Source organism: Ranitomeya variabilis, chromosome 6 (genome assembly GCF_051348905.1).
Source record: "Ranitomeya variabilis isolate aRanVar5 chromosome 6, aRanVar5.hap1, whole genome shotgun sequence".
Classification (NCBI taxonomy): Eukaryota; Metazoa; Chordata; class Amphibia; order Anura; family Dendrobatidae; genus Ranitomeya; species Ranitomeya variabilis.
Genome location: NC_135237.1, coordinates 251,526,509 through 251,670,687, shown reverse-complemented (window position 1 = coordinate 251,670,687; position 144,179 = coordinate 251,526,509). Strand labels below are relative to the sequence as shown.

The window sequence follows — 144,179 nt, the reverse complement described above, 5'->3', positions numbered from 1 at the left end:
AATTCAGTCTAGGATTGTCTATAACAGAAATCCAGAACTTATAGCTCAGACGTCACTTGTGGCTCGTGGGACCATGATGTGTTTCGCGGTTGTTTGCCAGCTTAGTGATTTAGCACCAGGTCTAGCAAACAGTTAGGAAGGGCCGATCTTCAGATGTTGACTTGTATAAGTAGCTTCACTCAGAAGAGCAGATCTGGATGTGCTTATACTGGCCTTGTGGGCAGTTGAAAAGATAAAATAAGTACAAATCTGAACATAGAATGATACTGCTGGATAGAGGTGGTGCCTGAAGCTGGATGCGTTAGCATGACGGGAGTGCTTGATGTAAGATGAGGATAAGGTGGAAATCCCTGGATGTAAGTATTTTGCTGTGCGTGATTTCTGTGGGGAAGCTTTGGCTGTCATTAAATCAATAATCGGAACCATGGGTGCAGGGTCGGCATTAGAGGCAGGCAGACTAGGCAGCTGCCTAGGGCCCCCACTGCCCTAGGGGCCCCCAGCCAGGGGCAGACATACCGCCAGTGCCACTGCTCCAGGGCCCAGAGGTAGAGGGTGGCCCCTGCAGGCAGTCCCAGTATCATGTAGCATCGGGCCCCTCTCACTCCCTCCTGTAATCATGCCAACAAACAGAGCTGGGGAGAGAGCGGCACGCGTGTGCAGGAGTTCAAAAGGAGGGCATGTCATGAAGGGATTGATGCTGGCCAATGAACGCTTTCCTCACCAGACTGAGAGTGCTCACTGGCTGCTGCTGTCTCTGTTCTCCTGCATGGCGAGTCCCAATGGTGACTGAGTACTCACCTGCAGTCAGGGGCCCAGGCTGCACAGCACACAGGGACAGCTGTGGAGGAAGAGCAGAACTTACTGCGTGTATTCTGCTCCCTCCACTGTTCTGTTCCCAGCAGGCTGCGGCATCTCCTCACAGAGAAGAGATGGGGGAGGTTAATCACTGAATGGGACAGCAGGGCAGCACCAGGGGGCTGATATCAGTCCTGTCTGCTCTGTGTCCCCATCCCCCACAGTGAGTTCTGCAGCCCTCTGCAGCTGAACTATGTGGCTGACCTCCTCCAGGGCTAATCTGATTACCTGATATACAAGATTAGTATGTGTGTATGTATGTGCTTGTATATTGATTTTCTGATCAGAGAATGTCTCTTGATTTTTTTTTATTACAGAACTATATACCCTATATACCACCTCCGTAATAGAAGTGGAGAAATAAAGCTTTGCCAAAGGAAATCTGCTGATTTGTGGAGAAGTAAATTGAATGGCATCATTATACAATTTTTTTATATGCTGTAATCTCGCTATGTTATAGCAGAATTATTTAAAATGATGATCATTTATATAAATAAGTAGAAAACACAGTATACAGTTTGTAGCTCCGGCATCTCTGCCTCCTGCTCTCCTCCTCCGGCAGAAACTTACCGCCGGGGCTCCCAACCTGCTTTGTCTCCTTCTTCTGAGTCTGCAACTGCCCTGGGTGTGTGCACTGCGCGCAGGACCCCATGCATTGTGCTTAGGATGTGCATGTGGAGTGCCCGCCAGGGCCTAGGGGTACTAGGTATCGGGTCCAGTCATCAGTAAAGGGGAGGTCTCGGTAGCAGCGACCCTGTCCGTGGTTCTGGGCGTCCAAATAAAAGGGACGGTCTTTAAAGGGGTTATTGGAAATAAGAATATTCGTGACGCCACCTGTGGTATTCGGTCAGGGGTGACTGACGCTGCTTAGAGGGATCCTCTGAGGAGTGATGGCACTGCAGATAGGATGGTATGGCTTCCCACAGGTGAAGCTGGGTCACCAGGGCTCTCAGTATATTTGGCAAAGATAGTGTGGTGCCAGAAATAAGCAGAGGACACAAGTTGCAGTCTCTTTACCTCTTTACTGTTGCAAGGCAGCCACAGTCCAGGGTCCAGATCACGGGTGCTGGTGTGGTCCGGCCAGCCTGGAATCGACTAAGGGATCCCCTTAACCAGGTGGGGTTGGAAGCCTTCAACTATGCGCTGTGTTGTAGTCCCTTGCTGCCTTAGGCCTCACACAAGGTCTTCACATTCTCTCTATCCCCCTTGTTCCCTCTACCCGCATGACAGGTAACTCAAGCATTTTACAGGGTCTCTCAGATGACTCCCGGCTCTATCCTCTACTGTGTCTTCAGGTGTTAATGGTGGACAGGTGACTTGAAATCCAGCTGTCAACAGGTTTCTGCTGTGGAGCATGAAGTTACCCCCACAACCTCGGTCTTCCAGCTACCGGTATTCTGCGCTTCAGCTTAGAAGGAGCCCAGTCACAGCTCCCTTCCAGCTCCTCAGTTCTCCTCCCCTTCCAGTATCTAGACTGTTCTGCTGCTCTTTCCTTCCAGGAGCTGCAGCACCACACGTGGCTACAGTGCCCCAGCTTTCCTTTTTCTCCTCTCTCCCTGACTGTCTGCTCCTCTCTCTGTCTCTCCCTCTGACAGACTGACTAACTCCTCCCCCAGGCCAGAGAATATATTCATATCTAGGGAAGCTCCCCTGAAACCGGGTTCAGAGCTCCTCCTTCTGGCCTGGAGTCAGAACAGTGTTGCATGTGCTGATTACCTGATAAAGGGATCCTTCCTCGCTTCCATGACATTACTCTCCCCGTAAGGAAAGCAATGCCACTGTAACTACCGGCTGTCACGCCGCCTCCTCTGCCGCCTTCTGCACCTACTTATACTTACCTGTTCCCGGCGTCCCGGCGCGGCTCTCCTGCATCGTCCCCTCTCCAGCGCTCGCTCCCGACCTCTGCTGGTCATCGGGTGCGCGTGCATGTCAGGTTCTCTTCTGCACGCGTGCACCTCTAACCTCTCCTGGCTCCTTTTGTCCGGTCCTCTCTATCGTCCTGGAGGACCCTCTTCCCCCGGAAGTAAGGCACAGCGTTTCTATTTCTTCCAGTTTGCATCTCACCCCTGTGCCTGATGATCACTTGTCTCTCAAGTGCTCCTGGCCGCACGTGTGTTCAGTGCACCTGTTTTTCTCTGATTCCGTGCTCTGCTTTCTCTCCACAGAACCTCACAGTACTCGACAGTCCTGGCAGTTCCTGTGTTCCCGCAGTCCCTGTCGCTCTGAAGTTCCTTGTGTCCCTGCAGTCCCCGTCGCTCTTCAGTTTCTGTGTTCCTGCAATCCCTGTCTCTGCAGCCTCTGTGCTTTTGCAGTCCCTGCCTCCCTGCGGTCCCTGTGTCTCCTCCGTGCTCCAGTAGTCCCTGTCTCCCAGCGGTCCCTGTGTCTCTACAGTCCTGAGTCCCTGTGGAACTCCATCTGTCCTTTGTCTCTTCCGTTCCCGCCAGTCTTAGTTTCTCTTCTACTCCTCTTGGTCCTGTCTCACCGTTCTCTTCTCCCCTTTTTCTCGCCTTGGTCCCTCCGGCTTCCGTGGCGATAGTCCCTCACGGTCCTGCTCCTAACTCTCCCTGTATAGGGGGATGTCTATCTCGTCAGCTCGCCCATGAGGGGATCGTCGTCACGGTCTAGTGGGTCCACTCTTTCTACCTTGGTATCCTCACACCGGCTACCTGGGGTGTTACACATGCTCACACTTCCCCTCTCCTAAAGGTGCCGCGTACTTCCTCCTAAAGTGTCCCCAGCCATTTGCTGGAGGTCACTTACTATTTAAGGCACCACCTCCAGAATGGAAGTGTCTGTGCAACGTTGTAAGTTAGTTTCCTAGAACACTCTTGTTAGTTCTCAGGTGCCAGTTCTTATGTCCCCGTACACATGCCTGACTACTATCCATGCTAGCTCATCTGTTCAACAGCCAGTCCAGCTCGCACCTGCAAGTGCTCTTCTGTTCAACAGCCAGTCCAGTCCACAAATGCAATTGCTCTCCTGTTCTTCAGCCTGTCCAGTCCACAGCTGCCAATGCTCATCTTTAAGTCAGCTGGTCCAGTCAAAATACATGGTTCCTGTGTTCTTTAAGTGCCTGCCTGCATTTACCATACCTTTTTTCGGGCCATCCCAACTACCCATCTCTAGGTGGTCAGCTGCCATCTTCCCTAGGTCAGTCCTGGAGTAGTACCTGGTCCATCTCCTTAGTTCCTCCTTTGATAATGTATCATCAGCCGCCATGTGTCCTAGGTCGAATTTGATCACTTAGTTATGGCCCTCCAGACTTTTCTTGGTCCATGGTACAGTGGTTCCACAGTATACAGGCTATGAGTAAAGTTTTTTTTGTTCGGTTCTTATAAGTAAGTGAGGCTCAGTTTATCCTATGTGATTTATATCTAGCAGTTTCAGTCTATTCTATGTGATGTATACACAGCAGTTATACTTCACGTAGGATAATCATCAGTCTCAGTGTATCCTATATGATGTATGCAGCACAGATTAAGTGTATCATATTGTCAAAACACAGCTGTCGGGTGACCTGGGACCAGAGGCTCTTTCCATATCCCTAATACTAGGGAGCACCCTAGCTCGCCCTGATCCCCGGTATACTTCAGATGGCAAAGAAGCTGGGGCCTCCGCTCTTGCCTTATCTCCTAAATTATCCCTCCGTCTGTTCACCTCCCACACCCAGGGAAGAGGGGGTGCTACTGTGCATTGTAGTACACCAACCCGACAAACAAGAAAACACAGACAAGGGTTAATAGAAAACTCCAGGCATACAAAATATTCACTCACATGTAACAAAAGAATGCACTGGGGTGTGAAGATAGGGGAATAAACAAAAGCAAAGAAGGATAAGGAATTACCATGCATGCAAACCAAGCAACAGTCACTAATAACTCCTTCAACTCTCCTTCTCATATGTGCTCCTCTCCCACTGTAAAGGTACCGTCACATTAAGCGACGCTGCAGCGATAGCGACAGCGATGCCGATCGCTGCAGCGTCGCTGTTTGGTCGCTGGAGAGCTGTCACACAGACCGCTCTCCAGCGACCAACGATGCCGAGGTCCCCGGGTAACCAGGGTAAACATCGGGTTGCTAAGCGCAGGGCCGCGCTTAGTAACCCGATGTTTACCCTGGTTACCAGCGTAAAAGTTAAAAAAACAAACAGTACATACTCACCAGCGCGTCCCCCAGCCTCTGCTTCCTGACACTGACTGAGCTCCGGCCCTAACAGCACAGCGGTGACGTCACCGCTGTGCTTTCACTTTCAGTTTAGGGCCGGCGCTCAGTCAGTGTCAGGAAGCAGAGGCTGGGGGACGCGCTGGTGAGTATGTGCTGTTTGTTTTTTTAACTTTTACGCTGGTAACCAGGGTAAACATCGGGTTACTAAGCGCGGCCCTGCGCTTAGTAACCCGATGTTTACCCTGGTTACCAGTGTAAAATATCGCTGGTATGGTTGCTTTTGCTGTCAAACACGGCGATACACGGCGACCTAGCGACCAAATAATGTGCAGACCTTCTAGCAGCGACCAGCAATTTCACAGCGGGATTCTGATCGCTGCTGCGTGTCAAATACAGCGATATCGCTCCCTAGGACGCTGCAACGTCACAGATCGCTGGCGACGTTGCTTAGTGTGACGGTACCTTTAGTCATGCAGCAAATGCTAGCTCCGACAAGGATTAGTAAAGGAGCCCCAATTATAAACGGAAAAGGAGTGGATAATCGAGCACAGCTGTGAGCACAGGGATTTACGACATGGCCAATTAACCCTTGTTCTACCAGAAGAAATAAACACATTTAAAATTAAGGTGATGTGCTTCTTCTCAGCGCCAGAGTAGAAGCAATCAAATGTTGTGGTCTTCTGGCTCCACACTGTCTCGGTAACCCCCGTGACACATATGTGATGTATACTGCAGAGTCTTTATGTATCCTCTGTGATGTATAAATCATAATAAAATTTATAGTGTTGACCTGTGTATATAGAACATAGTCTGGTGCTGATTATCTATAGTAAATAGTGTATAGTGCTGTGGATATAGTACACCTACTATATACATTCTGGATCGTACCACTTCCCCTGTCCTGTTAACCGAGAGGCAGCATTGGACTTGGGAGGTTCAGTATTGGAGTGCTTATTATTTTCTATCTTTTCAAGCTTATAGGTCAATATAACTTAACCATAGACAACCTGTTTAAATGAGTTATCTCAAGTTTACAAGTTATCCCCTATGCATAGGCTACCAGATAATTCCTAGATCACTTGGGGTCCATTCTCTGGGATCCTCGACACTCAAAAGAACTGGGGATCCGAAGAGCCCTGTGTCAAAGTGGTCAATCATTCGCCTTTCCACTTCTTTCACACATGGTTCTTCGGAGCCTATTTTTTAGGGATCAGTGGGGGCGATCGTGTAGTTATGACATGGATATGGATTAACTACCAAGCTAAAGCAAAATTTGTTGAACCTGCCATTTTGGCTTGATGGGGGTGGTTTGTTATAGAATGTGGGCTTGTAGGGACATTGAACCAGGGCTGTTTTTTTGTCGCAGTTCGACCCTGGTGTAAAACCAAAATATTATATTGATTATATACATTCCTTTTTAGACTGTTGTTTTCTGAAGCATCATTTAACATCCACAGCAAATCGCAATGTATCCTTTATGCTAACATATAGAAATGAGTGGTGACTGCTTACAATAAATGCTATCATCTTGTAATAATATTTTATATCATTACCCATTTATTGTTTTTTTATTTACTTAATACTTTTACTTATGCCTCTCTTTCCAACAGCCCCGCTAAAGATGGCAGGAGCTGGCAGGCACGACTGGCAGCAGCGCCGGTGCTCAGGGGACGGAGCACTCTGCTCACTCTGCTGCACACTCCTAGTTTGCGCCAAACTGCGTGCCGCCACGCACGCTTTTGCTTTTATCTCGCCCCTCCTACCCGGGCCATGAAGTTGGTTTGATCCCTCATCTCTTCCCCCCGGCAACATGGGAGGCAGCGTCAACAGTTCTCGACCCGGCTCAGTACAGGTACCCGCAGCCCAGCCCACATCCTTTCATAAGTATTGAGCATCTTCCCAGTAAAATCATCTAAATAATGGAAATTTACTTCTTTTAAATGTTTGGTGTCTTTTAAAAGCCTGAAACATTCTACAAAAATCAAAAGCCTAAACAAACGAGCAGCAAGTTGTATTTGCATAGAAATACATATGTTAATTCTTTTGAGCCTTTTTAGTTCTTTTTTAGACTTTTTTCACTTAAAAAATGGTGGAAATAGACACCCTAAGCAACGCCATAGATGACAGAGAAAATTATTTTGTCTGAATTATCATTTTAACTTACCTGGTTCAATTTGCTCTGGGAGCATTGTTGTGTCGAGGCTCTAGTGCCATGATGGTTTCATGATAGAGAGGTCATTCAGTGCAGTCATTCGTGGAAAACCTTACTTTGGTCAAAAAGAGTTAGGCATAGATCAGTGCAGACTTTAATGCACCAAAGATTGATTCCAATTATTAAATCGGTCATACCGTCTGTCAGTCTGCCTGTCTTTTGACAGCCAGCTACACTATTCTGTTTCTGTGATGCTCCTGCCACAACTACTGCACAGCCACCGCAGCCACACATCTCCTGGCTGTTCATTGTGCTTCATAGTGCTTGACTGTACACCTGCTACCAGAGCAACACCTTGCCTATCACATCTTGTCTCCATCATGCTGCTCTTGCTCCCACGTCTGCACAGTTAGGCCAACCACACACCTCTGGCGTTTGCAGTTAGAGCCGAATCTACAGCAGCAACATGCACAGGAACAGTATGAGCTCTGCTGAATGGAGCCATGCTCTCCCACACGGCAAGCCATGCCCACCCATCAGTTTCCAAGCCCAAAACTGAAGGACATTTTGACATGACATTGCATAAAGCCAGGAGATTCTCAGCAACAGCTCATGTGAGAAGAACAGCAGTGCAAATTTCAAAATGATTTGGACCAGCATGGTATGTACTAAAATGCTTTAGGAAAGTGCTTAGCTATACCAGATAATTAGCAACCCAACTAAAAGTGGGCAACATCTTTAGGCATAAAACTGAGAAAAAATTGCAATGAAAAAGTTAGAAAGAAATCTTGATCCTTAGGTCCAAACAGACCTGATGGTAAAAAACTGATAAACTGACCAAACATCATGAAATTTGGATCGAAAACACTCTTGACACTTGTATTATTCTTGTGTACATGGAAAAACATGCACATCAAAATGAGGCTTTACAAATATACTAACCAACAACTGGGAAAGCTCACAGCACATAAGTGAAATTGTTTCTATGACCAACATTCACAGATCACAGACTAATCCTGCCATTATATGTCAAGGATAACTGTTTTTGCTGTACGGAATTAAGCAGAAAATTAAAAAGAAAACTTACAAAAACTTTGACTCCAAACAGACCTTATTGTTCATGGCTCAAAAGGTACTGTATGTATCATCCAAAAATTACTAATTATTAAAATTGAGCTTTTATGTTAATTTTGGACATTATTTTTTTCTCTACCGGCACTAAAAAATAAAGCTGAAAATTTGGAGTTTTCACAGTGCTTGTCTAGAAATCTCTTCCAAAGAAATCAATGCGTCAGCTCCAATCTGCAGTTCTTGTGGTTCATTTCATGCAGCTTCTGTAAAGCAAATCTTTAAATATTGTTAACAGCAGATAAAGCAATATCACCAACCACATGATAATGTAGAGATAAAAGGAAAACTCTACAATCAAGAAACCAAAAAAGAATAGAAAATGATGTTTCATTATCTGACTTTAATTAAAGCAAATTATAAAGGTGATACAATCTCTTTAAGGATGTTGTACGGGATAATTACATACTGGTTCTCTCAGTTTGTAACTAATGAGAAATGCATAAACATTGCTTGTTTGCCAAAACTTGATAACCAATATTATGCATTTTCAAATATGCTATTTGAAAAGGTGTAAATTATCCTGCGTGCACCAATCAGATCAGCACTTTAGACAGCTGACAAAGGAAAAACTAAAACCTCATTTCATTGTTCTTTTTCTCCAAGCAAAAACTAAGAATATGGCTTCATGCAGAAGATGGTACAGTTATGTTATCTGTGGTTCCATTTCGGAATAAACACAAGGTTCAAATCTGAGCAATACCATAAAATTATTATGGCATTTGTAAAATCTTTCATTGTACAGCACAGCTATTAGGGATGGGTGTCCGTTACTGCTTCAGGTGTCTGGCACTGCTGCGGGAGTCTCCGATGCTGCTGCGGGGGACCTGCCAACATTTTGTGAAAGGCCAGAGCCCCCCACAGGTCCATAATTTCCTATGCAGTGGACTCCGGGAAAATGGCCACCGGGGGGCGGCGCATGAGCAGATGGAGGTCTTGGTGCCGAGATCGATCTTTACACTTGTTAAAGTTCTGTATAAGTAGTAGAAATAAAGATTTTAAGAATACTACTCACAGTATGATTTCAATTTCAGAAATCAACAGCTGGGCCTTACTGAAAATAGTTCAACAAACCCTCTTGCCAGGTAGAACTTCAAGGTCTTGGAAAACAGAAAAACTATACAAAAGACACAAATGAATACACCAATAAAAACCAGTGCTGCACATATTATAAGTGCATACTGTACATCATCCCAAGGCTTAGAGACTCTAAAGTCCACTCTTAAACAGCCCCCCATTTTAGACAATCCATACTTGTGTTAGAAGGGTCCAGTGACACTCAGTAAAATAAAGTGTCCGCTTTTGTTAATGGGGAAAAGTCCTTTTACATGGGCAGATTTAGCCACTGAATCACATCAGTAGATAAATCTGCCTTACCATTACTTGCCTCAGAGCCACGGATTTATCAACTGCATAAATTTTTGGTAGGAGCGTTGAATCCTTTGTAGGGGCGAGCTAGAGATCCTCACTGTTGTGAAGGATTCCACAGCTGTTCAAAACAGCTGACATGTCCCGGGAAAGATGTGTGCTCACCACGGGAGCCAACATCAAAGGGAGAGACACGACATGCGCCGTACATGTACGGCACATGTGATGGAGAGGTTAATTACTAAAGATGCTTGTCACAAAAGAAAAATGTACATGGTCGACATTAATGACCTAGTCGACGTGTTTCGACTGCACTAAGCAGTCTTACTCATGACTCGAGTAAGACTGCTTAGTGCAGTTGAAACAAGTCAACTGGGTCATGTCGACCATGTACATTTTCCTTTTGTATGCACTATAATTTCTTTTGAAAAATAAAAAGAAAAGGAAAATCCAGTCCTGTTGAGCCGGACTCCAATTTTTTCTATTATCCAGTATATTTGTATACATATAAGGGCTGATAAGGGCTGCATGCACATTATATGCATATAAATATATGTGAGTGTGATTATATATATATATATATATATATATATATATATATATATATATATATATATACACACTAGAGGGTGGCCAGATTGTAACGCATCGGGTATTCTAGAATATGTATGCATAGTGTATAGCGCAGCCCACGTAGTATATTGTGCAGCCCATGCAGTACATTGCGCAGCCCACGCACTACATTGCGCAGCCCACGCAGTACATTGAGCAGCCAACGCAGTACATTGAGCAGCCAACGCAGTACATTGCGCAGCCAATGCAGTACATTGCGCAGCCCACACAGGACATTGCGCAGCCAATGCAGTACATTGCTCAGCCCACGCAGTACATTGCGCAGCCCACGTAGTATACTGCGCAGCCCACGTAGCACATTGCGCAGTCCACGAAGTATATTGCGCAGCCCATGTTGTACATTGTGCAGCCCACGTTGTATATTGCGCAGCCCACGTTGTATATTGCGCAGCCCACGTAGTATATTGCGCAGCCCACGTAGTATATTGCGCAGTCCACGAAGTATATTGCGCAGCCCACGCAGTACATTGCGCAGCCAACGCAGTACATTGCGCAGCCAACGCAGTACATTGAGCAGTCCACGAAGTATATTGCGCAGCCCACGTTGTACATTGCGCAGCCCACGTTGTATATTGCGCAGCCCACGTTGTATATTGCGCAGCCCACGTAGTATATTGCGCAGCCCACATAGTATATTGCGCAGTCCACGAAGTATATTGCGCAGCCCACGTTGTATAGCTACGTAGTATATTGCCCAGCCACGTAGTATATAGCACAGCCCATGTAGTATATTGCCCAGCCACGTAGTATATAGCACAGCCCATGTAGTATATTGTCCAACCACGTAGTATATAGCACAGCCCATGTAGTATACTGCCCAGCCACGTAGTATATTGCCCAGCCCATGTAGTATATTGCCCAGCTCACGAAGTATATAGCAATGTGGGCATCATATCCCTGTTAAAAAAAAAAATTAAATAAAAAATAGTTATATACTCACCTTCCGGAGCCCCTGGATCCACGGTAACCGACGCTGCTCGTGCGCTCCGGTCTCAAGATTGCATTGCGGTCTCGCAAGATGATGACGTAGCGGTCTCGCGAGACCGCTACGTCATCATCTCGTGAGATCGCAGCATGGACCGGTTACCGGAGCGTCGCGGTTATGGCCCCATAGATGGCCCATATAATGCTCCATGCAGTTATGGCCCCATAGATGCCCCAGGTAATGCTCCATGCAGTTCTTTATGGCCCCATAGATGCTCCATACAGCTTTGTGCCACATGTAATGCTGCTGCTGAGGCAATAAAAACAAAATATCACATACTCACCTCTCGTCGCTGCTCCTCAGCGTCCCATCTCTCCGCACTGACTGTTCAGGCAGAGGGCGGCGCAGAGATATACTGCGTGGGCTGTGCTATATACTATGTGCCCTGTGTTATATACTGCGTGGCCTGTGTTATATACTGCGTGGCTGCTATATACTGCGTGGGCTGTGTTATATAGTAAGTGGGCTGTGTTATATAGTAAGTGGGCTGTGTTATATATAGTGCGTGGCCTATATAAACGCATCTGGTATTCTAGAATATGTATGTATGTATGTAGCAGCCACATAGCATATAGCACAGGCCACGTACTATTTGTCTGCTATATACTACATGCCTCCTATATACTAAGTATATAACACTGCACATGTAGTATATAGCACAGCCCCTGTAGTATATCACACAGCCCACGTAGTATATAACACTGCCCATGTAGTATATAGCACAGCCCCCGCAGTATGTCACACAGCCCACGCAGTATATAACACTGGCCACGTAGTATATAGCAGCCCCTGCAGTATATCACACAGCCCACGCAGTATTTAGGAGTGTGGGCACTAGGGTTGAGCGACTTTCATTTTTTTAAGATCAAGTCGGGTTTTGCGAAACCCGACTTTGTCAAGAGTCGAGTGAAGTCGGCCGATTATCGCTAAAAGTCGTGGATCGACCGAAACACGAAACCCAATGCAAGTCAATGGGGAAGCATAGTCGGCAGTGAGTGGAGGCCAGGAAAACACCTACAATGCCCATTTTAATGCCAAAAACATCCATTCTTGTTTCTGAAGCTTGTCAATCTTAATTAACTTTATAATAATAGTTGGGCATTGGAAATTGGGGGTCATTTGGCAAAAGTTGTGGGGGGTAGGGCTGGTTCAAGGTTTTAGTGGGCCCAGGAAACATGGACTACGTCACGGCGGTGGAGCAGTGAGAGGTAAGTATTTCAACTTTGCAAGTGCTGTGATCCTGAGCAAGCAGGGAGGCCCACTCGTTCGCATTGGCACTGGCACTGGCACAGGGCCCCTCAAAGTACAGCGGTGTGTTTGCACGGCGGGGGCGCCTCCCACCAGCAGCGACACTTTTGCATACTCTGAGGGGCCCTGTGCCAGTGACGTCACCAACGAGTATGCCCCCCCACCTGATGAAGGAACCTGCACTTTCATCTGCACCTTCCTCTTTGTCCCTGTGTAAGGTGGTATAACATGCGGGAAGGGGAACCTTACTTTAAGCAGGGTCAGATTCTGGCTGTGTAGAGTGCAAGGGGAATGTAGTGGTCTAGGTCAATGTACCAGCAGACTCATCTAGCAGTGGCTGGGCAATGGGCAGGATGAGGAGGAAACACAGATATAGGGCCAAAGAATAAAGTAGGCTAAATGCAGTTCAAAATTGGTAACAGGACTAAACAGGCGGCATTGCTTTGTTCAGAGGAGTAGCAAACCCAGGAGAAGCAGACACTGTTTTAAGGGCCCAACCACACTAGTAGGCCGAATGCAGTTTAATATCTGCTACTATAGGCCAAAAGCCTAAAGACTGAAGCTCAGCTTTATACAGTGGAGGACAACACCAGGGAGCGGCAGACACCGTTAGTAGGCCGTAACCACCAATTTTTTAAAAAACAGCACTTAATGAGAGCCAGAAGGTTGAAGCTCAGATTTAGACAGTGGAGGACAACAGCAGGGAGCGGCAGACACCGTTAGTAGGCCGTAACCACCAATTTTTTAAAGAACAGCACTTAATGAGAGGCAGAAGGTTGAAGCTCAGATTTAGACAGTGGAGGACAACACCAGGGAGTGGCACACACTGTTAGTAGGCCGTAAACAAAGTTGAAGGCCAAATGCAGTTTAATATCTGATACTATAGGCCGAAAGCCTAAAGACTGAAGCTCAGCTTTATCCAGTGGAGGACAACACCAGGGAGCGGCACACACCGTTAGTAGGCCGTAACCACCAATTTTTTAAAAAACAGCACTTAATGAGAGCCAGAAGGTTGAAGCTCAGATTTAGACAGTGGAGGACAACACCAGGGAGCGGCAGACACCGTTAGTAGGCCGTAACCACCAATTTTTTAAAAAACAGCACTTAATGAGAGCCAGAAGGTTGAAGCTCAGATTTATACAGTAGAGGACAACACCAGGGAGCGGCAGACACCGTTAGTATGCCCCAACCACCAAATCTTTTTTAAAAAGCACTTAATGAGAGCCAGAAGGTTGAAGCTCAGATTTATACAGTAGAGGACAACACCAGGGAGCGGCAGACACCGTTAGTATGCCCCAACCACCAAATCTTTTTTAAAAAGCACTTAATGAGAGCCAGAAGGTTGAAGCTCAGATTTATACAGTAGAGGACAACACCAGGGAGCGGCAGACACAGTTAGTATGCCCCAACCACCAAATTTTTTTTTAAAAGCACTTAATGAGAGCCAGAAGGTTGAAGCTCAGATTTATACAGTAGAGGACAACACCAGGGAGCGGCAGACACCGTTAGTATGCCCCAACCACCAAATCTTTTTTAAAAAGCACTTAATGAGAGCCAGAAGGTTGAAGCTCAGATTTATACAGTAGAGGACAACACCAGGGAGCGGCAGACACCGTTAGTAGGCCGTAACCACCAATTTTTTAAAAAACAGCACTTAATGAGAGCCAGAAGGTTGAAGCTCAGATTTAGACAGTGGAGGACAGCACCAGGGAGCGGCAGACACCGTTAGTAGGCCCTAACCACCAATTTTTTAAAAAAGCACTTAATGAGAGCCAGAAGGTTGAAGCTCAGATTTAGACAGTGGAGGACAACACCAGGGAGCGGCAGACACCGTTAGTAGGCCGTAACCACCAATTTTTTAAAAAACAGCACTTAATGAGAGCCAGAAGGTTGAAGCTCAGCTTTATACAGTGGAGGACAGCACCAGGGAGCGGCAGACACCGTTAGTAGGCCCTAACCACCATTTATTTTTAAAAAGCACTTAATGAGAGCCAGAAGGTTGAAGCTAAGATTTATACAGTAGAGGACAACACCAGGGAGCGGCAAACACCGTTAGTAGGCCCTAACCACCAAATTTTTTTTAAAAAGCACTTAATGAGAGCCAGAAGGTTGAAGCTCAGATTTATACAGTAGAGGACAACACCAGGGAGCGGCAGACACCGTTAGTATGCCCCAACCACCATATTTTTTTTAAAAAGCACTTAATGAGAGCCAGAAGGTTGAAGCTCAGATTTATACAGTAGAGGACAACACCAGGGAGCGGCAGACACCGTTAGTATGCCGTAACCACCAATTTTTTTAAAAACAGCACTTAATGAGAGCCAGAAAGTTGAAGCTCAGATTTAGACAGTGGAGGACAACACCAGGGAGCGGCACACACCGTTAGTAGGCCGTAACCACCAATTTTTTTAAAAACAGCACTTAATGAGAGCAAGAAGGTTGAAGCTCAGCTTTATACAGTGGAGGACAGCACCAGGGAGCGGCAGACACCGTTAGTAGGCCCTAACCACCATTTATTTTTAAAAAGCACTTAATGAGAGCCAGAAGGTTGAAGCTCAGATTTATACAGTAGAGGACAACACCAGGGAGCGGCAGACACCGTTAGTATGCCCCAACCACCAAATTTTTTTTAAAAAGCACTTAATGAGAGCCAGAAGGTTGAAGCTCAGATTTAGACAGTGGAGGACAACACCAGGGAGCGGCAGACACCGTTAGTAGGCCGTAACCACCAATTTTTTAAAAAACAGCACTTAATGAGAGCCAGAAGGTTGAAGCTCAGATTTAGACAGTGGAGGACAACACCAGGGAGCGGCAGGCACCGTTAGTAGGCCGTAACCACCAATTTTTTTAAAAACAGCACTTAATGAGAGCCAGAAGGTTGAAGCTCAGATTTAGACAGTGGAGGACAGCACCAGGGAGCGGCAGACACCGTTAGTAGGCCGTAACCACCAATTTTTTTAAAAACAGCACTTAATGAGAGCCAGAAGGTTGAAGCTCAGATTTAGACAGTGGAGGACAACACCAGGGAGCGGCACACACCGTTAGTAGGCCGTAACCACCAATTTTTTAAAAAACAGCACTTAATGAGAGCCAGAAGGTTGAAGCTCAGATTTAGACAGTGGAGGACAACACCAGGGAGCGGCAGACACCGTTAGTAGGCCGTAACCACCAATTTTTTAAAAAACAGCACTTAATGAGAGCCAGAAGGTTGAAGCTCAGCTTTATACAGTGGAGGACAGCACCAGGGAGCGGCAGACACCGTTAGTAGGCCGTAACCACCAATTTTTTTAAAAACAGCACTTAATGAGAGCCAGAAGGTTGAAGCTCAAATTTAGACAGTGGAGGACAACACCAGGGAGCGGCACACACCGTTAGTAGGCCGTAACCACCAATTTTTTAAAAAACAGCACTTAATGAGAGCCAGAAGGTTGAAGCTCAGATTTAGACAGTGGAGGACAACACCAGGGAGCGGCAGACACCGTTAGTAGGCCGTAACCACCAATTTTTTAAAAAACAGCACTTAATGAGAGCCAGAAGGTTGAAGCTCAGATTTATACAGTAGAGGACAACACGGAGCGGCAGACACCGTTAGTATGACCAAACCACCAATTTTTTTTAAAAAAGCACTTAATGAGAGCCAGAAGGTTGAAGCTCAGATTTATACAGTAGAGGACAACACCAGGGAGCGGCAGACACAGTTAGTATGCCCCAACCACCAAATTTTTTTTAAAAAGCACTTAATGAGAGCCAGAAGGTTGAAGCTCAGATTTAGACAGTGGAGGACAACACCAGGGAGCGGCAGACACCGTTAGTAGGCCGTAACCACCAATTTTTAAAAAAACAGCACTTAATGAGAGCCAGAAGGTTGAAGCTCAGATTTAGACAGTGGAGAACAGCACCAGGGAGCGGCAGACACCGTTAGTAGGCCCTAACCACCAATTTTTTTTAAAAAGCACTTAATGAGAGCCAGAAGGTTGAAGCTCAGATTTAGACAGTGGAGGACAACACCAGGGAGCGGCAGACACCGTTAGTAGGCCGTAACCACCAATTTTTTTTAAAAACAGCACTTAATGAGAGCCAGAAGGTTGAAGCTCAGATTTAGACAATGGAGGACAATTTGAATTAGGGACTGCAGACAGACTTAGTAGGCTGTCCCCTGTGGACCATGCATTCACCACATTAACCCATTGCACCGTAATGGACACGTAACCTTCCGTGGCCATGCCTACAGGTCCATGCGTCTGTTGTCAGGTGCATCTTTGTACTCACAGATTGCCAGAGTGCATGGACAATGCGGTCTTTTACATGCTGGTGGAGTTTTGGGATGGCTTTTCTCGCAAAAGAAGTGTCGACTGGTTAGCTTGTAGCGTGGTACAGCATAGTCCATCATGGCTTTATTAATATTAAATAAAATATATAAATAGGCTCTATGAACTTTCAAATAGGTTCCAGGGGTACACGGGCAGCATTGGTGTGGTCAGTGGAGGAGGATTGCAAGGAGGGACCTCAGACAGGCTTACTAGGCCTAAAATAACTGTTGTGAATTTGGTTTTTGGGCTCCCCCGGTGGTCGCTGGTGGTACTGGACTTGTGTGCTTCACTTTCTCTGTTCACCTGTTTCCATCAGGATGTGGGAGTATCCTATTTAGCCTTGCTGCTCAGTTATTCTAGTGCCGGCCATCAATGTAACCAGAGCCTTTCTGTTGCATGTTCCTGCTTCTAGACTACTATCAGCTAAGTTGGACTCTTAGTCCTAAGTTTGTTTGCATTTTTGTTCCAGTTCACAGTTATGTTATGTTTCTGTAGCTGGAAGCTCTTGTGGGCCGAAATTACCACTCCGGTGTCATGAGTTGACACATGAGTCTTAAAGTAATTTCTGGATGGTATTTTAATAGGGTTTTCAGCTGACCGTGAAGTTCCCTATTGTATCTTCTTACTATCTAGTAAGCGGACCTCGCTTTGCTGAACCTACCTTCATACTGCGTATGTCTTTTCCTCTGAACTCACCGTCAATATATGTGGGGGGCTTCTGTCTCCTTTTTGGGGGAATTTCCCTAGAGGTAAGCCAGGTCTGTTTTTTCCTCTATTAGGGTTAGTTAGTTCTCCGGCTGGCGCTGGGCGTCTAGGGATAAAACGTAGGTACGTCACCCGGCCACTGTTAGTTGTGTGGTAGGTTTAGCTCACGGTCAGCTCGAGATTCCATCACCCAAGAGCTAGTCTGTTATTTAAGTTCTCTGACGTTCCCTTGCCATTGGGAACCATGACAAATAACTAAAAATAGGCTCTATGCAGTTTTAAATAGGTTACATGGATACACAGGCAGCATTGTGGTCAGTGGAGGAGGATTGCACGGAGGGACCGCAGACAGGCTTACTAGGCCTAAAATAACTAAAAATAGGCTCTATGCAGTTTTAAATAGGTTACATGGATACACAGGCAGCATTGTGGTCAGTGGAGGAGGATTGCAAAGAGGGACCGCAGACAGGCTTACTAGGCCTAAAATAACTAAAAGTAGGCTCTATGCAGTTTTAAATAGGTTACATGGATACACAGGCAGCATTGTGGTCAGTGGAGGAGGATTGCACGGAGGGACCGCAGACAGGCTTACTCGGCCTAAAATAACTAAAAATAGGCTTTATGCAGTTTTAAATAGGTTACATGGATACACAGGCAGCATTGTGGTCAGTGGAGGAGGATTGCAAGGAGTGTCTGACACAGTTAGTACTCACAAAAAATAAATGCTAATGTCTCGCAAAACAACAACAACAAAAAAAAGTGTGGCATACTTAGGTACAGGGGTGGGCTCATCTGCTGAGTTTCTGACATAGTAATTTGGCAGTAAGTATTTACTGGTGTCAATATAGGACACTGACCCAGACTACTTTAACTAGCATCATAGATGTCAACAAATTGGTATTGTCAGTGCCAGGCATTGAATGATGTCAGCGCATAGACTAAACATTGGTGGAGCTGTGAGAGATAATTTTGCATGTGGTAGAGCACAGTTTGAGCTGGGGGGGGGGGTGAACTCTCTTGTGGCCGGCGGTACCGTCCCAGGGCCCCTCATGTTACAACGGTGTGTCTGACGTTGGGTGCGCGCCACCACCGCCAGAGACACTTTATTGTACTATGAGGGACCCAGTGGCAGTGCCATCGACCAAAAGCGGGCACACCCACCTCTTCAGACAAACGGTACTCTAACGGGTGCTTGCGACAAGTGGCGAGACCACGGCCCCGTGGGGGGAGTTTTCCCATTGAGGGAGGTGTAAACATGTCGTATGCTGGACAAACAGCTGCTGCAAATTAAGAGATTGGAACACTCAGTAAGACCAGTCCACAAGCAAGACCTTTTTACAGGAAAGCTAGGTGTCAGCCGGGAAAGGTGGGGCAAAATAATTTGAAATCCAGGAGTGGTTCATTTTAATGAAGGTTAGATCATCCACATTTTGGGTAGCCAGACGAGTCCTTTTTTCGGTTAATATTGAACCAGCAGCACTGAATACTCTTTCTGATAGCACACTAGCTGCTGGGCAAGCAAGCTCCTGCAATGCATATTCAGCCAATTCAGGCCAGGTGTCTAATTTTGATGCCCAGTAATCAAATGGGAATGACGGTTGAGGGAGAACATCGATAAGGGATGAAAAATAGTTAGTAACCATACTGGACAAATGTTGTCTCCTGTCACTTTGAATAGATGCTGCAGTACCTGTCCTGTCTGCGGTCATTGCGAAATCACTCCACAACCTGGTCAGAAAACCCCTCTGTCCAAAGCCACTTCTGATTTGTGCACCTCTAACACCTCTGCCCTGTAGCCCCCTGCAGCTCGTGTGAGAACCATCACCGGCACTGTGTGCTGGGAATGCCTTAATCAAACGGTCTACAAGAGTAGCTTGTTTGGTTGCTAATATTTGTTCGAGGTTCTCATGTGGCATAATATTTTGCAATTTGCCTTTATAGCGAGGGTCAAGGATGCAGGCCAACCAGTAATCGTCATCGCTCATCATTTTAATAATGCGTGGGTCCCTTTTGAGGATACGTAAGGCATAATCCGCCATGTGGGCCAAAGTTCCAGTTGTCAAATCTGCGGTTGTGCTGGTTGGAGGGGCAGTTACAGGCAAATCTACGTCACTTGTCTCCCTTAAAAAAACAGAACCCGGCCTTGCAACGCCACTAATTTCTGTTGGCCCAGGAGAAGCTTCCTCATTAAAAAAGTACTCATCCCCATCATCCTCCTCGTCCTCCTCTTCGCCCGCTACCGCGTCCTCTACACGGCCTCGACCAGACAATGGCTGACTGTCATCAAGGCTTTCCTCTTCTTCGGCTGAAGACTCCTGCTCCTTTATGTGCGTCAAACTTTGCATCAGCAGACGCATTAGGGGGATGCTCATGCTTATTATGGCGTTGTCTGCACTAACCAGCCGTGTGCATTCCTCAAAACACTGAAGGACTTGACACAGGTCTTGTAGCTTCGACCACTGCACACCTGACAACTCCATGTCTGCCATCCAACTGCCTGCCCGTGTATCCTCCCACAAATACATAACAGCACGCCTCTGTTCGCACAGTCTCTGAAGCATGTGCAGTGTGGAGTTCCACCTTGTTGCAACGTCGATGATTAGGCGATGCTGGGGAAGGTTCAAAGACCGCTGATAGTTCTGCATACGGCTGGAGTGTACGGGCGAACGGCGGATATGCGAGCAAAGTCTGCGCACTTTGAGGAGCAGGTCGGGTAACCCCGGATAACTTTTCAGGAAGCACTGCACCACCAGGTTTAAGGTGTGAGCCAGGCAAGGAATGTGTTTCAGTTGGGAAAGGGCTATGGCAGCCATGAAATTCCTTCCGTTATCACTCACTACCTTGCATGCCTCAAGATGTACAGTGCCCAGCCATGACTGAGTTTCTTTCTGCAAGAACTCGGACAGAACTTCCGCGGTGTGTCTGTTGTCGCCCAAACACTTCATTGCCAATACAGCCTGCTGACGCTTGCCACTAGCTGTCCCATAATGGCACACCTGGTGTGCAACAGTGGCAGCTGCGGATGGAGTGGATGTGCGACTGCGGTCTGTGGACGAGCTCTCGCTTCTGCAGGAGGACGAGGAAGAGGAGGAGGGGGGGCGAACGCCTACAGCCAACTCTTTCCTTGACCGTGGGCTAGGCAGAACTGTCCCAATATTGCTGTCCCCTGTGGACCCTGCATCCACCACATTAACCCAGTGTGCCGTGATGGACACGTAACGTCCCTGGCCATGCCTACTGGTCCATGCATCTGTTGTCAGGTGCACCTTTGTAGTCACAGACTGCCTGAGTGCATGGACGATGCGGTCGTTAACATGCTGTTGGAGGGCTGGGATGGCTTTTCTAGAAAAGAAGTGTCGACTGGGTAGCTTGTAGCATGGTACGGCGTAGTCCATTAGCGCTTTGAAAGCTTCGCTTTCAACTAACCGGTAGGGCATCATCTCCAATGAGATTAGTCTAGCAATGTGGGCGTTCAAACCCTGTGTACGCGGATGCGAGGATGAGTACTTACTTTTCCTAACAAGAGTCTCATGTAGGGTGAGCTGGAGATCGTGGAACTAGCGGTGGTGCCGGTGGACATGGCAGACTGAGAGAGGGTTGGAGATGGTATTCTTGCCGGTGCCCTACATGCAGTGTTTCCTACTACGAACCTGGTGATTCCCTGACTGCTTTGGTCTGGCGACGAAAGCTGCACAGATACTGCAGGTGGTGCGGGAAATGGTGGGCTTACAGTGAGGGAAGGGATGTAGTGTTGCTGACTAGCTTCATTGGCCGAGGGTGCTGCAACCTTTAGGCACGTTTGGTAGTTAGTCCAGGCTTGCAAATGCATGGTGGATAAATGTCTATGCATGCAACTTGTATTTATACTTTTAAGATTCTGACCTCTGCTTAAGGTAGTTGAACATTTTTGACAGATGACTTTGCACTGATCATTTGGATGGTGTTTAAAAAAATGCCAGACTGCACTCTTTCTACTATCGGATACCTTTTCAGGCATTGCAGACTGAGCTTCTTTAACCGGATGGCCACGCTGTCCTCCAACTGGTTTTGGTTTTGCCACGCGTTTTTGGCCAGATACGGGCCCGGCAGATGGAACCTGTTGTGATGTTGATGCCTGCTGCGGCTCCTCCTCCACTTCAGAACTACTGCCGCCTGCACCCTGTTCCCCCAATGGCTGCCAATCGGGGTCAACAACTGGGTCATCTATGACCTCCTCTTCTATCTCGTGTGCAACTTCGTCTGTGTCACCGTGTAAGCCGGTGGTAGAGCGTTCGTGACGGGGCACCATAGTCTCCGCTGGGTTTGATTCTGGCTCAGTACACTGCGAGGGCAATGTTCTGGTCTGAGTCAAAGGAACAGCATAGTAATCTGGCTGTGGCTGTGCATCAGTGCACTCCATGTCCGATTCAACTTCTAATGGGCATGGCCTGTTAACTGTTTCATTGTCTAACCCAGGAACGGTATGTGTAAAGAGCTCCATGGAGTAACCCGTTGTGTCTCCTGATGCATCCTTCTCTCTTGTTCTGGGTGAAGAAGACAAGGAAGCGACTTGTCCCTGACCGTCAACATCCACTAACGACGCGCTGCTTTTACATTTTGCACTTTCAGAAGAGGAGGCAAAAGAGCTAGAGGCTGAGTCAGCAAGGAAAGCCAAAAATTGTTCTTGCTGCTCCGGCTTTAAAAGCGGTTTTCCTACTCCCAGAAAAGGGAGCGTTCGAGGCCTTGTGTAGCCAGACGACGAACCTGGCTCAACAACTCGAGACATAGGTGCTGTACTGCTTTTACCACGACCACCTGATGCTCCACCACCACTACCATCATTACCAGCTGACAATGACTGCTCATGCCCACGACCTCTTCCACCAGACTTCCTCATTGTTTGCAAAACGTAACCAAAGTAACGGTATTTGTTAAGTTGTAAAACAACTTATAAGGTGAACTCTAACTTCTGTAGGATTTATATACACCTTTATAGGTGGCTGACACTGAAAGGAAAACCAGGCCCAATGTTACACACTAGGTTTTCTGTGCCCCAATAATTTGAGACAGATGGCACACACACGACCGGCACTCAAGCAGAAATGCCAATCTTAATCTTCCACTATTTATTTTTTTCAGGGAGAATTTAAAAAAAAAAAAAAAAAAAAGGCCCAGTATTACACAATGGTTTTCGGTGGCACACAATGAGAGACAGATGCCACACACAGCAATGGCACAGAGGCAGACTTGCCAATCTTTATCTCCCACTATTTAATTTTTTTTTTTCAGAGACAATAAAAAAAAAAAAAAATTATGGCCCAGTATTACACACTGGTTTTCGGTGGCACACAATGAGAGACAGATGCCACACACAGCAATGGCACAGAGGCAGACTTGCCAATCTTTATCTCCCACTATTTATTTATTTTTTTACAGGGAGAATTTACAAAAAAAAAAAAATGATGGCCCAGTATTACACACTGGTTTTCGGTGGCACACAATGAGAGACAGATGCCACACACAGCAATGGCACAGAGGCAGACTTGCCAATCTTTATCTCCCACTATTTAATTTTTTTTTTTTTTCAGGGACAATAAAAAAAAAAAATAAAATAAATAAAGGACCAGTATTACACACTGGTTTTCGGTGGCACACAATGAGAAACAGATGCCACAAACAGCAATGGCACAGAGGCAGACTTGCCAATCTTTATCTCCCTGCAGTAATCTCAGAAAAGTATGGCAGGCAGCTATAAAAAGGACTGCTGCACACAAAACAGGACAAACAAACAAGATAGCTGTGCAGAAAGGAAGGAACAACAGGATTTGTGCTTTGAAAAAAGCTGTTGGTTTGCACAGCGGCATACACACACAGCAACGCAGCTATCAGGGAGCCTTCTAGGGCAGCCCAATGAGCTACAGCGCTGAGGAAAAAAAAAAATGTAGCTTCCACTGTCCCTGCAAACAAAAGGTGGTGTTGGACAGTGGAAATCGCTACAGCACAAGCGGTTTGGGGGTGAATGTACCCTGCAAAACACTATCCCTGCTTCTGACGAAGCGGCACCTCTCCCTACGCTCAGATCAGCAGCAGTAAGATGGCGGTCAGCGGGAACGCCCCTTTATAGCCCCTGTGACGCGGCAGAAAGCAAGCCAATCACTGCAATGCCCTTCTCTAAGATGGTGGGGACTGAGATCTATGTCATCACGCTGCCCACACTCTGCGTCCACCTTCATTGGCTGAGAAATGGCGCTTTTAGCGTCATTGAAACGTGACTTTGGCGCGAAAGTCGCGTACCGCATGGCCGACCCCACACAGGGATCCAGTCGGGTTTCTTGAGACGCCGACTTTGCCAAAAGTCGGCGACTTATGAAAATGAACGATCCGTTTCGCTCAACCCTAGTGGGCACCATATCCCTGTCGCTGATTGTTCACGGCCGGCCACGTAGTATATAGCGTAGTATTCTAGAATATGTATGTAGTTTATTTATGAAGATTGGAGAATAATGCAATAATGGGTAAAATATATTTATTATCATTAAATTTTATTAGTCATAGAACTTAATACAATTGAATGAAATTATGAAACAGATCATCAAAATATATAAACCACATTACATGAACTGTATTTAAATAAATCATCGGACAAAAGAAGGACATTGACACTATAATATATTTATTAACAATATCAAGCCAAAATATTTTTGTACACCACATTTCTTGTGAATACCTTTTGACTACCTATAAGCAACTTTCCTTGTAAAGGGGTAGGAAGAACTTGCACCTTGACGTTGGATCTCATTTTAACTCTTGAAAATGCAACGTAGAGTTGTCCATGACCAAAAACGGGCTGCGGTAGATATATGCCAACACGGTGTAGAGTTTGACCTTGTGACTTGTTTATTGTCATGGCAAAAGCTGGTTTTATTGGAAACTGTCGACGCCGAAGCCTAAATGGAAGACCCGTGTCTGAAGGACAAATCAATGCGTGGAATGAACCCTTCATCTCCTTTGAGTGACGTGAGAATGGAGTCCAGTAACAATAAGGCGAGTTCCATTACATAGACCATTTTTCATATTTAGATTCTGCAGCAACATTATGATTGTTCCAACTTTCAGTTGAAGTCTGTGGGATGACATTCCTGATGGCGTAAGACTATTTAAAAATTCAACTGGATAATGCTCTCGTTCATCTTCATTGTCTACATCCACTGAATCATCACTTTTATACAACTTATACTCACCAGGCATTCTATCCATCACCTGGGAATTTAGCAGAGCCAAGTCATCATTCTTGGGACAGAGAATTGCATGAGAAGAGGCCCTCTCAACACTGCTTTGGTCGTTCACATCAATTTCAATGCATTGTCCAAAAACATCACTTACGATGCAGTAAGTGCACAACATGTCTTCTGGTATTTCAATAATATCTTCTCCAAGGTTGTATTCCTTGCTAAGTTCACCGTTGCCAAGTTTAAGAAGCCAGTTGCTATACTCTGGGTCCTGAGTACGCTGATACCCCACATGTGAGGGGGAGCCACTTTTTGGGCGCACGGCATGGCTCAGAAGGAAAGGAGCGTTGTTTGACATTTTCAAGCTAAAATTGGCTGCAATTGAGATCGGATGCCATGTTGTGTTTGGTGAGCCCCTGATGTGCCTAAACAGTGGAAACCCCCCACAAGTGACCCCATTTTGGAAACTAGACCCCCTAAGGAACTTATCTAGATGTGTCGTGAGCACTTTTATCCCCCAAGTGATTCACGAAAGTTTATAACGCCCGGGTGTGAAAATAAAATATCGGATTACGTACCGGTAATGCTCTTTTATAGAGCCCACGACAGCACCCACTGAGAGAGGGGATCCGCCCCTGGGAACAGGAAACCTACAGAGAGATAAAAGGGGCGGCCCCCCCTCGCTCCTCAGTTGTTTTACAGAGAATAAGGAGGAACCGCCGCCAGGTTTTTTAGTTTAACAGGTTTAGTTATATATACATATTTACAACATCATATCATCTTACTCTATTATATACATCTCCCTATAAGACACCACGTGTAACTAAATAAAGAAAAGGGAGGGAATCGAATGGGTGCTGTCGTGGGCTCTATAAAAGAGCATTACCGGTACGTAATCCGATATTTTCTATTCGCCACGACAGCACCCACTGAGAGATTTACAGAGATTATAGATTGGGTGGGTTAACTGAGCCGAGAACCGATACCCCAAAGGTTAGATCAGAAGCAGCAGATAGGTCTAGTCTATAGTGCTTATAGAAGGTATTAGGCGAAGACCAAGTTGCAGCCTTACATATAAGGTGTATTGGCACGTTCGCTCTTTCTGCCCAGGAAGTCGACACGGCCCTAGTGGAGTGTGCTCCGATATGCAGAGGAGGATCTCTTCCCTTAGATTTGTACGCCAAGATTATAGCATCCCGGATCCAGCGCGACAGTGTGCACTTTGTGACTCTGGATCCTTTGTTTTTCCCCTGGAAAGACACAAAGAGAGCCCTACTCTCCCTCCAGTCCCTAGTTCTTTCTATATAGGTTAGAATAGCTCTTTTAACGTCTAGGGTATGAAGCTTAGCTTCTTCTGGAGTCGAGTGGTTCTCATAAAAGGTAGGTAACAAGATCTCCTGAGACCTATGAAAACTAGTGGCTACTTTAGGGAGATAACATGGATCTGTCTTTAAAACTATTCTGTCAGAAGTCACTGACAGGAATGGAGGATCTACTGATAAGGCATGGAGATCACTCACCCTTCTGGCAGATACTAATGCCACTAGTAATATCGTCTTTAATGAGACATGCTTCAAAGAGGCTGTCTGAAGAGGCTCAAAAGGGCTTTGTGTCAATGCATCCAGGACTAACGTCAGATCCCACTGTGGAATCTGTGGTACCTTAATAGGTCTTGATCTCTCGCAAGCAGAAATAAACCTAGATATCCATCTATTGCCTGCAACATCAGAATTAAACAGAGCTCCTAGAGCCGAAATTTGGACCTTTAATGTGCTAACCGAGAGTCCCAAGTCCAGACCCTTCTGTAGAAATTCTAATATTGAGAATATAGGAACTTCCGAAGAGAGTTGTGCAGTATGGAATTCAAGAAATTTCTTCCAAATCCTAACATAAATACTGGTAGTGGAAGGCTTCCTACTCCTCATGAGGGTATTTATTAACCCCCTTGAGAACCCTCTAAGCTCTAGTAATTGCCTCTCAAATTCCAGACAGTCAAGTTCATTCCTTTTACTTGAGGATGTAGGAACGGCCCCTGAGATAGAAGGTCTTTGGTCTGAGGCAGAATCCAGGGGTCTGAAATTGACATCGCTCTGAGCCACGAAAACCATGGCCTCTTGGGCCAGAATGGGGCTATCAGAAGGACTCTTGCTCCTTCTTCCCTTATCTTTCTTATGACCACTGGCAGTAGATTCCATGGAGGGAATGCATAGGCTAGGTCGAATGCCCATGTTATATGGAGGGCATCGAATATGTCTGGATTGTCCTCTCTGCATAGAGAGGCGAACATCCTCACCTGACGGTTTGCTCGTGTGGAGAACAAGTCTATCTGGGGTACACCCCATTTGGCTGTTATCAACTTGAACACTTTCCTGTTGAGCATCCATTCCCCCTGATGCAGAGTGTGGCGGCTGAGGAAGTCTGCACGAAGATTGTCTATGCCTCTGATATGAACTGCCGACAAGGATAGTAGGTGACCTTCGGCTAGCTCCATGATGTCTGAAGCAACTCCCATAAGATTTTCTGACCGAGTACCTCCTTGACGGTTCAGATAGGCCACTGCGGTTGTGTTGTCGGAGAAGACCCTTGTATGAGAGCCTCTCAGCTGAGGGAGAAAGTGGAGCAGGGAATAAAATATAGCCTTCAACTCTTTTACATTAGAGGAATTATCAAGCTCTGCATAAGACCAGAGACCCTGGGCTACCTGATCCTGAAAGTGTGCTCCCCAGCCATCGGGACTAGCGTCCGTGGTAACGTTAGTGGATGAAGTGATAACCCATAAAACTCCCTTAGATAGATTGCCCCAATCTAACCACCATGCAAGGGAGTGTATTACATCTGACGTTAGAACGACTGTGTCATCCAGCTTCCCTTCCCTCCTAATGTCCTCTTGTAATACAAATTTCTGTAGCTGTCTAGTGTGGAATTGCGCCCATTGGACTGCGGGAAGACAAGAAGTCAGGGAACCTAATAAAGACATGGCATTCCTCAATGACATACTACGCTTACTGATGGCTATACTCACTTTATGTATTATGGTGGTCTTTTTCTCATCAGGAAGCCTACATATCTTATCAACTGAGTCCAATAGGAGCCCCAGAAATTTCTGACATGTCACAGGCTGGAGCCTGGATTTTTCCCAGTTTATAATCCAGCCTAGTTTTTGCAAAGAAAATACTACTTCCCCCAACCTCCTCTCACACTGTAGGGAATCTCTACCTACAATCAACAGGTCATCTAGATACGGAATTACTAGTGTGTCCCTTACTCGTAGGAAGGACATTACCTCTGATAGTAATTTGGTAAAAACCCTTGGAGCCATGGATAACCCAAATGGCATAGCCCGGTATTGTAGGTGACAGACCTGTCCCTCTATAACCACTGCTACCCGGAGAAATTTTTGGTGTAACTGGTGTATGGGGAGATGGTAGTAAGCATCCTTAAGATCCAATACTACCATGTAACAATTTGGAAACAAATTTTTAATAGCTGAACGAATAGATTCCATTTTAAATGTTCTGGGTTTTATAAAGGAATTTAATTTTCTCAAATTGATTATGGTTCTGAAAGAGCCGTCCGGCTTAGAAATTAGAAATAAGGGGGAGTAGAAGCCCTTCCCTATCTGGGATGGTGGTACTTTTATTAATACGTGTTTGGATATGAGGGATTTAATTTCCGTTTCAAGGGCCTCCTGCTGAGGCCTAGATTTTAAGGATGTAAGAAGGAAGGAATCCGGAGGTGTTTGGATGAAATCTAAAGCGAGGCCTGAAGAAACTAAATTGATGGCCCACGGATTGACCGTTATTTCCTTCCATTGCTCTGCAAAGTGTAGAAGTCTAGCTCCCACTGGCAGAACCGGGTCAACGGAATTTATCCGCTGGCTTAAAGGGACGTTTATTGAATAGATTTCCTTTTTGTTTGAATTCCTTATTATTATTCCATCGGTCTTTAAAGCCTCCCTTCTTGCCGAATGGTGGCTTCCTGAACGCCCTTCCTGACAGGGTATGGCACACAATTTGGACCTGGACTGGGCATCTCCTTTCCAGTTTTTTAGCCATAAGGCTCTACGAGCCGTGTTAGTAAGACTGGCCGTTCTGGCCGCTAGACGGAGTGAGTCAATAGAGGCATCAGAAATAAATGCCGCAGCCCCCTTAATTAAAGGAATAGCGGAGCGCAATTTTTCCCTGGATACTCCGGCCTTAATGTTTTGGTCCAGCTGGTCGAGCCAAACTAGCATAGACCTGCTAGTAGATGTGGCTGCAATTGCAGGTTTAAAGGCAGTTACACAGGCCTCCCATGACTTTTTAAGTATTGTGTCAGATTTCCTGTCCATAGGATCTGATAATGAACCTGCATCTTCGACTGGCAGGGAGGAACGGCGGGAGGTGGATGCCACAGCCGCATCCACTTTAGGTACTTTGGACCAAGTGGTCAAGTCCTCATCATCGAAGGGGTATCTCCTTTTACATGAGACTGGCACAAACCCTTTTTGTCCTTTATTCCATTCCCGTTTAACCAGGTCCTTGATGGCCTGATTCACTGGAAATACATGGCCTTTCTTTTGTGAAAGACCAGCAAACATAGCGTCCTGAGGTGTCTGAGGTTCTTTAGACTCTGATACTCCCATAGTACCCCTCACTGACTTAATCAGACTATTTACACTGTCTGTAGGGAAACAGACGTAATCCTCGTCATCCGAGGAGCCCGATCTTTGAGAAACGTCTGAGCTGACCTCCCCACTTTCTGCTGACGTGTCTGCTGCAGGAGAAGGCGCCTTCCTGGTTCTTTTTCCCACATTCACCGCCGGACTACTACCCAAGGACTGAAGTTCTTCCCTTATCATGAGACGAATCTCCTTCATCCTGACCGAACTCTCCTGCTGCAAGGTGTAATCTATGCAACTCTGACATAATCTTTTAATATAGGAGTCCGGCAGGGGCTCATTACACATCGCACACTGCTTGTGCCTAGATTTCTCCGTCCGCTTACCCTATAAGATAGAAGCAGGAGAAACTACCATTAGCCCCCATAAAGCCAGCTACACATTTACCCAGGAGTAAGGTTAAATACCGTCTGCCGGGTTGTACGATCAGCTTTTGGTGCAGAGCGGCCTGGCTTTTTCACCGATTTCTCAGTGGAGTCACTCCTCTTTGAGTGTCCACTGCCTTTCTCTTTGGCATCACCACTAGGCAGGATTAAATCCTCCAGTGGGCGCTCGATATCCTCCTGGGACGACATGTTGCGCAACCAGGAGAGCTCTAAACTGCCTTATATAGCACAGCCTGTGCCTCACAGCTGAGAAAGCACTCCCCTTTTTTTTTTTTTTTTTTTTTTTTTTTTTATACCTGATCAACAGAGGAGATCAGCGATTATCCCAGGTGTGTGGCCCGCAGTCTCCTTCTCCAGCCGCAGATGCTTGCAGTAATTACCGGCAACCGCTGCGCCCATAGACGAGCCCAGGCTGCCCCCGCGACCCCGGAAGTTGAACCAAGCATTTCCGGGACGCCGCTGCTACTGCGCATGCGCCGGCGTCTCTGCTACACGCTGGAAGACGCTCTAGCGCTGTACCTGCAGCCCTGTTAGCTTCACTCTGGAGGGACCAGGAGGGGAACAAAAAAAACCCCCGGGGAGACGCCAGCCTACCGCAGCTCCACCAGGAGCATATCTTCCTACCTGCCCCGGACCCCGGACTGGACGAGGTAGGTGCCGCTCCGCAACATCGGTGGCCTCATACAACAGTGTCCCAGCAGGGAGACTGTTGATGGCTTCAGCAGATGAGGGGTCCACAGGATCATCCCCCCGTCTCTGTTTACCCGCTCTGGAGCCCCTGCCGCTCAGCAGAGTCGTACAGGCGGCAGTCCAGGCGGGTCTTCCTCTTGATAGCAACTCCATAGAGTCTTCTCTGTGGGTTCCCGTCTAGGAACAGGAAACCAACTGAGGAGCGAGGGGGGGCCGCCCCTTTTATCTCTCTGTAGGTTTCCTGTTCCCAGGGGCGGATCCCCTCTCTCAGTGGGTGCTGTCGTGGCGAATAGAAAAAATCCTATTTTTTCTACAAACATGATCGTTTAGTCCCCAATTTTTTATTTTCTCAAGGGTAGCAGGAGAAATTGGACCCCAAAAGTTGTTGTCCAATTTGTCCTGAGTACGCTGATACCCCATATGTGGGGGGAACCACTGTTTGGATGCATGGCAGGGCTCAGAAGGAAAGGAGCGCCCTTTGACATTTTCAAGCTAAAATTGGCTGGAATTGAGATCGGATGCCATGTTGTGTTTGGTGAGCCCCTGATGTGCCTAAACAGTGGAAACCCCCCACAAGTGACCCCATTTTGGAAACTAGACCCCCTAAGGAACTTATCTAGATGTGTCGTAAGCACTTTTATCCCCCAAGTGCTTCACGAAAGTTTATAACGCCCGGGCGTGAAAATAAAAAATCCTATTTTTTCCCCACAAAAATGATCTTTCAGTCCCCAATTTTTTATTTTCCCAAGGATAACAGGAGAAATTGGACCCCAAAAGTTGTTGTCCAATTTGTCCTGAGTACGCTGGTACCCCATATGTGGGAGAAAACTACTGTTTGGGCACACTTCGGGGCTCAGAAGGGAAGTAGTGACGTTTTGGAATGCAGATTTTGATGGAATTGTCTGCGGGCATCATGTTCCATTTGGTGAGCCCCTGATGTGCCTAAATAGTAGAAACTCCCCACAAGTGACCCCATTTTGGAAACTTGACCCCCTAAGGAACTTATCTAGGTATGTGGTGAGAACCTCCAAGTGATTCACTAAAGTTTATGACGCTCGGCGTGAAAATAAAAAATTCTATTTTTTCACACTCTGCACCTTTTTTGCGGCTTACCTTTTCTATCAGTTGGCGGGACCACCCCCGGAAAATGCTGACCTGGTACAATACGAGCACCCTCAGTTCCTGAAGTACTGGGGCCCGCTCCTTCCCTCGTGCCAAACATCAGGGCCTTAACCACTACCTCCTGGAACTGAAGGTATGTCGTATCGGTGTGGCGTGCACATCTTGACAGCAGGAAAGCGTTAAGCATTGCCATTTGTACAATGTACACCGACAGCTTTTTGTACCACACCTTGGCCTTCCTCAAAGCACTGTACGGTTGGAGGAGTTGATCGGAGAGATCAACGCCCCCATTTTTTTTTGTACCCCAGTACACAGTCCGGTTTGCAGACCTGTGTAGAGGTACCCCGTACACTGCTGAGGGCACTGCCATCACCGTGTATGGTGGTCAAGAGAAGGACATCCCTCTTGTCCTTGTACTTGACCACCAGCAGGTGTTCGCTACATTGGGCTTTGCTCTCACCTTTTCTGAGCATCTGCCCAAGTAGCGTCTTCGGGAGGCCTCTCTGATTTTTGCAGACAGTACCGCAGGCTGCTGTCCTTCCCTTTGTAAACTCTAAAGCTGTAGGTGTACCCTGAGGTACTCTCACACAGCTTGTAGAGTTCAATCCTGCTGTCCTTCCCTTTGTAAACTCTAAAGCTGTAGGTGTACCCTGAGGTACTCTCACACAGCTTGTGGAGTTTGATTCCGTACCTGGCCCTTTTGCTGGGCAGGTATTGATGGAATCTGAGCCGCCCCTTAAAATGAACCAAGGACTCATCCACGCAGATGTCCCTTTTGGGCACGTACACTTCAGCAAATTTTTTGCTGAAGTGTTCGATGACCGGCCGAACTTTGAACAGACGGTCAAAATTGGGGTCATCTCATGCGGGACACCGTGCATTATCGTTGTAATGCAGGAACTTATGGATGATGTCAAAACGCGTCCGAACCATGACCATTCGGAACACTGGAGTGTTATATAAAATATCTACACTCCAATATTGCCGAATTTCTGGCTTCTTCACGATCCCCATGTGGAGGACCAGGCCCCAAAACTGCATCATTTCAACTGTAATAAACTCATATACACCAGAAAATAACTGGTGAAATATCGAGGCTAAGACAGAAATAGATAAAATAGATATTTTTATTAACAAGGAAATATAAAATCTCACATAAAACAAGACAAGGGAATTTCCAAAGTACGAAATGACTGATGGTCACACACATGCAAGAATCAAATAATCATAGGAGTACATAAATTCAAAAGGGTATACAGGTAAGTCATATATTGCCCATTAAAATAAAGTGCATCATGCAAAAAATATTACTAGCATTTCAAATAGGGCAAGGCAGAGTGGATTTACCGAACTACAAGGAACTCTCTTGAATAGGGATGTTAAATTTATATATGTATAAGCACTAAGTGTGTCCTAACCTGATATATGTAAATAAAGTGCATAGTACTGTGCAAATATGCTTCTTGACTATATGGAGTAGCAGCAATAGTAACCGGCATTATATAAGAAGTGCTCCGTGCTGTACAAAAAAATGCATATTGCAAGGACTTGGATCTAAAGTGCAATAAAAGATGACTGTACCCCAGCATGTGAATGTTATTTACTTACATAAGAGAGACCATAAGTGACCCCGACAGCGCCGTTTCGCCATATTGGCTTCCTCAAATGGGGGCGTGTCTGTGTGCTATGTTGTCCGTGCATTTAAACCCACCTAGCGCGCGCATACACAGCTGATTCAGATGTCAGCGTCCCCGGCGTATATCTGCGCATGCGCCGTTTTACGGGCTTCCTCTAATGAAAAAAGTGACTTCCCTCACCGCACGCCTGGAACGCAAGTGTGGAACGCACTGCATCCAGCAGAGGACGGAACAGGAAGTCACAGAGTCACCCCAAACCGCGCATGCGCTGGCCGTGCGCTGAGATGAACCAAGGAGAGAAAAAAGAAAAAAAGAAGAAAAAAGAAGAAAAAAAGAAGAAAAAATCATGGGGAAACTAAGCGGACTGCAATACTGGCCAGTCCTATGCCAGGAAAAGTGAGTAGTAGCCGTGCAGTGAAAGGCAAAAAAGTAAAATAAATAGACCTAGTCCTTAGAAAAAGGAACATACAAAATATGTGCATATACATAAACTTCATGAATATATATGAAGAAATAAAAAAAATAAATAAATAAATAACGACATACAATTATTAATCATGACAATAATCCTTATATGATAATTAGTGTGATAACTCGGACACATACATATACAGAGATGCTTACATAAATACATATATATGTGCATCCATATAAATAAATACAATTTAACATATTCAGTGCTACCAAGTATTATACATAGCACACAGACACGCCCCCATTTGAGGAAGCCAATATGGCGAAACGGCGCTGTCGGGGTCACTGATGGTCTCTCTTATGTAAGTAAATAACATTCACATGCTGGGGTACAGTCATCTTTTATTGCAATTTAGATCCAAGTCCTTCTTTTTTGCTGCTGGTCTGTTTGCAATATGCATTTTTTTGTACAGCACGGAGCACTTCTTATATAATGCCGGTTACTATTGCTGCTACTCCATATAGTCAAGAAGCATATTTGCACAGTACTATGCACTTTATTTACATATATCAGGTTAGGACACACTTAGTGCTTATACATATATAAATTTAACATCCCTATTCAAGAGAGTTCCTTGTAGTTCGGTAAATCCGCTCTGCCTTGCCCTATTTGAAATGCTAGTAATATTTTTTGCATGATGCACTTTATTTTAATGGGCAATATATGACTTACCTGTATACCCTTTTGAATTTATGTACTCCTATGATTATTTGATTCTTGCATGTGTGTGACCATCAGTCATTTCGTACTTTGGAAATTCCCTTGTCTTGTTTTATGTGAGATTTTATATTTCCTTGTTAATAAAAATATCTATTTTATCTATTTCTGTCTTAGCCTCGGTATTTCACCAGTTATTTTCTGGTGTATATGAGTTTTATATTGATTGGAGGTGGCTGTTCCACTATTGGACCTTTTTTTGGTAATGTATCATTTCAACTGTGTCTACAGGAGACCAGTTAGAAAATGATGAACCGGGGTTTTGCTCCAAAAATTGCCGAGCATACAAATTAGTTTGTTTAGGTTAATAAAATCCTCAGAGAAAAAGACTTTAAGGCTATGTCTCCACGTTCAGGATGGCCGGCGGGATCGCCGCAGCGGCAAAGCCGCTCGGCGCTAAGCCCCGCCCCCTTTCTGGGACGCGATCATGCCGGATGTGTAATAACTCTTCACATCCGGGATGATCGCTCTCTCCCATAGGGCCCTGTGATATGCCTTGCGGGGACGCTGCGTCCCCGCAAGGTGTACGGACATGCTGCGATCTGAAAAGACGCGCAGCATGTCCGGAGTCGCAGGGCCGCCGCGTGCGGGTTTCCACGCATAGTGGAGATGGGATTTCATAAAATCCTCTCCACTATGCTGGAACATCTGGACGCTGCTTTTTTGACGCTGCAGCTCTGCGCAGCGTCAAAAAAGCAGCGTTTCCTGACCGTGGAAACATACCCTTAAAAAGTCTATTTCTGTGAGGCCGGTGGTGTCAAACTTGATTCCTGATTCTGCCACAAAATCAGGAATCAGTGGCTCGTAATTTTCGGGGGGCGAGGTCCATATGGGGTCCGAAGAGGGTCGCGCTGGTTCATCTTCAGGAGTGGGCGCTGCCTGATCTTCTCTCCTGGGGCATCTGCGTGGCGGTTCCGCAGGACCCGAGGAGGAGGAGGAAGAGGATGAAGAATCTGAAGAGTAAAGGAATGTGGGATCCTCTCCCTCGCTATCAGTGTCGGAGGCAAGGAAAGCATATGCCTCCTCCAATGAATAGCGCTGCTGGGACGAACGGGACATTTTTTTTGTGAGTATGGTGCTTGGGTGTAATATTTATTGGTAACTATGTGTACGTGTGGGGGGGGGATAGTGTTTGGTGCAAACTATTCTGAAAGGAAAAAGCTAAAGGAAAAAAAAGCGAATAGGGAAAAAAAATACCTGTGAAAGGAAAAGTCTAAAACAGCAGGCCCTAGCTCTGATAAGTGAACTTCATCACTTATCAAAGTTCGGCGGCTGCTGGGTGTGTGAACGGGGATGTGGAAAAAAAAAACGGCAGGCACGAGAGCTCTGATAAGTGAACCGCGTCACTTATCAAAGTTCGGCAGCGGCTGGGTGCGTGGACTGGGATGTGAAAAAAAAAAGAAACGAAAGGCACGGGTTCAGATGCAGCGGCGGGGTGTGTGGACGGGGATGTGGAAAAAAAAAAGAAACGAAAGGCACGGGTTCAGACGCAGCGGCGGGTGCGCGCAAGGGGATGTGAAAAAAAAAAAAGAAACGAAAGGCACGGGTTCAGATGCAGCGGCGGGGTGCGTGGACGGGGATGTGGAAAAAAAAAAAAGAAACGAAAGGCACGGGTTCAGACGCAGTGGCAGGGTGCGCGGACGGGGATGTGGAGAAGAAAAGTGAGCACGAGTGTTGACCGGTGAACTGCGTCACCAATCAACGCTCGGCGGCACTAAGGGGGGTGAAAAAGAAAAGCGAGCACGAGTGTTGATAGGTGAACTGCGTCACCAATCAACGCTCGGCGGCTGCTAAATTTGGGCACGGATGGACGCGGCGCAAAGTGGAGGTGGAGGGGGGATAGAGGGGGGGGAAGAAAGATCGGGCCAGGATCGGGGATGAACACTTACGTTTGTAGTTTCTCTTCTGTCTTCTTTCTTCTGTCTTCTTTCTTTTTTTTTTTAGCAAGAATTATGGTGTCACAGGCTACTGTGGCACCACAAGTCTCAGCACAGGAGGGGGATCTGTCAGCGTGACCGCTCTGCAGGAACCCTTACCAAGTGTGAGGATTCCTGCAGAGCACTCAGACAGGTCAGGGACAGGTGAGACAGGTCACAGAGCGGTCACACCGCTGCTGTGACCTGTGATTGGTGGGATCGATGATCACATTGATCCCACCAATCAGGGGAGGCCCTGGTGACGTCGGTGTTGCTAGGCACCAGCCTATGATCGGAGCTCACAGCTCCAATCATGGGCAGGTCACCGGCAGGTCACCAGCAAGTGACCGGCAGGTGACCAGCAGCTCACCATCAGGGCACAGCGCGGTCATACTGCTGCTGTGCCCTGTGATTGGCGCGATCGACGATCACATCGATCGCGCCAATCAGAGTGGGAGGATCCGGAGCCATGGCAGGGGATCCGGAGCCATGGCAGGGGACACGGGGCTGCAGAGCGCGCTGGTACAGGCATGGCACAGAGCGGTAACACCACCGCTGTGCCCTGCGATTGGCGCGATCGATGTGATCATCGATCGCGCCAATCCGGGGGGTTTTGGCCGGTGCCTGGCGTTGCCAGGCACCGGCCCCAGGATCGAGTACATCGGTACTCGATCCTAGCCTGGGACCTCACTGTTTCAGCCAATCTGATTGGCTGAAACAATGAGAAAGGCTGTGATTGGCTGTTCTGAATTGAACAGCCAATCACAGCGATCGGGAGGCCGGGGGGGCGGCGCCATACCACAAGATGCCGAGGCCATCTCCTGTAAAGTAAGATGGCGTCGGAATTTTAATGCGATCACCGCGACTTAAGTCGCGGTGTCGCATTAAAGGGCATGACGTACTATCCCGTCGGTGGTCATATGGGCCCACCCCACCTCGACGGGACAGTACGTCAGATGTCAGAAAGGGGTTAACAGTCTTCCTGCAAATGTGTCTTGTTTTATTCTGGAAATAGAGATTTCATTGACTGGAACTGGTATCCCAAAGAGTGAATGGATAGTGCGACCTCCTCGTAACAGGTTTGCTGCAATCCCTGTTGTAGCCGACGGCAATACGACTTTTCCCAACCCTCTAACGTGATGCATTATAACTTCATGGAGGTATGTTTTACCGCTCCCTCCTGGACCATCAATAAAGAAACAGTTTGGCCTTGCATCTGCTTGGTTTTCTATAGCGCTCACAATAGTGTCATATGCAATCCGCTGTTGTTCATTTAAGGAGTTTGTCTTCTCTGTTGCCAACAATAATTCGTAAGCTTCGTCATACTCTGGAACTTGAATGGCAGGCTGGGGCAAATTAAAGTCTGAAAACGTTTTTCCATGTAGTAGTAAGATATTTTGGACATCTTGCATGGCATAAGATTCGCAATTTTGACAACTTCCACTTCTGTTGTGAAGACGTAAGCAGTAGTCCTCGATTAGATGCTCTTTAAAATTTGTCCAAAGTTGAGCTGGATTTGTAGGCGGTCCAAATACACAGGTGTAGGCAAACAATTCACGAGGCATATGTAGGGTAACTGCGTCTTCTAAAGTAAGTTTCCACACAGTATCATCCAATAGAAGTCCTAAAGCCAAAGCTGCAGCTTTAAATGTATCGTGCAATACTCCGTTAACTGTTTTCAAATCGTCATAAGTTTTAGCTCCTTTGATATGTAGTAGTAACACCCGAAGGCAATATCTTTCTTGATCCTTGACACTAACAGTATACATGCATCCAATTATTCTGCTAACTCCTCGTTGTCTTGGATTCCAAGTTTTATTCCAAATGTAATGCTCTGGAATCTCTTGGTACAAATAGTGCCTTGTGTTTTCGTCACATTGGTTCAGCAAAAACCATTCCATTAATGTTGATGTCGTGCTTAAAGTTTTTGAGACAGCAGTGGAGGACAATGATGATTCCAGAATTCGCGGCAGACTGTGCCCGTCGCTGATTGGTCGAGGCCAGCCGGCCTCGACCAATCAGCAAGGCGGGATTTCCGAGACAGACAGACAATTAGACCCTTAGACAACACAATGGTGGCACTTGACAGCAGTGGAGGACAATGCCCGTCGCTGATTGGTCGAGGCCTGGTGGCCTCGACCAATCAGCGACGCGGGATTTCCAGGACAGACAGACAATTACACCCTTAGACAATTAGATATATATATATATATATATAAATATTATATACATATGTGTATGCATGCACATTACACAGGGATAGCTACGCACAAACATACATATAATTAGCTGACGAGGTTGAAGTTGGTTTCTTATTCGTCAGTTTCTTATTCAGCAATTTTTTCCTTTCTGTTTTTTATAGGTTTAGAAACAAAAGATAAGCATCACAATAATAACATACAATGCAGTGAGGTGCCCTGATGTGAGTACACTTAAAAACAGCTACAAAAATGATAAAACTGGCACAAAAATGGGCATCAAAGTGGGTACCGAAGGGCATTTAATCAAAGGGTTACATGACTTTGGGCCACTCATCTCACACTGTAGATATATAGAACAGGGCACCCACCATCAAAACCAGGTCTCTTCTGCCTGGCTTAAGTGGGTTCTGGGCATCAGAAATGGCATCAAAGTGGGCAAACATCTCATTTTCACAAATTTGAATAAGTAACTGATGTTTTTAAGGAGTTAAATGAATTGGGCCACTGATATCACACTAAGAATACATAGATATTGATGCACTGCATCAAACCCAGGTCCCTCTACCCTGGCCGAAATGGGTTCTGGGCATCAGAATTGGCATCAAAATGGACAAACAACCCATTTTCACACATTTGAATAAGTAACTGATGTTTTTAAGGGGTTAAATGACTTTAGGCCACTGATCTCACACTATGAATACACAGATGTGTATTCCTAGTGTGAGATCAGTGGCTCAAAGTCATTTAACCCCTTAAAAATGTCAGTTACTTATTCAAATGACCAAAATCGACTGCCAATTTAATGCCAGTTCTGATGCCCAGAACCCAATTAAGCCAGACTGAAGAGACCTGGTTTTGATGTGGGGCGCCCTGTTCTATATGTCTGCAGTGTGATATCAGTGGACCAAAGTCATTTAACCCTTTTATTAACGCCCTTCGGTGCCCACTTTGGTGCCCATTTTTGTGCCAGTTTTATCATTTTTGTAGCTGTTTTTAAGTGTATTCACATCAGGGCACATCGCTGCATTATATGTTATTACTGCGATGCTTATTATTTGTTGTTAAACCTATAAAAAACAGAAAGGAAAAAACTGCCGAACAAGAAACTGACGAATAAGAAACCAACTTCAGCCTCGTGCATCCGATTTACATCCAAATGCAGTGTGATTGCTATCCAACTGCAATGCGATTTTAGCATAAGATTTTACATAGAGAAATGTTCTAAATCATTTACACATCGTTTTAAAAATAAATATTTTTTCAAAACATATATTCAGTATATATATATATATATATATATATATATATATATATATATATATATATATATATATATAGTATATATACCCTATATTCTAGATAGATAGATTAAAAGCCGGCAAATGACCAGCCGTGTACATTTTAATCACAGAGTGACAGGTTAGATTAAAATAGATAGAATAGAGATATACACATAGAATAAATGTGCATATACGTATATATATATATATATATATTTATAATATAACACTAAGATCGTCACTCTGTCCAAAGCCTTTATAGACTGCGTAGACCTCACAGAGTTAAGCATCCGGGGAGGAGGATTGTGGCCCAGGAGATCGTGTAAGCACTGAACGTATACCGCGATCTCCGACGGAGAAGAAGAGACGTGCCAGGATGGTGAGTATGACAGGGGAGGGTGAGCCATGCGATATTCACCTGTCCCCGTTCCACCTTCTGTCTCTGTCTTCCTCGTCCTCTGGCTGTGACGTTCAAGTCAGAGGGCATGATGACGTGATTAGTGCGCGCCCTCTGCCTGAAGAGTCACTGCAGAGAGCCAGAAGACACAGCGGCACGCGGCGGTGGAACAGGGACAGGTGAATATAGCAAGTGCCGGGGGCCTGAGCCAGCGGCGACTCAGGCACATGACCCCCATAGCGCGCCGGTGTCCCCAAAATGCTCAGGCCCCCGGAACTCGGCGCCCAGTGACGAGAGGTATGTCATTTTTTTTTTATCGCAGCAGCATACGGGGCATATTATGCTATGGAGATCTTATGGGGGCCATCAACCTTTATGGAGCAGCATATGGAGCATATGGATAGGAGCAGCACATGACAGAATGGGGGTGCAGGATGAGAACAGCACATTACAGAATGGAGGTGCAGGATGGGAGCAGCACATGACAGAATGGGGGCGCAGTATGGGAGCAGCACATGACAGAATGGAAGCGCAGGATGGGGGCAGCACATGACAGAATGGGGCGCAGGATGGGAGCAGCACATGACAGAATGGGGGCGCAGCACATGACAAAATGGAGGCGCAGGATGGGAGCAGCACATGTCAGCATGCGGGCGCAGGATGGGGGCAGCACATGACAGAATGGGGGCGCAGGATGAGAGCAGCACATGACAGAATGGGGGCGCAGCACATGACAAAATGGAGGCGCAGGATGGGAGCAGCACATGTCAGCATGGGGGCGCAGGATGGGGGCAGCACATGACAGAATGGGGGCGCAGGATGGGAGCAGCACATGACAGAATGGGGGCGCAGGATGGGAGCAGCACATGACAGCATGGGGGCGCAGAATGGGGGCAGCACATCACAGAATGGGGTGCAGGAAGGGAGCAGCACATGACAGAATGGGGGTGCAGGATGGGAGCAGCACATGACAGCATGGGGGCGCAGGATGGCGGCAGAACATGACAGAATGGGGCTCAGGATGGGAGCAGGACATGACAGCATGGGGGCGCAGAATGGGAGCAGCACAAGACAAGATGAGGGCGCAGGATGGGAGCAACACATGACAGGATGGAGGCGCAGGATGGGAGTAGCACATGACAGCATGGGGGCGCAGGATAGGAGCAGCACATTACAGAATGGGGGCGCAGAATGGGAGCAGCATATGACAGGATGGGGGGCAAGATGGTAGCAGCACATGGCAAGATTAGGGCAAAGGATGGAAGCAGCACATACCAGGGTGGAGACCATATACTAATATAAATGCTCGCCACCCGGGCGTAGAACGGGTTCAATAGCTAGCATATATATATATATATATATATATATATATATATATATATATATATATACATAATGTGGTGATACGCTACCTGAGTGTGTTGGGGGACACTCGCTTAGCATGGGATTTAAGCACTCAGGCACGATTTCTCCACTTTAAACAGTCTATTCTGGTTTATTAAATGTCATAAGCCATAACACAATCAGTTCATTATATATGGCTTTACAAATCCTTCAGTGGTCACACTGGTATCCCTCCAGTCACCGGGTGACTGCACAGTTCAGCAATAGTTCTTTTTCCCCATACCAGGAGTTACCTCTTAGGAACTCCTGCTCCACAGGTAGACTCCACGTCAGACCAAGGTCCACAACAGAACCGTCCAGGTCGATGGTCTCACAGTGCATCCAGGATGACTCCACCAGCCAGGAGCCTCCAACACTGACCATACATCAGGTCCACGGTCTCAGTGCTTCCAGGACTTCAGCCCATACCAGGACAATCCAACACTGACCATCCAGGACCTTGCACAGGAACCTCCCAGGTACATGTGACCCACACCCTGGTCACATTACATACCTGTAACCACTCCCCTGGGTGGGAGTGTGGGTGTGTGTGGCTAGTTTGTCCCGCCCATCTCACACAACTAGCCCTGCCAATCTCCCATTAGCATTACACAACTACACGTGGAACTACAGGTCCCAGCACCCCAACTTAACTGCAGATTGACAGCGCAGAGTGACCTCCTCTGCGACACACATACCGGCCATTTATAATCCTGCCGGACTTTCTCTCATCACCATTATGCCTCCAAGCGCATCTTGAAGCGCACACACAGCGCCCCCTGGCTGTAACGTGGGTCACTGCACCAAAATATATATATATATATATTTTTTTTTATTATTTTTATTGCAGAGAGAGATAGATAGAAGAATAGCCGGTAATTCATTTGTCAGCTTCTGTAAAATCACTGCAGGAGCTGACAGAATAGAAGACATGGTTTACATACAATAAATAGATGCAGAATAGTTAGATATGTATATGTCAGTGATCAATACAATTAGTATAGCGTGTGTGCAAATTAGGGGACATGTATGTAATTAATAAAATATTATTTTTTTGGGAAAAAATGTTGTGGGCTCCACTGTAATTTTCCAATCCAGAGAGGGAAAGCCAGCGACTGGGGGCCGATGTTTATAGCCTAGGAAGGGGTTAATACCCATGGATCTCCCCAGGCTATGAATATGAGCCCGCAGCTGTGTATTTAGCATTTACAGGCTATTAAAATAGGGTGGCCCAACAAAAAAGGACATGGGGTACCCTTATTAATTTCCAGAAAAGGCTATGCAGACAGCTGTGGGCTGATATTCATAGCCTAGGAAGGAGCGATGGATATTGACCCCCCCTGGCTGCAAACACCAGCTCTCAGCCACCCCAGAAATGGCGCATCTTTAAGATTCGCCAATTCCGGAACTTAGCCTCTCTCTTCCCACTGCCCTGTGTCGGTGGCATATGGGGTAATAGTTTGGGGGTTGATGTGACCATTATATTGTAAGGTCACATCAAGTCCAGGTTAGTAATGGAGAGGTGTCAATAAGACACCTATCCATTGCTAATCCTATAGTTGTTACAGGTTCAATAAAGACGCAGCTAGAATAAAGTCTTTTAATGAAATAAAACACTAAACACAGTTTTTCATCTTTATTATCCAGCTAATCCATACGACGCCCTCGTTCTCCTGTAATAAATAAAAAAATATATATATACCATACCTGTCTGTCGTTTTGTCCAACGCAGTAATCCATATTTGGGGAAAATTCAGTTTGCAACCAGGAACGGTGCTAAAATGCGACCGCCACGGCTGCAAACTACTAGTGAATGAATGGGATGATACCAGCGCAGCTTCAGAGTCTACCCTCCCTGCCGGCCTGAACTGCGATGAACTCTGCAGTGTAGGAAAATGAACTGGCATTTTTCCACGCTCCAGAGTTCAGCGTCAGTCAGGTTGGCAGGGAGGGTAGACTCAGTGACTTCACCGCGAGTCAGTGAGGCTGTGCTGGCAGCATCTCCTCATTCCCAGTAGTTTGCAGCTGGGTCGGTAGCATCTTAGCACCGTCCTGGTTGCAAACTGTATTTTCCCCAGATATGGATTACTGCATGGGACATAACGACTGAGAGGTATGGTATATGGTTGGTTTGTTTTCTTTATTCATTACAGAAGATCGAGGGTGTCTCATGGATTAGCTAAATAATAAAGATGGCAAACTGTGTTTATTGTTTATTTCATTAAAAGACTTTATTCTGGCTGTATCTTTATTGAACCTCTAATAACTATAGGATTAGTAATGAATAGCTGTCTAATTGACACCTCTCCATTACTAAGCCAGGCCTGATGTGACCTTACAATTCAAAGGTCACATCAACCACCCAACTATTACCCCATTTGCCACCGCTACAGGGCAGTGGGAAGAGAGGCTAAATGCCATAATTGGCGCATCTTAAAGATGCGCCTGTAACGGACACCGCAACAGACTTACCCCCTGGGTCTGCACGAGTGTCCGGGGACGTGCTGGGAAATCCAGGAACTCCTGCTGTGACGTGAGATGCTTTTGTGAGCACGCCTGCAGGTGAAAAGGACCTACAGCACGTGATCATCGTGGGAGTGGTTGGAGGCAGGGCTAGGTCCTGAACTTCCAGGGATGATGACAGGAGCCGGGTAAGCCGAGAGAAGTGTCAGGTGAGCCGAAGTCAGACCAGAGAATAGCGCGGTAGCCAAGGGGAGAGACTAATAGCGTGGTAAGAGACAAGCCAGGGTCAGAAGCCAGAGAGAGACATGAGGTACCAGAAGTACTAATGAGCAGGAAGTCAGGGGACAAAGCAGAGATCAAAACCGGGAGCATCACGTGAAGTACCAAATCAGGAGCCAAATGCGAAAACGGGGAACAGACAGGGTCATACACAAGCACGCAAACAGGAATAAGCAATAGACACAAGTATTCACGGGGTCAGCTGCTCAGCCGAGATTGGATGTATAAATGACAACGGGCACAGCACAGGGGCAGGTAAATATAGCCTTCACCAACCCAAAGAGAGGCCACATAAATTAACCCTAGAAGTACTGCCAAAGAAATCCCGAACAAACCATGACAGCAACCCCCTCTCAACAGGGGCCACTGGACCCCCCAGGCTTCTCAGGATGCCTGGCATGAAAAGCGCAGATAAGATGGTCAGCATGTACTGAATGGGCGGGGACCCATGACCAATCCTCCAGACCATACCCCCTGTAGTGTACTAAATACTGCAAAGTGCGGCGTACCCACCTGGAATCTACGATGCGTCCCACCTCGTACTCCGTGTGACCCTCCACCAATACTGGGGGAACAGTGGACAAAGAACTCTCCTCAACAGTTCCCAAGGGTTTCAACAGGGACTTGTGGAACACATTGGAAATTTTTAACGAACTGGGGAGACGCAACCTACAGGCCACCAGGTTAATAATCTCCACAACCTCATATGGACCAATGAATTTCGGACCCAACTTGGCAGAGGGAACTTTTATTATGAGTGGACAACCACACCTTCTTTCCAACCTGGAATGTAGGATCAGACACCCTTTTTCAGCAAAAAACTTGTACCTCCCCTGAGGTTTGGAGATGTTACGACAAACGTCAGCCCACAGGACCTTCAAACGATGAACAGTACACTCAGCCCCAGGACAACCAGAATCCAAGTGCGAAAACTCTCCAAAATGTGGATTAAACCCATAGTTAACAAGGAAGGGGGACATACCAGTGGACTAACTCACACGACTGTTGAAAGCAAACTCAGCCAAAGGCAAAACATCACACCAATCATCCTGCCTGGTAGGCACAATTTGCTCCAGGGACTGATTAGTGCGTTCGGTCTGCCCATTAAGGTACCGTCACATTAAGCGACGCTGCAGCGATATAGACAATGCCGATCGCTGCAGCGTCGCTGTTTCGTCGTTGTGTGGTCACTGGAGAGCTGTCACACAGACAGCTCTCCAGCGACCAACGATGCCGAAGTCCCCGGTAACCAGGGTAAATATCGGGTTACTAAGCGCAGGGCCGCGCTTAGTAACCCGATGTTTACCCTGGTTACCAGTGTAAATGTAAAAAAAAAAAAAAAACACTACATACTTACATTCCGGTGTCTGTCGGGTCCCCCGGCGTCCGCTTCCCTGCACTGTGTAAGCGCCGGCCCTAAAGCAGAGCGGTGACGTCACCGCTATGCTCTGCTTTACGGCCGGCCGGCGCTGACACAGTGCAGGGAAGCGGACGCAGGGGGACGCGACAGACACCGGAATGTAAGTATGTAGTGTTTTTTTTTTTTTTTTTACATTTACACTGGTAACCAAGGTAAATATCGGGTTACTAAGCGCGGCCCTGCGCTTAGTAACCCGATGTTTACCCTGGTTACCAGTGAAGACATCGCTGAATCCGCGTCACACACACCGATTCAGCGGTGTCAGCGGGTGATCCAGCGACGAAATAAGGTGCTGGCATTCTAGCTCCGACCAACGATGTCACAGCAGGATCCTGATCGCTGCTGCGTGTCAAACACAACGATATCGCTATCCAGGACGCTGCAACGTCACGGATCGCTATCGTTATCGTTGTTAAGTTGTTCAGTGTGAAGGTACCTTTACTCTCAGGGTGATAGGCAAAAGAAAAGGACAATGCAATGCCCAATTTTTTACAAAATGCCCTCCAGAACTTGGCCACAAACTACACACCTCTGTCAGACACCACATTCATCGGCACACCATGCAGAAAGACTACATGGTGCACAAACAGCATGGACAAGGTTTCTACTGAAGGAAACGCAGATAAGGGTACAAAATGGGCTTGTTTCGAAAATGTGTCCACCACCACCCACACAACGGTGTTACCCCTGGAAGAAGGGAGATTGGTGATAAAATCCATGGACAGATGAGTCCATGGTCTATCAGGAACTGGTAGAGGCACCAATTCCCTGGCCGGCCGGCTATGAGAGCTTTTAGAACGGGCACAAACCCCACATGCCAACACAAATGTTTTTACATCAGTAACCAGCGAGGGCCACCAAAAAACCCTTGTCACAGCCTCCCGGGTGGCCAAATTTCCCGGATGGGCACTTAACATGGACTCATGGAACTTTCGAAGGAGCCTAAGATGAAATTGCTCAAGGACAAACAATCTCCCAACTGGCTTGGAACTGGGAGCAAGAGACTGGTCCTCAAAAATTTCTCTCTCCAACTCAGATGAGATATCGGCCACAACCACCCCAGGTTGAAGAATGGGGGATGGAGGTTCAGGAGGGGTTCAGGAGGGGACACTGGATCAAAGCTACGGGATAATGCATCAGCCTTAACATTTTTTTATCCCGGGCGAAAAGTAATGGAAAATTTAAACCGAGAAAAAAAAGCGACCACCGGGCCTGCCTGCCGGTCAATCTTTTGGCAGACTCAATGTAAGCTAGGTTTTTATGATCAGTAACCACATTAATAGGATGAACCGTCCCCTCAAAAAAATGCCTCCATTCCTCAAAAGCCAACTTGACCGCAAGAAGTTCTCTGTTGCCCATATCATAATTTCACTCTGCTGAAAATATTTTTTTGGAAAATAAGGCACACGGTTTGAGGTTAGTCACAGTGGCGGGTCCCTGAGACAACACTGCCCCACCCCCACCTCGGAGGCGTCAACCTCCACCACAAAAGTTTCAGACGGATTCGGTTGAACCAATACCGGGGGTGGTCATAAAACACTTTTTCAACGGCAAAAAAGATTCTACGGTGGACGATGACCGCACCCTTTAACATGAGATCAGTAAGAGGCTTAACTACCTGCAAAAAACCCTTGATGAACTTTTGATAGTAGTTTGCAAACCCCAAAAAGTGTTGCAAATAGTGATGAGCGAGTATACTCGTTGCTCGGGTTTTTCTGAGCACGCTCGAGTGGTCTCCGAGTATTTGTGATTGCTCGAAGATTTAGTTTTGCTGACGCAGCTGCATGATTTACGACTGCTTGCCAGCCTGAGTTCATGTGGGGGTTGCCTGGTTGCTAGGGAATCCCCACATGTAAACAAGCTGTCTAGTAGCCTCAAATCATGCAGCTGCAGCAAGGAAAACTAAATCTCTGCGCAGTCACAAATACTCGGAGACCAGCTGGGAAAAACCGAGCAACGAGTATACTCGCTCATCACTAGCTGCAAACCATTCAAGTCACAGGGTTGAACCCAATCACTAATAGCCTGCACCTTCTTGGGATCCATGCGAAACCCCTCATTGGAAACAATCAAACCCAAAAATGATAACTCGTGTACAAAAAATTTACATTTTTCAAATATTGCAAATAGTTGGTTTTCCCTGAGTCTCTGAAGGACAGTACGCAAATAGTGTAAATGGGTTTCACTGTCAGGGGAGTAAACCAAGATGTCGTTAAGGTAAATATCCACAAAGCGACCGATCAGATCAGCAAACACAACATTAATAACATTTTGAAAAATGGTCAGGGTGTTTATTAGCCCGAAGGGCATAAACAGATTCTCAAAAAGAACTTCTCACGTGAGAAACGCCATCTTCCACTTGTCTCCCTCTTGAACCTTTATCCAATTATAGGCTCCTCGCAAATCTAACTTAGAAAACCATTAGGCCCCATGCAATTGGTTACACAAGTCAGGAATGAGAGGAAGTGGGTTTCCCAGAGTGATTTTGTTGAGTTTCCGAAAGTCGAGGCAAGGACGCAAGCCACCATCTTTTTTCTTTACAAAGAAAAAGCCAGCTGCCACAGGAGAAACAGAAGGGTGGATATGCCCCTTACGAAGACTCTCGGCAATATACTCCTTCATGGCAAGCCACTGAGGACCAGACAGATTAAACAAACAGGCCTTGGGTAATTTAGCCCCAGGAATTAAATTGATGGCACAATCAAAAGATGGATGTGGCGGTAGAACCTCAGCCACGGTTTCAGAGAACACGTCTTCAAAGTCCTTCAGGTACTCCGGAATACCTTCCAGACCGACAGACAACACAGATACAGATTTCAAGGACTTAGATAAAGGCACAGATTTACAACATTGGTTAACACAGTTAGACCCCCATTGAATAATTTCCCCAGTAAGGCCCCTTTCACACAACCCTTTTTCGCCATCAGGTGCAATCCGGCAAATTTTGAAAAAAACGAATCCAGCGAATGATGCCGCCGGATTTTTTTTTACGATAGACTTGAATTAGCGCCGGATGGCCTTACGTTTCATCAGTTTTTCGCCTGATCCGGCAAAAATTGCGGATCCTGCGTCTGGACAAAACAGACAGAGGAATGTTTTTTGTATCCGGCGAAAAACCGGACAGCGCCTGATCCGGATTCCGTCAGTGACTGATTCCGGTGACGGATTCTGTTTTTTAAACTGCACATGCCCAGGATTTTGGAATTTCCATTCTGTGTTTTTTTTTTCTTCTTCTCTCTCTCTCTCCCAGAAACTTACCTGATCCGATTGGCAAGAACACCTAGTCAGTTCTGGTAGAAAAACTGATCCGTCACATCAGTTTTCTCGCTAATTTTGCAGGATCCGGCAATCCGTCCCACCACAGGATTATGCCTGATGGTGAAAGACGCATGTGTGAAAGTAGCCTTACCAGTTAATAACAGGGTTATGATGCTGTAACCAAGGCATTCTCAAAACCAACCCACTATTTGAAAGTGAAAAAAGAATCCAGCTCAGGAAAATGTATAAAATCAAAAATTCTTTATTCCAAATTATTTTTAAAAAGAGAGGAAACACTTCTGGTCGGATCACCTTTTTTCTTCGTTTTTATCTAAATATTTTTATATTTTCTAATCAGTGCAATACTGTGGTGGTTTGCCTCCCCACACCCATGGAGTCTATTATTGACCCTTCAAGAAAAGAACGAGCAGCGCAGGTCTTTCAGTCCTTACATAAAAATGTTGACACTTCTCCTGACATACTTGATATCATGCATTCGATAGAAAAATTGTCTCTGAATGAGACTCGTATTTGGTGGGATCAAACAACTCTCACAAACTATCTAGAACAAGATATCATTCCGCGTGGTTTGAGAGTCAAAAAGATACCTACCACGGTATATAATGAGGATTTTGTTACCAACTGGAATTTAATTCTCTCAACATGCTCAAAGCAATTAATGCAACTCATAGTCAAATATGAAAATGAGGAGCTATTAACTATAAAAAATAATCTGGATAAAGATTTATTATCATTGAAATCCTCCATTACTAGTGTTGAGCATTCCGATACCGCAAGTATCGGGTATGGGACGATACTTGCGGTATCGGAATTCCGATACCGAGATCCGATACTTTTGTGGTATCGGGAATCGGTATCGGGATTAATATCAATGTGTAAAAGAAAGAATTAAAATTAAAAATAGGGATATACTCAACTCTACGGCGGCCCATGGACTTTACCGCCGTAACCGGGAGCCGTTGTACCTAAGAATGCACGCTTGAAGGGCCTTAGATGACGTCACGGCGCTCTGATTGGTACGTAGCGGTCGCGTGACCGCTACGCGACCAATCACAAAGCCGTGACGTCACCTAAGGTCTTTCAAGCGCTTGAAAGACCTTAGGTGACGTCACGGCTTTGTGATTGGTCGCGTAGCGGTCACGCGACCGCTACGGACCAATCAGAGCGCCGTGACGTCATCTAAGGCACTTCAAGCGCGCATTCTTAGGTACAACGGCTCCCGGTTACGGCGGTAAAGTCCAGGGCGCGTCAGAGGGTGAGTATATCCCTATTTTTTATTTTAATTCTTCTTTTACACATTGATATGGATCCCAGGGCCTGAAGGAGAGTTTCCTCTCCTTCAGACCCTGGGAACCATACAGGATACCGTCCGATACTTGGTGTCCCATTGACTTGTATTGGTATCGGGTATCGATATCGGATTAGATCCGATACTTTGCCGGTATCGGCCGATACTTTCTGATACCGATACTTTCAAGTATCGGACGGTATCGCTCAACACTATCCATTACTAGTCAGGAATATGTGGACTTTCAAAAAGACCTAAAAATCAAATTGCAAGCTCTGGAAGAGTCGATTATTGCAGTCAAAAAGCGTAAATTCAATCGAGATGTTTTTGACTATACTAACAAACAAGTATATGAATGGGGTAGATGGGAGAGGCAAACAAATCCACCCAAATCTATTTTAAAAAGACGCAACCGCACCTTTGCACATCGTAATCAAGTTACGTTTTCATCATCAGATCCAGAATCCTCTGATGTCTCTGTAGACTCTTCAAACTATGATACTCGTGTACAATCAGCAAACATTAATTCTAAATCTCAGACAAGTTACTATCGCAAATCAAAACAAAGTTACACTGGTTATTCAAAAAACGCATCAAAAAACGCACCAGGAGGAGCGGCAGAAAACATCATAGATGTGCCAACTATATTCCAGAATCGTCTGAGGAGTCACAACAAAACACCCCGCTAGATGTCATTAATTTGTCTTCTTGTGTCTTTTCTAGCTCGGATTTAAAACTATTGTCACGAGGTCTAAATTTTGCTCCCACCAACACCAATTTGGATATTTTTTCTACACTTAAAGACATTAACAAATTTGTGAGAGACTTGACAGTCAAAAGACTTTTTTTTCAGAAGAGGAAACTTCAGACTCACCTGTGCCCTATAACATCAATGAGTTTTCTGGCATGGATTTTGCTGAACAAAATGGGCTACTATGTCTTACTCAGAAAGAAACTCAGCAAGATGAAAATTCGGTTCCCTCATTCAGGACAAAAAATCCCACGTTTTACCCTGTTCAGACTAGAACACAAGCTATGGATAGATTCCAGGAAAATGTGGAAAGGGACATACGTAATTTAGTATTAAAATCAGATATATATGCCTCTAAATTTAATCTGAATAAATGTGAGCGAGAATCTCTGGTAAATATCCGTAGCAATCCTGATATCATTATCAAAATGTCAGATAACGGGGGATCGGTGGTAGTGCTTAACAAATGTGATTACATGAAAGCTATGTTTGATATGTTATCAGACCAAGACACTTATATTCAGCTGAAATCTGATCCAACTTCAGAATATCTCAAACTCTGCAAGGAGATTATTGACATTGGTTTAAATCAAAAAATTTTTACCAAAAAACAGGCTGAATATGTATATGTCGATAATCCAAGGATTCCGTTTTTATACGGTCTGCCGAAAACACACAAACATGTCACACCAACGCCCATGCGTCCTATAATTTCAGGTATAGGGTGCTATAGTGAACATTTGGGGGAATGGCTGGATAGTATCCTGCAACCTTTAGTACAGAGGGTTCCAGGTCATCTCAAAGATTCTAGAGATGTACTTAATATGCTTAAAAATGTGAAATGGAATTCTAACTGGTGTTGGCTTACATGTGATGTTATTGCGCTTTATACGTCCATTCCACACCAGATTGCATTACATGCAGTACACCATCATCTCAAAAATAATAGTTCCTGTTCTAATGATTTACAGTCTTTTATTATCTCAGTTCTATCTTTTTTGTTGTCACACAATTATTTTATGTTTGAAAACAAATTTTTTTTGCAAAAAAGTGGAGTTTCCATGGGGGCCAAATTCTCACCTTCTTAGTCATGTCATGGTGGGAGGAACAATATATTTTTTGTGCAGATAATCCTTTTTCTAAACATATTCAATTATTTTCCAGATATATTGATGATTTACTACTGGTATGGAACGGAGATCAGGAATCTATTATACAATTTTCATTTTACATGAATAATAATCCCCTTAATCTTAAGTTCACTTTTTTTCCGATTATAATTCTATATCTTTTTTAGATTTAGTTCTTACGGGGTTACCACATCAAACTGTCCAAAGTCGCACATACCGCAAACCAGGTGCTGGGAATACTATCCTACACGCTCAGAGCTTCCACCCATCCCACACAATTCATGCAATACCAGTGGGAGAGGCTATTAGGCTGTGTTCACACGTTGCAGATTATTCGCGGTTTTTTCGCGTTTTTTCCCTATAAAAACGCTATAAAACCGCAAATAATCTGCTTATATTATGCATCCTATCATTTTTAATGAATTCTGCACTTTTTGTACACATGATGCGTTTTTTTCCGCGGTAAAAACGCATCGCAGTAAAAAACGCAGCATGTTCATTAATTTTGCGGTTTTTTTGCGGATTTCCCACTTAAAATGCATTGGGAAGTGTCTGGAAAAAAACGCGGCAAAAACGCGTCAAAACCGCGGCAAAAACGCGTCAAAATCGCGGCAAAAACGCACGCAGTTTTCTTGCAGAAAATTTCCGGAATTCTCCAGAATTTTCTGCAAGAAATCCTGAACGTGTGCACATAGCCTTAGAGCCAGAAGGAACTGCAGCAATGATTTAGCATTTGAACAGGAAAAACATGTCATTAAAAAACGTTTGAAAAACAGAAACTATCCAAATTGGTCTCTGGACCCGGCTTTTGATATAGGGCACAATAGGTCTAGACTAGATCTTATTCAGTCCCCTTACTCAAATTATACATCACAAAATCCAGATCGCAATGCTTTGGATAAACCAGTATTAGTGCTTACGTACAGCACACATTTTAAGTCTATTTCAAATATTGTGTCAAAAAATCTGAATATTTTACGTGATGATCATATTATGGACACAATTCTCCAAAACGGGGTCTGCATTGTATCGAGACGTGCTCCAACTTTGGGTAATATTCTTTCTCCGAATTTTGTGCATTCTAAAAAATATGCAAATCCTTCAAATTGGTTACTTACAAAAGGTTTTTTTAAATGTGGCACATATCCTTGTAAAACATGTGCATGTGAAAAAAACATCAACATTTTGCGGCTCTAATGACGCAAGGATTTTTTCCATGAGGAATTTTATGAATTGCAACTCTGATCATGTGGTCTATATCATTGAATGCATACACTGCAATTTGTTGTATGTTGGTTCCACTATTAGAAAATTAAAAGAAAGATTTCGGGAGCATCTCAATGACATTGTTCAGCCTACTTTACATCACATTTCTAATGTTTCAAATCATTTTATTAATATACATAACAGACAAACTACACATTTAAGAGTATAGGCCATTGAACAAGTCCATAGGGATATACGAGGAGGAGATAGAGAAAAAAAACTGCGGGACAAAGAAGCATTCTGGATTTATTTACTTGACACACGTACTCCTACAGGTTTAAACCTTAAAAAAATTATGTTGCATTATTAATTTATTTCTTATTTTAGATATGTCATATTTATATTATATTCATACAAAATTCTCTTTTTTTTTAATTTATTTTTTTTGTGTCATTTTGTTTCGTTATCGTGATTGTATGTTACTTAATTATTTTTTTCTTTGCATTTCTTTGTATTACATATATAATTTTCTGTATTGCAGTAGGTGCGGTTCTCCAATTATATCTTGCATTTATTTCACCTGTGACGGATGCTTTTATATACGAAGCGCTCACTTGGATCACTTGCTGTGGACTAAGAACATTCAGTGTTCGAAACGCGTTCAGCTGTATCATGGTTGTCCTTCCATTTTTTGGATATTACTGATTTTTGACATGCAGTGTTTCCTCTCTTTTTAAAAATAATTTGGAATAAAGAATTTTTGATTTTATACATTTTCCTGAGCTGGATTCTTTTTTCACTTTCATCGTTCCCAGAGAGCTTTGGCAGAAGCTCTTTCCGTGATCGGACTGATTATAACTCATGGAGATCATTCAAGAAGGGTGAGCTGAAATTTTGTGTGTGTTCAACCCACTATTTGCCCACTTTGATGCCAATTCTGGTGCCCAGAAACCATTTGGGCCAGGCTGGAGGGACCTGGGTTTGATGCAGGGCATTACTATCTGTCTATTTTAAGTGTCAGTTCAGTGGCCCAAAGTCATTTAACCCCTTAAAGGGAACCTGTCACCCCCCCCCCCCCAGGAGAACGCATGCGCATGCCCAAGGCAGAATATGACCACCAAGGCGGCAGCGCCCTTCTCGCAGAGTTATGGCTGGGAGGCGTTTGGATGAGGGGGGAAAGACCTGCCTCCCTGGCGATTTCACAGGTATGAGGGACCAAATTCAAAAGCGATTATTTCTGCAGTGCAGCGAACCATAACTAAAAGAGCGACCTTGTCAGAATGCAGCATTAGTGCTGCACAAGATGGCTCTTTTAGTTACAAACGCCTGGGGGGAGGTTCCCTTTAAAAACATAAATTACTTATGCAAACATGTGAAAATGAGCTGTTTGCCCACTTTGATGCCAATTCTGGTGCCCAGAACCCATTTGGGCCAGGCTGCAGGGACCTGGGTTTGATGCAGGGCATCACTATCTGTGTATTTTAAGTGTCAGATCAGTGGCCCAAAGTCATTTAACACCTTAAAAACATCAATTACTTATTCAAATCTGTGAAAATGGGTTGTTTGCACACTTTGATGCCAGTTCTGATGCCCAAAACCCATTTGGGCCAGGCTGAAGAGATCTGGTTTTGATATGGGGCTCACTGTTCTATATGTATTCACTGTGGTATTGGTGGCCCAAAGGCATTTAACCCCTGAAAAACACCACTTATTCAAATATGTGAAAATGGGCTGTTTGACCATTTTGATGCCAATTCTGGTGCCCAGAACCCATTTGGGCCAGGCTGGAGGGACCTGGGTTTGATGCAGGGCATTTGTATCTGTGTATTTTAAGTGTCAGACCAGTAGAACAAAGTCATTTAACCCCTTAAAAACATCAGTTACTTATTCAAATCTGTGAAAATGGGCTGTTTGCCCATTTTGATGCCAGTTCTGATGTCCAAAACCCACTTGGGCCAGGCTGAAGAGACCTGTTCTTGATGTGGGGCTCCATGTTTTATATGTGTGCACTGTGGCCCAAAGGCATTTAACCCCTTAAAAACACCAGTTATTTATTAAAATATGTGAAAATGGGCTATTTGCCCACTTTGATGCCAACTCTGGTGCCCAGAACCCATTTGGGCCAGACAACTGGGACCTTGGTTTGATACAGGGCATCTCTATCTGTGTATTTTAAATGTCAGATCAGTGGCCCAAAGTCATTTAACCCCTTAAAAACACCAGTTACTTATTAAAATCTGTGAAAATGGGCTGTTTACCCACTTTGATGCGAGTTCTGATGCCCAAAACCCATTTCGCCCAGGCTGAAGAGACCTGGTTTTGATGTGGGGCTCCCTGTTCTATATGTATCCACTGTGGTATCAGTGGCCCAAAGGCATTTAACCCCTTAAAAACATCAGTTACTTATATTAAAATATGTGGAAATGGGCTGTTTGCCCACTTTGATGCCAATTCTGGTGCCCAGAACCCATTTGGGCCAGGCTAGAGGGACCTGCGTTTGATGCATGGCATTACTATCTGTGTATTTTAAGTGTCAGATCTGTTGCCCAAAATCATTTAAAGAGAACCAAATCGAAGATGAGCTAAGCCCACTGGCATCAAGGGCTTATCTACAGCATTCTGTAATGCTGTAGATAAGCCCCCCCCCCCCCCCGATGTCTCCTGAAAGATGAGAAAGAGGTTAGATTATACTCACCCAGTGCTCTGCCCTCAACAGGACAAAGTACTCCTGCGCCGAAGCCGCAGCGTGAATGCAAGAGGACTTCATCTGATGAAGATAGGAGGCGCCGGACCACGACGCCCATCGGACCGGACAGCAGCAGGACCGCCCTTAGGTGAGTATTACAGAATGCTGTAGATAAGCCCCTGATGCCGGTGGGCTTAGCTCACTTTCGATTTTGGGGGTGACAGGTTCCCTTTAATCCCTTAAAAACACCAGTTACTTATTCAAATGGCCGGCCAAACTTCACTGCCCACTTTGATGTCAGTTCTGATGCCCAAAACCCATTTGGGTCAGGCAGGTGATAACTGGTTTTAATGTGGGGCTCCCTGTTCTAGATGTCTGTGAGAACAGTGGCCCAAAGTCACTTAACCCTTTCTGCAACGCTCTTTGGTGCCCATTTTTGTGCCAGTTTTATTGTTTTTAAGAGTATTCCCATCAGGGCACCTCACTGCATTGTGTTTTATTACTGTGATGCTTATCTTTTGTTGTTAAACCTATAAAAATCAGAAAAAGAAAAACTGCCGAATAAGAAACCAAGTTCAGCCTCGTGTATGCCGTGCAGAGCAGGGCCGTGTTGTCCTGCAGGGTCAGTGTGTCTGTGTGCGAACAGTGCAGAGCCTGGCTGTGTGCGAACAGTGCAGAGCCTGGCTGTGTGCGCACAGTGCAGAGCCTGGCTGTGTGCGCACAGTGCAGAGCCTGGCTGTGTGCGCACAGTGCAGAGCCTGGCTGTGTGCGCACAGTGCAGAGCCTGGCTGTGTGCGAACAGTGCAGAGCCTGGCTGTGTGCGCACAGTGCAGAGCCTGGCTGTGTGCGCACAGTGCAGAGCCTGGCTGTGTGCGCACAGTGCAGCGCCTGGCTGTGTGCGCACAGTGCAGCGCCTGGCTGTGTGCGCACAGTGCAGAGCCTGGCTGTGTGTACAGCAGCAGCAGCACAGACACACTCACACAGCGCTCATTATCATGTGCCACCCACGAGAACAGGTTTATAGACTGAAGAGCTACTTCACGCTTCTCCTCTAGGCCGCAGCCGAACTCTGACTCCTCCCCCGCTGGGCACGTGGTCATGGCATCACGAAGGTCCTTTAGCATCCCCGTTATACCGGTGTGTGCAGCACTGAGCTGCTTCCAGCATGAGCGATAAGACCGCCGCTGCAGATGCCTCCTCACACACCGATGCCGCTGCCAAGCCACTGCCGTTTAAGCAGCCCGGTTTCCTGGTAAGTCTCCTCCTCCTCCTCCTCCTCCTCGGTGTCCTCCGTAGTTGGCTATATGAAGAGCACGTGACGCATCATGGCTCACACTTCCGTGGTGCACGATGTGGCAGACCATGAAGCAGAGCCCTATCTGCAGGGGTCGTGGCCCTTGCGCCCACCTGCCTGTGTGTCTGCCTGCATGGAGGCCGAGCGTGTATGTGTAGTATCAGGACATTGCTGCTGAATGGCAGTTTATAGCTGGAGGAGATGTGGTCGTGGGTTTGTTACAGGGGTTTCCACCATACAATGCATAATTTTTATTTTTAAGCCATTGATTGATTAGACTGATGCATATTCCCCCACAGAGGCGGCGCAGGCCGCCCCGGAGGTCTGCCTCTGTGCCCCCGCAGAGTCGGCGCAGGCCGCCCCGGAGGTCTGCCTCTGTGCCCCCGCAGAGTCGGCGCAGGCCGCCCCGGAGCGGAGGTCTGCCTCTGTGCCCCCGCAGAGTCGGCGCAGGCCGCCCCGGAGGTCTGCCTCTGCGCCATAAGAGCTGCCTGACCTGTCCAGAAGCCCAAGCACCGCTGAAGCCTGTGATTGACTGCAGCAATCAAGTAACTATAAGGCCGGCCTCAAACTCAGCGTTTGTAAATACAGTCCGTTTTTTACGGCCGTAATACGCAGAAAAGTCCCCAAAATAGTGATCCGTATGTCATCCGTAGGCAGGGTGTGTCAGCGTATTTTGCGCATGGCATCCTCCGTATGTAATCCGTATGGCATCCGTACTGCGAGATTTTCTCGCAGGCTTGCAAAACCGACATCTAATGGATTTATGTGCTCAAATGTTCGTTAAAACATATATACAATATATATATATATATATATATATATATATATTTGAGACACCTATATATATATTCTGTATTTATATTTAATTCAGCGCAATATATGTGAAAAGCCAGTAATTCAATTGCCGGCTTTTCATTTCTCCTTCACAAACCCGACATGATGTGAGAATTGGTTTACATACAGCAAACCATCTCATATCCCTTTTTTTTGGCATATTCCACACTACTAATGTTAGTAGTTTGTATGTGCAAAATTTGGGCGCTGTAGCTGCTAAAATAAAGGGTTAAATCACGGAAAAAATTGGCGTGGGCTCCCACGCAATTTTCTCCGCCAGAATGGTAAAGCCAGTGACTGAGAGCAGATATTAATAGCCAGGAGAGGGTCCATGGTTATTGCCCCCCCCCTGGCTACAAACATCTGCCCCAGCCACCCCAGAAAAGGCACATCTGGAAGATGCGCCTATTCTGGCACTTGGCCACTCTCTTCCCACTCCCCTGTAGCGGTGGGATATGGGGTAATGAAGGGTTAATGTCACCTTGCTATTGTAAAGTGACATTAAGCCAGATTAATAATGGAGAGGCGTCAATTATGACACCTATCCATTATTAATCCAATAGTACTAAATGGTTAATAAAACACACACACATGATTACAAAGTATTTTAATGAAATAAAGACACAGGGTGTTGTAATATTTTATTAGACTCTTAATCCACCTGAAGACCATCGTCCTGAAACAAAGTAAAAAAACAAAACAAACAACAATATTCCATACCTTCCGTCGTTATGTCCCACGATGTAAATCCATCTGAAGGGGTTAAATCATTTTACAGCCAGGAGCTGTGCTAATGCACTCGCTTGTGCCTGTAAACCCCGGTACTGAAAGGAAAGCTGGGTGATCTGTAGTTACCTTGAGTTGCGGTGAGGCGCCCTCTGCTGGATGTCCTCATGAACTGGAGCCTTGGAAAAGTTCCCACGCTCGAGTTCATATGAGGACATCCAGCAGAGGGCGCATTTTGGCGGGCCGTCGTCTGGAAAAACGTTCAAGGGAACGTTTTTCTGTGCGTTGCATCCTGTTTTTCCGTCTGCGCATGCCCGGCAGGAAATCTCACTCTCTCTTTCCTGCCCGGGACTGCAGACGGAAATGTGAAAGCACACACTTCCGTAGGTACGTCGCACCGACTCTTTGTGACGGGCGACTACCGACGGAAATGTGAAAGTAGCCTAAGGCCGGGTTCAGACTTGCGTATGTAATGTGAGAATCTCGCACAATACCCGGCAGAAATACATGCAGCCGAACGCTCCGGTCCCAAGTGCCGGCGGCAGTGTCGGGTATTGTGCGAGAGACTCGCGCATTACACGCACAAGTCTGACCCCGGCCTTATATTAAAGTGCGAACGATGACAGCAGGTGGGGGCTTTTGGTACACTTATGCCCATTGTCCGACACCTGCTGCTCCTAATAACAGTGGCAGCAGGAGTGGATGACCGAGGTATTCCTCAGCCGCCTGCGAGCTAATGAAATAAATAAATGAATGGAAAACTCAGCATGGGTTCCCCTCTATTTTCTCAAACCAACAAGGCAAAACTCACAGCTGGGGGCTGCAACCGTCAGCTGTCGGCTTCTGCAAGGTTGGTTATCAAGAATAGAGGGGTCCGCACGCTGTTTTTTTAAATTATTTAAATAAAAAAAACAGCGTGGGGTCCCCCCATTTTTGACAAGCAGCCTTGCTATAGCTCACAGCTGGGAGCTGGTATTCTCAGGCTGGTAAGGGGCCATTGATATATGCCCCCCAACCTAAAAGCAGCAGCCCGCCCGCAGCTGCCAAGAAAAGGCTCATCTATTAGATGTGCCAATACTGGCACTTTACCCTGCTCTTCCCACTTGCCCTGTAGCAGTGGCAAGTGGGGTTCATATTTGTGGGGTTGATGTCACCTTTGTATTGTCAGGTGACATCAAACCCACAGCTATAAGACATCTCTCCATTTCTAATCCTATAGTTATATGTTAAATTAAAATCCTTTAATTTAAAAAAATGACACAGACTCCTTTATTAATCTCAATTAAACCATACTTACTGCAACTCCTAATTCCACCGAAGCCCTCAATCTCCTGTAATAAAATTAAAATAAAAAAAAACAACAATATACCATACCTGTACATTGTTCTGTGCCACACCGTAATCCATGTCTGGGGGCTTAATAGTTTTCAACCTGGACGGTGGCAAGATACGACCGTCTCGGCTGAAAACCACTGGGGTCATTCCATAACAAGTGATCCAAATCTGAATATTTTTTTACCTGACGTCTTTAGATTTTTTTTATTTTTATTTTTTTTATGAAGTACAACTTTAGTTCATAACAAATTAAAAGTTTGAATTTTTTTCTTCATCAGTTAATTTTTTTTACAGACTTCTAAAGTTTTGAAAGTGCGAATTTTGGCCTGGTATGGCTTTACATTTTTTATCATATCTCGAGCTAGAATTGAGCTAAAGAGGTGGGAGAGGCATCATTTTTCTCAAAACGGTACTGGGTTTCATTTGATATGTCACAAGACTATGTTTCTTTATATTTTGTTTTGAAGAAATCAAATTCAAAATTTCAAAAGTGTGTTACTTGTGTTCTTGTTTATATTTGTACAGGGATTCAACTTGGGACCTATCAAATTTTTTTTTATTTATTTATTTTTTTTTAAAGCCCTGAATCATTTGATTTTATGTTTGTGTGAGTTTGTTCCTTATGGCTACTTTCACATTAGCGTCGTGCACTGCACGTCGCAATGCGACGTTGCAGTGCACCGACGCATACTGTGTAAGCGCCGCACAACGGGGGCAGCGGATGCTGTTTTTCAACGCATTCGCTGCCCCATTGTGAAGTGCGGGGAGCGGAGTTCCGGCCGCGCATGCGTGGTCGGAAAAGACGGGAACGACGCACCAAAAAACATTACAAGCAACGTTTTTTGGTGGCGACGGTACGACGCAACCGTCGCACGACGGTTGCGACGTGTGGCAATGCGTCGCACTGCGTCGCTAATGCAAGTCAATGGAGAAAAAAACGCATCCTGCAAGCACTTTTGCAGGATGCGTTTTTTTCTCCAAAACGACGCATTGCGACGTGCAGTGCACGACGCTAGTGTGAAAGTAGCCTATTTCTTTTTAAATTACAACTTATTGAATTCAACATTTATATGCAGCAATAAAGAAACACAAAAAACAAATACCGAAGTGCCAGAATAAATACATCATGACACAATTTGCTCAGCATTTTCAACCTGAATGCATTGAACAAGCCAAAAGAAAAAAGGTGATCATATCCTCAAGTGTGATTTTCTAAATACAGTCTCTTCCTAATTACCGTATATACTCGAGTATAAGCCGAGATTTTCAGCCCAAATTTTTGGGCTGAAAGTGCCCCTCTCGGCTTATACTCGAGTCACGGTCGGCGGGTGAGGGGGAGAGGGCGCTGAGGCATACTTACCAGCTTCCGGGGCTCCTGGCGCTCCCCCTGCCCGTCCCACGGTCTCCGGGTGCCGCAGCTCTTCCCCTGTTCAGCGGTCACGTGGGACCGCTCATTAGAGAAATGAATATGGACTCCACGCCCATAGGGGCGGAGCCGCCTATTCATTTCTCTAATCAGCGGTAACGGTGACCGCTGACAGAGGAAGAGGCTGCGGCACCGAAGACAGCTGTCCGGGGGAAGGAGCGGGACGCCGGGAGCAGGTAAGTATTACATATTCACCTGTCCTCGTTCCACACGCCGGGCGCCGCTCTGTCTTCCCGGCGTCTCTCCGCACTGACTGTGCAGGTCAGAGGGTGCGATGACGCATATAGTGTGCGCGACGCCCTCTGCCTGATCAGTCAGTGCAGAGAGACGCCGGGACCGGACGCTGGGGAGCTGCAAGCAAGAGGTGAGTATGTGTTTTATTATTTTTATTGCAGCAGAAGCAGCACAGCTTTCTATGGCACATCTATGGGGCAATTATGAACGGTGCAGAGCACTATATGGCACAGCTATGGGGCAATAATGAACGGTGCAAAGCACTATATGGCACAGCTATGGGGCAATAATGAACGGTGCAGAGCACTATATGGCACAGCTATGGGGCAATAATGAACGGTGCAGAGCACTATATGGCACAGCTATGGGGCAATAATGAATGGTGCAGAGCACTATATGGCACAGCTATGGGGCAATAATGAACGGTGCAGAGCACTATATGGTACAGCTATGGGACAATAATGAATGGTGCAGAGCACTATATGGCACAGCTATGGGGCAATAATGAACGGTGCAGAGCACTATATGGTACAGCTATGGGACAATAATGAATGGTGCAGAGCACTATATGGCACAGCTATGGGGCCATAATGAACGGTATGGAGCATCTATTTTTATTTTTGAAATTCACCGGTAGCTGCTGCATTTTCCACCCTAGGCTTATACTCGAGTCAATAAGTTTTCCCAGGTTTTTGTGGCAAAATTAAGGGGGTCGGCTTATACTCGGGTCGGCTTATACTCGAGTATATACGGTATATGTTAAAAATCAGGTTAAAAGAACCAATATTTTTACCACCTATTTATACACTTTTTTTTTTTTTTTTTATTATATCACTAAACATGTCATTTATGAAGTGTTTAACCCTTTTACCCCCAAGGGTGGCCCAATTTTTACAATTCTAACCACTGTCCCTTTATGAGGTTATAACTCTGGAATGCTACAACGGATCCTGATGATTCTGACGTTGTTTTCTCATGACACATTGTACTTCATGTTAGTGGTAAAATTTCTTCGATATGACGAGTTTATTTGTGAAAAAAAAACGGAAATTTGGCGAAAATTTTCCAACTTTGAATTTTTATGCCCTTAAAGGGGTTGTCCACTACTTTCAGTTAACCCCCCAATGTATCCCCCCGAGGCCCCTAATGAATTTTATAAATACCTTCTGTTGCCGTTTTCGCCTGTGAGCGGCGCTATGGCGGCGGCTGAGTCCGGGTCACGTGATGCCCAGGCTGCAGCCACCGCTAATTTCCGCCGACGTCACGTCAATTTCAAGACTCTGGAAATTGACGTGACGTCAGCAACAGGCGTGTCCCAGCCGCACAGTCAGCCATGGCGGCGGCCGGTGCCGTTGCGGCGGCCGGTGCGGCGGCGCAGTGGTGGTGGCCTGTGCTACGGCGGGGGTCTGCGCGGTGAAACCGAAGGTGCTGGAGTGTGGCTGTGCGGTGGTGGTGGCGTCGTCGTCTTTGTGCAGGCATCGTCCGATGGGACTACAAGTCCCATCAGGCTCTGCCTGCTACAGTGACACATTAGCCAATGATGGGACAGTAGTAGTCCCATCATCCGGCTAATGTGTTGAATGTAAAAAAAGAAAAAAAAAGCAAAAAACACACATATACAGTACATACATACATAGAACACACATACAGGACATGCGATGACATGCACCATGCGACAACATGCAGCATGCAAAATGTGACATGCAACGTGAGACAACATGAGACGACATGCGACGAAATGCGCCATGTCACATCATGCAGCATGCTACATGTGACAACATGCGACGACATGCAGCATGCGACGACATGCAGCATGCGACGACATGCGCCATGCAGCAAGCAACATGTGACAACATGCGACGGCATGCGACATGCGCCATGCGATGACATGCAGCATGCGACGACATGCGCCATGCAGCATGCGACATGAGACAACATGCGGCGCCATGCGAAGCCATGCGACGACATGCAGCATGTGACATCATGCAACATGCCACATACAGTACATACATACAACATACATACAGACATACAGTACATGTAACATAGAGTACATACTCACCATCACTTGTCACTTTGTTCCCCGAAGCCAGTGTCATCTGTAAAAAATATTAAAATAATAAACAAACAATATACTCCCTGATCCGCAGAAATCCAATTAAAACGAGTGTCCCTCGACTATCTCCCGTGGAGTTCAGGAGCATCAGCTGATGAGGGGAGGAAGGTATCCTTCCACAATGTATTCCCCACAATGTATTCCTACGCCCCTGTGAGAAAATAGTCCCTAGTCTCACTTTATGGCATTGCTGTGTGAGAAAGTTCCCATGCAGCTTTTTGCCATAAAGTGAGACCAGTGAACTATAGTAACCTCAGTGATGCACTGCAGGAGCCATTGTCTCCTGTCAGTGTGTCACTGAGGGTCCTATAGAGCAGTGACATCACCCGATGTCACTGTTCTATAGGGGAGATCGTCGTGGGACACTCGTTATTAATTGGACTACGGCGGACAGGTAGTATACGGTTTATTATTTTACATTTTTTGCAGGCGCTGAAGTATGGTAAGTATGGTTAAATGAAGAATAATAAAATACTTTTTTCCTAATGTGTGTTATTAACCCTTTATTACTATTGGATTACGGTAATAAACGGTAATAACGGATAGGTGTCTTATTGACGCCTCTCCGTTATTAACCCGGCTTAATGTCACCTTACAATAGCAAGGTGACATTAACCCCTTATTACCTCATATCACACCGCTACACGGGAGTGGGAAGAGAGGGGCTAAGTGCCGGAATAGGCGCATCTTACAGATGCGCCATTTCTGGGGCGGCTGCGGACTGGTATTTGTAGCCGGGGGGGGGGGGGACCAATATCCATGGCCCCTCTCTAGGCTATGAATATCAGCCCGCAGCTGTCTGCGTAGCCTTTCTGGCTATAAAATATAGGGGGACCCCACGTCATATTTTTTGGGGGGATCCCCCTATTTTAATAGCCAGTAAAGACTACGCAGACGGCTGTGGGCTGATATTTATAGCAGGCTACAAATATTGGCCGTCGGCTTTCCCCCTCTGGTGCAGAAAATTTCGCGGGAGCCCACGCCATTTTTTTTTTTTTTAACTGAAACATATTGTTCATTAACCCCTTTCTGCCAGCTGACGGAATAGTACATCAGCTGGCAGTATCCCCCGCTTTGAGGTGGGCTTCGCGGTGAGCCCACTTCAAAGCCGCAACATGTCAGCTGTTTTCAATACAAAAAAAAATGTACATGATCGCTAAACGGCATAGCGAGGAAAAAAAAATCAAAAGACAAAATTAAGTTTTTTTTGGTCGCCACGAGACTGCATTAAAATGCAATAATGGGCGATCAAAAGAACGTATCTGCACAAAAGTTGTATCATTAAAAAAGTCAGCTCGGCACGCAAAAAATTAGCCCTCACCTGACCCGATATCTCAGAACATATAGACGCTACGGGTATCGGAAAATGGCGCAATTTATTTCTTTTTAGCAAACTTTGGAATTTTTTTTTCACCACTTAGACACCAAACATGTCTAGGTTATTTTTTATCTATGAACTCGTAATGACCTGGAGAATCATAATGGCAGGTCAGTTTTATGCTGTGTGCACACGTTGCAGATTTGGGTGCAGAATTTTCTGCATAAAATCTGCATCTCCTTGCAGAAAACGCCGCTGCGTTTTGGATGCAGTTTTTTCATGTTTTTTGCGCGGTTTTGATGTGGGTTTTTTGTGTGGTTTTGATGCAGTTCTTGGTGCGGTTTTTGTTGCGGTTTTGAAAGCTAAATAAAGATGTATTATTGAACAAAAAAAAACGATTTGTGATGTCATTATTGTCCAACCCACACTCAATTACACAGAGATAGACATATAGATGATAGATGAAATGGATAGACAGAGCTACATATAGATAGATCTATAGATGCATACATCTACCTATTCCTATATCTATCTATAGATATATCTGGATAGATATATTGATAGATGTATGGATAGTGTAGGATGCGTGTCCACTGTCCGGATTACATCCGAATTAGCTGCAGATTGGTTGCTGCGTACTTGTAGTCCCATCGGATGATGCCTGCACACACACACCAAAAGACCCCCCGCACAGTCCCACACACATCCGAACAGCCCGCAGACCCCGCACACACCTGAACAGTCCCGCACAGCGCCGCACACATCCGAACAGCCCGCAGACCCCGTCCGCACACACATACAAGCACACCGTCACCGCCCACACACTTCCCTCCTCCCGAACTGCAGCGCTTCTCGGACCCACATCCGCATCTAAACTGCAGATCTTTTTTACATCTGCGGTTTTGCTGCAGATGTGCCCGACTCAATGAAAGTCTATGGGTGCATAAACGCTGCAGTTTGGCACAAAAGAAGTGACATTCTCAGAAAAAAAAAAAAAAAGCTGTGTTTCGGTGCGGCTTTTTCCGCAGCATGTGCACAACAAGTCTGCGGCTCCCATAGACTTACATTGGTTGTGCACTACACTGCGGATTTGATGCAATTGTGTGCGGCAAAAAACGCTGCGGATCTGCAATCAAATCCACAACGTGTGCACACAGCCTTAGCATTTAGTGAACCTAGCAAAAAAGCCAAGCAAAAAACAAGTGTGGGATTGCACTTTTTTTGCAATTTCATCGCACTTTGACTTTTTTTCACATTTTCTGTTACACGACATGGTAAAACCAATGGTGTCGTTCAAAAGTAGAACTTGTCCTGCAAAAAATAAGCCCTCACATGGCTATATGGACGGAAAAATGATGGCTCTGGAAAGAAGGGGAGCGATAAACGAAAAAAGCTCCAGGGGTGAAGGGGTTTAGAAACATGGATATGGACATATCTATGGAAATAGACATAGATATATCTGTATGTATCTATCCCATATCTGTCTGTCTGTCTGTCTATCTATCTATCCCATGTCTATCTATTTGTTATCTATCTATCTGTCTATCCCATGTCTGTCTCATGTCAGTCTGTCTCATGTCAGTCTGTCTCATGTCAGTCTGTCTCATGTCAGTCTGTCTCATGTCAGTCTGTCTCATGTCAGTCTGTCTCATGTCAGTCTGTCTGTCTGTCTGTCTCATATCTATCTGTCTGTCTGTCTATCTCATATCTATCTGTCTGTCTGTCTGTGTGTGTAATGGAGTGTGGGTTGGACAAATGTAAAAGAGGAGGTTGGACAGAAATGACATCACATCTTTTTGAAGATAGAGGAGGGAGAGGAGGGAGGGGTTGGGGTGTGTTTTGGAGTGGGTGTGGCAGGTGCAGAGTTACAGGTGAGTGCAATGCATCATGGAGCTTGCAGTATTAAGGCCCCGTCTCACATAGCGAGATCGCTAGCGAGATCGCTGCTGAGTCACAAGTTTTGTGACGCAACAGCGACCTCAGTAGCGATCTCGCTATGTGTGACACGTACCAGCGATCAGGCCCCTGCTGCGAGATCGCTGGTCGTGTCAGAATGGCCTGGACCTTTTTTTGGTCGTTGAGGCCCCGCTGACATCGCTGAATCGGTGTGTGTGACACCGATCCAGCGATGTCTTCACTGGTAACCAGGGTAAACATCGGGTTACTAAGCGCAGGGCCGCGCTTAGTAACCCGATGTTTACCCTGGTTACCAAAAAAAACAAACAGTACATACTCGCCTTTCGGTGTCCAGGTCCCTTGCCGTCTGCTTCCTGCTCTGACTGAGATCCGGCCGTACAGTGAGAAGTGAGAGCAGCAGTGACGTCACCGCTGCGCTCTGCTCTCAGTGTACGGCGGCTCAGTCAGAGCAGGAAGCAGACGGCAAGGGACCTGGACACCGAAAGGCGAGTATGTACTGTTTGTTTTTTTTGGTAACCAGGGTAAACATCGGGTTACTAAGCGCGGCCCTGCGCTTAGTAACCCGATGTTTACCCTGGTTACCCGGGTGCTGCAGGGGGACTTCGGCATCGTTGAAGACAGTTTCAACGATGCCGAAGTCGTTCCCCTGATCGTTGGTCGCTGGGGAGAGTGGTCTGTGTGACAGCTCCCCAGCGACCACACAGCGACTTACCAACGATCACGGCCAGGTCGTATCGCTGGTCGTGATCGTTGGTAAATCGCTTAGTGAGACGGGGCCTTTAGAGCACAGTAAGTCAGGAGAAAGGAAGTTGTCGATTAACCCCATGAGAGCTGGATCCAGCACTGAAGATGTGCTGCTACAGCATGATAAAAGGTAATATTGCTAAAATAAAGACAGTGGATGTTTTCAGTGGCACATAATAGCAAGATTTATGAAAAAAAAAAAGTTTATTGTAGTGGACAACTTCTTCAAATCACAGAGATGTCATACAAAATACTTAATAAGTAACATTTCCCACTTGTCTACTTTACATCAGCACAATTTTGGAACCAAAATTATTTTTTGTTAGGGAGTTATAAGGGTTAAAAGACACAATTTTTAATTTTTTTTTAGGGACCACATCACATTTGAAGTCACTTTGAGGGGTCTATATGATAGAAAATACCCAAGTGTGACACCATTCTAAAAACTGCACCCCTCAAGGTGCTTAAAACCACATTCAAGACGTTTATTAACCCTTCAGGTGTTTCACAGGAATTTTTGGAATGTTAAAAAAAAAAAAGAACATTTACCTTTTTTCACAAAAAATTTACTTCTGATCCAATTTGTTTTATTTTACCAAGGGTAACAGGAGAAATTGGACCCCAAAAGTTGTTGTACAATTTGTCTTGAGTATGCCGATACCCCATATGTAGGGTAAACCACTGTTTGGGCGCATGGCAGAGTCGGAAGGGAAGGAGCGCCATTTGACTTTTCAATGCAAAATTAGCTTGAATTGAGATAGGATGCCATGTCGCGTTTGGAGAGCTCCTGATGTGCCTAAACATTGAAACCCCCCACAAGTGACACCATTTTGGAAAGTAGACCTCTTAAGGAACTTATCTAGATGTGTGGTGAGCACTTTGAACCCCTCAGTGCTTCACAGAAGTTTATAATGTAGAGCCGTAAAAATAAAAAATCTTATTTTTTTCACAAAAATTATTTTTCGCCCCCAATTTTTTATTTTCCCAAGGGTAACAGGAGAAATTGGACCCAAAAGTTGTTGTGCAATTTGTCCTGAGTACGCTGATACCCCATATGTGGGAGAAAACTACTGTTTGGGCACATGGCAGAGCTCGGAATGGAAGAGGTGGCGTTTTGGAATGCAGACTTTGATGGAATGGTCTGCGGGCGTCACGTTGCGTTTGCAGAGCCCCTGATGTACCTAAACAGTAGAAACCCCCCACAAGTGACCCCATTTTGTAAACAAGACCCCCAAAGGAACTTATCTAGCTCTGTGGTGAGCACTTTGAACCCCCAAGTGTTTCACTAAAGTTTATAACGCAGAGTCGTGAAAATAAAAATCTTTTTTTTTTTCCACAAAATAATTTTTTAGCCCCCAGTTTGGTATTTTCCCAAGGGTATCAATTGCCCTTTACCAGCCTGAGAATACCAGCCCCCCGGCTGTGAGCTTGTAAAAAATGGGGGGAACCCCAAACCACTTTTTTAAAATTATTTAAAAAATTAAGGCACTTTATCGAAAGGGGACTCACCCTGTGACCTGATGACTGTATCGCTATGAACACATGATGATGATTAAGCTAAGTTACATTCTCAGACATGTATACTCCTGATGAACCTCATGTTGAGAGGGGAAACGCGTGGTTTTGTATATTCATGTTATATGGGTCAATGCTACCTTGGGTAGTATGGAGGTGATTTGAGATATCTATTTAGTACTCTAACTGTAGAGCATTCATTTGGGTGAGTGATATTGTGACGAGCCTGTGGGGGTGGGCTCCACTCTGGTTTTTACTTTATGAACATCTATATTTATACATTGGCATAATGTTGATGCTATTTATTACGCTCCCCTGATTTCCCTTCATTATTTACATGTTGGCCCATGATTTACATTAATTAATAGGCTACATCAGAGCACTGCAGCACTTTAGGTCCTTCAACATCCTTGCCATCGATCACTACATTAGGGTCCTTGCTTGGGACAGCCGTGGAGGAGAGGGAGCGCCATTGCCGTTCATCTTCTTAAGTAGAGTGCCAACCTCCGCTGTAAGGCAGGGACACGGTAGGGTCAGTACAATCATTGTCCCTCTATCTTAGCTATTCCTGTTCCCTCCTCTAAAGTCCCACATTTGAGAATGTAAAGAAGTTGTCCACTACAACAATTTTTTTTTCATAAATCTTGCTATTATGTGCCACTGAAAGCATCCACTGTGTTTATTTTAGCAATATTACCTTTTATGCTGTAGCAGCACATCTTCAGTGCTGGATCCAGCTCTCATGGGGTTAATCGACAACTTCCTTTCTCCTGAGTTATTGTGCTCTAATAATAGTACAAGTTCCATGATGCATTGCACTGCTACTAAGCACGAACCTACCACACCCACTCCAAAACACACCCCAACCCCTCCCTCCTCTCCCTCCTCTAGCTTCAGAAAGATTTGTGATGTCATTTCTGTCCAACCTCCTCTTTTACATGTGTCCAACCCACACTCCATTACACACAGATAGATATGAGGTAGGTAGATAGATAGATAGATATGGGATGGATAGATAGATAGATAGATATGGGATGGATAGATAGATAGATAGATAGATAGATATGGGATGGATAGATAGATACATACAGATATATATCTATATATCTATGTCTATTTCCATAGATATGTCCATATCCATGTTTCTAAACCCCTTCACCCCTGGAGCTTTTTTGTTTTCGTTTATCGCTCCCCTTCTTTCCAGGGCCATAATTTTTCCATCAGTATGGCCATGTGAGGGCTTATCTTTTGCGGGAGAAGTTCTACTTTTGAACGTCACCATTGGTTTTAGCATTTCGTGTAACAGAAAATGTGAAAAAAAATTCAAAGTGCGATGAAATTGCAAAAAAAGTGCAATCCCACACTTGTTTTTTGCTTGGCTTTTTTGCTAGGTTCACTAAATGCTAAGGCTGTGTGCACACGTTGTGGATTTGATTGCAGAACTGCAGCGTTTTTTGCTGCACAGAATTGCATCAAATCCGCAGTGTAGTGCACAACCAATGTAAGTCTATGGGAGCCGCAGACTTGTTGTGCACATGCTGCGGAAAAAGCCGCACCGAAACGCAGCTTTTTTTTTTTCTGCAGCATGTCACTTTTGTGCCGAACTGCAGCGTTTCTGCACCCTTAGGCCGGGATCACACACAGCGAGATACGGCCGAGTCTCGCAGGTTAAAACCAAGCTCTGGCACCGGCACTCCAGAGCAGAGTGTGCAGCCGCATAGCAATACATGGAGCTTCACGCTCCGCCCTGGAGTGCCGGTGCCAGAGCTTGTTTTTAACCTGAGAGACTCGGCCGTATATCGCTGTAGTGTGACTCCGGCCTAAGGCTACTTTCACACTAGTGTCGTGTGACGTACGTCCCAATCCGTCGTTTTGTGGAAAAAAAGGATCCTGCAAATGTGCTTGCAGGATGTTTTTTTTTCCCATACACTTGTATTAGCGACGGATTGCCACACATCGCATGCAACGGATGCGTCGTGTTTTGGTGGACCGTCAGCACAAAAAAAACGTTACATGTAACGTTTTTTGGTGCGTCGTGTCTGCCATTTCCGACTGCGCATGAGCGGCCGGAACTCCTCCCCCTCCTCCCCGGACATTACAATGGGGCAGCGGATGCGTTGAAAAACTGCATCCGCTGCCTCCGTTGTGCTTTTATCTCACAGTATGCATCAGTACGTCGGCCCGACGCACTGCGATGCACCCGTACCGACGCTAGTGTGAAAGTAGCCTTAGGCCGGCGTCACACTCAGCGTATGTAAATACGGTCCGCTTTTTACGGCCGTAATACGCAGAAAAGTCCCCAAAATAGTGATCCGTATGTCATCCGTAGGCAGGGTGTGTCAGCGTATTTTGCGCATTTCATCCTCCGTATGTAATCCGTATGGCATCCGTACTGCGATATTTTCTCGCAGGCTTGCAAAACCGACATCTAATGGATTTCTGTGCTCAAATGTTCGTTAAAACATATATACAGTGTGTGTGTATATATATGTGTATATATATATATATATATATATATATATATATATATATATATATATATATATATATATATATATATATATATTTATATTATATATATTCTGTATTTATATTTAATTCAGCACGATATATGTGAAAAGCCAGTAATTCAATTGCCGGCTTTTCATTTCTCCTTCACAAACCCGACATGATATGAGACATGGTTTACATACAGTAAACCATCTCATATCCCTTTTTTTTGCATATTCCACACTACTAATGATAGTAGTGTGTATGTGCAAAATTTGGGCACTGTAGCTTGTAAAATAAAGGGTTAAATCGCAGAAAAAATTGGCGTGGGCTCCCACGCAATTTCTCCTCCAGAGTGGTAAAGCCAGTGACTGAGGGCAGATATTAATAGCCTAGAGAGGGTCCATGGTTATTGGGCCCCCCTGGCTACAAACATCTGCCCCCAGCCACCCCAGAAAAGGCACATCTGGAAGATGCGCCTATTCTGGCACTTGGCCACTCTCTTCCCACTCCCGTGTAGCAGTGGGATATGGGGTAATGAAGGGTTAATGTCACCTTGCAATTGTAAGGTAACATTAAGCCAGATTAATAATGAAGAGGCGTCAATTATGACACCTATCCATTATTAATCCAATAGTACGAAATGGTTAATAAAACACACACCCATTATTACAAAGTCCTTTAATGAAATAAAGACACAGGGTGTTGTAATATTTTATTAGACTCTTAATCCACCTGAAGACCATCGTCCTGAAACAAAGTAAAAAAAAAAAACAAACAACAATATTCCATACCTTCCGTCGTTATGTCCCACGATGTAAATCCATCTGAAGGGGTTAAATCATTTTACAGCCAGGAGCTGTGCTAAAGCACTCGCTCCTGCTTGTAAAACCCCGGGTACTGAATGGAAATCAGTTTGATCTGTAGTTACCTTGAGTCGCGGTGATGCGCCCTCTGCTGGATGTCCTCATATGAACTCGAGCGTGGGAACTTTTCCAAGGCTCCAGTTCATGAGGACATCCAGCAGAGGGCGCCTCACCGCAACTCAAGGTAACTACAGATCACCCTGCTTTCCATTCACTACCCGGGGTTTTGCAGGCAGGAGCGAGTGCTTTAGCAGAGCTCCTGGCTGTAAAATGATTTAACCCCTTCAGATGGATTTACTTCGTGGGACGTGACTGATCATTGGAAGGTATGAGATATTGTTGATTTGTTATTTTTCCTTTGTTACAGAACGAGGGTCTTCAGCTGGATTAAGAGAATAATAAAATATTACAACAACCTGTGTCTTTATTTCATTAAAGGACTTTTTAAAAATGTGTGTGTGTTTTATTAACCATTTCGTACTATTGGATTAATAATGGATAGGTGTCATAAATGACGCCTCTCCATTATTAATCTGGCTTAATGTCACCTTACGATAGCAAGGTGACATTAACCCTTCATTACCCCATATCCCACCACTACACGGGAGTGGGAAGAGAGGCCAAGTGCCAGAATAGGCGCATCTTCCAGATGTGCCTTTTCTGGGGTGGCTGGGGGCAGATGTTTGTAGCCAGGGGGGGCCAAAAACTATGGACCCTCTCTAGGCTATTAATATCTGCCCTCAGTCACTGGCTTTACCAGTCTGGCGGAGAAAATTGCGCGGGAGCCCACGCCAATTTTTTCCGCCATTTAACCCTTTTTTTTAGCAGCTACAGCGCCAAAATTTTGCACATACACACTACTAACATTAGTAGTATGGAATATGCAGTATGTTTACTGTATGTAAACCATGTCTCATATCCTGTCGGGTTTGGGAAGGAGAAATGAAAAGCCGGCAATTGAATTACCGGCTTTTCTCTCTAACACCGGTGCGTATTTCTCGCAGGTCACACTGCTGGTCCGTATGTAATCCGTATTTTTCTCGCCCCCATAGACTTTCATTGGCAATTTTTTTTTTTTTACGCAGTACGGTGACAAACGCAGCATGCTGCGATTTTGTACGGCCGTACAAGACCGTATAATACGGAGCAGTAAAATACGGTTGATAGGAGCTGGGACATAGGGAATCATTGGGCCGTGTGTTATGCGTATTTTACGGATGTAGTTTATGCACTCATACGTCCGTAAAACTCGCTAGTGTGATGCCGGCCTTAGACTTTCATTGAGTCCGGCACATCTGCAGCAAAATCGCAGATGTAAAAAAGGTCTGCAGTTTTGCTGCGGATGTGGGTCTGAGAAACGCTACAGTTCGGGAGGAGGGAAGTGTGTGGGTGGTGACTGTGTGTGTATGTGGGTGCGGGTGGGGTCTGTGGGCTGTTCGGATGTGTGCGGGACTGTTCCAGTGTGTGCGGGGGGTCTTTTGGTGTGTGTGCAGGCATCATCCGATGGGACTACAAGTACGCAGCATCCAATCTGCAGCTAATTCAGGAGTAAGGCTACTTCCACAATTCCATCGGTACGGGGCCGTCGCAAACCATCGGCCCGATGTACCGATGGACGTTGTGCTAAATTTAGCACAACGTGGGCAGCGGATGCAGTTTTACAACGCATCCGCTGCCCATTGTGGGGCGGAGTTCCGGCCGCGCATGCGCGGTCGGAAATGGCGGACATGTCGCACAAAAAAAATGTTACATTGAACTTTTTTTGTGCTTTGCGTCCGCCAAAACACGACGGATCCGTCGCATGATGGATGCGACGTGTGCCCATCCGTCGCTAATACAAGTCTATAGGCAAAAAGCGCATCCTGCAAGCACATTTGCAGGATCCGTTTTTTGCCCATAACGACAGATTGCGACGGAGCCCAGAAGACGGAAATGTGAAAGTAGCCTAATCCGGACAGTGGACACGCACCCTACACTATCCATACATTTATCAATAGATATATCTATCCAGATATATTTATAGATAGATATATGAATAGGTAGATGTATGCATCTATAGATCTATCTATATGTAGATCTGTCTATCCATTTCATCTATCACCTATTTGTGTGTAATTGAGTGTGGGTTGGACAAATGTAAAAGAGGAGGTCGAAGAATGACATCACAAATCTATTTTTTTTTTTTTTTTGTTCAATAATATATCTTTATTTAGCGTTCAAAAACGCATACAAAAACCGCACCAAAAAAAATAAAAAATGCATCAAAATCGTGCAAAAAATGCACCAAAACCGCAGCAAAAAGTGAACTAAAAACTGCATCAAAACCGCACCAAAAACTGCATCAAAAACACAAGAAAACTGCACCAAAAACTGCACCGAAAACTGCACCAAAAACGCATCAAAACTGCACCAAAAATTGCATCAAAACCGCACCAAAAACTGCATCAAAACTGCACCAAAAACTGCATCAAAACCGCAGCAAAAACTGCATGAAAACTGCACCAAAAACGCATCAAAACTGCATCAAAACTGCACCGAAAACTGCACCGAAAACTGCACCAAAAACGCATCAAAACTGCACCAAAAACTGCATCAAAACCGCACCAAAAACTGCACCGAAAACTGCACCGAAAACTGCACCAAAAACGCATCAAAACTGCACCAAAAACTGCATCAAAACCGCACCAAAAACTGCATCAAAACTGCACCAAAAACTGCATCAAAACCGCAGCAAAAACTGCATGAAAACTGCACCAAAAACGCATCAAAACCGCACCAAAAACTGCATCAAAAACGCATCAAAACTGCACCAAAAACTGCATCAAAACTGCACCAAAAACTGCATCAAAACCGCACCAAAAACTGCATCAAAACCACAGCAAAAACTGCATGAAAAACCTGCACCAAAACCGCACAAAAAAAAGCATCAAAACCGCGCAAAAACCGTGAAAAAAACCTTTAAAAAGTGCATCAAAAATGCAGCTGCGTTTTCTGCAAGGTGATGCAGATTTTGTGCAGAAAATTCTGCACCCAAATCTGCAAAGTGTGCACACAGCATAAAACTGACCGGCCATTGATTCAACAGGTCATTCTGAATTCATAGACACCAAACACATCTAGGTTATTTTTTTTATCTACCGTATATACTCGAGTATAAGCCGAGATTTTCAGCCCAAATTTTTGGGCTGAAAGTGCCCCTCTCGGCTTATACTCGAGTCACGGTCGGCGGCAGGGTCGGCGGGTGAAGGGGAGAGGGCGCTGAGGCATACTTACCTGCTTCCGGGGCTCCTGGCGCTGTCCCTGCAGTCCCACGGTCTCCAGGTGCCGCAGCTCTTCCCCTGTTCAGCGGTCACGTGGGACTGCTCATTAGAGAAATGAATATGGACTCCACTCCCATAGGGGTGGAGCCGCATATTCATTTCTCTAATGAGCGGTAACGGTGACCGCTGATAGAGGAAGAGGCTGCGGCACCGAAGACCAGCTGTCCCGGGGAAGGAGCGGGACGCCGGGAGCAGGTAAGTATTACATATTCACCTGTCCGCGTTCCACACGCCGGGCGCCGCTCCATCTTCCCGGCGTCTCTCCGCACTGACTGTGCAGGTCAGAGGGCGCGATGACGCATATAGTGTGCGCGCCGCCCTCTGCCTGATCAGTCAGTGCGGAGAGACGCCGGGACAGGACGCTGAGGAGCTGCAAGCAAGAGGTGAGTATGTCTTTTTTTTTTTTTTTTTTTTATTGCAGCAGCAGCAGCAATGGCACAGCTTTCTATGGTACATCTATGGGGCAATAATGAATGGTGAAGAGCACTATATGGCACAGCTATGGGGCAATAATGAACGGTGCAGAGCACTATATGGCACAGCTATGGGGCAATAATGAACGGTGCAGAGCACTATATGGCACAGCTTTCTATGGTACAGCTATGGGGCAATAATGAACGGTGCAGAGCACTATATGGCACAGCTTTCTATGGTACAGCTATGGGGCAATAATGAACGGTGCAGAGCACTATATGGCACAGCTTTCTATGGTACAGCTATGGGGCAATAATGAACGGTGCAGAGCACTATATGGCACAGCTTTCTATGGTACAGCTATGGGGCAGTAATGAACGGTGCAGAGCACTATATGACACAGCTATGGGGCCATAATGAACGGTGCAGAGCACTATATGGCACAGCTATGGGGCCATAATGAACGGTATGGAGCATCTATTTGAATTTTTGAAATTCACCGGTAGCTGCTGCATTTTCCACCCTAGGCTTATACTCGAGTCAATAAGTTTTCCCAGTTTTTTGTGGCAAAATTAGGGGGGTCGGCTTATACTCGGGTCGGCTTATACTCGAGTATATACGGTAAGTGGTGAAAAAAAATTCCAAACTTTGCTAAAAAGAAATATACATACAAAACATCAGTTATAAGTAACCAAGAAATATATCAACGGCGACTCTGATCACAATCATGTAATTAAGGAGAACTATGAGTCCGAAATATAGCCAAAATAGTGAATAATCTTTAGTTAAGCTTTATTGAAAAAGTTTCAACAATACAAAATACTATAAGGATATTTACCATACATTAAAAATCATGTAAAAAAATCCGTGAGTACATAAAGGACCAGAGATCACGGACCAGGACATAAACGGATATACCAAACATAGGTATGTTTAGACAAGTGTAACAAGTATACTGCCATCAGGTGCATCAAATTATTAATTAGGCTGTGGTGATACAAGTACCTAATATAAACAGCATTGTAAACGCCGGTGACATAGCCACATGCCTCCATATAAATAATTTGCAAATATGCATGAACAGGATAAGATTTAATTACCCATTTGATGCAGCAGGTCCCGTCCTGATCTCGGTCAGCTACCCCAACGCGCGTTTCGCGTATAATAAATCCCACTTCCTCAGGGGGAATACGCGAAACTTGCGCCAGAGGAGGAAAGCCAATGGCCGGGGGCCAATATTTGTAGCCTGCTATGAATATCAGCCCGCAGCTGTCTGCGTAGCCTTTACTGGCTATTAAAATAGGGGGACCCCCCCAAAAAAAATGATGTGGGGTCCCCCAATATTTTATAGCCAGAAAGGCTACGCAGACTACAAATACCAGTCTGCAGCCGCCCCACAAATGGCACATCTGTAAGATGGGCCAATTCTGGCACTTAGCCTCTCTCTTCCCACTCCCGTGTAGCGGTGGGATATGGGGTAATAAGGGGTTAATGTCACCTTGCTATTGTAAGGTGACATTAAGCCGGGTTAATAATGGAGAGACGTCGATAAGACACCTATCCATTATTAATCCTATAGTAGTGAAAGAGTTTAAAAAAAAAAAAAGACACAGCCAGGAAAAGTACTTTAATATTCTTCATTTAACCATACTTACTACTTCAGCGCCTGCAAAAAATGTAAAATAATAAACCATATACTACATGTCCGCCGTAGTCCAATTAATAACGAGTGTCCCACGACGATCTCCCCTATAGAACAGTGACATCGGATGATGTCACTGCTCTATAGTACCTTCAGTGACACACTGACAGGAGACAATGGCTCCTGCAGTGCATCACTGAGGTTACTATAGTTCAAAGTCTCACTTTATGGCAATTGCTGCCTGGGAAAATTTCTCACACAGCAATGCCAAAAGTGAGACTAGGGACTATTTTCTCACAGGGGCGTAGGAATACATTGTGAGGAATACATTGTGGAAGGATACCTTCCATCATTGTATTCCTGGGGCCCCTGGAGAGTGGTCGCATCAGCTGATGCTGCTGCTCTCCACGGGAGATCGTCGTGGGACACTCGTTTTAATTGGATATCTGCGGATCAAGGAGTATCTTGTTTATTATTTTAATATTTTTTACAGATGACACTGGCTTCGGGGATCAAGGTGACAAGTGATGGTTAGTATGTACTCTATGTTATATGTACTGTATGTCTATATGTATGTTGTATGTATGTACTGTATGTGGCATGTCGCATGTTGCATGTCGTATGTTGCATGTCATCGCATGCTGCATGTCGTTGCATGTAGTCGCATGTCACATGTTGCATGTCATCGCATGTTGCATGATGTCGCATGGTGCATGTCATCGCATGTTGCATGTCGCATGGTGCATGTCGCATGTTGCATGTCGTCGCATGTTGCATGTCATCGCATGTCACATGGTGCATGTCGTTGCATGTTACATATCGTCACATGTTGCATGTTGTCACATGTCGCATGTTGCCACATGTTGCATGTCACATGGTGTATGAGATGAGAGAAAGAGGTTAGATTATACTCACGTGGGCGGTCCGATCCAATGGGCGTCGCAGTCCTGTCCGGGGCCTCCCATCTTCTTACGATGACGTCCTCTTCTTGTCTTCACGCTGCGGCTCTGGTGCAGGCATACTTTGTCTGCCCTGTTGAGGGCAGAGCAAAGTACTGCAGTGCGCAGGCGCCGGGAAAGGTCAGAGAGGCCCAGCGCCTGCGCACTGCAGTACTTTGCTCTGCCCTCAACAGGGCAGACAAAGTATGCCTGCGCAGGAGCCACAGTGTGAAGACAAGAGGAGGACGTCATCTGATGAAGATGGAAGGCGCTGGACTGGACCGTGACGCCCATCGGACCAGGACCGCCCCTGGGTGAGAATAATCTAACCTCTTTTTCACATCTTTTAGGATACATCGGGGCCTTATCTACAGCATTCCAGAATGCTGTAGATAAGCCCCTGATGCTGGTGGGCTTAGCTCACCTTCCATTTTGGGGATGACCGTTTCCCTTTAAGGGTGCCAACCTCCGCAGTCAGGTAGGGTTGTTGAGGCCTAGATTAGGGCCAGGCATTACCCTTGGCCTTTTCTATTTTAGTATAGATTTTTTGGTTTCTTGGTGATGGAATTGTGTGGTGCACCAGTATTTCATATCAATAAAGATAGAAAACCCCAATTGCTCTATAAAATTATACTATCTGTGAGCTAGCTGATCAATTTTACTCCATTAATATTTGTCTCCTGTGAAAAAAAACAGCATGGGGACCCCTCTATTCTTGTTAACCAACCTTGCTGAAGCTGACAGCTGAGGGTTGCAGCCCCCAGCTGTGAGTTTGGCCTGGTTGGTTCATGAAAATAGGGGGGAACCCATGTCGGGTTTCTCATTCATATATTTCGTTAGATCACAGGCGGCGGCTGAGGAATACATCGATCATCCACTCCTGCTGCCACTGCTATTAGTGGCAGCAAGTGCCAGATGATGAGAGTAAGAGTCGCAAAAGTCCCCACCTGCTGTCATCATTCGGACTTTAATATAACTCTCATCATTCTCCTCTGCTTGCGTCAATCACCGGCAGAGCAGGGGAAAATGATGAGACCCGTCTTCAGCACCCGGCGCTGGGGAACAGCTCTTACTGTAACGCTTCTTCCCCAGCAGCCATCCGTGTGGTACTGATACGGTGCACAGATGCCACACGTGTACCACATGTATTACGGACACAGATATCTCCGATACCGGGTTTTCCGGTACTGGAAATATCAGGACGTGTGAAACCGGCCTAAGAGCGTGTCATCCATGAAAGGTCCGACCATGTGACCTTATGGTCCCTTAACGCTGCAGCCAGTCACTGACTGCTGCATTGGTATGACCTCTGCCTGTTTCCATTTACGATTTTCAATCCACAATGCAACTGACTTACTAAGCTACAAGCGCCTGAACTCTGGCTTAACCCTTTTTCCGACCAGACAATTTGTTTTTGTTTTGGCCTCTCCCTTCTCCCGATAACTTATTGTACCCTTGACCTAGCTGTGTGAGGACTTTTTATTCGGACTCCCATGACAGCACTACGAGAGAGGGGATCCGCCCTTCAGGAACAGGAAACCTACAGATACAAAAGGGCGGCACCTCTCCCCATGCATCAGTTATTAAATTCAGAGACCCAACAATGCTGTCTGCCGCCTGATAAATTGCTCCACATTCAACAACAGGTGTTAAAGGCGATTAATAAACCATCCATGACCCTTAGACAGGCTATGTCACTGTTAGGATCCCTAACTTCGTGCATTCCTGCCGTCCGTTGGGCCCAATTCCATACCAGACAGTTTGAGGTTCTGGAGAATGATAAAGCCTTACAGGGGTCCTTGCAGGGTCAGGTGAGGTTAAGTCCGGTAGTGCTTACATCTCTCAGATGGTGGCTAGTAGAAGACAATCTGTCGGCAGGAGTTCCCTGGGTGACGCATGTCACTCGTGTAATAACAACAGACGCCAGCCCTACGGGATGGGGGGCACACATGGGTGACATCGTAGTTCAAGGGCTATGGGACCCTCAAACATCAGCCTCTTCTAATCAGAGAGAGTTAATGGCTATTGAATTGGCAGTTAAGGAACTCCTCGTGTATCTACAGGGTCACCATGTCAAGATCCTCTCCGACAACCAGGTGGCAGTAGCCTGCGTAAATCGCCAGGGTGGAACACATTCCGAGTCTCTGATGGAAGTAGCGGACCGCCTTCTCCAGACAGCAGAGAACCATTTACTATCTTTAACTGCTCTGCATTTAAAGGGGAAAGAAAACATAAAAGCGGACTTTCTAAGCCGCAACACCTTAAAACAGGGGGAATGGTCCCTGAACAAAGACATCTTCGGTCAGATTGTCCACATGTGGGGTCATCCAGACGTGGACCTGTTTGCCACCAGGGACAACAGAAAAACAAAAAAGTTCTGTTCCCTGAATCCCAAGGAGAATCCGTTGGCAGTGGACGCCTTCCTGATCAAATGGGACTTCCAATTGGCTTATGCGTTCCCCCCGCTGGGCCTATTACCTCTTGTGGTCAGGAAGATAAGGGAGGACCGAGCAAGTCCCTCCCTAAGGTAGTTTTACATCTCTGTAATTCTCTCGTAGTGCTGTCATGGGAGTCCGAATAAAGCATTAAGCTACTTACGGGTAGCGGCATTTTTCGGAGGCCCATGACAGCACCCTTAGTTCTCTCCCTATTCACGTGGGGGCTGCACTTCCTTTAATGAGACATATAGATCTCACGTGTAATTTCTAGTTATATTTCAATGGATTAATTTGGTATATAAACTGTATATAATGTATACTTGTGTGCTACTAACCGCGGTAGTCCTCTCAGGCTCTAATATACAACTGATGCATGGGAGAGGTGCCGCCCTTTTGTATCTGTAGGTTTCCTGTTCCTGAAGGGCGGATCCCCTCTCTCGTAGTGCTGTCATGGGCCTCCGAAAAATGCCGCTACCCGTAAGTAGCGTAATGCTTTTCCTGCGGCACGAGTTGCAAGTTGAACGACAGCATTCATTTTATCATATAACTTATTGAGACGTTCCGCCATGTTTTTTGGACGTTCATTGTATGGTTAAAATGACTCCGGTTTTGCTGCTTTTCTTGCTGCATTTTTCAGGATCTCAAAGTTGGGCTTTGGGCATTGCCACCAATGCTAGATGTATGTCACACATGAAACATTTTGGGGAAAAAAAGGGCAATTTGATCAAATTAGGGGCAATATGCAAATAGTCTCTTCAGAGAGGAAGAGGACTAGCACTCCAGTGTCACCTATAGGAAGTAGCAATCCTAGAAATCAATGTCGACCCCTTAATGAGCCTTCTCACATGACTCAGGATAAAAGCCAAAACCAGGATCTCATTTTACGGACACTGTTTCGGGGTACTGCCTCTCATCAGTACAAAGTGTGAGATCTGGTTTGGCTGAGTGAGAGGCGTCTGACCGGGATTAAATTGGGGGAAAATGTTTTTTGTTCCCCCCCCCCCCCTGAAGAAATAGTGACTATTCTGAACAAAACATGTATACAGCTAAGGCTACGTTCACATTTGCGTTGTTGGGCGTTGTGTCGGCGATGCAACGCACAATGCATGCAAAACGCATTGTTTTGTGACGTATGCGTCCTTTTTTGGCATGTTTTTTGACGCACAAAAAATGCAACTTGCTGCGTCCTCTGCGCCCTGACGCTTGCTCCAAAAAAACGCATGCGTCACAAAACGCAACACAACGCATGACCATGTGCCCCCTATGTTAAATATAGGGGTGCATGACGCATGCGTCGCCGCGGCTGCGCCCGACGCAACGCAAATGTGAACGTAGCCTAAGGCTGTATGCGTCATGAGAACGTACGTAAAAACAGCAAGGGAAGATGAATTGGTTTGGCATTGTTTAACACCTCGCTAATTTAATTTTCACTAATAAAACTGTACCTGGCATCAGGAGAAACAAATGGATTGTATTAAAATAAAGTGCAAATTACGTTACAATAAAAAAAATACTACTGTCCCTGCTCATGTGAGGGCGTCAAGACATTATGACTTATTCATGGGGAAAATCACAAAATAAATGTGTTTCACATCCTGTTGTTCCTGTGTTTTTTTTTTGTTGTTGTTTTTCTCGGTCTCCCATGACAGCACTACGGAGGGGATCCGCCCTTCAGGGACAGGAAACCTACAGATAAAAGGGCGGTACCTCTCCCTCGCATCAGTTGGTTTCCTGTCCCTGACAGGGAACCTCTCTATCGGACGGTACCTGACATGAAGACCGATGGACCGAGACCGGGACCGGGCGGTCGAGTTCCGGCAGCGAGGAGGCTCCTGCCGCGGCTTGTCCGGCTCCCGAAGCCGCCACCGCTGGGACCGAGGGGTCCTTCAGGGTGAGCGAGGGGAGAACGCCGCCAGACTCCATAGGAAGAAGGGGCGCTGATCACCCGGAGCTCCTGTGCCGACCGCTGCACGCTCCGGGTGTACAAAGATGGCCGCCGCTCCGGAAATGCGGCAAGGACTTCCGGGTCATCGCGCGCGCATGCGCAGTAATATCTTCTCCCTGGGAGCGCGCAGGAAACCGGAAGTGCGGCAGACGCTGGGGGATTGGCGCCGGTTACAAAAAGGGAGATTGTGCACACATGGGTGTCGCACTTTCTCCCTGTAACCATGGAGGACAGCGACACGCAGGAGCTGCAGCCTGGACAGCAGCGCCACGCAAAGAGCACCAGGAGTGGATCTAGCAGCCGTTCCACACGGCGCAGCAGATCCGCTGCGAAAACTAATACTCCGTCTCAAGGACCTTCCTTACCAGGCCCGAGTCCCCCTCCAGAACCGGTACCTGCCTTCACATCCAGGTGGTGAGTGATCTTCGTGAATGTACATATTTATAATGGAGCTCCCTCTTCTCCCTTACTAGGGTAAGAAGAGCACGGAGAAAAGGAAAAATAGGGTCTGCCCCACCTGTAACAAAGCTTTACCAGTAACCTGGGAGAAAAAGCTTTGCAAGTCATGCATCCAACGCTTACTATGTGAGGAGACCCCCGACTTCGCTTCTGAACTAAAAAATGTGATCAGATCTGAGGTTCAGAATGCCCTTCTATCCTCCAAAAAAGAGGTGAAGAAGGTGAAGGAATCAGTACATTCCCACTCGGGCCGATCGTCGTCCGAAAATGCTGACTCGGACGATTCAAAATCCCTCCTTTCCTCGTCCGAGGAAGAGTCGGGCCGACATTGCTTCCCACTAGAGGAAGTAGATTCCTTAGTGAGAGCAGTTAGGGCTACTATGGGGGTGGAGGAACCCAAACCCGACAAAACGGCCCAAGATGTGATGTTTGGAGGTCTGGGACAAAAAAAGAGAAGAACTTTTCCCCTAAATCCTAATGTCCAGACATTAATTAGAAAAGAATGGGAGAAACCGGATAGAAGAAATTCCTCGGTACCCTCCCTTAAAAGAAAATATCCCTTCGAGGATGAGGCTTCCTCTTTCTGGGATAAGGCACCAAAACTAGATGTTGCAGTAGCCAAAGCCTCGAAAAAATTCGCGCTGCCATTCGAGGACATGGGTACCCTCAAAGACCCGTTAGATAAGAAAGCGGATACTTTCCTCAAGGGAGCATGGGAATCAGCTGGGGGTAGCCTGAGACCTGCAGTTGCAGCTACTTGCACCTCCAGATCCCTTATGGTGTGGATCGACCAGCTGGAAAGTCAGATTAAAGACGGGTTACCCAGAAAACAATTGCTGGATTCGTTCCCTGCAATGAGAGCAGCAGCAGCGTTCCTGGCGGACTCCTCGGCGGACTCTGTACGCCTAACATCTAAGGCCGCTGCTCTTTCCAACGCTGCCAGAAGAACCTTGTGGCTAAAGAGCTGGCCGGGAGATCTACAGACAAAATTAAAGTTATGTTCTATCCCCTGTGAGGGCAATTTTTTATTCGGAGAAACCCTGGATGACATCCTCCAAAAGGCGGGGGATAAGAAGAAGGGGTTTCCAAATCTGGGTCCGACTCCATTTAAACAGTCTTTTCGGAGCCGCAGATTTTTTCGTCGTAGACCCCCCAGAAAGCAGAATAAGTGGGAAGAAGGAAGGAGAAGGGATAGGGGTTACCTCTTTGGCAACACCTCCCGTGACAAAAAGTTCTCCAAATGACATTTATCCTCCGGTGGGAGGAAGACTAACATCGTTCCTTCCCGCCTGGGAAAAAATTTCCAACAACATCTGGATCCTAAATCTCATACGGTATGGCCTAAAAATAGATTTTGTGTCTTTCCCTCCCCGGAACTATGTGATAACAAAAACAAGATCTTCGGCTGCAGAACAGACTGCATTAGAGGAGGAAATCATGACCCTACTACAAAAATCGGTGATTCGGGAAATATCTCCTCAGGAGGTAGGGGAAGGTTTTTTCTCCCCTCTATTTTTAGTACCAAAGCCCGACGGGTCCTTTCGGACAATTATAAATCTAAAAAACCTAAACAGATACGTCGTAAATTACAAATTCAAAATGGAGACGATAAGGTCCACTATAAAGATTCTCTTCCCGAACTGCTACATGGTCGTAATAGATCTAACCGACGCATACTATCATGTGCCCATCCACAATCAATCCCAAAAATTCCTCAGGATGGCAGTCTCCATAAAGGGCCAAATAAGGTTTTTTCAATACAAAGCTCTTCCATTCGGGATTTCAATAGCCCCACGTATATTTACGAAAATAATAGCGGAAATGATGGCCCACGTGAGGGAACAAGATATACTAATAGTCCCTTACCTGGACGACTTTCTTATCGCAAGCAACTCAGCACAAAGTTGCAGAGAAAAGAGAGACCAAGTGATGACCATCCTGAGGGACTTGGGATGGCTTATAAACATAAAAAAAATCGAAATTGGAACCCTGTCAAGTACAAGAGTTCCTAGGACTGACATTGGACTCTCGGGTCCAAGAATGCCGGCTTCCGGGTCCCAAAAAAGACAGCATATTGTCCATGATAGCGCGAACGTTACACAATCCCTCAATGACTCTAAGGAGGGCAATGTCGCTTCTGGGCTCCCTGTCCTCATGCCTACCAGCGATACCCTTTGCGCAATTTCATACAAGAGAGCTTCAGTGGCACATCCTAGAATGGCAATTGTTACTAAAAAACAAATTGGAAAGCCGGCTCACCCTAGATTCGTCAGTTATTCATTCCCTTCTCTGGTGGGGAAAAGACCAAAACCTGTCAAAGGGAGTCCCTTGGGTACCAAACATCTCTCGGATAATAACAACCGATGCGAGCCCCAAAGGGTGGGGGGCCCACCTGGGGGACAAAATAGCCCAGGGAAATTGGTCAGATCAAATACTATTAGCATCCTCAAACCAAAAAGAACTTTGGGCGGTATATCATGCTCTTCTTTTTTTCCTAGCCGATATTCAGGGACACCATGTCCGAGTTCTTTCGGACAACAAAGTGACTGTAGCCTATATAAACCACCAGGGGGGAACAAGGTCTCGTTCACTGATGAGTTCCTCAGCCAAAATTATCAAACTGGCGGAAGAAAACTTACTATCCCTCTCGGCACTACACATCCAGGGTTCAAACAACGAAAGGGCAGATTACCTGAGCCGGACTCAGTTAAAACAAGGCGAGTGGTCCCTAAACCAATCCATCTACAATCAGATCACAAAAATGTGGGGGACACCAACAATAGACCTGTTCGCCAATTGCAAAAACAAAAAAGTAGGCAAATTTTGTTCTCTAAGCCCAGAAGGGAATCCCCAGGCTCTGGATGCTTTTCTGATTCCATGGACACACAAACTGACATACGCCTTTCCGCCAACCATTCTGATTCCAGCAGTCATTCGGAAAGTCAGAGAGGACAAAACAAAAATGATCCTGATTGCCCCATTCTGGCCAAAAAGAGCATGGTTTTCCTGGCTAAGGATGCTATCGATATCAGACCCGTGGGTTCTACCGGATATGCCAGACCTTCTACATCAAGGTCCAATCTTCCACCCACAGGAGTCGAACCTCCATTTGACAGCCTGGTTTTTGAACGGGGACTATTAAGACAAAGAGGTTTCTCAGATAACTTAGTGGCTACACTCTTAAAAAGTAGAAAGCCCATCACCACTAAAATTTACGGGAAGACATGGAGGAAATTCCTATCTGTCTCCAAGGTAAATATCCAGGACAGGCCTTCAATTCCTAAAATTCTGGAGTTCCTACAAAAAGGTCTGGAGCAGGGGCTGGCAGTCAGTACCCTGAAGGTACAAATAGCAGCTTTAGGAGCCTTATATAACCAAAACATTGCTGCTAACCCATGGGTAATAAGATTTATTAAGGCGGTTACAAGATCAAAACCCTTAGTTATTCAAAAAACACCCTCATGGGACCTAAATTTAGTCCTTTCAGCATTAACGGGCCCTCCATTTGAACCTATACAAACGATTTCCATAAAAACATTATCACTTAAAACTATTCTCTTAGTAGCTCTAACATCGGCGCGCCGAATAAGTGACATCCAAGCCCTCTCCTCTAATCCACCTTTCACTAAAATCTTGGATGATAGAGTCATTCTTAGACCCGACCCAGCCTATTTGCCAAAAATGGCATCAAAATTTCATAGGTCACAGGAGGTATCCCTACCATCCTTCTGTCCAGACCCGAAAAACGAGAAAGAGCTAAACTTCCATAATCTAGACGTTAGAAGATGCCTAGTCCAATACTTAGATTCCACCAGGGAGTATAGGAAGGAAGGCTCTTTGTTTGTCTGTTTTCAGGGTCCCAGAAAAGGATTCCGGGCATCCAAGGGGACTTTAGCCAGATGGATTAAGGAAGCAATAGCCTTGGCATATTCATCCTCGGGGAATACGATCCCAGATGGTATAAAAGCGCATTCCACAAGAGCAGTAGCTACCTCATGGGCTGAGAGGTCAGAGGTATCAATAGAGCAAATCTGTAAGGCGGCCACCTGGTCATCACCATCAACCTTTTTTAGGCACTATAGACTAAATCTAGCCTCTGTATCTGACTTAACCTTTGGACGAAGGGTCCTTGAGGCGGTGGTCCCTCCCTAAGCTTAATCTCTGCAATTCTCTCCGTAGTGCTGTCATGGGAGACTGAGAAAGTCATAGTTACTCACCGTTAACGGTGTTTCTCGGAGCCCATGACAGCACCTGCTTATTCCCTCCCATCACGAGTGCGGTGAGCACCTTTTTAAATATAATTTATATAATTTATATGATGTATATACTATACGTTTAGGCACGGGGTTCCTCTATTAAGAAATGTTATAAAATAATGTTCTCTCTGTTGCAACTAACCTGGAGGTCCTCTGATGCTCTGTAAACCAACTGATGCGAGGGAGAGGTACCGCCCTTTTATCTGTAGGTTTCCTGTCCCTGAAGGGGGGATCCCCTCCGTAGTGCTGTCATGGGCTCCGAGAAACACCGTTAACGGTGAGTAACTATGACTTTTCCCACCAAAACCAGTGCAGAAACTTATGGCAGCGGGTTTTCTATATTTTTCAACGTACTCATTGCTTTCTATGGGTGAAAGAACTGACACAACAGTTTTCATATTCAGTCTAGAGAAAAAAAGTCTGCGAGTTTTCTGAACTGTCATAGTGCTTGCTGTTACTATAAAATGCAGCTTTTAATTTTGATAACAAGCAGCAAAACAAAGTGAAAATGCAACTCAATGTCTAGCAGGAGCCGCGAAAGGAAACAAGATTTTAGGATGTATAAAAGAGAGATAAAATCCTGCGATCCCAACGTATTATTACCCCGTTATAAATCACTGGTGAGGCCACATCTAAAATATGGGATCCAGTTTTGGGCTCCACATTTTAAAAAGGAAATTCAGAAGTTACTATCAGTTCAAAGGCAGGCAATTAGATTATTATGATGGATGGAAGGCCTCTCATATAATGAGAGGTTGAAAAGGTGGGCTTGTTTAGCTTAGAAAAAAGGTGCCTCAGAGGGGATCTCATTTGCATGTATAAATATACAGCTCTGGCAAAAATTAAGAGACCACTGCAAAATGTTCAGTTTGTCTGATTTTTCTCTGTATAGGTATATTTTTGAGTAAAATGTAAATTGTTCTTTTATTCAATAAACTTTTGTCAACATGTCTCCGAATTTCTGAGCAATACAATTTTGTATTTTTTTCTGAAAAGGAGAAATGGTCAAAATAAAAAAAACCCAGTTCTTTCAGACCTCAAATAATGCAAAGAAAACAAGTTCATAATCATTTTGAAACAACAATACTAATGTTTTAACTCTGGAAGAGTTCAGAAATCAATATTTTGTGGAATAACCATGATTTTTAATCGCAGCTTTCATGTGTCTTGGCATGCTTTCCACCAGTCTTTCACACTGCTTCTGGCGCAAAAATACAAGCATTTCTTCTTTGTTTGATGGCTTGTGACTATCCATCATCCTCTTGATTACATTCCAGAGGTTTTCAATGGGGTTCAGGTCTGGAGATTGCGCTGCCCATGACAAGGATTTGATGTGGTGGTCTCGTAATTTTTGCCAGAGCTATATGTGTGGCCAGTACAAAACAGTGGCACATGACTTGTTCCTTCCAAGGACTGTGCTGAGGACCAGGGGGCACTCATTACAGGTGGAAGAAAGACGATTCCGGCAGCTTTTACAGTTAGAGCAGTCAGATTGTGGAATGCCCTACCACAGGAGGAAGTAATGGCAGATACTAGAATTGCTTTTAAAAAAATGGCTGATTGTGGGTTATAGTTAATTTAGTGACGAAATGTACAATTGGTGGAGAAAGGATGAACTTGATGGACCTAGGTCTTATTTCAACCTATGTAGCGTGTGAACATAGCCTTATAGGCCAATTGTATTGGAAGCAGTGGTAGTGAGGGAAATTCAGCAGATGCCCAAGACTGCAGAGCATACACCCAAATATTGGACTGTCCGCTGTATCTGGGACAGTTGGGACTAGAGTTAAGTAGATCGGTTCACAGGTCTCTGGTCTGGTTTGTAAGTCAGTGGTAACTGGCAGCTTGACATGAGGCTGCAAATCGCTAACCTCCCGGCATCCCCGGCGTGGCTTTTGATCACCCAGTGGCGGTGGGACGTCATCTGTGTGTCCTGCTCCCTGCTTTATATCTAGGAGATTATCACTAGAGGACTAGTAAACCTGCCGCCATGTAGTCCTCCATATTCATGAGCTCTGTGTAATGCCGCCCCTACGTCCGATTGCCAGCTTTCTGTTTATGCATGATCAGTGGTGTGGGCAGAGATAAGCAGAGCTCAGCATTGAGAACGGGCAGATCAGCAGCAGACAACAGTGATTTTATCAAAACTTCAACAAGCAGCCCAGTAAGTGATAGATCACTGGAATCTGGGTCTCTACCCCTGCATCACTGCTGTTAGCTTTTCTAATGGGGTATCAAAAACCTGGTGACAGATTACTTTTAACTTCTAAGTGTTTTTTTGTTGTTTTGTTTTGTTCCTCTAGAGAAGTGGAACATGTAGTCGGCTGGTTGCTCATATTACATATTGTAATACACAGTATTTAGTGAGAATTGTAGTCTTCTATAGGGGATCATGCTCACTTGCGAGAAACTCTGAGTCTCGCATGGCAATACCTGGCACTGCACCCCGCACTCAGGAGCGGAGCGTGCAGCTCCATGTACTCCTATGCAGCCGCACGCTCCGATCTGAGTGCCGGCAGCAGCACCGGGTATTAACATGTGAGACTCATCCGAGTTTCTCACAAGTGAGTATGAGCCCTAAAGCTCAGCCTGTTGCTGCTCAATTTAACAGGAGAACAAAGATGGCATCAAGGGGGAGTCTTCAGTAGGCACCTGGTTACTAATGGTAACACTTCGGTCTTCATAATCGCATCCTGAAGGGCTAAATGGCGCTTAAGTGCCTGAGCGTTCCATTTAAATGCCAATACTAGTGTGTAAAGGGAACAGTGAAGATGGGATCTGGCCTATGTGACATGAGTGGCTCCTGGCACTTGTGGAGGCATTCCACTCATGGGGCGTTAAAGTGGAACGGTCAGTCAGTTCATGCTGCCGAAACCTATTTTTCTCTGAAACGAAAGCACTTTTTAGCCAGCTCGGGACTGGGCTGTTTTCCCTCGTTCTTGGTCCTGACATTTCTCTCAAAAAGATGAGTTTCCTCATTTAGATTTTTCTCTCATCAGCGTTCTGCCGTCCCCACTTGGTGTAATTTCCTGTACACGTACTGGTTGTAACAAATGTAACATATGGGCATAATGTGGCTGCCTATCTGCACAGTGAAGCTGTGCAATAATTGTCTTTGGCATTGTGGCACCTTGGCAGATGTAGAAACATTTGTGCTGGGCAGCGTGGAACAATGTGCTTGATAGTAATCCTTCAGATAGATGCGCAATTGTAAGTGCACTGCACAAAGCGTGTGGTGGCCCCACACAGGAGGGAGCCATTAGCGCTGATGACCACTTCAAGGACCATTGAGCTGAATGCTTATGTTTGCTAATACCACCACTGAGGCATAGCATTTGTTTTTGGTTTTCTTTTTAACATTCCTGGGCTAAAGCAGTATATGTTTGCAATACTAGAATTTCTAATGGTGAATTTATTTATTTAGAAAGACCATATTTCTAGAGAGAGACCATCTATTGTGAAGCCTTGTATTATTATTTACACAATTAGGTAGCAGTGATTCGCAGCTATTGTAATTTTTTCCTATTCTTTTCCTAAAATGCAAATTAGTTTTAATTGAAAACTAACCACTACCAGGAGGATAACTACTGGGACCCTTACAATTCCCTACCAACCTACCCACATTACTATTACCTTGGGTGGTTCAACAATAACTCACGCGGCACACTTACGGTCTTTCTCCCTATGTCTATGCCCCCCATCCTGATATACATTGCTCACCTTCCTGGTATACATGGTGCCCCATCTCCATCCTGGTATACATGGCCACCATCTTGGTACACATGGCCACTGGCCACCATCCTGGTATTCATGGCCTCCATCACATTTCACACAAAAAAATGAACAATTCTGCTTGCCTTCCCTCCGCTCCCTTGCAGTGGCATCCTGTTCTGATGCCAGCAGCCGATTTCAGCATGTAACAGCGCATGACATCACCGCAATGCGCCCTCACACGTAGAGGTCAGCTGTTGGTATAACCACTACTTTGCACGTCCAGGATTATGGGAGTAGAGAGCAGTGAATATTCAGTCTCTTTAATAGCGGCCACACGTGATTGCCCAGCATCTGCAGCTAACACGCTGCCCGCTATTAAAGAAAATGAATATTCACTGCTCCATACCCATAGTCCCTCCCACCTTTCGGCGCTGGCTTCAGTGCATAGAGGTGGGCGGGACTATGGGCGTGGGGGAGCAGTGAATATTAATTTTCATTAATAGCGGGCACAGTGTTAGTCGCAGCAGTCGGCTCGTGTTTGTGTGTATCTATTACATCCAACATTTTGGAGGGAAAAAAGTGCATTTTATTGTTCTAAACCTATGATAAAATTGATAAATATAGCTTTATCATAGCTTACCTACATCATATATGCCTGAAAAAGGCATACTGATTTAGATTGTGAGCCCCATTGGGGACAGTGATGTCTGTAAATAGCTGTTGGATTAATAGCGCTATACAAGTGAGTAAAATAAATATTAATCAGAATGGGGTTATCCCAGAAAAATATTGATAATAAGTGCCGAACATTGGAATGCCCTGCTTTTTCCTTTATAACAGTCCCTAGCCACACACAGAGGTTGGCACCTTAAACACATACAAATAACGCCCCCGCTCACATAGACTCACCATTATATGCCTTAATTGACCCTATAGTATTAGAAAATTAGCACAATAAGCACCACTAAACAATGTAAGGTCAAACGCATAGACAAATTTTGATGGCCAATAACCAGTTTGTAGTTTACAAAAGGTAGAGGCAACCAAACAATGATGGGCTCGACTCATCAATGTGTATATAGCTCCCTGGTCAGGGCAACGGGAGCACACTGAACCAAACAATGAATAATAAGAAGTTTCCCTTTAGGTTCCTCGGGAATAGAAGGTAAAGAGTACTAAGATTAGGACATCATATGGGACACTTATATACTGTTACCATGTAAGACTAATGGAAGCTGATACGTCTATAAACAGGAAGTAGGCAAAACCATTCCAGCAACAGCCAAAATTATATTTTTTTTATTGGTAAATTAGGAAAGAGTACCGTAACTCTTATCTAGATATAGATAACTTATTCCCTAGAGAAAGGTGTGGGAAGAGAAATTATTGTATATAACCAAACAGTAATATTGGTCAATGGGTTAAACAGACCTTTGACATCCATGTCATAGAGAAAAACATAAGACCTCTCAGTAGAGGGGGCATACAGATGCTTCTCACAAAATTAGAATATCATCAAAAAGTTAATTTATTTCAGCTCTTCAAGACAAAAAGTGAAACTCCTATATTATATAGTCATTACAAACAGAGTGATTTATTTCAAGTGTTTACTTCTGTTAATGTTGATGATTATGGCTTACATCCAATGAAAACCAAAAAGTTATTTTCTCTGTAAATTAGAATAATTAACAAAAAACACCTGCAAGGGCTTGGCTTCCTAAGCGTTTAAAAAGGTTTCTTAGTCTGTTTGAATAGGCTCAACAATCATGGGGAAGACTCATTGACACAGTCCACAAGGAGGGTAAGTCACAAAAGGTCATTGCTAAAGAAGCTGGCTGAGCACAGAGTGCTGTATCCAAGCATATTAATGGAAAGTTGAGTGGAAGAAAAAAGGGTGGTAGAAAAAGGTGCACAAGCAACTGGAATAACCGCAGCCTTGAAATGATTGTTAAGAAAAGGCCATTCAAAAATTTGGGGGAGATTCGCAAGGAGTGGACTGCTGATGGAGTCATTGCTTCAAGAGCCACCACACACAGACGTATCCAGGGCATGGGCTGCAAGTGTCGCTTTCCTTGTGTCAAGCCGCTCATGACCAATAGACAAAGCCAGAAGCATCTTACCTGGGCCAAGGAGAAAAAGAACTGGACTGTTCCTCAGTGGTCTAAGGTGGTGTTTTCAGTTGAAAGTAAATTTTACATTTCATTTGGAAATCAAGGTCTCAGAGTTTGGAGGAAGAGTGGAGAGGCACACAATCCAATCTGCTTGAGATCTAGTGTGAAGTTTCCACAATCAGTGATGGTTTGGGGAGCCATGTCATCTGCTGGTGTAGGTCCACTGTGTTTCATCAAGACCAAAGCCAGCGCAACCATCTACCAGGAAATTTTAGAGCATTTCATGCTTCCTTCTGCCGACAAGCTTTTTGTAGATGAAAATTTAATTCTCCAGCAGGACTTGGCACCTGTCCACACTGCCAAATTACCAATACCTGGTTTAAAATCCATAGTATCAATGTGCTTGATTGGCCAGCAAACTCACCTGACCTTAACCCCGTAGAGAACCTATGGGATATTGTCAAGAGGAAGATGAGACCGCAGACCCAACAATGCAGACGAGCTGAAGAAAGGCTGCTCTCAAAGCAACCTGGGCTTCCATAACACCTCAGCAGTGCCACGGGCTGAACACCTCCATGCCATGCCACATTGACGCAAAAGGAGCCCCGGCCAAGTATTGAGTGCATTTACGGAATATACATTTCAGTAGGTCAACATTTCAGATTTTAAAATCATTTTTCAAGCTGGTGTTATCAAGTATTGTAATTTACTGAGATAATGACTTTGGGGGTTTTCATTGTCTGAAAGCCATAATCATCAACATTATCAGAAATAAAGACTTGAAATAGATCACTCTGTTTGTAATGACTCTATATAATGAGTTTCACTTTCTGTATTGAAGAACTGAAATAAATTTAACTTTTTGATGATATTCTAATTTTGTGAGAAGCACCTGTATCACTTTCACATTGAACATATGTGATTAGTTATAGCTGAGGAAGAGTGAATGAATTATAATTAGTGAAGTGAAAGGGAACACAAAGACTTGTGCAGAGGCGGGGAAGTACACTTCTCAGGGATAGGGCTCCCTCTATTCAAAGCACAGTTCTGAGATACTTTGGAGCCAGTGATGCATATTGGGGTTTGCAAAAATCTAATACATGGGGAAATATATTTTCGGCGTAGTAATGTAGAGACTAACATAACGTATACAGTCACAACACCGTAAGGCCATCAGAACCCCTTGAACTTTTTAATGGTCCGATGGATGATGCTATATCCAGGCCATGTTTCATCTCTATATAAAGGTAAAATCGCATTAAGAAACGATAACAATATCTACAACATGGGACCTCCAGGGGCAAAGATATCCTGTAAGTTTGGGATCTCATAAAATTATAACAGACCTAGCACATCCTACAAACAGCCTGAGCTCACCAAGGGGCAATCTAATAAAAAGCTGAATCTGGGTTTGTGTATTTTGTCAGTCCTGGAAGCTGTAGCTTCGGGTGGATTCTACTCGTTTTCCTAAGGATTACTTCCCTCTGCTAAGCTCTGAGCCATTAACGTGACATCAGGTTTAGTAACTTTCTTTTATGCCTTATATTTTATGTAATTGTATATACTGTATTGTTTAGTTCCCATTTTTTAACCTCTCTTGTATATTTTTATAAACACTGCCTACCTTTCCAGATTAAATTTATAAAATTTAATAGTTCTGCTCCCCTTGCTCTGTAAACCGCTCCCCTGAAGCCATACACTACCTTGTAATGGATGTTCAATTGGCATGTATAAACGATTGATCGCAACTAGTTGTTAATTTTGTTATTGTGCAGTTGGCAGTTACCATACGGGGGGGACACACACTGCTGTTTTTGCAAGTTTTCCTACCTACAAAGAATGTAGAGGTCTGTAATTTTTATCGTAGGTACTCTTCAACTATCAGACAGAATGTAAAAAGAAAAAATCTGAAAATTACATTGTCTAATTTTTTGAATAATTAAATTGCATTTTATTGCATGAAATAAGTGTTATGCCGGAGGCGGCAGGTACCAAGGGTGGACCCACTGGACCATGATACCGAACCTCCCCCCGAGTGAGCACACCAGATTGGACCAACCCCTATACAGGGATAGTTTGAGAGCAAGCTCAGAGGCATTAAGTACCACGGATGCCAGGACCAGGGTCGGCTCGAGGATAGCGAACAAACGGGGACGGGACTGGGATGAGGGAAGAGAGAGAGAGCCTCGCAGGTAAGGAGCAAGATGAGTGACCACAAGAAGAGGAAACAGGGCTAGGGAGACCAGAGAGGAGAAGGTCTGCAGACTAATGAGGAGACTGAGGAGGAGATGGTAACAGGTTCCAGGAGGACACAGGGCAGAGCTGGACACTGAAAAAGAAACAGGGAGGCAAGGGGGGTTAAGACACAGATACTGGGCAAAAAGAAACGGAGGCAAGAGGTTAAGACACAGAGAGGCATAAGTGAGGAGCAGAAGAACGGGCCTGGTAATGGGAGCAAAACTCAACAATCAGGCGCCTCCACAAGGGGAGTGTGGTCTGAAATACCAAATCCCAGCCCCCTATTGGCCTAATACTGCCAGGTCAGGTCACAGTGCTGGATAAGGGGGAGGAATGTACACGTGCTCGATCCCTAAGATGCATATGGGAAGAGACATTGCGCGACTGGCAGCAGGCACGTGTCGGGAGCCAGACCAGAGAGAAGCCCGCGGGAGCAACAAAAGAGGAGGAAGCGACGAGCACCGTGCCGGCAGCAACAGCCCCGGAACCGGCGGCGGTGATCATGGTGCTAACAATAAGTATTTGATCACCTACCAATTGGCAAGAATTATGGCTCTTATAGACCTGTTAAGAAGCCCTCCATGCAAGTTCTCGACTGAACCGTATTGGAGAGGAAGAATGGGGTCATGTATCGTGAGATTTTGGTCAACAATCTCCTTCCCTCAGTAAGTGCATTGAAGATGGGTCATGGCTGAGTGTGTCATCATGACAATGGCCCGAAACACAGCCAGGGCAGCTAAATGAGTGACTCCGTAAGAAGCATTTCAAGGTCCTGGAGTGACCTAACCAGTCTACAGACCTGAATCCAATAGAAAATCTTTGGAGGGAGCTGAAACTCAATGTTGCTCAGCGACAGTGCTGAAAACTGAAAGATTTGGAGATCTGTATAGAGGAGTAGGCCAAAATCCCTGCTACAGTGTGTGTGGTCAAGAACTACAGGAAACGTCTGACCTCTGTAATTGCAAACAAACGTTTCTGTACCAAATATTAAGTTCTGTTTTCATATTGTATCAAATACTTATTTCATGCAATAAAATGCAAATTAATAAAAAAAATCCAATGTAATTTTTCTGTTTTTTTTTATTTTTAGATTCTGTCTCTCACATTTGAAGTGTACCTATGATAAAAAAAATTACAGACCTCTCCATTCTTTGTAGGGGGGGAAAATGCGCAAAATTGCAGTATATCAAATACTTATTTTCCCCAAGTGTGATTAGACAAGAATGTAGGGGAAAGGCAAACTGGATGTTAACCCCATTTCTCTTGTGATGTAACAGAGGTTGGACTTCCAAAGTTGATCCACTAGTGATATCCCATAACATTCAAAGAGGAAAATGTGTATTTAATGTGTAGGTGTTAAAGGGTTATTTAAAAAAAAAAAAAATCTTATGGGATAACTTGATTTTTTGGGAATAACCCTTTCAGAATGGACACTGATTTTTATGTATGTGTATGATTGTCGTACCAAAGACTTAAAGGGAATCTGTCACCTCAATTTTGCCCTATAAGCCGCGGCCACCGCCATCAGGGGCTTGTCTACAGCATTCTGTAATGCTGTAGATAAGCCCCTAATGTAATCTGAAAGATAAGAAAAACATTAAATTATACTCACCCAGGGGCGGTCCCGGTTCAGTTCGGGTCCGATGGGCGTCGCGGTCCGGGTCCAGCACTTCCCATCTTCATACGATGACGTCCTCTTCTTTGCTTCCTGCCGCGGCTCCTGCGCAAGCATAATTCTCTGCCCTGTTGAGGGCAGAGCAAAGTACTGCAGTGCACAGGTGCCAGGAAAGGTCGGCGAGGCCCAGCGCCTGCGCACTGCAGTACTTTACGCTAGGAGCCACGGCAGGAAGAGAAGAAGAGGACATCATCATATGACGATGGGAGGACCTGGACCGCGACGCCCATCGGACCGGACCGCACCGGGATGACCCCTGGGTGAGTATAATATAACCTATTTTTCTTATCTTTCAGGATACTTCGGGGGCTTATCTACAGCATTCCAGAATGCTGTAGATAAGCCCCTGATGGCGGTGGCCACAGTTTATAGGGCAAAATTAAGGTGACAGATTCCCTTTAACTGAAAATTAAGTAATTCTAAATCTAGTCTTTTGTAGATGTTAAAGTGGGGTCAGACAAAATTCTGCCTTGAAAAGTGAGTGTTTGCTTCCTGTCCTGTGTGGACTTGGCAGCTTGTTCACTGACCCTTCCCCTCCGCTAGCAGGAAAATGCAGCTATTGGGTAATAACACTGCTGAGTGCTCGCTATTACTACTAGTGAAGGGTGGGGTTGTGTCTATTGGGAAAGTATGGGGCGTCTTCTCTGACTTTAAGGGAAGACTTTGCATGGTGAGTCAAGACGCTCCTGATTCAGAGAAGTGCACACCTCTTGATGAATATGGGGTGGCACGAACCTCCGTGCACTATGCCAGAAATCTTACTCCGTCTCTGACTGGAGTATGTTTTCTGGTGTAAGGAATGCCACAGAACATGATGAATTAAGACATGCTGTGCCGTCATGCCCCTGCCCAGAGATGATAGCATAGTCTAAGCAATTTACTCTGGCAAAATTGCTTTGCTGAATCGGGGCCACTGTGTGTGAAGTGTGCCTTGTCTTACATTGGGCAGGGTTGTTGCCAACGTGCTATCATTTCATGCCATTAAGATAACTCGAGGCCAGTGATCCGACTTTGTCCTCCAATTTCAGTTGTTGTTTTCCTTGTATCCTGCATGACCTGGCCGTCTGAATAAACCTTTTCCATGAAGATTTAGTGACTTTGTCCCGCTTCTTTCTCTTTGGCAGCATTCAGGAATCGGAGGGGCAGCTGCTGGCAAAAAGAACAGGACCTGGAAGAACCTGAAACAGATTCTTGCTCTAGAAAGGGCATTGCCATGGCAACTAAATGATCCGAGCTGTAAGCTGCTTAGCATGTACTTAGAAATGATGAAAGCTCCACAAATATCTCCTGTGCCCGGCTTCATATTGTGGCTAAATGTCTTGTGCATTTCAGTTATTCTAACACTCCTAAAGGAATGGAGTAGGTGTAGAGCAAATCTGCCAGTTGTGGCTAGTAAACATGTTATTATGTTAAATGAAATGCTGGCACCTTCAGGAACATCAACAACTATGTCTTCAATGTAAAGAACTGCGCAAAGTTACCAAAAATGCCACCTTGGATCTCCCTTAGCTTGTAATAAAACCTGATCTTACATATTGTATTTCTTATTTGGGCCCTTAATCAAACATGTCTTTGTATCCTGCAGGCCTGCAAATTTATAATTAAAACAACTTTAAATTCAGCACTCCAATCCAAGTTTTTATCCTCTTAATATATTGCAGTCATCAGATTATTTAGCATTGGACTTACAAGGGAAAGGTGATTATCCAGTTAAATGTGAACTTTATTATACAGGGTGGGCCATTTTTAGCCCCTTAAGCCCCGAGGGTGGTTTGTACGTTAATGACCGGGCCAAGTTTTACAATTTTGACCACTGTCCCTTTATGAGGTTATAACTCTGGAATGCTTCAACGGATCCTGGTGATTCTGACATTGTTTTCTCGAGACTTATTGTACTTCATGGTAGTGGTAAAATGTATTTGATATTACTGCGTTTATTTGTGAAAAAAATGGAAATTTGGCAAAGATTTTGAAAATTTCGCAATCTTCCAACATCGATTTTTTATGCCCTTAAATCAGAGATATGTCACACAAAATACTTAGTAAGTAACATTTCCCACATGTCTACTTTACATCAGCACAATTTTGGAAACAAATTTTTTTTTTGTTAGGGAGTTATAAGGGTTAAAATTTGACCAGCAATTTCTCATTTTTACAACACCATTTTTTTTTTCTTAGGGACCACATCACATTTGAAGTCATTTTGAGGGGTCTATATGATAGAAAATAACCAAGTGTGACAACATTCTAAAAACTGCACCCCTCAAGGTGCTCAAAACCACATTCAAGAAGTTTATTAACCCTTCAGGTGCTTCACAGGAATTTTTGGAATGTTTAAGAAAAAATGAACATTTAATTTTTTTTCACAAAAAATGTATTCAGCTCCAATTTGTTTTATTTTACAAAGGGCAACAGGAGAAAATGGACCCCAAAAGTTGTTGTGCAATTTGTCCTGAGTACGCTGATACCCCATATGTGGGGGTAAACCACTATTTGGGTGCATGGCAGAGCTTGGAAGGGAAGGAGCGCCGTTTGACTTTTCAATGCAAAATTGGCTGGAATTGAGATGGGACACCATGTCGCGTTTGGAGAGCCCCTGATGTACCTAAACATTGAAACCCCCCACAAGTGACACCATTTTGGAAAGTAGAGGGTACCAGAAGAAATTGTACCCCAAAAGTTGGAAGCTAGACCCCCAAGGAACTTATCTAGATGTGTTGTGAGAACTTTGAACCCCCAAGTATTTCACTACAGTTTATAACGCAGAGCCGTGAAAAGAAATAATTTTTGTTCCACAAAAATGTTTTTTGAGCCCCCCAAATTTTTATTTTCCCAAGGGAAACAAGAGAAATTGGACCCCAGAAGTTGTTGTCCATATGTTGGGTAAACCCCTGTTTGGGCGCACGGGAGAGCTCGGAAGGGAAGGAGCACTGTTTTACTTTTTCAAAGCAGAATTGGCTGGAATTGAGATCGAACGCCATGACGCATTTGGAGAGTCCCTGATGTGCCTAAACAATGGAAACCTTCAATTCTAATTGAAACCCTAACCCACACACACCCTTAATCCCAACCACACCCCTAACCACACCTCTAACTCCAACACACCCCTAACCCTAATCCCAACCGTAAATGTAATCCTAACCCTAGCCCCAACCCGAACCCTAACCCTAATGGGAAAATGGAAATAAATACATTTTTATAATTTTTTTTTTTTATTTTTCCCTAACTAAGCGGGTGATGAAGGGGGGTTTGATTTACTATTTATAGCGGGTTTTCTAGTGGATTTTTATGATTGGCAGCCGTCAAACACTAAAAGACGCTTTTTATTGCAAAAAATATTTTTTGCGTTACCACATTTTGAGAGCTATAATTTTTCCATATTTTGGTCCACAGAGTCATGTGAGGTCTTGTTTTTTGCGGGACGAGTTGACGTTTTTATTGGAACATGTTCGGGCACGTGACATTTTTTTGATCGCTTTTTATTCTGATTTTTGTGAGGCAGTATGATCAAAAACCAGCTGTTCATGAATCTCTTTTGGGATGGGGGGCCGTTTATACCGTTCCGCGTTTGGGAAAATGGATAGAGCAGTTTTATTCTTCGGGTCAGTCCGATTACAGTGATACCTCATTTAGATAATTTTTTTATGTTTTGGCGCTTTTATACGATAAAAACTATTTTGTAAAAAAAAGAATTAATTTTGCATCGCTTTATTCTGAGGACTATAACTTTTTAATTTTTTTCACTGATGACGCTGTATGGCGGCTTGTTTTTTGCTGGACAAGATGACGTTTTCAGCGAGACCATGGTTATTTATAGCGGTCTTTTTGATCGCGTGCTATTCCGCTTTTTGTTCGGCGGTATGATAATAAAGGGTTGTTTTTTGCCTCGTGTTTTTTTTTCTTTTTCTTTTTTTACGGTATTAACCCCTTCAGTGAATTAGTGGGACAGTTTAATAGGGCGGGTCGTTACGGACGCGGCGATACTAAATATGTGTACTTTTATTTTGTTTTTTTATTTAGATAATGGAATCTATTTATTGGAGAGAGATATATATATATATATATATATATATATATATATATATATATATATATATTTATTTATTTTTTCGCTTGCTCTGAACAGGCGCTGGTAAGGCTTCTTTCACACTAGCGTCATGCACTGCACGTCGCTATGCGTCGTTTGGTTGCAAAAACGCATCCTGCAAAAGTGCTTGCAGGATGCTTTTTTTCACCATTGATTAGCATTAGCGTCGCATTGCGACGCTTTGCCACACGTCGCAACCGTCGTGCGACGGTTGCGCCGTGTTGTGGCGGACCGTTGGCTGCAAAAAAACGTTACATGTAACGTTTTTTGCGGCCGACGGACCGCCATTTCCGACCGCGCATGCCCGGCCGGAACTCCGCCCCCACCTCCCCGCACCTCACAATGGGGCAGCGGATGCTTGGAAAAACAGCATCCGCTGCACCCGTTGTGCGGCTCAAACAACGCTAGCGTCGGTACGTCGGCCCGACGCTCTGCGCCGGGCCGAGTACGATGCTAGTGTGAAAGAAGCCTAAGCCACCTCCCTGCAGGACCTGGATGCAGCCCCGCGGCCAATTTGGATCCGGGCCTGCAGGGAGGAGGAGGTAAGAGACCCTCGGAGCTACGCGATCACATCGCGTTGCTCCGAGGGTCTCAGGGAAGCACGCAGGGAGCCCCCTCCCTGCACGATGCTTCCCTATACCGCCGGAACACTACGATCATGTTTGATTGCAGTGTGCCGGGGGTTATTGTGCTGTGGGCGGTCCATGACCGCTCCTGGCACATAGTGCCAGATGTCAGCTGTGATAGTCAGCTGACACCCGGCCGCGATCGGCCGCACTCCCCTTGAGAGCGCGGCTGATCGCACTGGACGTACTATCCCGTCACTGGGAATTAAGTCCCAGGTCACCTTGACGGGATAGTACATCCAATGGGATTAAGAGGTTAACATTTATTACTCTAACTGCTCGTATAATGCATTGTAATGCACGAGCAGTGCAATACATTATACAGGGTGGGCCATGTATATGGATACACCTAAATAAAATTATGGTTGGTGATATCAACTTCCTGTTTGTGGCATATTAGTATATGGGAGGGGAAAAACTTTTCAAGATGGGTGGTGACCAAGACGGCAATTTTGAAGTCGGCCATTTTGGATCCAACTTTATTTTTTCCAATGGGAAGAGGGTCATGTGACACATCAAACTTATTGAGAATTTCAGAAGAAAAACAATGGTGTGCTTGGTTTTAACGTAACTTTATTCTTTCATGAGTTATTTACAAGTTTCTCTTTGTTTTCAGCCATTGACATGTCGCAGAGGTTAACACGTGAGGAGCGGATAGAAATTGTGTTGATGTCTGGTGAACACAGTACCTGGGTCATTGCAGCAGATTTCAATGCAAGACCCCTACTCGAGAAAACTGTCACCAATCCCATGTTAGGCTAAGTTCACATTAGCGTTTCTGTGCGCAGCGTATCATCTGCATGCGCAAATGCATGCCAAAATGCATGCAAAAGCAGGCTTACGCCTGCCCAAAATGGCCGACTTCAAAATGGCCGCTATGGTCACTACCCATCTTCAAAAGTTATCCCCCTACCATATACTAATATTCCACAAACAGGAAGTTGATATCACCAACCATTCCCATTTTATTTAGGTGTATCCATATACTTGTCCCACTCTGTAGAAAAATGTAAAAACATGATTTCCTATGGATTCCTGTTATGGACTGGTGATTAAGGAGCGACATGCGACTAGCTCTGAGCTGGTGGTAACTATACTGACCGCAGTTCCTGATCTTAACACAACACTAGCAGTAGCCGTGGGATGTTCCTGTCACTCCCTGGACACCTCGTCACAGCAGGAGAACTAGCTACCCCTAAAGGTAGAAACAGGAAAGCTATCTTGCCTCAGCGAAAATCCCCAAAGGAAAGACAGCCCCCCACAAATAATGACACTGAGAGGAGAAGGAAATGACATACGTAGAATGAAACAAGATTTAGCAAAGGAGGCCACTTCTAGCTAGATAGATAGTACAGGATAGAACACTGTGCGGTCAGTAATAAAAACTAGAAAAAGTCCACCGCAGAGAAATGCAAAAATCTCCACACCTGACTAAAGGTGTGGAGGGCAAAATCTGCTGCCCAGAGCTTCCAGCTTAGCTGAATAGATCCATACTGATAAGCTGGACAAATGAGCAAAACATAGAATGTGCTGAATAATAAAGTCCACAACAAGAGGACTGCAAAAGGACAAGCAAGGACTTATGTTTGCTGAACAGGTCAGAGTGTCAGGGAAATCCAAAAGAGCCGTGACTCCAAGCAGGAACAATTGACAACTGGCATTGATTGAGGGCCAGACTAAAATAGCCTAGCCAGAAAGACGATCAGTGGAAGCAGCTGCTGATGCTAAATCCAAGAAGCAGCCATACCACTCAAAACCACCGGAGGGAGCCCAAGAGCAGAACTCACAAAAGTGCTACTTACAACCACCGGAGGGAGCCCAAGAGCGGAATTCACAACAGATTCCACAAATATGACCTTGTGTAGCAGCTACGCGTTTCAGACGCTGTCCTGTGTCCTTAATCCGAGCTAGTCCTTGTGATCTCTCCAATTAATATACAACCTGTCAGTCAGACACAGATGCATAGATGAATCGAATCAAATGGCACCCTTAACCCTCGGAGCTTTTTTTGTTTTTTGCTATCCTTTTTTCCAGAGCCATAACTTTATTTTTCCGTCAATATGGCCATGTGAGGGCTTATTTTTTTGTGGGACAAGTTGAGCTTTTGAACAATACCATTGGTTTTACCATGTCGTGTAACAGAGAACGGGGAAAAAATCCCAAGTGCGATGAAATTGCCAAAAAAAATGCAATCCCACATATTTTTTTAATTTGGCTTTTTTGCTAGGTTCACTAAATGCTAAAACTGACCTGCCATTATGATTCTCCAGGTCATTACGAGTTCATAGACACCAAACATGTCTAGATTCTCTTTAGTGGTAAAAAAAAATTCCAAAATTTGCTATAAAAAAAACAAAAACCACTTTTGTGCAGATACGATCTTTTGATCGCCTGTTATTGCATTTTAATGCAATGTCGCGGCGACCAAAAAAACGTAATTTTGGCGTTTTGATTTTTTTCTCGCTACTCCATTTAGCAATCAGATTAATCCTTGTTTTATTGATAGATCGGGCGATTCTGAAAGCGGCAATACCAAATATGTGTATGTTTTTTTTGTTTGTTTTATTTTGATTGGGGTGAAAGGGGGGTGATTTTACCTTTTATATTTTTATTTTTTTTATATTTTTAAACACATTTTTTTTTTTTTTTTTGGCATGCTTCAATAGTCTCCATATGAGGCTAGAAGCATGCACTACTCGATCGTCTCTGCTACATGGAGGTGATACACAGATCACCTCTATGCAGCAGAATTGCAGGCTTGCTATGAGCGACGACCACAGGATCTGCCATCAACTACCATAGAGGTCTCGAGGAGACCTTTGGTTGTGATGGCAACGCACCGATGACCCCCGATCATGTGATGGGGTCAGCGGTGCGAGTATTTCCAGCCACGCGGCCGAGAGCGCTTGTTGCATGCTGCTGTCAGAGTTTGACAGCGGCATTTAACTAATGGGCGGGCGGATTGCGATTCCGCTCGCGCCCATTGCGCGCACTTGTAAGCTGTTGAAAACAGCTGACATGTTGCGGCTTTGAGGTGGGCCCACCGCCGGTGATGGTTTAAACATTCGCAGGGAAATTGTTTAATTATTGATTTTACCCGATTTCCTATTTGTGTTAGGTTCTGTGTTCTCTCTTTTGTTACTTTATTCACAATAGATCTGCAATATCGACTGATTCCATGTCATGTGGGTCCCTGTATCTGGCAGGTTGTATATTATATGGGAGAGATCACTAGCATTAGCTGCTATACACGGTCACATCTCTGAAATAATGTTTTTAATTTTTTCTATAATGTTCACATTTTAACTGAAGCTGGATAATCACTTTTCACTTGGATTTAATTGATTTGGTCAGAACGGACTTCAGTGCTCTCATATCACTAGATCTTATACGGGTGAGCTGACTGCATTTTTTTCTTTATTTACTGTGTACTTACAATTGCTCACTTTTCCTTTTCTACTCAGTTTCTACTCAGTTAATCTGGTCTTCTCCATTTGGACTACGACCTCCCGTGATTAAAAACTGACCAGCTGTATCTTTCCGCCTCTTCAACTCCCGACCCAGCTGCTCAGCTCCTCCTCCCCCCCCCCCCCCCTCTGCCAGTGATGATGACTCGTGCGGGGAAGAAAGACTTACTGTTTTTACATACAGCTTAGAAGGATTCAGCTAGTTTGTTTTTAATTACGGTAGCTGGGTAGAAAGGCAAAATGAGCAATTGTAAAAAAGTTAAAATATAAATGGCACTGCTTCTTTAAGTGTCCATTAGCTTGTGTGCTTGTTCGTTGATATAGAGTTTGTGCTTATTGTTTTTAGGATTTTATTTATATAACTAAATAGAAAATAACACCGAAAAGAAAACAGCCTTACCAATGCACTAGCAGGATGCGGCAGACTCCATGATAAAGGCGAAGGAAGCTCAAAATACTGATTTAAACAGCCACTAACAAACCTACCAATTCATGGAGGGGGAGGCCGTGTAGTATTAATCCACACAGATGAGACTTGCATAGGACACCAGTCACACAAATACATGTGATGCACAGAGTCTGGCTTGCAGCCTATTGATGATGCCCATATTATTAGATCAGGCGGGCTGTACAGCACTATGAGTGCACCCCACTAGGATAGATGCCCCAATTCACCCAACTAACCGTAAAGGGTCTGGCTGCATTCTGCATAAAAATGGAAAAAAGTGCATTTTAAAGATGAAAAATAATGTATAAAATAAATACATTACATGAGGTATTGGTCGATATTTTGGCCAAATTCGCAAGCTTGTAACGCACATCAAAGGTCCTCATACTTGTGAGCCCTTTCACTTATTTAGTGCGATCTAATAGTATGGCCGTCATCAATAGGCTGTAAGCCAGACACTGTGCTTCACACCTACCTGTGTGACTGGCGTCCTATGCATGCCTCATATGTGTGCCTTTTTAATACTACACAGCCACCCCCTCCACAAATTGATAGGATTGCGAGGCTGTTTTTCTGGTCTGTGATGTTTTTTGGAATTTTTGTCCTTTTCTGTGAGCCGTTTTTTAACTATAGTTAGATAGGAAAAACAACAATGAAGAAAGTAATATTTTTTTTCAAGTTTACTAATATTATAAACTCAGTTTTCCAACAATAGAGTTCACATATTGTCTTACATATATACAGTGTCATGTTAAAGTTTGGGCACCCCTCATCTAAATTACTGTTATTGTGAACAGTTGAGCAAATTAAAGATGAAATCATCTCTGGAAGGCCTCAAGTTAAAAATGACACATTTCCTTTTGTATTTTAGGCAAAATATAATATGCAGCATCAATAGTAAAAAGATGTAATGTTAAAAATAATTAAAAAAAAAGGTATATATATAAAAATAATCCGCGCTGGGTTCTCCAAAAACAATAAATATTTGCACCTTTTATATGACTTTAAAAAAGGATGAAGGAATACGTCCTATTCCGAAACTAGTAGGAAATTGGTCCACCGTGCTATCTGTAGCAAGTCACGTGAGCAATCACATGACCGTGACGTCACTCAAGGTCCTGCAGAGGCAGAGAACCGAGAGCTGCACAACAGCGCATAGTCGCTACTAGCAGTGAGCGAGCATAGGGCTGTTTGCCGCCGGCCGGGGCACTGCCTGGAGCCCGCTCACGTGAAAGCAAAAGAGGAAAAAAAACTCCACTGAAGCCACATTTTTCCACATTTGGACTTTTACAAAGACCGACTAAAGGGAACTGTGGACATTATCGACTATACCGCACCAGGTAAAAAATCACTTTATTATCTCGCTCAGAATTTCCTTATGGTAATGTCGTGCTCCACGGTGGAGCTATTTTAAAACACAGCACAAACTTATTTTTTAATAGTCATATAAAGTCATATAAAAGGTGCAAATATTTATTGTTTTTGGAGGTATTTAGTGGTCACAAAACTGGAGAACCCAGCGCGGATTATTTTTATATATATACCTGTTTATAGCTACTAATACAGAAGGGTGGCACTGTATTTGTATCCGCTGCAGGATTCACAGTTTCTGAAGCGCTACTGGTGTGCTTAATTTTATCCCCTAATTTTAAAAAAAGCCTGCTATTCTCACCCTCCGTAGTCTGCCCAGGCGCGCATGGCTGGTGCCATCTTCCGTTCCCAGAGATGCATTGCAAAATTACCCAGAAGACTTAGCGGACTCGCGAGACCGCTAAGTCATGTGGGTAATTTTGCAATGCATCCTGGGAACGGAAGATGGTGGCAGCCGCGCGCATCACCAGAGTTTCGCTGGATCCCGGCGCGTGAGTATAGAACTATTTTTTTTTTTATTTTAATAATTTTTTTAAACAGGGATTTGGTGCCCACACTGCTATATACTACGTGGGCTGTGTTAGATACTATGTGGGCTGTGTTTTGTACTGCGTGGCCTGTGTTATATACTAGGTCGCCTGTGTTATATACTGCGTGGCTGCTATATACTGCGTGGGCTGTGTTATATAGTGCGTGGGCTGTTATATACTGTTTGAGCTCTGTTATATACTGCATGGCCACTGTTATATATTGCGTGGCCTGTATTAACGCATCGGGTATTCTACAATATGTATGTATATATTTGTATAGCAGCCACATAGTATATAGCACAGGCCACGTAATATTTGTCTGATATCCTACATGGCTCCTATATACTACATGGCCTGTGCTATATACTATGTGGCTGCTATATACATACATACATATTGTAGAATACCCGAAGCGTTAGAATCGGGCCACCATTAGTATAGATTATACTCACCCGGACCGCCCCTGGGTGAGTATAATCAAACTTGTTTTTCTTATCTTTCAGGTTACATCGGGGGCTTATCTACAGCACTACAGAATGCTGTAGATAAGCCCCTGATGGCGGTGACGGCAGTTTATAGGGCCAAAATGAGGTGACCGATTCCCTTTAACTCACTTTTTTTTACCAAGTTACAAGTCCAGAAAGAATTGGATTACTCTAATAAGAAATATTGCAAAGTTTCACATTTTCTCGTGTTAGTTATTTACATGTATAAAAAAAACAAAATGACATTTCCTCTAACTAATATTTGATATTTTACAATAAATTGCAGATTTTAACATTGATGCACCACCTTCTTGCAAGCCGGCTAAGAAGTATTCAGATATATCAGGACTTCCTGTAAGTAGAAGCTGCGTGTAATGTGAGGAAGGGAAAAACAAATGCATACAGTGGGGAACATAAGTATTTGATACACTGCCGATTTTGCAAGTTTTCCTACCTATAAAGAATGTAGAGTTCTGTAATTTTTATCGTAGGTACACTTCAACTGTGAGAGACAGAATCTAAAAATAAAAACCAGAAATCACATTGTATGATTTTTAAATTATTAATTTACATTTTATTGAATGAAATAAGTATTTGATGCAATAGAAAAACAGAACTTAATATTTGGTACAGAAACCTGTGTTTGTAATTAGAGGTCAGACGTTTTCTGTAGCTCTTGATCAAGTTTTCACACACTGCAGCAGGGATTTTAGCCAATTCCCCCACACAGATCTTTCAGGTTTCAGCTACCTCCGAAGATTTCCAATTGGGTTCAGGTCTGGAGGCTGGCTAGGCCACTCCAAGACCTTCTAATGCTTCTTACGGAGCCACTCCTTAGTCACCCTGGCTGTGTGTTTCGGGTCATTGTCATGTTGTAAGACCCAGCCACGACACATCTTCATTGCCCTTACTTGCAGTTGTTTGCCAGAATCGCCCAATACATGACCCCATCCATCCTCCCTTCAATACGGTGCAGTCGTCCTGTCCCCTATGCAGAAAAGCACTCCCAAAGTAGGATATTTCCCCCACAATGCTTCACAGTTGGGATGGTGTTCATGGGGTTGTACTCGTCCTTCTTACGCCAAACACAACGAGTGGCGTTGATACCAAAAAGTTCTATTTTGGTCTCATCTGACCACATGACCTTCTCCCATTCTTCCTCTGGATCATCCAGATGGTCATTGGCAAACTTTTTATTTTTTATTTTATTTTACTTACATTATTTCTACAGTGCTTTAAAGACACTGTTGGCACTGTCTCCATTGGGTCTCACAAGCTAAATTCCTTATCAGTATGTCTTTGGAGTGTGGTAGGAAACCAGAGTACTTGGAGGAAATACACTCAAACACAGGGAGAACATACAAACTCCTTGCAGATATTGTCTTTGGTGGAATTTGAACTCGGGACCCCAGTGCTGCCCCTAACGTCAAACGGGCTTGGACATGTGCTGGCGTGAGCAGATAGACCTTGCATGCCCTGCAAGATTTTAATCCATGACGACGTAGAGATGTAATTACTAATGGTAATTTTTGAGACTGTGGTCCCAGCTCTCTTCAGGTCATTGACCAGGTCCTCCAGTGTAGTTCTGGGCTGATTCCTGACCTTTCTCAGAATCATCCTTACAACACAAGTTGAGATCTTCCATGGAGCCCCAGACCTAGGAAGATTGACAGTCATCTTGTGTTTCTTCCATTTACTAATAATTGTGCCAACAGTTGTGGGCTTCTCACCAAGCTGCTTGACTATTGTCCTGTTTCCCATCCCAGTCTTGTGCAGGTCTACAATGTTGGCCCTGCTGTCCTTAGACAGCTGTCCTTGGACAGCATCTCTTTGGCCTTGGCCATGGTGGATTGTGATTGAGTGTGTGGGCAGATGTCTGTATATTATACAGGTAATGAGTTCAAACATGTGCAATTAATACAGGTAATGAGTGCAGACTAGGAGAGCTTCTTAACAGGTCTGTGAGAGCCAGAATTATTGCTGGTTGGTAGGTGATCAAATACTTATTTCATGCAATGTATGATTGTTACATAATTAAAATGTGATTTTCTGGTTTTTATTTTTAGATTCTGTCTTACACAGCTGAAGCGTATCTTTGATAAAAATTAGACCTCTCCATTCTTTGTAGGTGGGAAGAGTTGCAAAATCTGGAGGGTATCCAGGTTTACCACTGTATATTCTTTTTTTTTTTTTTTTTTTGTTAATAAATTTTTATACATTTCAACTAGTTTTCAATTACGGTAATTAAAACATTAACTTTGTCTTTTAGCTAAACTGAATAAACTTGTAGTAAATTTATAAATTTATGTAGGTTTGATACATCGTATTTACCTTGCATATATTAAATTAATGCAATTTGGGGATGGTGATCAAGGTTCTCCATCACAAACCTGAGATCACAAATTTGAGAATATAATATATCATGCTCCAGCAGGATAAAGTTGATTGGTTCCATATAGAAGGTTGCTCCAACATTCAAGGTTATCACCTATGCACAGGATAGGTGAAAACTTACTGATTGTGGGAACAGGGAGCACCACCAATCCTGTGAACGGAGCGTTGCAACGCACATTTTCTATGGGACTGCTGAAAACTGCAGGGTACACCATTCCGCTTTCTTCGGCAGTCCCATAAACAATGAATGGAGAATTGACGCATATGAAAAGCCACCACTCCAATGCAACATGGTTTTTCAGATCTGTATACAGGTAGTCCTCGACTTACGACGTTGATCCGTTCTTACATGGCGTCGTAAACCGAATTGTAAGTCGGACCATACATTCATACAATACTGTACCATAATAACAGTACAGTACTGCAAACACTTAGCCTATCCAAACACCTATCTTAACACAGTACCCTACATAATTAGGGTGTTATGGCGTGCAGGAGACTCGTTTTCCTCGTGTAACCGGGTACAGTGTACAGTACTGGACTCTATTCTTCTGCGGCTGCACGTAGTTGCATGTAGTTCGACTTACGATGCAAACCGTGTAAGTCGGAACGAGGCGTCGTATAAAGCGTTGTAACCACGAAACGATGTAACTCGAGACCGTTGTAACCTGAGGACTAACTGTATAGATAACATTCAGTGTTTAAAAGTTAATTTGCAAGTGTACAAGTTATTTCATGTAACCTTTCAGCATAAGCGGTCCTGTATGTACATAAGTATGCAAATAGCCTGTTCAGAGATGACGAGGACTAAAGCTATAGTACCGCCTATTGGAAAAAACAATCCTAAAAGTCAATATGCACCACTATAGATATGAACTGTTTGGTTTTTTTTTTCCAGATTGGATAAAAAGCTCAGGAGGTAGGGAGAGGGGATATCTCTTAAGTGGAGAAAGAAGCAAATTTCTGCTCAAAATATTGTGTAGTGATAGGGTGTAACTTCATTGGAAGGCTCTATATCTTGTTTTACTTGCCAGAAATCTTAATGAGATGTAAATACTATAAGGACAATTACTTTTGACTTTTCAACTTCATAGCTTTGGAAGTTTTATTACCTAGGTTTTCATTTGATAATGGTAAAGAAATGTAAGTAATATTTTAAGTATTGGGTAATATGCCTATAATTTCACTGTGTAAAGTGCAAAATGTGGTCTGGTGACCCTAACTCGGCATCAAATTGATAGTCTAATTGCTAACATTGACTTAGTTCACTTCACCAGCAGGCCATCAGCCTTACCTGCATACACATTCATATGTAATAACTTGTGCTTTTGAATATTTCTATCCATTATAGAAAAAAAAATTGTAAATTGATTTCATACAAGCAGGAATTATCTCCTGTGAATTTCTAGTTGCTGTACTGTTTTTTTACTACCTTATATACTTGAGTATAAGCCGAGCAGAGTATAAGCTGAGGCACCTAATTTTGTTACGAAAAACTAGGAAAACGTATTGACTCGAGTATAAGCCGGGTATGCATTGTCTCCTAATCCTTATCCTTGTATGCATGACTCCTCATCCCCTTCCTTGTATGTATGACTCCTCATCCCCTTGTCTACATGGCTTCCTTATCCCCATCCTTGTATGCATGGCTCCTTATCCCCGTCCTTGTATCCATGGCTCCTTATCCCCATCCTTGTTGCATGGCTCCTTATCCCCGTCCTTGTATGCATGGCTACTTATCCCCTTTCTTGTCTGCATGGCTCCTCTTCCCTATCCTTGCATGCATGGTTCCTCATCCCTATCCTTGAATGCATGGCCCCCATAAGAAAAGCATAAAAAAATAAAAGAAAAGCAATTTCTACTTACCTTCCCTGTATGCCCTCACAGCATCCTGTTCTGGCTTTGAGCAGCTCCTGCGGCTGAGCGATCACGTGACCCCCGCTCATTAAGGTAATGAATATTCACCTCTCTCCACTCACCGGGGACACGTGATCACCCGGCCGCAGGAGCTGCTGGAAGCCGCAACAGGATGCTGTCAGGGTGAGCAGGGAAGGTAAGTAGGAATTTTTTTTATTTTTTTTACAGTTGCTGGAAGCCGGCGGCTGTAACTACGTGCTATAAAAAAATGAATATTCATTCCCAGTGCAGTGAATATTCATTTCTCTTTAGCAGCAGGCACAGTTACAATCGCAGCGGCCCCCGCTGCTCCGCCGCCCCCCCACCCCGCCATAAACTGGGACAATGACTCGTGTTAAAAACTGCAGTAATTAAGTATTGCCTGTGTCTTCTTATGTAATGATACACTCCTGTCCAACATAGCATCCTTCTTCTTAATAGCACTTTAATTGTACAAATTTCTTCTAAATGTATCAGGAATAACATTAACATTATGTGCAATAGAAACATATACAAATATCTTTTGAAATTCTTAAAGGTGTTGGCCATTACTTTGCAAGCATTTTTCATGTTAACTGCCATAGATAAGCTCTTTTGTAAATCCTTTGCTTTGTAAAACCCTTGTGTAACATGAGCTGCTCTCCGGGGCACATGATCTCTGGCTGAGAATACACTGACGTCCTGTGATATTGCATCAGAGTCCTCCTTGCTCTGGAATCATGTGACTTTTCATATTGTGTGGGTTTGCAAGGCTGTATTCAGCAGAGCTCACTCACTGTGTGCATACAGCTGCAGGCACAGCTCTCCCCCCTCCTTGCACATTTCTCCATCCTTGTATTTGTATGTATACACTGCTCTATATCCTGTAATGTTTGTGTATATGCGTAATTGTGTATGTACACCCTGCTGTATTCCCTCTATTATATAAAGTCATGTATCCATCCTGTTACAGTAGAACCTGATTTGTCAATGAGGAGGGATAATCTTTATTGCCAATTTATGGTGTTCTGGTGTATTCCCTGTATCAGTGATTTACCTGCAGCATTGTTCAGGAAAGGACATTATGCTCAAGATGTGTGTGATGCTGTAGGAGGGGTATAGGTGAAGTTGGGGGGGGGTGCTCACTTTTGGCTTGCGGACCAGCACAAGGGATGGTGGGAAATGTTAACAGAAGAAAGCGGAGGATTCTGAGTAGGATGTGATTGTTGTGACAGCATAGGTGATGCCAGGGGACTGGAAGTGAAGAAGGAAGGCATAAAAGAACCTAATTGACAGGAAAGATACATGGAGCTCTTTACCAGCATATTACCCTTAAGCTTTTTTTGCCAAAAATAGGAATTGAGGGTAGTGGATAACCTGTTTATAAATATTTCTCAAGCAAAGGGAATATGCCAGTCGCAAACAAAATGCCACTGCAACAAGATGCTCCAAATTTGCCTCTCAATAAATATTGGAGGGGGGTGATGGGATTTACAAAGATAAATGTGCCAGAATTCTGATTATGACCCTCCACACCCTCCCCACCTGACCTCCCCACCTGACCTCCCCACCTGACCTCCCCCCCCCAAAAAAAAAAAAATACTCTTGCTTGTTCTGCACCATATAGATGTATTTCAGATGCCTTTTTCCAACAAAGTGGTGTGCGTTGGTGAAATAATGGCTATACTATTACGCAAATTTGTGCACAAAATAATACATTTTCCATGTTCTTAGTTTGCCTAGTCTAAATTTACACTCTCTAAATATTAGAGAGGGATTATTAAGTCTGGCCAATTGTTATTGCAGCTCAAACACATTCAATTTATGAAACGGAGATGCTGTATTAGTAAAATCATATGAAAAAGCATGAGGTGTCTTTGAGCAAGTTGCCAACCTATTTCTAGCATCCAGTTGCCCTTTTATTTGCAAGTATGTGCAGGTGCTTCTCACAAAATTAAAATAGCATCAAAAAGTTAGTTTATTTCAGTTTTTAAATACAAAAAGTGAATTTAATGTATTATATCTAGATGCCAATACACAATTCAGTTGATAATCTGACTGCATTAGAAAGAGTGGGTGGTTAGATATGCATCAGCTTTTCTCATTACTTCTTTAGTAAATGCTCGCCTTCCAATGACATACAGGTGCTTCTCATAATATAAGAATATCATCAAAAAGTTAATTTATTTCAGTTCTTCAATACAAAAAGTAAAACTCCTTTATTATGTGGAGTCATTACAAACAGAGTGATCTATTTCAAGTGTTTATTTCTGTTAATGTTGAGGATTATGGCTTACAGCCAATGAAAACCCAAAAGTTATTATCTCAGTAATTAGAATACTTTATAATACCAGCTTGAAAAATTATTTTAAAATCTGAAATGTTGCTCTACCAAAATGTGTATTCAGTAAATGCACTCAGTACTTGATTAAGGCTCCTTTTGCATCAATTACTTATGCACTCAGTACTTGATTAAGGCTCCTTTTGCATCAATTACTTATGCACTCAGTACTTGATTAAGGCTCCTTTTGCATCAATTACTTCATCAATACGGCGCGGCATGGAGGCGAGCAGCCTATGGCACTGCTGTTGTGTTATGGAAGCCCAGGTTGCTTTGATGGCAGTCTTCAGCTCGTCTACATTGTTGGGTCTGGTGTCTCTCATCTTTCTCTTGACAATCTATGGGGTTAAGCTCAAGTGAGTTTGCTGGCCAATCAAGCACAGTGATGCTGTTTTTTGTTTTTTTTTTAAACCAGGTGTTGGTACTCTTGGCAGCGTGGACAGGTGAAAAGTCCTGCTGGAGAATGAAATTTTCATCTACAAAAAGCTTGTTGGCAGAGGGAAGCATGAAGCGCTCTAAAATTTCCTGGTAGATGGCTGTGCTGACTTTGGTCTTGATAAAACACAGTAGACGTACACCAGCAGATGGCATGGCTCCCTAAACCATAACTGATTGTGGAAATGTCACACTAATCCTCAAGCAGCTTGGATTGTGTGCCTCTCCACTCTTCCTCCAGACTCTGGGACCTTGATTTCCAAATGAAATGCAAAATTTACTTTTATCGGAAAGCAACACCTTTGATCACTGAGCAACAGTCCAGTTCTTTTTCTCTTAAGCCCAGGTAAGACGCTTCTGGCGTTGTCTATTGGTCATGAGTGGCTTGATACAAGGAATTCGACACTTGTAGCCCATATCCTGGATACCTCTGTGTGTGGTGGCTCTTGAAGCAATGATTCCAGCAGCAGTTCACTCCTTGTGAATCTCCCCCAAATTTTTGAATGGCCTTTTCTTAACAGTTCTTTCAATGCTGCGGTTATCCTGGTTGCCTGTGCACCTTTTTCTACCACACTTTTTTGTGGAGTCAGAGTCATAGTCGGAGCCCATTTTGGTGGAGTCGGTATAAAATGGACCGACTTCGACTCCTAAAATATATAATAAATTGGGTACTGTAGTTCAATGCAATTTGTGGGGAATATTTTTTCATAAGAATTTGGGAAAGTTATGAAATGTCCTATAAATGTCTGTCCTATTCCTGATCTAAGGTCTAAACTTTTAGCTGAGATGAATCTGTGCTGCAATTTATGTTCATAAGTAGTGAAGCTCCTCCTCTACAGATAAGGGGAAAAAATAAACACACAGGGAAGGAAAGCCTACATTCATCTCAGAATTTCTGAAGTGAACAGGAAAGCAGGATCAAAGTACTTCCTAAATCATATCTAAACTTTCAATAAACTGTGCATAAATCAATAGTCCAGTATATGTTGTCTCTGTATGCTTGATGTTTTAGTTTGTTTTTCCTCTTAGCTCATGTTTGGAGAAATTAGCTGCTCTGATGACTTATATACACTATACATAAAATATAAGGGGAAAAAATGTTTTCTAACATCTCAAATTCGGAAATACAGTAACAGGATCCATGAGGACATATATATTTGTGTGTGTGTGTTCTGGAATGTGATTCAGCACAGACATGCTCCCTCCCTCCTCCCCTCTTCATAGACTGTGAAGAAATATGAAGCATTTAGTGAGCTGTACCCTGCTGATACAAGCCTTGACATTGAAAGTTCAGAGTAAAGCTATTTAACACATTTACAAACTTTATACTGTCCTATTGATCTATGCAAAGATTGTTTTATTTATATCCCAAATTAAACAGTGCATGATTCCCTATTATTGCTAGAATTACAATCTACTTTTTTCTTGTTTATTTTTTTTACAGAACAAAATTATTTTGAGAGCGAATTTACAGAATTACAAAATGTCTGAGAAGCATCTTATGATGTCAGCTGTATTTGAGCATTTCACAGTGAATCAAGATAATAAACATTTTGTGTGTCCGTGTATAAGTGACCCAGATGAAAACAAATGCTGTGATGCCAAAATCAGTGCATACTCGGACAGTGGTAAAAATGCTCCTTCAAGAGCTTCCAATCTAAAATGACATTTACAATGCTGCCACCCAGAAGTTTACAAAGATGTGACTGAAAGACCAGCACTTCCCTCCAGGCAAAGGAGGAGGAAAGACCGTCTCAAACGTCAGTTACAAGATATTTAGTAACTGATAAAGTTACTGCTCAATGACAGCAGATGTGTTTAAAAGACTGCTCATCGAGCTAGTTGTGAAGGACCGTGTACCATTATCATTTGTACGACCAGCTTTTACAGCTCTTAATGGAGAAATGGCCCACAAACTTGGTGTTTCTCTGGAAAGAGAAAGTATTAGAAAATTAGTGATTGAAGAAGCCCTTAACCAAAAGGAAGATCTTAAAAATACTCTTTGTATTTGTTAAAATGGATGCCTGCACACGTCACAGAGTGAACTATTTTGCTATCCATGTTCGATATATTTGTGGCAATGAAAAAATTGTTACTAAGACAATGGCAGTAAAAGATACTAAAGCTCATCACAGCAGCCAGTTTCTCCAGACCTCAGTGGAAAAAAGTTCTGCAAGATTATGAACTAAAAAAAGAACAGGTTCTTGCTATTGTAACTGATAATGCTTCAAACATGATAATTATAATTAAACTGATGAATGAGAATAATGGAGGTGAACAGCAGCTAGAAGAACATTTCACATTCAGTATGTTGGAGATGGAAGGCCACACTTCTGTTCCCATAACGGAGAAACAAATAGATATTACTACAGAAGAACAGCAAAATGATTCTTTACAATTACCGCATATACTCGAGTATAAGCCGACCCGAGTATAAGCCGACCCCCCTAATTTTGCCACAAAAAACTGGGAAAACTTATTGACTCGAGTATAAGCCTAGGGTGGAAAATGCAGCAGGTACTGGTGAATTTTAAAAATAAAAATAGATGCTCCATACCGTTCATTATGGCCCCATAGATGCTCCACATAAAGCTGTGCCATATATACAATGCTCTGCACCATTGCCCCATAGATACTCCACATAAAGCTGTGCCATATATACAATGCTCTGCACCGTTGCCCCATAGCTGTGCCATATATATAAGGCTCTGCACCGTTGCCCCATAGCTGTGCCATATAGTGCTCTGCACCGTTGCCCCATAGCTGTGCCATATATATAATGCTCTGCACCATTGCCCCATAGCTGTGCCATATATACAGTGGGGCAAAAAAGTATTTAGTCAGTCAGCAATAGTGCAAGTTCCACCACTTAAAAAGATGAGAGGCGTCTGTAATTTACATCATAGGTAGACCTCAACTATGGGAGACAAACTGAGAAAAAAAAATCCAGAAAATCACATTGTCTGTTTTTTTATCATTTTATTTGCATATTATGGTGGAAAATAAGTATTTGGTCAGAAAAAAACAATCAAGATTTCTGGCTCTCACAGACCTGTAACTTCTTCTTTAAGAGTCTCCTCTTTCCTCCACTCATTACCTGTAGTAATGGCACCTGTTTAAACTTGTTATCAGTATAAAAAGACACCTGTGCACACCCTCAAACAGTCTGACTCCAAACTCCACTATGGTGAAGACCAAAGAGCTGTCAAAGGACACCAGAAACAAAATTGTAGCCCTGCACCAGGCTGGGAAGACTGAATCTGCAATAGCCAACCAGCTTGGAGTGAAGAAATCAACAGTGGGAGCAATAATTAGAAAATGGAAGACATTCAAGACCACTGATAATCTCCCTCGATCTGGGGATCCACGCAAAATCCCACCCCGTGGGGTCAGAATGATCACAAGAACGGTGAGCAAAAATCCCAGAACCACGCGGGGGGACCTAGTGAATGAACTGCAGAGAGCTGGGACCAATGTAACAAGGCCTACCATAAGTAACACACTACGCCACCATGGACTCAGATCCTGCAGTGCCAGACGTGTCCCACTGCTTAAGCCAGTACATGTCTGGGCCCGTCTGAAGTTTGCTAGAGAGCATTTGGATGATCCAGAGGAGTTTTGGGAGAATGTCCTATGGTCTGATGAAACCAAACTGGAACTGTTTGGTAGAAACACAACTTGTCGTGTTTGGAGGAAAAAGAATACTGAGTTGCATCCATCCAACACCATACCTACTGTAAAGCATGGTGGTGGAAACATCATGCTTTGGGGCTGTTTCTCTGCAAAGGGGCCAGGACGACTGATCCGGGTACATGAAAGAATGAATGGGGCCATGTATCGTGAGATTTTGAGTGCAAACCTCCTTCCATCAGCAAGGGCATTGAAGATGAAACGTGGCTGGGTCTTTCAACATGACAATGATCCAAAGCACACCACCAGGGCAACGAAGGAGTGGCTTCGTAAGAAGCATTTCAAGGTCCTGGAGTGGCCTAACCAGTCTCCAGATCTCAACTCTATAGAAAACCTTTGGAGGGAGTTGAAAGTCCGTGTTGCCAAGCGAAAAGCCAAAAACATCACTGCTCTAGAGGAGATCTGCATGGAGGAATGGGCCAACATACCAACAACAGTGTGTGGCAACCTTGTGAAGACTTACAGGAAACGTTTGACCTCTGTCATTGCCAACAAAGGATATATTACAAAGTATTGAGATGAAATTTTGTTTCTGACCAAATACTTATTTTCCACCATAGTATGGAAATAAAATGATAAAAAAACAGAAAATGTGATTTTCTGGATTTTTTTTTCGCAGTTTGTCTCCCATAGTTGAGGTCTACCTATGATGTAAATTACAGACGCCTCTCATCTTTTTAAGTGGTGGAACTTGCACTATTGCTGACTGACTAAATACTTTTTTGCCCCACTGTATAATGCTCTGCACCGTTGCCCCATAGCTGTGCCATATATATAGTGCTCTGCACCGTTGCCCCATAGCTGTGCCATATAGTGCTCTGCACCATTGCCCCATAGCTGTGCCATATAGTGCTCTGCACCATTGCCCCATAGCTGTGCCATATAGTGCTCTGCACCGTCCATTATTGCCCCATAGCTGTTGCTGCTGCTGCAATAACAAAAAACATACTCACCTGTCTTGCTTGCAGCTCCTCGGCGCCATCTTTCCGGCGTCTGTCCGCACTGACTGATCAGGCAGAGGGCGGCGCGCACACTATATGCGTCATCGCGCCCTCTGACCTGCACAGTCAGTGCGGAGAGACGCCGGGAAATTGGAGACAGCGCCCGGCGTGTGGAACGAGGACAGGTGAATATGTCATACTTACCTGCTCCCGGCGTCCCGCTCCTTCCCCCTGCCTGTCTTCGGTGCCGCAGCCTCTTTCTCTGTCAGCGGTCACCGGCACCGCTTCATTAGAGAAATGAATAGGCGGCTCCGCCCCTATGGGAGGTGGAGCAGCCTATTCATTTCTCTAATGAGCGGTCCCACGTGACCGCTCAGGGGAAGAGGCTGCGGCACCGAAGACAGTGTGACAGGCAGGGGGAGCGTCAGGATCGCCGGGACTAGGTAAGTATATGACAGTGCTCACCCGCCGACCCCACCACCGATCATGACTCGAGTATAAGCCGAGAGGGGCACTTTCAGCCCAAAAATTTGGGCTGAAAATCTCGGCTTATACTCGAGTATATACGGTATATGATCTTGTTGAAGCTACTTCACACCTCTTTCCTATTCATCACATGCGCTGTGTTGTGCACACGCGGCAGCTGGCAATAAGAGATGGTCTGCAAGATGGGCATGCTGGAACTCTGATTAGCAAAGTGAGGAAATTGGCTATTGCTGCCGGAACCCCTAAAATTAATTCCATCATGAAGAGACGAGCTGGAAAAGGGGCAATTGTGGATCAAGCCACTCGGTGGGGCAGCACCTATTTACACTATGTTCCAAATTATTACGCAAATGACATTTTTCCCGGATTTTCCTAAATGGTCGGTGCAAATGACAGTCAGTCTAATAAAAGTCATCACCCATTAGAGTATACATCGAATTTTATTGAAGAAACCTCCCAATGATAACAGTATAATCTCCAAAATGAATAAAAACTCAAAATGCACTATTCCAAATTATTAGGCACAGTAGAATTTCTAAACATTTGATATGTTTTAAAGAACTGAAAATGCTCATTTGTGGAATTTGCAGCATTAGGAGGTCACATTCACTGAACAAAAAAGCTATTTAACTCCAAAACATCATAACAGGTCAAGTTACATGTTAACATAGGACCCCTTCTTTGATATCACCTTCACAATTCTTACATCCATTGAACTTGTGAGTTTTTGAAGAGCTTCTGCTTGTATTTCTTTGCATGAAGTCAGAATTACCTCCCAGAGCTGCTGTTTTGATGTGAACTGCCTCCCATCCTCATAGATCTTTTGCTTGATGATACTCCAAAGGTTCTCTATAGGGTTGAGGTTAGGGGAAGATGGTGGCCACACCATGAGTTTATCTCCTTTATGCCCATAGCAGCCAATGACTCCGAGGTATTCTTTGGGCCATGAGATGGTGCATTGTTATGCATGAATATGATTTTGCTCCTGAAGGCACATTTCTGCTTTTTATACCATGGAAGAAAGTTGTCAGTCAGAAACTCTATATACTTTGCAGAGGTCATTTTAACACCTTCAGGAACCTTAAAGGGCCCTACCAGCTGTTTCCCCATGATTCCGGCCCAAAAAATGGCTCCTCCACCTCCTTGCTGAGGTCAGTCTTGTTGGGACATAGTGGCCATCCACCAACCATCCACTATTCCATCCATCTGGACCATCCTGGGTTGCTCGACACTCCTCAGTAAACAAGACTGTTTGAAAATTAGTCTTCATGTATGTCGGGGCCCACTGCAACTGTTTCTGCTTGTGAACACTGTTTAGGGGTGGCTGAATAGTAGGTTTATGCACCACAGCAAGCCTTTGAAGGATCCTACACCTTGAGGTTCGAGGGACTCCAGACGCACCAGCAGCTTCAAATAACTGTTTGTTGCTTTGTAATTGTGTTTTGCAGCTGCTCTCTTAATCCAATAAATTTGTCTGGCAGAAACCTTCCTCATGCCTTTATCTGCATGAACTCTGTCTGAGCTCTGTTTCAGTCAGAAATCTCTTCACTCTTAAGTTTGAAATATCTAACGTTTTCATACCTTGTACAAGGCATTGCTCTATTTACGCTTTTCAGCAGCAGAGAGATCCTTTTTATTTCCCACATTGCTTGACACCTGTGGCCTGCTTAATAATGTGGAACGTCATTTTTAAGTAGTTTTCCTTTAATTAGAATCACCTGGAAAACAAACTAGTTATCACATGTGTTTAAGATTTATTTCAGTGATCCATTTAGCCCTGAGACAGAATACCATCCACGAGTTTATTTGAAAAATAAAACAATTAAATATTTGACACTTAAATCCAATTTGCATAATACTTTGGAACATGGTGTATAATAAATTGTAAATATGCAAAGTTTTTTTGTTCTAAAGTTGTATTCCAATAAATATATTTTAGGTTCTATATAAATGGTTTGATTATTGTATCATAATAAAGATTTAAAGCCTTATGTTACCATTTTACTACAGTAAATTTATCACTTAAACATGAGCTATGTATGAGGGAGTCGTGGAGTCGGTGGTTTGGCTTACCGACTCCACAGCCCTGCTGTTAACATCCAGCTTCTTTAGCAATAACCTTTTGTGGCTTACCCTCCTTGTGGAGTGTGTCAGTGACTGCCTTCTGGACATCTATTAAATCAGCAGCCTTCCCCATGATTGTGGAGCCTACTGAAACAGACTAAGGGACCTTTTTAAACACTTAGGAAGCCTTTGCAGGTGTTTTTAGTTAATTGTTCCAATTTACTGAGATAATGACTTTTGGATTTTCATTGGCTTTAAGCCATAATCATCAACATTAACAGAAATAAACACTTGAAATAGATCACTCTGTAATGACTCCATATAATAAAGGAGTTTTACTTTTTGTATTGAAGAACTAAATAAATTAACTTTTTGATGATATTCTAATATTATGAGAAGCACCTGTATGTCATTGGGAGGCAAGCATTTAATAAAGAAGTAATGAGAAAAACTGATGCACATCTAACCACCCACTGTTTCTAATGCAGCCAGATTGTCAACTAAATTGTGTATTGGCATCTAGATTAGCAACTTCTGGTCGCTTTAGCTTTGTTGAAATTTTTTTTTGTTTTGTGCAACTTCAAAGTAACAGTTGAAATGTGAATTATTTAAGGGGAATATGTCAGTAGGGTCAACACTCCTAAGCCGTCTATATGGTCATGTGGGTCATAGGAAGCTGAATAAAATGACCATGAAGATATCTGAAATCCAATGTCTTGTTCCACAGAAATCCATGTTCTTATATGTAAATGAACCCATACAGACTTTGGGTCGGACACTGATCTGCATGAGAGTCTGCCTACTGAGATTATTATGAATAAAAGGGGGTTTTACTAGCGTACACCAAGTGAGATTCAGAGCTAACACAGTGCTGCAGAAGTGAAGGTATTCTCCCTACAAATCATTTGTAGCCGCACTGGTTTACTCATTGCTTCATCTTCCATCTCATAAGAGCAAAGTGTCAGTTGTTACATGTCTCGCACCAATAACACCCCTTTTATTTCACGTTAGCTCAGGAGGCAGATTCTCAGATCTCTGCCCTGCCCATAGATCTTAACTAATTTGCTAATAAGAAACTGTGTATTTCTTTGGAATGAGACATTGGATTGTACAGGGTGGGCCATGTATATTGATACACCTATATGGATACACCTAAATAAAATGGGAACAGTTGGTGATTAGTGTTGAGCATTCCGATATTGCAAATATCCGGTATCGGCCGATATTTGCTGTATCGGATTTCGGATACTGAGTTCCGATATTTTTAAGATATCGGATACCGGAATCGGAAGTTCCTAGTATAGTGCAATGATGCACCATAATGAAGTGTGGGCGGTGCGTGGGCGGAGACTGCGTGTCTGTGTGTGCGGGCGGGGTGTGCGTGACCTTGGGGGGGGGGTCTGTGCGGGCCTTCCGGGGATCTGTACGGGCCTCTCGGGGGTCTGTGAGGCCTGCTGGGGTTCTGTACAGGCCTCTCGGGGGTCTGTGCGGCCTGCCAGGGGTCTTTGTATGCAGGCATCGTCCGATGGGAATACAAGTCCCATCGGGCTATGCCTGCTACAATGGCAGTGATTGGCCCATTAGCCAATGATGGGACAGTAGTAGTCCCATCATCCGGCTAATGTGTTGAATGTAAAAAAAAATTAAAAAAATACAACATACATACTACATACATACAACATACATACTACATGCGTACAACATACATACATACATACATACATACACAAAACATACATATATACATACTGCATACATACATACTGCATACATACTACATACAATACATTCATACATTACATACAATACATACTTACAGACATACAGTACATATAACATAGAGTACATACTCACCATCACCTGTCATTTTGATCCCCGAAGCCAGTGTCAACTGTAAAAAAGATTAAAATGACAAACAACTAATATACTCCCTGATCTGCAGAAATCCACGAGTGTCCCACGACGATCTCCCGTGGAGAACGGCAGCACCAGCTGATGCGACCGCTCTCTAGGGGCTCCAGTAATACAATGACGGGAGGAAGGTATCCTTCCGCACTGTATTCCTCTGCCGCTGTAAAAAAAAAAAAATAGTCCCTAGTCTCACTTTTGGCATTGCTGTGTGAGAAAGTTTCCCACGCAGCAATTGCCATAAAGTGAGACTTTGAACTCTTGTAACCTCTCAGTGATGCACTGCAGGAGCCATTGTCTCCTGTCAGTGTGTCACTGAAGGTCCTATAGAGCAGTGACATCACCTGATGTCACTGTTCTATAGGGGAGATAGTCGTGGGACACTCGTTATTAATTGGACTACGGCGGACAGGTAGTATATGGTTTATTATTTTACGTTTTTTGCAGGCGCTGAAGTATGGTTAAATGAAGAATATTAAAATACTTTTTTCCTAATGTGTGTGTGTGTTTTATTAACCATTTACTAGTATGGGATTAATAATGGATAGGCGTCTTATTGACGCCTCTCCATTATTAACCCGGCTTAATATCACCTTACAATAGCAAGGTGACATTAACCCCTTACTACCCCATATCCCACCGCTACGCGGGAGTGGGAAGGGAGGGGCTAAGTGCCGGAATTGGCGCATCTTACAGATGCACCATTTCTGGGGCGGCTGCGGACTGGTATTTGTAGCCTGGGGGGCCAATATCCAGCTTTTCAACGCATCCGCTGCCCATTCTGAAGTCCAGGGAGGAGGGGGCGAAGTTTCGGCCCCGCATGCGCGGTAGAAAATGGTGGATGCGACGGACAATAAAGTGTTCACTTTAACGTTTTTCGTGCCGAAGGTCCGCCAAAACACGACGGATCCGTTGCACGATGGACGCGACGTGTGGCCATCCGTCTATGGGTAAAAAACGCATCCTGCGAGCACATTTGCAGGATCCATTTTTTTCCACCGGATCCGTTTTTTTCTCAGTTGTATTAGCGCCGGATTGCGCCTGATGGCCACACGTTTCATCTGGTTTTTGCCGGATCCGTCGCTGTGCGTTTTTTCGCCGGACAGAAAAAACGTTCCTCTGTATGTGTTTTCCGTCCGGTGGAAACAGCTTTTTTGACGGATCTGGCAAAAAACGGATGAAACGTGTGGCCATCAGGCGCAATATGGCGCTAATACAACTCTATAGATAGATATATCCACAGATATATAATAGAAAGGCCGATATTTCTAAAGCTAATTTCACACTTGCGTTTTTAGGAATCCGTCGCAATCCGTCGTTTTGGGGAAAAAAGGATCCTGCAAATGTGCTCGCAGTATGCATTTTTTACCCTTAGACTTGTATTAGCGATGGATGGCCACACGTCGCGTCCGTCGTGCAACGGATCCGTTGTGTTTTGGCGGACCGTCGGCACGAAAAAACGTTCAAGTGAAAGTTTTTTTGGTCCATCGCGTCCGCCATTTTCTACTGCGCATGCGCGGCCGAAAGTCCGCCCCCTCCTCCCCGGACTTCAGAATGGGCAGCAGATGCGTTAAAAAACTGCATCCGCTGCCCACGTCGTGCACAAATTTCACATCGTACGTCGGCCCGACGCATAGCGACGGACCCGTACCGAAGCAAGTGTGAAAGAGGCCTTAATGAGCGTTTAATTTAAAAAAAGAAGAAAAAAAACGGCGTGGGCTCCCGTGCAATTTTCTGCGCCAGAGGGGGAAAGCCGACGGCCGGGGGCCAATATTTGTAGCCTGCTATGAATATCAGCCCGCAGCTGTCTGCGTAGCCTTTACTGGCTATTAAAATAGGGGGACCCCCCAAAAAAATGACTTGGGGTCCCCCTATATTTTAGGCTACGTGCACACGTGGGAAAAGAGGTGCAGAATTTTCTGCACAAAATCCGCATCTCCTGGCAGAATCCGCAGCTGTGGATTTGCCACGGTTTTTATGCAGAATTGATGCGGATTTTCTGCGGATTTTTCCACTGCGGATTTTTAACATGGAGGGGTGCAGAAACGCTGCAGATCCACACAAAAGAAGTGACATGCACTTCTTTAAAATCCGCAGCAGTTCTGCACTGATTTTTCCGCACCATCTGCACAGCTATTTTTTAATCCCATTGATTTACAATGTACTGTACATCACAGTACGGATCTGCAGCATTTCTGCGTGGAAAAATCCGATGTGGTTCTGCAGCAAATCCGCATCGTGTGCACATAGCCTTATAGCCAGAAAGGCTACGCAGACAGCTGCGGGCTGATATTCATAGCCTAGAGAGGGGCCATGGATAATGTCGCCCCCCGGCTACAAATACCAGTCCGCAGCCGCCCCAGAAATGGCGCATCTATAAGATGCGCCAATTCCGGCACTTAGCCCCTCTCTTCCCACTCCCGTGTAGAGGTGGGATATGGGGTAATAAGGGGTTAATGTCACCTTGCTATTGTAAGGTGACATTAAGCCGGGTTAATAATGGAGTAGCGTCAATAAGATGCCCATCCATTATTAATCCAATACTAGTAAAGGGTTAATAAAACACACACATTAGGAAAAAAGTATTTTAATATTCTTAATTTAACCATACTTGCCTTACTTCAGCGCCTGCAAAAAACGTAAAATATTAAACTGTATACTACCTGTCCGCCGTAGTCCAATTAATAACGAGTGTCCCACGACTATCTCCCCTAAAGAACAGTGACATCGGGTGATGTCACTGCTCTATAGGACCTTCAGTGACACACTGACAGGAGACAATGGCTCCTGCAGTGCATCACTGAGAGGTTACTAGAGTTCAAAGTCTCACTTTATGGCAATTGCTGCGTGGGAAACTTTCTCACACAGCAATGCCAAAAGTGAGACTAGGGACTATTTTTTTTTATACAACCGTGGAGGAATACAGTGCGGAAGGATACCTTCCTCCCGTCATTGTGTTCCTGGGGCCCCTAGAGAGCGGTCGCATCAGATGATGCTGCCGTTCTCCACGGGAGATCGTCGTGGGACACTCGTGGATTTCTGCGGATCAGGGAGTATATTGGTTGTTATTTTAATCTTTTTTACAGATGACACTGGCTTTGGGGATCAAAATGACAAGTGATGGTGAGTATGTACTCTGTTATATGTATTGTATGTAATGTATGAATGTAATGTATGTAGTATGTTTGTAGTATGTATGTATGTATGTAGTATATATGTTGTATGTAGTATGTATGTAGTATGTTGTATGTATGTAGTATGTATGTATGTAGTATGTATGCATGTAGTATGTATGTTGTATGTATGTAGTATGTTGTATGTAGTATGTTTTTTTACATTCAACACATTAGCCGGATGATGGGACTACTACTGTCCCATCATTGGCTAATATGTCAATCACTGCCATTGTAGCAGGCATAGCCCGATAGGACTTGTCGTCCCATCGGACGATGCCTGCACACAAAGACCCCCGGCAGGCCGCACAGACCCCCGAGAGGCCCGTACAGATCCCCGGCAGGCCGCACAGACCCCCGAGAGGCCCGCACAGACCCCTGGCAGGCCGCACAGACCCCCGGCAGGCCTGCACAGACCCCCCACGGTCCCACACAGACACGCAGTCTCCGCCCACGCACCGCTTACACTCTTCCCCCCTCCGGAACACGATGTACAAGGAAAGAAAGGGCTTATTTTCATTCCGATATTTGTGTCCCATTGACTTGCATTGGTATCGGTATCGGCGATATCCGATATTTTTTGGATATCGGCCGATACAATCCGATCCCGATATTTCCGAATATCGGAAGGTGTCGCTCAACTCTATTGGTGATATCAACTTCCTGTTTGTGGCACATTAGTATATAAGAAGGGGGAAAACTTTTCAAGATGGGTGGTGACCAAGGCGGCCATTTTGAAGTCAGCCATTTTGGATCCATCTGTATTTTTTCCTTCGCGGCACGCAATTCATCTCTGGGAGCGGAAGCCGCCGTATGCGTCGCGGAGAGCCGGGAGAACTCCGGGGGCCGTCGGAAGGTAAGTATATCCATATTTTTTATTTTTAGTCTTTTTTTTTTTTTTTTACACGAATATGGATCCAAGGGCCTGAAGGGGAGTCTCCTCTCCTCCAGACCCTGGGAACCATCCGGGACCGCTCCCTGCACACGCCGTATAAGATGACACCCAGTGTATAAGATGACCCCTGAAAAGTTGGGGGTCATCTTATACGCCCAGTCGTCTTACACACCGAAAAATACGGTATTCAAATCTTTAACATGTCTATCTATTCTACGATTTTCCTGTGGTGTTGCAATTTAAATTTTGAGGAGTGTAAATTAGTTGTCTACTTGCAATATAATGTTATGCATCAATAGTCCATCCCAATAAGGTGAATTGTAAACTTTTCAGATATTATTCTTGTATATAGTAATGAGTGGCCAAGCCCCATCTAACTACAGTTATGAATTGTAAAGGTGCTTTGCATAGATGGTGCATGCTGTGTTTTTTTTAAAAAACATACTCGATATATGCAAATTTACATCTATACATCTGCATGGACTGTCATGTTTCAGTGCAGTATACTAATATTTGCTATTAAACGGGTCCTCCGTAGGCGTACTTATCTGCTCTGTTGAGGTCAGAGCAAATTCCTGCAGTGCGCAGGCGCCGGGAAAGGTCTGAGGCCCTGTGCACTGCATGAATATGCTCTGCCCTCAACAGGGCAGATAAGTACGCCTACGCAGGGGTGCGATGCCGGGGAGCCTGTGAAGCAAGCAGGAGGGCGGCATCGCAAGAAGATTGGAGGACCAGGACCTGCGACACCCCTCAGAAGGGACCGCCCCCCAGGACCGCACCCGAGATCCCCGCTGTTATGACAGAAAAGCAGAGGACAGTCTTCCTAACAGCGGGGATCTCGGGTGCCAACCAGCACCAACACTCACCTTATGACAGAAAAGCAGGGGACAGCCTTCCTAACAGCAGGGATCTAGGGTGCCAAACAGCACCAACACTCACCTTATGACGGAAAAGCAGGGGACAGTCTTCCTAAGGTGAGTGTTGGTGCTGGTTGGCACCCGAGATCCCCGCTGTTAGGAAGACGGTCCCCTGCTTTTCTGTCATAAGGTGAGTGTCAGTGCTGGTTGGCACCCGAGATCCCCGCTGTTAGGAAGACTGTCCCCTGCTTTTCTGTCATAAGGTGAGTGTTGGTGCTGGTTGGCACCCTAGATCCCCGCAATTAGGAAGACTGTCCCCTGCTTTTCCGTCATAAGGTGAGTGTTGGTGCTGTTTGGCACCCGAGATCCCTGCTGTTAGGAAGACTGTCCCCTGCTTTTCTATGATAAGGGGTGTGCTGGTTTTTCTATCACTGAATTGCCTGCAGATTAACCCATTGTTTGCAAGTAAATTGGATTTGTAGACGTGATCGGTTGACTTTACAATTGACAAGTATATTGACTTCAACCTATAGCATCACATCCAGACCCTCCATTAACTTTTTTACTGAGTCGTCCATTAGAACATATTAGAGAGTGTCATAATTGTTCATATAGTAAGGAATCTGTATCTACAATGTTGATCAAACTTCTTCTCCCTTACAGTTCTGTGAAAGGAAGCAGTAAGTCTGTATAAATGGGGAACAAAAACCATGAGCTGAATCTGAGTTACTAGATAGATACACTAGTCAGTGTATCCTATAAGTTTAGTTCACTCTGTAGCTGTATCTTGTTTTTAGAAATTTTATATATTTAATGATTAGATGCACAGTGTTGGTAGGAATTCATCTGTTCATACTGTATTATTTTCTGTTCCAGTTCTGCAGTTGTTTTGGAGCCTGCTGTAGTTTAATATGCCGCTGGTCAAATATATATCTGTATCTCTCACATGAACATATATACATACGCACACATTATATACGTGTGTGTGTGTGTGTGTATGTATATATGTATATATAATGTATATGTGTGTATCTGAGAGCTCTATTATTATTATTTATTTATATAGTACCATTGATTCCATGGTGCTGTACATGAGAAGGGGTTACATACAAATTGCAGATCTATTATATATTACATATATATTACAGCTCTAGCTATCGTTATGTGCAAAAGGTACCCTTATCCGTCATATGCTATGCCACTGATGTCCAGATATCAAATATGATGACATTTGCAATGGAGGTTTCTGAACAGAGTGTTTGGCACACAGCTTAAAGGTACCGTCACACTAAACGATATCGCTAGCGATCCGTGACGTTGCAGCGTCCTGGCTAGCGATATCGTTTAGTTTGACACTCAGCAGCGATCAGGATCCTGCTGTGATGTCGCTGGTCGCTGAATAAAGTCCAGAACTTTATTTGGTCGTCCGATCGCCGTGTATCGTTGTGTTTGACACCAAAAGCAACGATACCAGCGATGTTTTACACTGGTAACCAGGGTAAACATCGGGTTACTAAGCGCAGGGCCGCGCTTAGTAACCCGATGTTTACCCTGGTTACCAGCGTAAAAGTAAAAAAAACAAACAGTACATGCTCACCTGCGCGTCCCCCAGCGTCTGCTTCCTGCTCTGACTGAGATCCGGCCCTAAAGTGAAAGTGAAAGCACAGCGGTGACGTCACCGCTGTGCTGTTAGGGCCGGAGCTCAGTCAGTGTCAGGAAGCAGACGCTGGGGGGACGCGCAGGTGAGCATGTGCTGTTTGTTTTTTTTACTTTTACGCTGGTAACCAGGGTAAACATCGGGTTACTAAGCGCGGCCCTGCGCTTAGCAACCCGATGTTTACCCTGGTTACCCGGGGACCTCGGCATCGTTGGTCGCTGGAGAGCGGTCTGTGTGACAGCTCTCCAGCGATCAAACAGCGACGCTGCAGCGATCGGCATCGTTGTCGCTATCGCTGCAGCGTCGCTTAATGTGACGGTACCTTAACTGAAAACATTTTCACTATCAGAAACCCACATAAAAAAGTTTCTAGTTGCAAACGATCGAATCTTAAACACCTAGTCGGTCTCTCTAAAGCGCTTTACCAATAATTGTATGATGCAGCAGCTAGGACAGATGTTTGTGACCTTATTTTGTTTATCTGTTTGATGGGATGAATACAGTTGAAGTGTAAGCTGTTATTTTCCTTCTTATTGGTGGTTCTCCTTTTTGTTTCCTAGGCCAGTTATACGGACCCCCAAACCAAGCTACGGTTCAGTACAATCGAGGAATTCAATTACATCAGAATGCTTCCCACAGATGTTATCACTGGATACTTGGCTCTCAGAAAAGCAACCAGCATAGTACCATAGCAATGATTTGTATTCCAACTTTTAGTTTAACGTGAAAACAACAATTTGAGTAGATTATTCTCTCTAATCGTAATTTGTTAGCCTTGATTTAAACTCACACGAGTTCTAAAATGGTGAACTCCTACATTCCCAATAGTGGTGGCCACCGGCAGCTAGAATATGTGTTCCCGAGCACCTCTCTGCTCTCCTAACTTGCTTTGTTTCTACTTATATTGTTGTAACAAATTACGAAGCATATTTTATTTTTATTATATTCCCCACAAGAATGTAATCAACCTTTTTTGAAGTTTGTCTGTACAATGAATTTGAATAAGTGAATTCATAAAATTCATGTGCATCTAAAAACCACATGATGTAACTTGTTTTTGTATTATACATTTTTATTGCCTTTTTTAATATTTGTGCAAAAAAATCATGTAAGGTAATTGTGTGGGAATGTATGAGAGAATTGTATTGTCATTTAAATGGGTTTTCTCATTTTTTGAGGCAATCATGGTTAGGTAAAATGGGAAGCATCAATTTCAAAAGTTGCTTATTTTCTACATTGCAGCGTTCTCCTGTTGTTCCACCTTTTTTTTTTTTTTTTTTTTGTCTTGTTTCATTGTGTACAGCATCATATCAGAGAGGCCGTGCAGGATCTATAGAGTGCACATTCTAGAGCAGGCGCTTCTGATACATGACAGCTCTTTTTAGTAACACAAACATCTTGATAGAATCCCAAGGAGCAGTTTTGCTCTCCTGAACTACTCCTTTCCGTTGCAGTAAGAACAGATAGGCTGCCATAACACTAGCAGTATTTGGTCAGTATTTTACATCAGTATTTGTAAGCCAAAACCCAGGATTGGGTGATAAATGCAGAAGTGGTGCATATGTTTCTGTTATACTTTTCCTCTATTTGTTCCACTCCTGGTTTTGGCTACAAATGCTGATGTAAAATACAGACCAAATACTGCTAGTGTGACGGCAGCCTTAAGGTACCGTTACACTAAACGACGCTCCAGCGATATAGACAACGATCCGACCTAAACTAGATCGCTGGAGCGTCGCTGTTTAGGTCGCTGTAGAGATGTCAAACACAGCAACTCCAGAACGATGCAGGAGCGATCCAGTGACGTAACGGCTACTCACTTATCGTTCACGCTCCATGTAAAAACATTGCTGACATCGTTGCTTTTGCTGTCAATCACGACGATACATGCCGATCTAGCGACCAAATAAAGTTCCAGACTTCTAGCTCCGACCAGCGATATCACAGCGGGATCCAGAACGCTGCTGCGTCTCAAACACAACGAGATCGCTATCCAGGATGCTGCAACATCACGGATCGTTGTCGTTCTCGTTGGAAAGTTGTTTAGTGTGAAGGTACCTTTAGTGTGTGTTTCCCCCTCCCCAGCCCATTGATTTCTATACAGCACTTACTTTGCTCACCTCCCTCTCAGTTCCTGAGGGGCTATTGCTTCCTGAGCCATGTGCTAGTTAAAGTCATTGTTATCAATACATGCAAATTTAGTGATAAAAGTGTAGACTGGGACAAACATCTGCCCACTGTTAATGTGTGGTAGCAGGATGGAGCTCCTGAACAGAATGATCATTCAAATGATACTGCCTGCCCCCAAGCAAATAGGCAGTATGGTGACCGCTTTACGCAACTGAACAGCTTCATATACACCTCCATTGCAATACATGGGTATTAGACAAGTGATCAGACAATTGAGTATTGTTGAGTATTTTTAATAGACTTTTCTGCATGAAGAGCCAGTGTTGCCAAAAAAAAGTGTACAATACTGGTTTTTGACTTTTTTTTTACATTTGCTTAGTTTTTACTTGCTCTTCAAAGTGGCAGACAATGTGTGAACAAGTCCTAAAATTGTCTCATAAGTTAACCCGCATGATGAACATGTAACAAACTTTATTGCTTTTTTTGTTTGTTTGCTTAATTAGACCACAACCAAATAACATGTGATTAAAAAAATCAAATAAATAAAAAAGGCATCACTGAAAATATCCTCTCATCTTGCGAATAAACAAGTGCGTCTCTCAGGTCTGTCGTCAGAAAATTAAAAAAGTTATTGAATAGAGTAATGCAAAAACAATTTTTATTTCTTTATAGCCAAGGAACTACAAATACAGTCATGGCCAAAAGTATTGACACCCCTGCAATTATGTCAGATAATACTCAGTTTCTTCCTGAAAATGATTGCAAACACAAATTCTTTGGTATTATTATCTTCATTTAATTTGTCTTAAATGAAAAAACACAAAAGAGAATGAAGCAAAAAGCAAAACATTGATCATTTCACACAAAACTCCAAAAATGGGCCAGACTAAAGTATTGGCACCCTCAGCCTAATACTTGGTTGCACAACCTTTAGCCAAAATAACTGCGACCAACCGCTTCCGGTAACCATCAAAGAGTTTCTTACAATGCTCTGCTGGAATTTTAGACCATTCTTCACTGGCAAACTGCTCCAGGTCCCTGATATTTAAAGGGTGCCTTCTCCAAACTGCCATTTTTAGATCTCTCCACAGGTGTTCTATGGCATTCGGGTCTGGATTCATTGCTGGCCACTTTAGAAGTCTCCAGTGCTTTCTCTCAAACCATTTCTAGTGTTTTTTGAAGTGTGTTTTGGGTCATTGTCCTGCTGGAAGACCCATGACCTCTGAGGGAGACCCAGCTTTCTCACACTGGGCCCTACATTATGCTGCAAAATTTGTTGGTAGCCTTCAGACTTCATAATGCCATGCACACGGTCAAGCAGTCCAGTGCCAGAGGCAGCAAAGCAACCCCAAAACATCAGGGAACCTCCGCCATGTTTGACTGTAGGGACCGTGTTCTTTTCTTTGAATGCCTCTTTTTTTGTCCTGTAAACTCTATGTTGATGCCTTTGCCCAAAAAGCTCTACTTTTGTCTCATCTGACAAGAGAACACTCTTCCAAAACGTTTTAGGCATTTTCAGGTAAGTTTTGAGAGACTCCAGCCTGGCTTTTTTATGTCTTGGGGTAAGAAGTGGGGTCTTCCTGGGTCTCCTACCATACAGTCCCTTTTCATTCAGACGCCGACGGATAGTACGGGTTGACAATGTTGTACCCTCGGACTGCAGGGCAGCTTGAACCTGTTTGGATGTTAGTCGAGGTTCTTTATCCAACATCCGCACAATCTTGCGTTGAAATCTCTTGTCAATTTTTCTTTTCCGTCCACATCTAGGGAGGTTAGCCACAGTGCCATGGGCTCTAAACTTCTTGATGACACTGCGCATGGTAGACACAGGAACATTCAGGTCTTTGGAGATGGACTTGTAGCCTTGAGATTGCTCATGCTTCCTCACAATTTGGTTTCTCAAGTCCTGAGACAGTTCTTTGGTCTTCTTTCTTTTCTCCATGCTCAATGTGGTACACACAAGGACACAGGACAGAGGTTGAGTCAACTTTAATCCATGTCAACTGGCTGCAAGTGTGATTTACTTATTGCCAACAGCTGTTAGGTGCCACAGGTAAGTTACAGGTGCTGTTAATTACACATATTAGAGAAGCATCACATGATTTTTCAAATGGCGCCAATACTTTTGTCCACCCCATTTTTTATGTTTGGTGTGGAATTATATCCAATTTGGCTTTAGGACAATTCTTTTTGTGTTTTTTCATTTAAGACAAATTAAATGAAGATAATAATACCAAAGAATTTGTGTTCACAATCATTTTCAGGAAGAAACTGAGTATTATCTGACAGAATTGCAGGGGTGTCAATACTTTTGGCCATGACTGTATATTTGGGTTTGTGTGCTGCTACGGCCTTCTTTAAATTTCACAAGTTCTGAGAATCTAGTCAAGCAACTGTGACTACCTTTCAAGAATCTTCCAGGACTTTATCTGAAACTACGCCTTGGTGAACTTTGAGGTATTCTTCATATCATTGTCCTGTTGAAAGAGTCAATCACAGCCAGGCTTCTGTTTCATCACAAAAGGAATTAAACTTTCTCTTAGAATTTCCTGATCTTTGATAGATTCAATCTTTGCCTCAACACTAGAGATGAGCAATTGATTGGAAAACGATTGCCAAACATAAATTCGGCACGAATATGGCACATTCGGATTTGTGATCGGAACCCGAGCAAAATGTTATAAAATCGGTAACATTCGGTAAAAGTGCAGGAAAATATTTGCGTTGCCACAAAAATATTTTCAGCACTTTAGCAATGATAATGGTGGTGTATCATGAGCATTTGGCACGTGTTTGATGAGGGGAGGGTGTTTACAGAGCTCAGAGGAGTGGCGCTATTGGAAGCACAGCAGTCATTTTTGAGGGGCATTACTGAGGTTCTCAGACGAAGCCAGGGCACATGTCCTACAAGTGTGTTGTGCACTGCTTTTATAGTGCTCCGTGCACGAGTATAGTGGTCTTAATAATATGTCAGTAGCTAAATGTGGCAAAACCTGCCGTATCCCACATTTATAGCTAGTTCGAGAGGTGGTTGCATATCAGTCAGATAGTGTAGCTAGATAGCACTTTTTTTTTTTCACCATACTGAGGTGCACAAACATCCAGCAGGGCACTTGCTGTGCACTCTGTCATGGTTCCCAATGGCAGGGGAACGTCAGGACACATAAATAACGGACGAGCTCTTGGGTGATGGAATCTCGAGCTGACCGTGAGCTAAACCTACCACACAACTAATAGTGGCCGGGGGGCGTGCCTAAGTTTTATCCCTAGACGTCTCTCGCCAGCCGGAGGACTAACTAACCCTAGTAGAGGAAAAAACAGACCTGACTTACCTCTAGGGAAATTCCCCCGAAAAGGAGACAGAAGCCCCCCACATATATTGACGGTGAGTTCAGAGGAAAAGACATACGCAGTATGAAGGTAGGTTCAGCAAAGCGAGGTCCGCTTACTAGATAGTAGAAAGATACAAAAGGGAACTGCACGGTCAGCTGAAAACCCTTTTAAAATACCATCCTGAAATTACTTTAAGACTCATGTGTCAACTCATGACACCGGAGTGGTAATTTCAGCCCACAAGAGCTTCCAGCTACAGAGAGTGATATAACTGTAAACTGGAACAAAAATTGCAAACAAACTTAGGACTAAGAGTCCAACTTAGCTGATCAGTAGTCTAGGAGCAGGAACATGCAACAGAAAGGCTCTGGTTACATTGATGGCCGGCAAGGCAATGACTGAAGAGCAGGAATAAATAGGAACTCCCCACTACTGATGAAAACAGGTGAACTGAGAAAGAAAGCACACCCGAGTCACCAGTACCACTAGCCACCACCAGAAGGAGCCCAAAAGCAGATTCACAACAGTACCCCCCCTCAAGGAGGGGGCACCGAACCCTCACAAGAACCACCAGGGCGATCCGGATGAGCCCTATGAAAGGCACAAACCAAATCAGAGGCGTGAATATCAGAAGCAGTTACCCAAGAATTATCTTCTTGACCATAACCCTTCCACTTAACCAGATATTGTAGTCTCCGTCTGGAAATACGGGAGTCCAAAATTTTCTCCACAACATACTCCAATTCACCCTCAACCAGCACAGGAGCAGGAGGCTCGGTAGAAGGAACAACCGGCACCTCATACCTCCGCAACAACGACCGATGGAAGACATTATGGATAGCGAAAGATGCTGGAAGGTCTAAACGAAAGGATACAGGGTTAAGAATCTCCAAAATCCTATAAGGACCGATGAACCGAGGCTTAAACTTAGGAGAAGACACCCTCATAGGGACAAAACGGGAAGACAACCACACCAAGTCCCCAACACGAAGACGAGGACCAACACGACGACGGCGGTTGGCAAAATGCTGAGTCTTCTCCTGGGACAACTTCAAATTGTCCACCACCTGTCCCCAAATCCGATGCAACCTATCCACCACAGCATCCACTCCAGGACAATCCGAAGACTCCACCTGACCGGAAGAAAAACGAGGGTGAAACCCCGAATTGCAAAAGAAAGGAGAAACCAAAGTGGCAGAACTAGCCCGATTATTGAGGGCAAACTCTGCCAACGGCAAAAAGGCAACCCAGTCATCCTGATCCGTAGACACAAAACACCTCAAATAAGTCTCCAAGGTCTGATTAGTTTGCTCCGTCTGGCCATTAGTCTGAGGATGGAACGCAGACGAAAAAGACAAATCAATGCCCATCCTAGCACAGAATGCCCGCCAAAATCTAGACACGAACTGGGTCCCCCTGTCAGAAACGATATTTTCCGGAATACCATGCAAGCGAACCACATTTTGAAAAAACAGAGGAACCAATTCGGATGAGGAAGGCAACTTAGGCAAAGGTACCAAATGAACCATCTTTGAAAAACGGTCACACACCACCCAGATGACAGACATTTTCTGAGAAGCAGGGAGATCAGAAATAAAATCCATAGAGATGTGAGTCCAAGGCCTCTTCGGAATAGGCAAAGATAACAACAATCCGCTAGCCCGAGAACAACAAGGCTTGGCCCGAGCACAAACATCACAAGACTGCACAAAAACTCGTACGTCTCGAGACAGGGAAGGTCACCAGAAGGACCTAGCCACCAAATCCCTAGTACCAAAGATTCCAGGATGACCTGCCAACGCAGAAGAATGAACCTCCGAGATGACTCTACTGGTCCAATCATCAGGAACAAACAGTCTACCAGGCGGGCAACGATCAGGTCTATCCGCCTGAAACTCTTGCAAAGCCCGTCGCAGGTCTGGGGAAACAGCAGATAATATCACCCCATCCTTAAGGATACCTGTAGGTTCAGAATCACCAGGGGAATCAGGCTCAAAACTCCTAGAAAGGGCATCTGCCTTCACATTTTTAGAACCTGGTAGGTATGAGACCACAAAATTAAACCGAGAGAAAAACAACGACCAGCGCGCCTGTCTAGGATTCAGGCGCTTGGCAGACTCAAGATAAATCAGATTCTTGTGATCGGTCAATACCACCACCTGGTGTCTAGCCCCCTCAAGCCAATGACGCCACTCCTCAAAAGCCCACTTCATAGCCAAAAGCTCCCGATTACCAATATCATAGTTTCGCTCGGCGGGCGAAAATTTTCGAGAAAAGAACGCACAAGGTCTCATCACGGAGCAGTCGGAACTTTTCTGCGACAAAACCGCCCCAGCTCCGATCTCGGAAGCGTCGACCTCAACCTGAAAAGGAAGAGCAACATCAGGCTGACGCAACACAGGGGCAGAAGAAAAGCGGCGCTTAAGCTCCCGAAAGGCCTCCACAGCAGCAGGGGACCAATCAGCAACATCAGCACCCTTTTTAGTCAAATCAGTCAAAGGTTTAGCAACATCCGAAAAACCAGTTATAAATCGACGATAAAAATTAGCAAAGCCCAAGAATTTCTGAAGGCTCTTAAGAGAAGTAGGTTGCGTCCAATCACAAATAGCCCGAACCTTGACAGGATCCATCTCAATGGAAGAAGGGGAAAAAATGTACCCCAAAAAAGAAATCTTTTGAACCCCAAAAATACACTTAGAACCCTTCACACACAAGGAATTAGCCAGCAAAACCTGAAAAACCCTCCTGACTTGTTGGACATGAGAGTCCCAGTCATCCGAAAAAATCAAAATATCATCCAGATACACAATCATAAATTTATCCAAATATTCACGGAAAATGTTATGCATAATGGACTGAAAGACTGAAGGGGCATTTGAAAGACCAAAAGGCATTACTAAATACTCAAAATGGCCCTCGGGCGTATTAAATGCGGTTTTCCACTCATCCCCCTGCTTAATTCGCACCAAATTATACGCCCCACGAAGATCAATCTTAGAGAACCACTTAGCCCCCTCTATTCGAGCAAACAAATCAGTCAGCAGTGGCAAAGGATACTGATATTTGACTGTAATTTTATTCAAGAGTCGATAATCAATACACGGCCTCAAAGAGCCATCTTTTTTAGACACAAAGAAAAAACCGGCTCCTAAGGGAGATGAAGAAGGACGAATATGTCCCTTTTCCAGGGACTCCTTAATATACTCTCGCATAGCAACATGTTCAGGTACGGATAAATTAAACAAACGACCCTTTGGAAATTTACTGCCTGGAATCAGATCTATGGTACAATCGCAATCTCTGTGAGGAGGGAGTGAACCAAGCTTAGGCTCCTCAAAAACATCACGATAATCAGACAAAAATGCCGGAATCTCAGAGGGAATAGATGATGAAATGGAAACCAAAGGTACGTCCCCATGAGCCCCCTGACATCCCCAGCTTAACACAGACATTGCTTTCCAGTCAAGGACTGGATTATGAGATTGTAACCATGGCAATCCGAGCACCAAAACATCATGTAGATTGTACAACACAAGGAAGCGAATCACCTCCTGATGGTCTGGAGTCATACGCATAGTCACTTGTGTCCAGTATTGTGGTTTATTACTAGCCAATGGCGTAGAATCAATACCCTTCAGAGGTATAGGGACTTCCAGAGGCTCTAGATTAAACCCACAGCGCCTGGCAAAGGACCAATCCATAAGACTCAAAGCGGCGCCAGAGTCGACATAGGCGTCCGCGGTAATTGACGATAATGAACAAATCAAGGTCACAGATAGAATAAACTTAGACTGTAAAGTGCCAATTGAAACAGACTTATCAACCTTCTTTGTGCGTCTAGAGCATGCCGATATAACATGAGTTGAATCACCACAATAGAAGCACAACCCATTTTTTCGCCTAAAATTCTGCCGTTCGCTTCTGGACAGAATTCTATCACATTGCATATTCTCTGGCGCCTTCTCAGAAGACACCGCCAAATGGTGCACAGGTTTACGCTCCCGCAAACGCCGATCAATCTGAATAGCCATTGTCATGGACTCATTCAGACCTGTAGGCGCAGGGAACCCCACCATAACATCCTTAATGGCATCAGAGAGACCCTCTCTGAAATTCGCCGCCAAAGCGCACTCATTCCACTGAGTAAGCACAGACCATTTACGAAATTTTTGGCAGTATATTTCAGCTTCATCTTGCCCTTGAGACAGGGCCATCAAGGCTTTTTCAGCCTGAATCTCTAAATTAGGTTCCTCATAAAGCAACCCCAAAGCCAGAAAAAACGCATCCACATTGAGCAACGCAGGATCCCCTGGTGCCAATGCAAATGCCCAATCTTGAGGGTCACCTCGCAGCAAGGAAATTACAATCTTAACCTGCTGTGCGGGATCTCCAGCGGAGCGAGGTCTCAGAGAAAGAAATAATTTACAACTATATTTAAAATTCAAAAAACGAGATCTCCGGAGAAAAATTCTGGTATATGAATTCTAGGTTCAGATATAGGAGCATGTATAACAAAATCCTGTAAATCTTGAACTTTTGTGGCAAGATTATTCAAACCTGTAGCCAAACTCTGAGGATCCATTTTAAGCAGGTGAGATCAGAGCCATTCAAGGGTTAGAAGGAGAGGGAGACAAAGACTGCAATTAGAGCTGAAATGCAACTGATTCAACTATAGAGCAAGCACCAAGGGGAAAAAAAAAAAAAAAAATTTGCAGACTTCTTTTTCTCTCCTTTCTTCTGCCAACAGTTTTAACACTTGGCCGGCCATACTGTCATGGTTCCCAATGGCAGGGGAACGTCAGGACACATAAATAACGGACGAGCTCTTGGGTGATGGAATCTCGAGCTGACCGTGAGCTAAACCTACCACACAACTAATAGTGGCCGGGGGGCGTGCCTAAGTTTTATCCCTAGACGTCTCTCGCCAGCCGGAGGACTAACTAACCCTAGTAGAGGAAAAAACAGACCTGGCTTACCTCTAGGGAAATTCCCCCGAAAAGGAGACAGAAGCCCCCCACATATATTGACGGTGAGTTCAGAGGAAAAGACATACGCAGTATGAAGGTAGTTTCAGCAAAGCGAGGTCCGCTTACTAGATAGTAGAAAGATACAAAAGGGAACTGCACGGTCAGCTGAAAACCCTTTTAAAATACCATCCTGAAATTACTTTAAGACTCATGTGTCAACTCATGACACCGGAGTGGTAATTTCAGCCCACAAGAGCTTCCAGCTACAGAGAATGATATAACTGTAAACTGGAACAAAAATTGCAAACAAACTTAGGACTAAGAGTCCAACTTAGCTGATCAGTAGTCTAGGAGCAGGAACATGCAACAGAAAGGCTCTGGTTACATTGATGGCCGGCAAGGCAATGACTGAAGAGCAGGAATAAATAGGAACTCCCCACTACTGATGAAAACAGGTGAACTGAGAAAGAAAGCACACCCGAGTCACCAGTACCACTAGCCACCACCAGAAGGAGCCCAAAAGCAGATTCACAACAGCACTCCTACTGTGATCGATGCACGAGTATAGCATTCTAATTCACGTGTAGCTAGTGGAAAAATATTACTGCTGTGTCCCACCTTGTAATTTAGTGCTGTTGTGAAAATAAACTCTGCAGACCTAAGGCAAGTAAAAAAAAAAAGTTAATTTTTTCTGTTGCTAAATTTGAAACAGCCTGCTGTATCCCACGTAGTCATTTTGTGGCGGTGAAATGAACCTGTCTGCAGAGCTAAGGCACATTAAAAACAATTATAATTTTTAATTTGCAAAATGTTGAACAACCCGCTGTATCACACTTTTTTCATTTGTTTGGGTTTAAATTAAACTGTAGATACCTGATACATAGGCCACAAAAATAAATCTTCTGTTATTAACGTCATATAGTAAGGGACCTGACTTGAAAAAGTTTGTAGCATCTAGTGTATTATAGAGGCCTGATACATAGGCCACAAAAATAAATCTTCTGTTATTAACGTCATATAGTAAGAGACCTGACTTGAAAAATAGTTTGTAGCATCTAGTGTGTTTATAGAGGCCTGATCCTTGGTCCAAAGAAAAAAAATCTTTTTTCTGTGACTAACACTATACACCACGCCATATTTCAACTTTGAATTTACTGTTGCTGAAATTCAGCTGTATGCAGAGATGGTGCAGAGTTTAAAATCTAATTTTTGGTTAATACTGTCCTCCTACCACACTATCTGGGCAACATGACTGGGAAAAAGCGAGGCCGTGGTGGAAGGGGAATTAGGCTTGGTGTACGTGGGGTAGATGGTAATGTTGGTGAAAGCACTAGTGAAGCAATGTCACGTCCTATGCAAAGACAACTGACAAATTAAGTTAATGGGCAGGCTACACCGCTATCTTTCTTTGGCAGCCGCACAGCGGTACGCCTTGTCGATGATGTCCAGAAAAGGCAGGTACTTGAGTGGATGGCAAGTGCAGATTCAAGTGGCCTCTCTTTCTCCACCTCAACATCCCAACCAGTATAAGTCCACAGATGTGGCACCCAAATTCCCCTTGCTTTCCCCCGAGTCCCTACTATCCAAATGTTCAACTGACTGCACGGAACCACAGATGGGTGATTCTGAAGAGCTGTTCACACATTCTATGCCATGTTCATCAGAAGTGTACTCAAAAGCTTTGCAGAGTCAAGATGAGGAAATCTGCACCGATGCCGAAAATTGTTAGCTTTGTCATGCGTAGAAGTAAAGATGTTGAAATCCACCATATCCAATCTGTTGGCCATGGAAATGCTGCCTTTCTGTCTGGTGCATATCGGTGGTTTCCTAAAGCTGATGGCCTTTGCAGTCACCCAGTACCAATTACCCAGTCGCCATTATTTTTCAAAGAAAGATGTGCCTGCGCTACACCAGCATGTAGCAGACAACATC

At 44.5% G+C, this 144,179-nt stretch overlaps 1 protein-coding gene across 3 annotated transcripts; it reads left to right on the top strand.

The window, feature by feature from the left end:
* The first annotated feature begins 57,057 nt into the window (after positions 1-57,057).
* INO80C (INO80 complex subunit C) lies at positions 57,058-132,857 on the top strand. 3 transcript variants are annotated; one of them, XR_013216915.1, is made up of 6 exons: positions 57,082-57,374; positions 99,212-99,323; positions 109,388-109,455; positions 116,127-116,492; positions 117,591-118,965; positions 120,615-121,052. XR_013216915.1 is itself a non-coding variant. In XM_077269586.1 (4 exons), the coding sequence occupies exons 1-4, from the start codon at positions 57,288-57,290 to the stop codon at positions 132,507-132,509; spliced, it is 399 nt and encodes a 132-aa protein (XP_077125701.1). In that variant the 5' UTR covers positions 57,058-57,287; the 3' UTR covers positions 132,510-132,857. The 3 variants fall into 3 exon arrangements, 2 of the variants coding, with proteins under 2 accessions (XP_077125701.1, XP_077125702.1); XM_077269586.1 differs by lacking the exons at positions 116,127-116,492; positions 117,591-118,965; positions 120,615-121,052 and adding an exon at positions 132,378-132,857 and having other exon boundaries at positions 57,058-57,374; XM_077269587.1 differs by lacking the exons at positions 117,591-118,965; positions 120,615-121,052 and having other exon boundaries at positions 116,127-116,699.
* The last annotated feature ends 11,322 nt before the right edge of the window (positions 132,858-144,179 follow it).

Coding starts and splice junctions, on each gene's coding strand:
- INO80C (XM_077269586.1), top strand. CDS start 57,288: ATGAGCGATAAGACCGCCGCTGCAGATGCCTCCTCACACACCGATGCC. Junction 57,375..99,211: donor TTAAGCAGCCCGGTTTCCTG/GTAAGTCTCCTC, acceptor TCTCTTTGGCAG/CATTCAGGAATCGGAGGGGC. Junction 109,456..132,377: donor CAGATATATCAGGACTTCCT/GTAAGTAGAAGC, acceptor TTTGTTTCCTAG/GCCAGTTATACGGACCCCCA.